This window comes from Astatotilapia calliptera, chromosome 12 (assembly GCF_964374335.1).
Source record: "Astatotilapia calliptera chromosome 12, fAstCal68.1, whole genome shotgun sequence".
In the NCBI taxonomy this organism is placed as follows: domain Eukaryota; kingdom Metazoa; phylum Chordata; class Actinopteri; order Cichliformes; family Cichlidae; genus Astatotilapia; species Astatotilapia calliptera.
In genome coordinates, this window is record NC_137433.1 from 26,560,508 (window position 1) to 26,704,686 (window position 144,179).

The 144,179-nt window shown below is 40.7% G+C and overlaps 1 protein-coding gene across 2 annotated transcripts; it reads right to left on the reverse strand.

Moving 5' to 3' along the window:
- Positions 1–12,047: 12,047 nt before the first annotated feature.
- Positions 12,048–120,887, reverse strand: efna5b (ephrin-A5b). 2 transcript variants are annotated; one of them, XM_026188778.2, is made up of 5 exons: positions 119,708–120,869; positions 31,351–31,643; positions 18,528–18,593; positions 18,087–18,167; positions 12,048–16,559 (listed from the first exon to the last, which is right to left on the reverse strand). In XM_026188778.2, the coding sequence occupies exons 1-5, from the start codon at positions 119,830–119,832 to the stop codon at positions 16,435–16,437; spliced, it is 690 nt and encodes a 229-aa protein (XP_026044563.1). In that variant the 5' UTR covers positions 119,833–120,869; the 3' UTR covers positions 12,048–16,434. The 2 variants fall into 2 exon arrangements, with proteins under 2 accessions (XP_026044563.1, XP_026044564.1); XM_026188779.2 differs by lacking the exon at positions 18,087–18,167 and having other exon boundaries at positions 119,708–120,887.
- Positions 120,888–144,179: the final 23,292 nt, after the last annotated feature.

The following is a 144,179-nucleotide window of genomic DNA, read 5'->3' on the forward strand; positions in this document are numbered from 1 at the left end:
TAGAGAAAACCAAGTTACTTACCACGCTGTGTGTTCGCTCTGCTTTTGCAAGATAAATAAATGCATTTTCCACAGTGCACTGAAACATCCACATAAGATAGTATTCTCACAATTAGCTTTGCTCTTTCTCTTAATTAATGTCATTCAGTAACACTTTAGATTAATGACATTTAATAAGTTACTTAATGCATATTTTGGATAATATTACCATAACTGATTCATCTAAATTTTTATTACAGACCTACTGTGGCCCTAATATGTATGTGGACAGTTAAACTATTCCCTTAGGTCCATAACATTATTAAAATATTTGAAATAAGGTGTTATTATGTCCATAGAAAAACATATTTAACACAACTCTAAAGGTGTAATTTTTACCAAAGTACATCCAAAAAAGTATTTGAACAAGTTCTGACTATGAAACTTGTCTCCATAACGTCATAAAGCGCAACTGTTAGCTAGAGGCAAGGATGAAGGGCACCTGGGATTATTTGGAACATAGAAAAGCTGGCCAGCTTCAAACTTCACTGCATATTTTTAAGTAAAGTTAAGACAGCAGGCAAGAAACGGGATAAATAATTAATTTGGCGCTCAACAAGCAGATGCAAGTCTGACTATTCTTGATCTAATCAACAAGTATGGGTAACGATTGTGATTGATACACACTGTAAAATCTAATTAGTTCCCAGAACTCAAAAAAATTGAGGAAACTCGTTGCCTCAAAAAAATTGAGTAAAGCTTAGCTAAAAATGACTAAATTAGCACAACTTATTTATTTTGAGTACTCTGTACAAGCTCATTTGTTCCCAGAACTCAAAAAAATTGGATCAAGTTTACGTAAGATGACCAAGTTAGGGCAACTTACTCATTTTCAGTACACTGTACAGCCTTGTTAGTTCCCAGAACTCAAAAAATTTAAGGAAACTCGTTGCCTCAAAAAAACTAAGTAAAGCTTACTTAAGATGACTGTGAGGACAACAGTCATCATTGCAAGTCTGCAGTATTAAGAATAACTTGATATTTCTGACTGTACGATACTAATTGTTTACCTACTGACAAACATTTCAAGTTCAACTAAATGAAAAAACAATTTGTGGTAACCTGAATATGATTAAAAATAATTAACAGCACTTTTTGTAATGATGTTAAAATCAGCCCAACTTTTATTTTCAAACACAACAAAGTATAACAGCCAACACACTGGACACTGTTCTACTGAACAACAAACAGTTATATTGCCATCACTGTTATAATACAATGAAACAAAGGCTCAGATGTAATTATTCTGAAAATAAGTTTAGGCCTACCACAAGTTTGTTTTGTACTTACTTATATAATCAAAATAAAATATTTATTGTTCTGTCACAAGTGCAGTCTCTGACTTAAACAACACATTTGTTTTTCATTCCAACACAGAAGCTGGAATGTTGTAACATTTTAAGGATGGCTTGTTTCCAGTCCAGGCATTACTGCCTCAATGACTATCATGGATCGAGGTGATCCAAATGTAGGTGCAGAAGAAAGTCTTTAACTTCCCTTAAGTACAGTAGCAGTGGATGTGGGTTGGAGATGCAATGAGCTTGAACCTGCAGGCGACCATCTTCACTGACCACACCATCTGTGACGGAGGACTCATCTCTCCTGTTGTCCTGCAAGCAAACAATCATAGTTTTTGGAACATGAACTTAATTGCTTTCTTAAAACATTTTTTTCTGCATTTGGTATAAAACAAACTCCAATTTTCTCAGGCTCCCTCCCCACCGGAGAGGTGACATTCAATGTCCCACTTATCAGTCTGGATAGCCCTGACCACCACTCAACATACAATAATGTCATGAAAGCATCATTTTAAAAAGGGCTATGCAAACATGGCCAATAACTTTCATTCTAATGATGTGCAAAATGATTTGGGCACAAAACAAATTTTGCTGTTAGAAAACTTGCAGACTTCACTATATACAGTGTAGACCCTCTAAACTAAGTTTGGGGGATGTGATCTTTCAAGAAATGCAGACAAACTGTTGTTGTTTGTTTACTTACACAGCATGTCTTGTAGAATTAACTGGAGTCACCAGCAACAGCATAGTGCAGTCATATCTCAAGCCTAATAACAGAAGACAGGAAAAGATCAGTACAGAAACAACTTCCCCAAACCAAAGCACAAATAAAACAATAAGTAAAACAGGCTGATCTAAAGTATGATTAAAGTTCAACCTGATTAATATAAATGTCACTGACTGTTGCTAATATATTGGAAAACCAAAATACTTACCACTGAGTTGATGTCTTTCTGTCCAACAACAGGAGTGCTGGTCCCGATCGGCCTCAAAGACAGTAAGAAGCAAGCAGAGGGAGAAAAAACAGAACATTTTTTCAGAAACTGATTTGATCCTTAATTGCTGTGCAATCATTGTAACATAGAGTTTGCTTATGTTGTTAAATAAAGTCTAGATTTGACATTAATAGATGTCACAGATGTTCAAAAGCTGCCGCAAAGCATGAAAAAAATGTACATCTCCAAAAACGTCGGAGCATTTTTGCAAATATGTGATGTCTTGATAAATCGAGCAGATATTTGAACTTTACAGCTTCACAGCTACATTCTCGCCTGAAAATATCTTAAAAGTTTAGTTTGTGACCCAGAAAAAGTGATACGTTTTTTAGCCGCACTCCTCCGCCCTTGCCGCGCTTACAAGTACGCACAGGCAACCGCCACAAATGCGATCCTCATTTTCCCCAGAATACCCTTTCAGCCGTGTAAAGCTCAAATATCTACTTAATTTATCAAAATATCACATATTTGCAAAAGTGCTTCCATGTTTTCGGAGAGCTGTGTTATCCACCAGCGCGATAGCTGACCGGGAGGTCAAGGCTTGATAGAGTCCACAAGCATAGCTAACTCCTGGCTTATTCTTTTCAACCCCCCTGCACTCTTTTGCTACTCAGGTTAAACATGATATATATATATATATATATATATATATATATATATATATATATATATATATTAGTTAGTTAGTTAGTTAAGGCTATGGATTGAAAATACACCCCAACCTACTCCTAACGGCTGCACCTCCCGAAGAATTGTCTGGGCTCTTATCTCACTTTTTTATTTCAAACAATCAAGAGAAAATTCCACAGACATATTTTTATATAAGGTTTTTAAGGCTGTGGTGTTAATTTTTAAGTAACATGAGCCCAGCGGCAGCAGTAACGCTAGGCTAACACTAACTAGCTAGCAAGATTATAAACCTGGTGCTTAACTAAGAGAAGCCACAAAATCAGTTTGAATAAGAGTAAACATTTACTCACCAAGGCAGTGTATCAGGTAAAGATCCACAGCAATGACAATAATCTCTTGAGCTGACGCTTCTCCAGGTTTGCTCAACATATTCCATAACAAATGCTGGCACCATGAACATGCGGACTGATCTGAGAGGGAGGAGGACAGTAGTCACGTGGCATTTTCAAAACACATCTTTCATCCTTCCGCGCTGAGAAGCAAAACTTCCAGCTTACTTAGTTTTTCTAAGTTAAGACAACTCAAATAAATTGAGTTTATCAGCATTTTTGCATTAAAAAGTACTGGTAACTTATTTAAATCGAGTTCTAATAACAAATTGATAAAAATTGAGTTCAGCCTATTTAATATTTTTAATTAAACACAATATTACATTTTACAGTGCAGCTGAAACCAGTCAAAGGCTTAAAGAATAAGTCAGCTGGGATTACATAAAAAGTTCAAATTCAGCGAATCTATTTCTGATTGTAAAAATCTTGTGCCGAACGCTGGCAGATGAATTCAGACAGGCTGCAGTAAATGAATATACTGTACATGAACGTCAGAACATCAAAGTGTGGGACTGTTTTTCTAAAAATGGCGCAGGTGAAGTGTACAGATGTATTTTTGATGCAAGCTTAAAGAAATCAGCCAAACTGTGAAATTGATATTTCAAAGCATATCAGCTTAGTCCAGGACAAAGTCAACATTTTACAGAGGCTCTTTCGAAACCCTGATCCAAATCTCCCAGAGCACATACAGTATGGCATGGAAAAAAAAAAAAGAGTTTTTTATACTCTTGTGTGGAAACTGAAAGGAAACTTTGACCACAACTCTTGTGGTAAAGTGCCTGGTTGACTCTATGCCCAGATACCGATCATCAAGCAGTCCTGAAAGCTAAAGATGACAATCTAAACATTGAAATATGGTAACTGTGATCTTTAGTGTGCCCACTTCTGACTATCCATGTTCTTTTTCGTAAATATGTATTATATTTAACCTGCCAAATTTCCTCATGATTGACAAGTGTGCTTGTGCCATGTTTCTTTTAAATAAATGTGATTTGCATTGACATTTTACAGTCTAATGAAATAAAAACATCATGCATTTGCTTACCTTGCAGTGATACAGTGTAATGTAACCAAGTTAGACCACTGCCCGGCCTGGCCAGCACATGTCAATGTAAGCTGTTTAATGGTTAGCAATTCCCTGTTAGCCACTTAGCCATTGGTCATATTATCATTGCTAACTAGCTGCTAGCAGCTTTGGCTAATATAAGAAAATGATCACGTAGAAGTTAGGCAGGAAACCATGATCAATCCTGGCTACGTGTGTAGCACCTTTAACACACAATGTTAATTTAATAAGATGTGTTATGTTTCTGTTAACTTTTCCAGCTCTGATCAGCAAATAGAGTTTGTGTTTGCACATTATAATGTTATTACTGTATTTTTGCACAATTTCAGACAGCATGAAAATAATGTCATTGTCTAGATTGCACTAATCACTATGATGATTGTCTGTGAAGGTTCTCAGTCATCCAGGTCATCGTAGTCAAAGGAGCTTGCAAAGAAAAGCGTCTGGACTTCTTTAAGTTGCTTGAAGACGTTTCACCTCTCATCCGAGAAGCTTCTTCAGTTCTAAGGTCAAATGGTGGAGAGTCCCAGATATAAACCTAGTGGGAGTATCCCCCCACAGAGGGACAAAAGGACCCCTGATGATCCTCTAATCGCTTGAGCCAAGGTGTGAAACTGGGCGTGGGTCCCAATCAGCCAGAGTTTCGGGTGTGTTCATTGTGAAACCTGGCCCCACCTTATCATGCGAATTCCTGAGGTCAGATGGCCCAGGATGTGAGTGGGCGTTAAGGCGTCTGGGAAGGGATCTCAAAACTGGATTATAGATGGCAGAGAGTTGGTGTCGTAAACCCCCGCCTCTGTTCAAAGATGGACTGTTTGAACAGAACAACTGTTTGCCTTTCCTGGACTGCGCCGTGCACATTGAAGAGAACGGCAAGCCCAACATCGAAGTTTACCGGAAGCCCACACACACGGACCAGTACCTCCTCTTTGACTCCCATCACCCTTTGGAACACAAACTTGGAGTAATTAGGACCCTACACCACCGGGCAGAACATGTTCCCTCTAAGCCTGAAGGAAAAAAGAAGGAACACACACATGTAAAGGAAGCACTCAAAACGTGCGGCTATCCTAAATGGGCGTTCGTAAAGTCAGCAAAGAGGCACAGAAAAGAAGACCAGACACCAACGAGGGAGGATAAGAAGGACAGACGCAACAACATTGTCATCCCCTATGTAGCCGGTGTATCAGAGAAACTCAGGAGAGTTTTCTCCAAGCATGACATCCCGGTGCATTTCAGACCCAGCAACACGCTCAGACAGAAACTGGTTCACCCAAAAGACAAAACGCCAAAACACAAACTTAACAATGTGGTGTATGCTGTACAGTGCAGCGAGGAATGCTCAGACCTCTACATTGGAGAGACCAAACAGCCACTTCACAAGCGCATGGCACAACACAGAAGAGCCACCTCCACAGGACAAGACTCAGCAGTCCACCTGCATCTCAAGGATAAAGGACACTCTTTCGAGGATGCCAATGTTCACATTTTGGACAGAGAGGACAGATGGTTTGAAAGAGGAGTGAAAGAAGCCATCTATGTCCACTGTGAGCGACCATCTTTGAACAGAGGCGGGGGTTTACGACACCAACTCTCTGCCATCTATAATCCAGTTTTGAGATCCCTTCCCAGACGCCTTAACGCCCACTCACATCCTGGGCCATCTGACCTCAGGAATTCGCATGATAAGGTGGGGCCAGGTTTCACAATGAACACACCCGAAACTCTGGCTGATTGGGACCCACGCCCAGTTTCACACCTTGGCTCAGGCGATTAGAGGATCATCAGGGGGTCCTTTTGTCTCTCTGTGGGGGGTTACTCCCACTAGGTTTATATCTGGGACTCTCCACCATTTGACCTTAGAACTGAAGAAGCTTCTCGGATGAGAGGTGAAACGTCTTCAAGCAACTTAAAGAAGTCCAGACGCTTTTCTTTGCAAGCTCCTTTGACCACTATGATGATTATGATGGTTGAGTATTTTCTTGGGTATCTGTGTCAATTTTGAAATTCTAGTATTATGTGTAAGCACAGTTTGAATTCATAAGGACGAACAATCTTCTCTCAATTTACTTTTTCCATGTATGGATATGTAATATGTATGCAAAAGCTTTAAAGTAGCCAGAGTTTCTTCAAAGGGGTCTTGCACAACAGTTCTCTAAGCTGTCTGAAGGGCTTTTTTTTTATTCATTTTGAGTCCCGTCATGTTATTTGTTAATAATATTAATGACTTTATTTGCATAGCATGTTATAAAACACACAGTTACAAAATATTTCAAAGATTGGGGAAAAAAAGAATACATGATTGATGAGGCTACATGTCTAAAATTACAAACATGGTGTCTTACATTCATTGCTCCATACACACTTTCAAGTCAAGTCAAATCACGTGGCTTTATTCTCATTCCAAGCATGTGCAGTGGTACAGTACACAGCGTAATAAGAAAACGTTCCTTCAAGACCATGGTGCTACATATGACATATAACAGACAATCAGCACTGGACTTTATATCCAGAGTAGAAGAACAACAATCAATAGTAAGTCTAAAGACTAAACATTTCCAAAATTTAGGAGTTACAACCAGAGTTACCAATCTGGTTGCCTCTGGTTTTAAAATAACCATTAAAAGACTCTGATAGGGTGGTCAGAGGGGCTGACTGCTAGCCTGCCAAAGTAAGGTTTTATATGTGATTAATAAAATTTTTAAATGAATTCTGAATTTCACCGGAAGCTTGGACAGGTTTATACAATCCAGGCTTGAACTGTGACCTCATACCATTCATTTTACCAGTAAATGTAATGTAATGCACTAGCATGTAAGAAATATTTCACATTAAGCTGATGACATGGCAGGAAAAGTACACTGAATGGCGTTCAGGAGTCTTTTGATAATATTTAACATGAACCTTGAATTGTGCCTATTATTGCTAATCAAGTCAGAGAAGTAGAAGGTATGAGTGAGTTAAGTCAGTGCTGAATTTGAATCATTCAAGCATAGAAAGGCACTCAAGGGATGAAAACAGTTTTGTGTCTACACATAACGGACAACTTACAGAATAATGAATTTTAAAAGTGTTTGTTTAGGCATTTTGTTACTAGTAGCCTAATTTGTTACAATTTCTTTAGCTGATTCTATGAAAAATAACTCATCAAAATGTTAATCTCAAAGAGCTATTAGCTAAAAACCTGGCATATCTCAGCATGGTGTCCAGTGGGTCCTAAAGAAATCTGAGGAAACTGGATAAGAGGACCACAAAAGAAGAAATGACTGGCCAAAAAACAATCTGCAACAGATGAACGGTGTCGGAAATTCATGTCCTCAAACAAACAAGAAAAATCCACCAAAGATCGGATACGGGACCTGAGAGATGGATCTGGTAACAGTGAGGGTCCACAGCCATCTGCACAGTGGAGACTCTACCATGGTTTGAGGTTGTATTTTACCCAGTGTTGGGGACCATGTCAAAATTGGTGGTATTATGTATTGTCAGATTTTCATCCACCTGGAAAGTATCTGAACCTCAACATTGAGGCTGAGGTTGACGAAGTGTGCCGTCATCTTGACAGAAAACAAAACAAAAGTTGAGTGGCCTTCAGGAAGGCTGGAGAACTATTCCTGAAGACTACTTAAACAAATGATAATAAAGCTTGTCTGTTCAGGCTATGTTGGAGAAAAAAAGGAGGTCATATTGACTTTCAAGCTAAATAGAATTGCACAAACTGTTTTTGCCTTAAATGCTGTACTTCCATGTACTCGTTTCGATAAATCTATGCACATGAGCAGAATATAAAAAATGAGGGATGGCTCAAGACCTTTGGACAGTACTATAAGCTCCCTAGTTAAAAATAAGGTTAGCATTTATAAATATGGACAAACATGACGTTTGACTAAAATACTGAGCGTTGGTTATTTCTTAGATATTAAATTGATATATTGTTTCAAACTTGAACCTTCATTTTATGCTTGGATTAATGAAAATCTGGACTATTACAGCACACAGAGTGGTAACCTGATCTCACACATGCTGCATTCTTCTTTGAAAAACAATATGATGCTATCAGCAGCAGGAGTGATAATCCACCTCAAGTCGCATTTGCTGAAATAGAGGCCTCAAAGACATTTTGAATGCGTAACATGATATATTGTCCAAGAGGGAAAGACTTGAATTAAGAATCAGATTAAAGTTATGGCAAGCTTTATGAATAATGCAGCCAGCATTTATTTCCCAGGAAGTCAACTGTAAAACATAGTCTTCTTGCCAAGTCTCTCTGCTCTCTGTACTCTCTACATTTCATCCACATCAGTAATGATGGATGGCAATTTAAAGTAAACTAATTAAACCCGAAAAGGAAAATGAATTGTGACGATATTTCATCCCATCAACATCATAATTGTGCAAGTGTCAGACTATTTCTAGCCATCAAAAAATTAAAAGCATAAATCAAAGGTTATAGAGGCAAAAAAAGGAGATTGGGTTTGAAAGTTATTGTTTTAACAGGATGACAAAATCATTAGAATCAAATTTATGACCCTGGGGCAAAGACTTCTATGATTCTAGTATTGACTTGTCAGTGTAATATCCCTGTCACTTTTTCCTCATTCATTCAGTCTGCACAGAGGAAATACTCTCATTTCATACTCTCACACTGAGCAGAAAGGGCTGATCAGAAGACAAAAACCTCCACTTTGGGAAATCTCACAGCAGAATCCTACAAATATCACTATGGATAACTATATGTGTGCAATATGTGAACAGAAGATTTTTTTTATATTTGATTTCTACAACCCAAATTGGCTGTGATGGTTAAATCCTGCAACCGGGAAAATAACAAAATAATCACTAGAGTTTATGGAGGTAACAGTACTTTTAAACCTCACTGTCACTAATGGAAAAACAACACTTTTAATAGATGTCACTGAAAAATCTGCACTTTGTGACGACAGAATATGCATTTTTTTTTCTTTAGTGAAACCGTTTGACACTTGACAAACTAATTTGTTTTGCTGTGACAAGTTTAGTGCATCCGTTTGTTTCACAGCAATTAAAGCCGCCCACTGGTCATGCTACTTCAAGTGTTTTGTTAGTTAGAGCACACTGTTCATACATCTGGGTTGCATTTTTTCCCACAGCCCTGTGTGAAATTAGCTGTCATTTCAAAAGAGAAATAATCTTAATATCTACATGTGCGATCACTTACTGTAACACATTAGACATGGTGTGAAACACTGTGTGAACACTTGCTGTTTTCATAGCTCTTCATAGCATCTGGCTGTCTAAAGACAGCATTGAAAACAATCTGAGTTTCACAGAGGAATAACATTTGGCTTCCAACATTTGAAAATGCAGATACGTGCATAGATAGAAACCTGATCCCTTAAACATATAGCCAGTCAAACATGTGATCCCTGATGCAAGTACTCACCTTCTAACATTGCCTTTTTCTCTGTTTTATCTCCCTTTAAGTTGACATTTTCTACTAGCATCACATCTTCCCGTAATCCTCCTCTGGATAGGCTGTAGCCCCTCATCTCTTAGCCCTGAAGGTCAACATGTGAGAGGCATAAGCAAAAGAAAATGACCTGCATCAAACACAATGCAGTGACTCCTATCTGAGGTGGGGGATACCCCTGTAGAAAGATAGGCAGATAGGTCATCTTTAGAAGCTACATGCTCTTTGTAACAAAGCAATTTTACCTGATTGTTAACAGGATGTTCTTTTCTAGTATTTATCCCGAGAGAAGAAGAAATCAATCTTAAGCTAAAAAAAGTTTCTTAAATAGAAGAAGTGTGAGAAATTCATATTTCTTTGAGGAACTGACTCTTTAAGTACGTAAAAAAACACAATTTGATGGGTATGATCAAACACAGATAAGATCTTTCAGCCCTTTTGGAAACATTTTGTGCTGTTACGATTGATCTTCTGCAAAACAACCTACTGAAAGATATTTTTTCCACTTTATTTTTGATTTCTCGTTCTGTTTTTATATATTCCTAAATATATTCTTAAAACCAGTCAAAGCTGTCATAAGTCATAACTTCTGACCTTGAATTCTTCTCCAACTTTCTAAATAACACTGTGACATTCCACAGTGTGACTGAGACTCTGAAATGTATTCTGCTTATCAGTTATTTCTGGCACAAGCAGCCCTCCCCCCCCCCCCCCCCCAAACTCCCTCTCAATAAATATGGGGTTGACTAAGTTGATATGCCTTGGAGGCATTTTAAATATTCCCCCCCAAAAATATCTATTCATAAAGCGGGGCGACGTAATTGGGTGATTTATGACCTTTTCACACCACTGAAGCGATTAACTGAAGACATCATTCAGAGCTGTCAGTCAAACGGATTGTTCACATGGAAACGAAACACCATGCAGCCAATAAGTGAGCCAGCTGACTTGAGAATGATGCCTTCAAAAGCCTTTCATTGAAGTGGCCTCTTCAAGACTGTCACTCGAGCTGTTATTGTGTTAAGCTAAAACTTGTAACAGAAAGCTACACTGGTGAAAAGAAAAATGAGATCAAAGGTGCAGGTAGATCGGTGTGCCTTCTTGCATTCATGTGGCTATCTCAAGGGTGGCATGGTTTCTATTGAAGACCGTCTCTTCCCACTGCTCGCCACTCATTCACTGCTGGTCACAGATGTTGAGTATGTTCACAGCTTAATAGTACATGTGGGATGCATCTTCACATAAAGCAATCATTTTCCCAAATTTAATGATCAGGCTCAGTGATTTGCCTTTATTGGTCTTCCTAGAGACACACACCTGCATCTCTAGAGCCTTCTTTGGTAATAACAGCAGGAAGAACAACTTGACACTAATTGGCTCATCATGTCAAGTGTGTTCATGCATAACATATTTTTTTTCTACTGATGCTTTAAAAAAAAAAAAAGTACCAAATTTGTGAGAAGATTATCTTCCACAGAACTGCATCCGATCTTTTGTAGCAATGCATTTTATGCTACGGTGCTTTTAAATACTGACAACAAACTGGCAGCACAACTTTTCATCCTATTATTTTTTTTTTTTTTTTTATCTAGTTCTCTGCTGATGTTTAACCTATATTTATAGTCTATAAAGTCAGATTTCATCGAACTTCATAACATTGCTGAAATCCAACTGGCATATGAGAGGGCCTTTCCCCTCGTTTGGTCCTCAGGGCTTGCCGACTCTCAGTCTAATTAACAGAGATAATGGAAGGTGAAGCTAAATAGCGCTGATGGGGTCCAGCAGAAGGTTATTAGGTGTCCTCATTAGTGCCCGACTGCAGTGAAAGGAGGTTTAAGGTCTTATTCTGATCCTGATGGATGGTGTTCCTCTTTGCCTGTCTTTACAGAGTGTGATTTTACTGCACAGACAGCTAGGCAGGGGCACAGATAGGGAGAAACCTAAAGAGAAGTGTGTGTGCGCACGCTGATGACATTCAATTTGGCACATAATGAGACATGATTTTGCCCGAGTGTCAGAGGAGTATGTTCATTTTCTCTATTAGTTACAGTAGGAATGTTTACTGCAATAAACAACCCTAATACAGTACTTCTTAATACACCATGGTCACGTACGTTTAAATTAAGTTTCCACACCTTTGTAAAATGAGTTACAAAAAAAAAAAGAAAAACAGTAGCACAGTCAGCAAAGCAATGGATTTGTGTTTTATTGTAGTACTCATAGTAGCTCAGACATGTGTATATACAAATACAGATCATTTTTTGTCCATTTTTAATTTTTGTTTATATAATGTAAAAGAGCAGGTTGGAAACTTTCCCCACTGATGGCAAAGTGGGAGCTGAGTTCAGAGGTGAAGGAAGAAAGATAGCAGGTGGTGCGGTGCGGTGGGGGGTGGGGTTATACAAGTACAAGAAGAATGAGACATAAAATGAAGAAGTGGCTCATCAGCAAGAGGCGAGCTGAGAACCCACGGAACCTGGATCGATGATGGGCTTTACCCCGCTAACAATCCGGTTTTGGATTGGTAGAAGGGGGTGCGCTAATCCTTGAACTGTGCCCGGGACCAATGTCTACCGTAGTGACAAGTGATTTAGGGTTGTTAAAAAGGGAGAGAAAGTGAAGGGCCCCGTCGTAGTCTCTTCGACGCCAGCAGCTGTTCCGTGTAAAAGCACAATGGCAGAAAGCGTCTTGTACACAGACCGGGCTGCCAGGGCAGAGGCTGAAGGGCTAAGGCATGGGAAACACTCTTTGCTGCCAAAGAGGGTTGCCGCTTCCCATTCACTGCAGCAACAGCAAATGAGACATGCACACACCAAACTTACAGGTCACACACATTTTTTTTTTCCTTTTCTTTTTTCTTTTCTTTTTTTTTTTACTGAAAAACATCCACACGATGTATACACTCCCAAACACCTCCTCTTGGGAGAGCAGAAAGTGAATGACTAGTCAGAGAAGACAGAGTGCAGCTACATGGGATGACTTCAGTAGATGGATACAGAGAGTCATTCTTATTAAAAAAAAACTTAAAGTTGCTTTTGAACTACAAAATGACTGACCCCACTGTAACCTCACAAAAATGATATTTGTTATGTACATTTGCGTAACTACACAGTTTAATGACAGCACTCAAATGGGGATGCAAAAAAACCAAAAAAGAAATCGCACAACATGAACATGAAAATCTAATACATCATAAAGGAAAAGAAAATAACAGCAGAAGAAAACTTTTTTTTTTTCCAAATGATTTTTTTTTAAACATGTCATCAAGTTCATGCGCATGCCACATAATGAAACTGGTGAGATCCTTCTTTTTAAAAAGCCAACAGTCCAGTTATGGCTGATTTTTGAGCTGACCAACATGCTTTCAAACACTGAAGGCAAAAAAAAGTACAAATAGGCCACCCATTAAGTCCCAAATGTTTCTTATCAAGGCAGGATCCTGACATGAAGACGTGGTGGTTGGTGACTGGTTTGAAACATGTAAGAGATGAGCCTCCTGTTGGCTAAAGTCCGGCCTGCTGTTCACCGATACGTGTTCAGCGCCCACAGGTTTCCACTGTGTATTAGCTCAAAGTTTCATTAGGCATTGAGTATCAAAACACACAATGCATCGTTTGAAGACAGTACACACTCCGCAAAACCCCGAGATAATATGGTATTTGTTTGTTTGTTTGTTTTTTAGAAAAGACATAAGAACCAAATTAATACTTTAATATCAAACACTATTTACATCAAGAAGTTTTCCTAATAATAATAGTCATAATCATCATCATCATAACAATAATAATTATACAGATTTAACAATGATGTATCTCATTTTTTTCTTTTGTCCTCCAGAAAGGTACAAAACGGATACTAACCTAACACTACATGTTTTATGGTTGACTACCTCAGGATACACAGTATCCAGTATATAAGTTGATCCTCATTTCCCAGGTTAAGGTGTGTACAGAATAAATCATGACAATGATAGCAATAATGACAAATACCATTGGTAATTAAGTAATTAATAAGAGTACAATTGAAGCTGGTTTCCGATAAAAGTCTATTGTTAATCTGCTCGCAAGCATCCATTTCGAATCATATGCAGTGCTCATTCCCTGTGGTGTTATCCTGAAAATTAGTACCTCATTAAATGGCATGTCTCCTGTCACCCCTCACAGCCGAGCTGCTATTCCACTGTAATAGCATTGTTACCAAAACCCCCCCAAAAAACTAATGGCAAAAGGCAAAGGCAGTCTTTCTAGTAATAAAGACAGAAAAAGGCATCCACAAAGCAAAACCATTACCATGTGCCTTTGAGACTGAATGTTACTGAACGTACGTTTGTCAGAGAAGGTGTTTGTTCCAGTAGTGTTGAATGGATTCTTTTATTTTTTGTCACTTTGTTTGGATTTTTATTTTTTACTTTTTAGGCACTCTAGTCACACTACCTTCAGCTACTTCTCATGTCTTTCCATCTGTGTGTGTGTGTGTTTCTCTCACTTTAATTCTTTCTGTCTCCTTCACTCACCAATTCTCTCAAACTGCAAGGTCATTGGTGCTTTAAAACCCCCCACGGCGGAAATCTACCTCCCCCCGAGACCCCCCAGGCCTTCCAGCATCTATTTTTAATACCAGAAATAACTCCCCTTGCCACAACATGGGGTCCACATGCCTGTCATTTTGAACCTCATTAAAGAGTCACTTAAGCCAGTAACACAAGAAGCTGAAGGTGGACATGCAATTGCTCCTTTGCTCCTTTTCTTGCTATTTTTCTACATTTCTGAATCCATATTTCAAGACCAATTGGTGCCCTGTTTCTCGTGCAAGAACCCGGCTCTGAAGGGAAGTCAGTTGCCGCACGTTTCCTGTGTGTTCAGACTTCTTTTAAAACTAAGAAATAAGTCAATCTGAAAAGAAAAAGGAAAAAAAAAAACATAAAAGCTTTTTATGCTAACTCACCATGTGCATCAGCGGGAGTTGAAGGAAGCTGAATATCATTATGTCACAGCGAATTCCTTTAAATTTAAGTGCTAACACAAACCTGGCCAGACTAAATAAAGCAGTGCGTTGCCTAGAATTTAATGGATTTTGTTGTTGTTATTCACACGGCAAACACAAGCTATGCATTAGCTAATGCAACGAGCTGGCTCTAAAAAAAATCTCACTTTTACGTAAATCTACTGTATGAGTCAAGGCTGTGGTTACACTTATGGGACAGGGATCCAAGGAAAAATATGGCACTAATAATGGAAATGTATTTTCAAACAGTTTCCCACGATTTCTTTCATATTTCTTATTTAGCTTGATGTCACACAGTACAAAAGTCCTACAGTTTTAGAACCTGTATTATTATAGAGATGTAAAAAATAAAGCTGCAAATCATTTTCAAACAATTCTTTTAACAGTCAATAGAGGGGTGGGGGGGCTGTGGATGCAAATGTTTATGGGAGTGTTAATATTGACTAATTCTCAAACTGAATAGAGAGAACAAATTGCTGCCTAGCTCAGTAAACATTGTATAAAATGACTGTGACCGCTGCTGTGAAATTGCACGATCAACTTTGAGAAGGTATTGATTTTTGATCCTGATATCCGCCGAAACAAAAAAAAATGTCTGGTGAGAAAGTTTCAATTTAGTTGCTTTGTTAGCCAGAGCAATGCTTTGTTGAGCAGACTTTCATGGTTTTTACCTTTATTAACTCAAAGATTCGCTAAACCTTTTAAGTAGCTTATCCAAAATATACAAACACTCTATTTTCAAGGGAAATCTGAGATTGAATGACAAATAATCTTCAGACCGTCTTTGAACCAACATAGTCTGAAGACCTGTTGGGCTAAGGTGCATACCGGGCATTTAATTTTCAGTGCTCAGGTTTATCGTCTTGCTTCTGCTTGAAACTTCACACTTCTTTTCTTACGTCTTTAACTCTTAGCTTTTCTTACTTAATTGAAAAAAACTCTAGACGAACGGAGATGCAAAAATCTTTTTTTTTTCTTTTAATGACCCAACAGAACAATCAAAATATATTCTGAAAGGCTCCTTGAGAGGTCTCAGGATTATTTGTTTGCGTATGTACAGTCATTTCTAAGACCTAGCATCTTCACTGTCCTACTATGTAAAACTGGCTACTGTATAACAACTCTACTCCTGCTCAATGCTGATGTCAATATTTTTTGTATTTGACTCTGCGGCACTGTAATGTCGTGTGTTATGTAAAGTGTGTGTATATGTGTATGTCTAAACAGCGTTGCCATGACAGAAACATAATGTAAAGGGATGTCAAAAGTCACGGGAAAGTAAGAATCACTATGTGTCAAACAGGATTTGGCATCTTAGTTGAAGGTTTAAGGGGGGGAACTGTTTCTCCCGCTTCTAACATCAACTTTTTTTTTTTTCACTCACAGACGGAGAAAGACCACTTAAATATTTTTTTTTCTGAAAAAAATAGAGGGTTCCTTGAGAAGCCTGCTTTTATGCCCAAACAAGCAAATGCAATCCACCCAAATCCCACCCCCTACCCTGCAGCCTTGGGCAGGTTCAGGCCACGCTAGGTGTAAATGACCTCCGGGACAGAGGGAGGCGCTATAAAGTGGAGAGTGCTGCTAAGCAGATCAGCATCGAAGCCAGAAGCGGACTTGTTTTCTGGAGGCGTGGCACATCATTTGTTTCACTTCGTGAAGGCTCAGCCGGTTCATGGCTGGTATCGTCTAAAGGATTTAAAGAAAGGAAGAAGAAGAAGAAATAGAAGTGAATTCTATGGTACATGCAGATTTCTCTTAACAGTGCATCATACACACAAAAGCTTATTCAGTGAACATATTCTCAAATACACTCCCAGGCCAGAAAAAAGTCACAATCATCAGGTGGTCCAAGAAAATATCAAGAGTCTGTGACTTTTTTGTGTGTGTCCTGGGCAGTGCATTCACATTTGTAGTGTGAGAATATTTCTTATTTACCAATAATACTTTTCACCAGTTAGTGAAAAGCATAGATGTTTGGGTTTGTGCCATAAAGTCTGAGTTGCCATATGAACTTCAGTTGCTATATAATGTTTCTACTCTCAATGTCAGAAACATTTTTGAATTCATCTCCCAGGTGAGCTGCCCCCTGTGTTTTTCTGGCAGTGGCATCAGTATCTGTGAGCAGCCATGTGCCCACCGCACCATGGGAAAGGAGCTGAACCATGCACAGCAAAGGACAGATAGACAGAACAGAGGACTGGACAGTTACATAACTATACAAAGTTGTGTTTGTGTGTCTGTGTGTGTGCGGTAGAAATTGGGCAGAGACAGGGCGACAACAGATGACGAATTAATGTTTTCATGTTTCTCCTTTGGAAGGCATAACAGGGAAATGAGCCAAAAGAAGCTTGCAAGATGAGAGCCAGCCATTGAGGATGCAGGCAGGGTTTTAAGACGGGCAAAGGGGGGAGAAGCAGATGGGTATCAAACATGCCCTAGGATGTAGTATTGCTCTGCCTGGACTTGTGTATTTGTGTCCCATTTAGGTATCATAATATCTTATCTTCACGGTGAAGACATTTCAGAATGCAGCAGATCTCATTTTCAAATGACAGAATCCTTTTTTTGTGATCAATGATCATATCACTGTATATATCTATATATAAATAAAAAATATAGACAGTGGGGTAGTCTTTTTGTTATTTCAGACCTTGCGGTGAGCTGGTGCTGGGAATGAGACAACAGCATGTGGGTGATGTGGAGTGTTTCAGTTCAGAGACTGGGTTAGGCTGATATATGAAGACATAAAACTGCTGTGCGTTCTGAGCACAGAAAATAATCAATGCTGTGCTACAGAGCCAACAGCAAGTCAGTCAAGAGTAAAGAAAAAGATTAAAATTTGCCAAATGTATAGCTACTGTGTGGCTGTGCCTACTGCATTCATATTATTTAATGGTTTTTAAAACTGACGTTCTTAGTTAAAATACAGGCAGAAGAATTTTAGTAAGCATAAAGATTGCATGTTGTGGCATTGACCACAACATGCAGCTGGGAATATTACATGAGCAGCATTTTACATCATGTATGCAGCAGCAGTAACGTGACACCACTTTGATATTCTGGAGAAAAAGCAGCTTAAAAGAAGCATTATACAGACAGATAGGCAAGGGCAGATCAGCATCATAAAAGAAAGAGGCACAGAAAAAGGTACACATATACAGATAGCTGGAACTCATACAGAAGTGAATCAAAAAAGCAGGAAGCCATACTAACCTCGTGGTTCTAATGTATTGTCTACTTTGTCGTTTACATCAAAAACGCGGTCATGTACACCTATAGTTTTCACACAGCTGTCTATAACAGAAAATAGGGAGAATGAGAAATCATTAGAGGTATGTGCCAAATAGGTTAGTGACATTTGTAGCCCCCAACACCCCCAAGCCCTCAAAATAAACATCTCAAGCAACAAAGCTCATGGCAACATTCAGATATTCAGATTATTTTATTTGACGTGAATGTCTATCATCATTTTCATGTTTTCAAATTTACTTATTTTTTGGCAAATCAACCAGTGCTGTGATAAGTGAAAGAGCTATGTTCAACAGTGAGCTCAAGGTAGTGAGGTAACCAGACAAGTGGACATAAAGTGCTTTGATTTTCACTCCAACCGGCTACTTCAAGAAGCTCGGTTACAAAGCCCTGTGTTGCACTTACTTGCTGGTCGGACGAAAACTTTGAGCTTCAAGCAGGTTTTTTTCCCATTTTCAGCAACAGTGGAGGCTGGAGAAAATAGACACAGGTAAAAAGATGGTGCTTTCAATACTATATAGCATCAGATATATACAGTAAACAATGAACAAACAATGCAACTGTGTATTTTATCTATTCACACTCACACCCGCAGCCAATTTAGAATCACCAATTAACCTAACCCCATGCATGTCTTATAATAATGTAATGATTGTGTTATGAATATATTTATTTTCCCGTAGACAACAACTAGAAGTGAGGTAATTTATTAAGAAAAACACAAACCTTAATAGTTCGTTTTGACTCGTAAGTGGATTTTATGGCATTAGCTGCGGTTCTTGTGGGATTACAGCTGGAAAGTATTTACAGATGTGCTGAAGAAATCACTCTAGGGAAAGTGGAGTGCTTTGCTCGCAGTTTAATTGTACCATTTTGAGATTCAAAAACTGGCACTAGCTCAATGTGGGATCAACATAATTCTCATCATTTAACCTGGTTAAAGACTCTCATGCAGATACTTTAAATGTACACATTTCTATGTATTCCTATAGAAACACATCAATCTTCTTTCAGGAGCGCAAAGTTCACACAGCGAGGATGTACAGTATGTGCTACATGTGTGGATGGTTTGCGGTTCCTGTCAGGAAATGGATCCCTTCCTGTCAAGTCCACGGGGTGTGAATCTCTCAGCATTAGCTACCATGGTGGTTGTATCACATCCCCTAAAAATATCTCAAAGGGAGCGTGTGCAAACGTGTGTGTGTGTGTGTGGTTGACCACTAATGGCGTTGTGTTGAGGCACCAGGTGCTGTCTCCTGTAGACGAGGATAGGGGTCAAACACATGTCAGCTGAAGTCTAGTGGGTGAGTTCTGCCTGCATCCATCATGGTAAGATAACATGTAGTAGTTTAGCAATAAATTTTATTGTCTGGGGTCAGAGCAGAAAAAAGAAGAGTCGGCTTTTGCCACTATTGCGATACATTCATGCTATTTACTAGTTCTTCTTTCTATTATCCCCTTCAGCTCCAGTGAGACCATATTGTCCACTAAGGTGTCTTTTCGCATTATTTTATGTTTTCTGTGGATCAGTCTGATGCAGTGAAGTCAGGATTCAATTTCAAAATCGCTTTCCTCCTTTTCCCCCTTTCCAGCACTTTCACTGCCTCTTCTGCATATCCTCTTAAATAACTTTTTTTTATTATTCTATAAACCGCCGTATCTGAAGAATATTTTTCATTAAAAAAAAAAAAAACAGTCTCTGTACACATTGCTCCAATGAATGCGCTAGCATCCATTTTTTCTGAAGGTGGTGGAAAAAAAGCCGTGAGCCGTCCCTGAAGCCGGGAAATGTTTTCATTAAGAGAATTATTTCTAATGACTTTCCATCTCATCTGACCCGTTCTTTTCTTGCATTTGCACGCTCTCGTCTCCTGAGTCACCCTAAAATCCCGACGACAGTTTTCTTATCAAAAACACGCCGCATACTCATCCGCCTTCTGTGCAGCTCATCAGGATTTCTCGCTCCCTTTTGATTTTTAACCTCAGCGTTACCAATTTAATGTTGTCACTTCATCAACTGTTACCTGCATCTCCGTCATATATCACTGTACAGGAGAGGTGACCTGAGATCAGACACTATTTTTCACAGCTCAGTTCATATTCAGCAGATGCAGAAGGGAAGAGAGAGAAAGAGAAAGAGAGGACCTTATTATTTCGGTGTGGAGGCAGCCGATGAACGCTAATGAACCTTGGCCGACGTCGCTCACCCACTCAGTCACATACACACACCAGCGCCCACGCAATTTATGTCACTCTTCTTATTGCTGCACTTCTTTATCCTCTCATTCTCAGTGTGCGCACATATGCGCCCAAACAGCCGCACACCATCTCCAGATGTTTTATCTTCATCACTGTTGTGGGCAGAGTTCAGTCACAGCCATCGACACTAGCCACTTAACAAAGGCAGCTGATCATGAGAGAAGTATGGCCCTGATGAAAACAGCAAAGCGCATGTGGGCATCTCTGTCATGCTGTTGGGATGTTCATCGACTTGGCTAGAACATGATATCTGCCTCTTACGCAATAGAAATAATGCATGAGTAATTCATTTTTATGTTATCTTGACTAATATTATGAATATAGAATATGACCATCTAGATTATTTCAAGAGTTGATTAAATGAGTGCACCGATCATGGGTGCACTGCATGTAAATGTACATTTTTGTCTACATCGTAAAGACTGAGCTTTGGCTTTGCATTCTCTTTTCAGTAGCAGCTCGTAATGCTCGCTATTTGATGAGGATTCTGCCACCTGGGCACAAACTGTCCACACCAGTGCCTGCTTATTTTAGATTAACAAGCTGCTGAGGGCCAGCTTATTGTTCTTGTAGGCTGTAACATCAACACCTGCTATTCTGGCTCCCTTCAGGCCCACAATCCAACTATCAATCCATCCAGCCTAAGCAAGTGGCTGCTTTGAAGGACAGAGGCCCTAGATGTCCCAAGATGGGATTGGTGAGAGGGAGGTCGGGTTACCTCCACCGTGCCCTGTCCCCTAGCTGGTAATGGCCGGTTCCCTCAGTACACTGCATTATGCATCAGCATTAAGGCAAATGGAATGAAGCAGAATCCAATTACAGAAGAACAAACAGGTGGGCTCAGTGCAGCTTAGGAGCAGTATTGTTTCAATCACAGCCCAAGCCAAGCTTTATTGTAACTGAAATTTTATCTACAAAACACATTTCCTATGTCTTTCACTGGAAGATTACATTCCAGACATGACGAATAACCAATAAATATCTTGAAAGAAAGCTAAAAGCAAAGATGTCTAAATACAGAAGCTAAAATTGACATAGCATATGGGTTATCCATCATCTAGCAGGTGAAATGGGGGGAGGGGGAACAATGCAGGGTGAGTTTTGTTTGTCATTTTGTAAACATCAAATCTGTGTCATCTGAGCTTTTCTCATAACCACTGAACATTTTAAACATTTGAGTGTTTGCCAGTATCAGCACAACCACAAAGCCTAATGCAGTCGGGCAGTCTTTAACTAATTTCTAATGAAAAAGTTTCCTCTTTTCACCCGTATGTTTAAGTTTGCTGTGTTTGTAGTGGTCAATTCCACACACACACACACACACACACACACACACACACACACACACACACACACACAAAAATCCACTGAACATACTTAGCCCAGATGTCCACCAAAGCTAATCATACTGTCACAACAAACTGTCAGCATTTTATAGAACAGCGTTACGCAGAAAGGCATTCCTTCGGTTTCAGTTACAAAAGTCAAACCTTGCACAGACTTGTACAGGATCATGTGAACGTGTAACATGAATAGCATGATGTTAGCGTGCCTGTAGCCTGTGTCAAGTCTCCAGCTGGTTTTAATAATGGCGCTCCATTCCTTAGATCACTGCTTATTTGTTAGATGGGAGGGGTTAAACTGGAAAGTCTAATGTTGTGTCCAGCTCCGAGCATTCCTCGTTAGCTAATTCTTCAAGCTCGGAGAAAAACAGCCCGTTGGCTTTGTCTTTCATTTAGTAGGATTACCCATGTGAATTACCCCATGCAAGCTTAGAGTGTATGTCCAAAAGTTCAGGATTCTGAATTTACATAAAATTGTGTACAGGGGAGAAGAAACGAAAAGCTTCACTTTCTAAAAACTATATGCCAGCATCTATATGTTTCTTTTATACAGCCTCCTTCCCAGGAATCTGCTATTCCGAGACCAGAAATTACTTGTGGCATCTATTAGCTTTCACTGAAAAAAGAACAATGTTGGACTAAATAAACAAAAGAAAACTTTTAATTCAAGAGACTTGCTTTATTTATTTAATTTTTTAGAGAGAGAATGCTTGCATGACCCCTCTAATAAGAAATATGAACTGTTTCATTGTTCAGAATAATCTCTTCGTTGCAAACAACAGCGCACACTTGACTGTATGAAACACGTGTTCAATAAAGTGTCCATATGCACTGACATACACATAATGGCTAAATGTTCCTCAGAAATTATTCTCCCACATCTTATAAAGCAGCAGACTTAAAAGGACAAAAATGTATCTATTTACAGGCTTTAAAAAAAAAATGTGAATGCGTATGTGTGTTTGCCTTTATACACAGAATCTGTATGTGTGTGTAAGAAGATGGAAGAGACTATCGACTGAAGAGGCCCATTAACCAGATGCTACTACAGCGAACACACAATGGGAGGGAATGAGGGAGCTGAGGAGCAGTAAAAGAGGAGGGTTTGGATTCATGCATCAGAGGGAACATAAACTTCTCCCCCTGGTGATAGCTGGCCTTTTGCTCCTTCCTTGTATATTTCAATCGTTGGCAAAAGTGCACCAAAGTCATTCCTTTTGCCACTTGTGCAATTGGGACAAGGTCACAAGCCATGAGGAAAACACTGAGAGAAATATAAGTTGAGAAGGGGAAGTTAGATGCAATCAATAACGCCTAATTATACAGTGCAACACTTTCCTCACACTACTGAATGTCAGAGCACTTGTGTAAGGATACAATTATTTCCTTGTCAAAGTGCATCCAGCATCATAATTTTGTGGAAGACCACATAATGACGCTCTTACAAATTACTCTTGTCGTCTTGAAAATGAAAAGCGAGTGATTGAAAGTCTGAAAACCCTTCAATTTCATCAACCGATTCATGTCTTTGCACTCAAATTACAATAAAATGGATGATTTATTAATCTATGGTGGAGTTCGGCGTTTTAAGGCAGTTACAGAATAATAAGTCTGTGCATAATAATGGTTCATTACTACACTTAGTGTCTCACGTAGGATCATAATATTATTGTTATGGCCAAGTACCCACCCACTGAATAAATGAGCAAAATTGTGAGGCTCTGTGTGTGTGTGCGCGAGTGTACAGTACAGTAATGTGTGCACTGTAACAACGGAAGAATAAAGGAGAAAAATATACAAGAATTAACCAATTAAACACAGTCGCTTGCAGATTAACACTGTACTGTGCTACACAATGGTTATAGATGTTTAGGTTTTTATGCATCACGCAGTTAAAAACTATCCTGAGCAACGAGTCCTGCAGTAGATACCGTGGCGATAAAGAGCCCTCAGCTCAACATTATCATTTCAGTCTAGGATTACGTGAGGAAACAGAAGCAAGGGAGGCAGCCTTAGTGGGAGTTAAGCAAACCCAATTTGCTTTTAGCAAAACCTTTGCACAGTACTATATCTGTTAATGGTTTAATGGCCAGGGATAGAATGTCCTTGACTTTGGGATTGTGAATCATAATCAGTTCCTGAAGATGGCTGTTAGGTGCATGAATCATAATAGGTTGAGAGGAGCCGTGTGCACTTTGATTCACAGCCCTCGCCTGCCCTATTTTTCCACTGATCTCTTGGCTTTTCACAGCCACTCTGTTTTCTGGCAGGCGTTGTGATGACTACTTTAGGGGCGGTCAAACTCGGATAACTTGATTAGAGACTTTTCTATCTCGCCTTGCTTTCTCTGGGCTGTCAACAAGTATGCCATGAGTTCACTCATGGTCTATTATTAACCAAGTCTGGCCAACAGGCTAGCTAACTGATTGACTGTTTTCAATTTATTTTTAAAAAAAAATGGATGCCTGAAGTTCCAGTGAGCTTGTCATGACCAAAACCAGTTTATTTTTGCGTTATTGGATCTCATCCAAAACATGTGCAGGCTTGTTTCCACGACTGGGGAAAAAAATAAAAAAAGAAGCCATCTGTAAGTCAAAATGTGTCATTATTCTGTCAAAAATTTAAATTGGGTATTTCAAAATATTTTTTTGACTGAGTTAAGACTTTGAGATAGTAATCCAAAACTTCAGCTCAGCTCTGCCTGGCATTCTTTTTCCCATAGAACCCAGCACATTGAATTGACACATGTACCAATGTGTTTGATATACAGATAGAGATAGGTAACATATTTGAGAAATCTGTATCTTCATTAAGGCACCAAGAACACCCAGAAGGACTTCGGTCATGAAATACTGTAGACAAGAAGATAGAAAAAGCATTTATTTATGTATGTTTTCGGGGTGGCTGTAGCTCAGGAGGTAAAGCGGGTAATCTACTTATTGGAATGTTGATTGTTCAATTCCTGGCTGCTCCAGGTTGAATGTTAAAATTCGTTCTTTGACAGAAATATCTTGGGTAAGACACTGAACCCTATTTGCTCTATTCAAAGTGTGAATATTGGGTACAAAAGGCTTAGAGTGTAGTGGGGGGGAAATTCTGGTGTGAATAAGGCATGTTCGATAAAGTGCTCCCTGTGCTCAAGTAGAGTGCAAAAGTGCCATATAAGAACCAGTCCCTTTACTGTTAACCATGTTTTTGGAGAGCAAATCATTCCACAGTCTCTTATTAGTAGTAATTTAGTTTTTGAATACTCAAAATATGTATTAATCACTTAGAACAAATAATCAAACCTATGCATTTGTATCTGTGGCATGCATTCTGGGAGGCAAAAACACTGAGCTTATCTAGTGCCAAAGAGGCACAGGGAGGACACTTAATTAAAAAAGCAGTGCCATTGGCAGCTGCTAAGTACAAGCTCCCCAAAAAAAAAAATCCCTGAATCTGAACTGACTCCTGCAGAAAAGCCGTCGACTTCTGTCTTCTTTGTAAATCTGGGACTTCTAATAAATGTTCTGGTGGTCATTGTGGAAATCGTGGCTCTGTTATTAAGATTTAAAGGATTATAGGACAAATGTTGTGCGATTTGTGGCTTTTTTTAATTTATTTTTTTCACTGAGGTTATTGAACGATGATTTGCCTCCTGTTCTTACGTAAAGTTTGTTAAACGTGCAGTCCCACTGAGTTTGTACTTGAGCAGGTATTCTAACAAGACCCTCGGTGGAAGGCCCTGGCTTCAAACTAATAACATATGACTCTATTATGCTTCTAACAGGCTGAAATGCACACAGCTTAGTGACAGCACACCTTCCCATGTCCACGTTTATATGTCTGTGTCTATAGTGGGGAGTACTGTATTAAACCCAAAGGAGAGGATTAGATATAAGAGAGAGACAATAAATGATATAGTAACCAGGGGAGATAGTGGTGGAATGTATATCCATCTATCAGGATTATAATAATGCATTCCAGACAGTGTGGATCCGGGTGCCTGTTATGTGTATCTGTCCATGTTTATTTATGTAAAATGTGGATGAGTGTGTATACATTTGTGCAAGTGTCGTGTTACTCCATGTTGTCAGATTATTTCTGAATGCCAATGACAGCCCTGATTTTTCATTTGAATGGATGATGCCCGTCCATATGCAGGATACCTCCTTGTACCACAAATGGAACTGAGTTGACTCTTTATCATTATTAGCAAGTCTTCCATAGCCCCGGAAAAACACAGAGCACATACGCCACCCCCGCCTTTATTTCATTTTTGCCATTAATGCCATTTTTCTGTGGCTGCCATTTCCTGCTCTGTCTCTGCTTCTCTCTCCTCTCCAGAGTGGCTTGAAGGATCATGGCGCATCACGGGATTTATGGTCAATCGCGAGACAGCTACAGTCCACGTCTTGAAGAATCTGTTAAAGCTTTGTGTGCATGTAGCAGTCCAGAAAAGCTGAAATATGTCTTATGAGATTTTGTAAAAAAGCCTTATAAATATCAAATGTTTTCTCTTGTTTTTTTAAGCTCGCTATTTATGATCAGTCTTGGCTTTGTGTTGCATTAGCATTTCGCATTTTAGCCTACGGGCATCTGGAGACTGATTGAAACTTTGCTAAATGTTTTTCATTTTGTAATACAGCATGGATATAATCGCCACCGCAGTCTGGGTTTTGATAACGCATTAAACAAGTGTTCATTTGATATCATGCACAGACTTTCCAAAGGACTGTTCGTTTCTGTAATAACCACAAGATAAGACACAAAGATATTATTGATTGTGCGTTCTGTGAGAAGCAGTTCCAGTCTATGAAGGCAAGCAAGTCAAACGGCAAGAAAATGTCTTTTTAACCACCGGTCTGCCACTGCATTGTTACTCCAAGTAGTTTCCTTTTTCTCACAAATCTTGCCTAATAAACATCATAACTCTGCTCGCTCGTTGCTTGCGGTGAGGTGCCGCTGATATTGGATACCTGCCCTTTTTGATTAAAATCACTCTGATACACGATTGTGGATTGTGTCCATATTAGAAAATTGTGCTTGCATCAGCATTCAGCGAGATGGGCTCCACTTAAACCAAGACTGCTCTGTGAACTGTGACCCAAGAAGGGCTCCCGCTGTCCAGGCTTATCCCAGCTGTCATTCATGGAGGCAGACACTTGCAGAATACTGCATTTTGCTGAACTGCTTATGTGACCAACATTGAGATAATCCCCCTCCTGCATCTGAATGTGTTCACCATTATTTACTTTGTTAACTCTGTTTTGCGTTGACTTGTACACCAAGATAAGGCTCCTGACCGACTCTTGTTTTCTTACATCTTTAATTAACTGCCTCAAATGGAGAAAAACAGGATGACGCAAACTACAATGAAGAATTATGACCTCTATTTTAGTGAATTTCCTCCATCCTGCTAGCGTTGATTAAGCGCTTTCTGTTCTCGAAGCAGATGACAGCAGAACCCTGTCTCCTCTCTCTAATTTTATCAGAGATGCAACAAATCAACCTTCGACCTGCATCAAACTCACAGGGCGAAAACACCATTAAGGGGCGTTTTCTCTGCAGGAATATGATTTGACATCTTAATTTTCATCTACAAACAAGATAGCAAATCAATCACGTTGCTGAGGGCAAATTTTTCATCCCCTAGTCCCTCCGGTCATTTGGCTACAGAAAGTTAATAGAGAAAGGAAAAGATTAATATTCTGATACTGTATGTCAGCACCGTTTACATAAAAGGCCTCTGTTGTGTATGGAGACAGACTGTGCTTACTCAAAATGAGTACAAATCTGAGGAATATTGATTGTGAACAGATTTTTTTTTTTTAATCTAGGATGCATGATAAACTATTACGTCTCAAGTACATGAGCGCTTTCACAGTATTGCTTACCTCAGCTTGTGTGTTCATGGATAGTGACCTTTGCCTTGGGACACACTGACATTTCAGTTGAGAGCGTTTATGCAGCATAGCCAGCTTCAGTGGGTAATGATGCCTAAGATTTTCTCTGTTGGCTATGCCACACTATACATTTACACAACAGTCTAACTATGGAGAATAACAGGTTTTTTCACTTTAAATGGCAAATATATATATTTATTTGAATAAATATATAAGTAAATGAGTGAAATCATGTTTGAATTTTGGATGTTTTGTTTTGTTTTGTTTTTTTAATTAAACTGTGCCAATTTTCCCCATAGTGTGATAACTAACAGCTAGCTAAAAAAGCCAGATGTACTGCGTGTTCACGTTCCACATGAACCCCACAGGAATCAACTTTTTCATGCTTCAAATAAATCACAAAATTTTGGCACAGCCAGTACTTAGGTGTTCCTAACAAGATGCAGCACGAGCCAGAGTTTAATTAGTGTTTACTCGCGGTTGCACAGAATTTGACAGCAGTCTTTTTCTTTCTTTTTCATCATTAGCAACAATAATGAGACTGGATATTGTCACAAGGTAGTTGGCTAAATCCTATCATAATAACAGTCAAGTTAAATATCAGCAAGATAGTTTCATAGCTGAATAAGCATTCACATCTCAGAAACTATAGGACGTAATATCATCATTATCATTAAAAAGAGCTAAACCGTGTATTCACTTCATTAAATAAGAATGATGGCATTAGACATTGACAAAGTGCTGCAACTGTAACACTGAAAATATTCCTGCAGAAGGCTTAGTAACACACTGGAACAATGAAACCAAGAGAAAACGCTGCACTAAACGCTATTAAAACTCCAACTTTCTTGGCCAACTCAATCTTTGCTACAGAAATAATGCCATCTTGTCAGGCTCATGGTCCACTAACCCATTTTTTCCATTCTAGGGTTTAGCGCAACATAGTAAGCCCTAACTGAGATTAATAAATGATAATAAACAACAGCTGTAAAACTGAAATGTTATGTTATATCCACACTAGCGCTAGAATTTATCTGCACACCATACAAGAGTATTTGTGATTTCATGTGAAAATGGCAGGCACACTGAATGTGCTCAAAGATTCCCATTCATGAAAAGGTGAGAAGGAAAGATGGTTGAGAATATGCATGTTTTCAGGTGTTTACTTAAAACACAACAAACCCAAGAAAACCAGGTTTATTTATTAGATTTCAGTGCACATTCACTGGATATTTTTGCAATGTAGTTCCCGAAATGTGAGCAAACACTCCATCTGCAAGCAAGATTGGTTTAAGGAGGATGGATGTGTTTCTTCCTGTTTAGATTGCAAAAAGGTTTTGTAAACACATTAGTCTAAACAGCCAATAAGCTGATAGGTATGTTTGTAACACAGGGAATTGAAGCTAAAAAAAAACCTGCTTATTTTTATTGCTTATTTGTGTCACTTTGCCAAATATTAGACACAGAGGGTTAAAGTGAAAATAAATATTTTCTCCATACGTTTGAATGGAGTTAGAGGATTATCTGTAAAACACACAGCAGGCAAAACCCAGCCAGCATCTGGACAAAGTTCAGTGTTTTTGAATAAAGACTCGGCTTGCGAGCATACAGCACATGAGGGAAATCTGCCTGAAAAGCTGACTTCACTTCAAGGTGCCTGTAAAATATTGCAGCTGATGCCCTGGTGCTGATTTGCAAACAAGAAAAGAGACTCCCAGTTACTGCAGCATTTAGTATTTTATTCAGTATTAGAAAGGGAAAAACTGTATGTTAAGGTAAAAATGCAATCCCTGGGAACACTGCAGCGATTAAGTTATACTGTTACGATTTAATTTTGCCACTTTAGTTTTTCCTGCGTTAGAAATTTGTATTTTTTTACTACAATTGAATATCTGAAAAGGTTGCATTTTTTGTCGCGCTGGTGTATTAAGAAGATTCGGTGATCACACTGATGATGATGATGATGATGACAGAAGCTGCCACAGATGAATTGTAAAGATGTAAAAATGTGACTAGCTCTCCCTCTCTCCATATCCCTTCTTCAGCTTTACATCCCGTCTCCTAAAGAGACTGTCCAATCCATTAGCAGCCATCTCCCCTGCTTCCTGTGGACATTCAGGCTGAACACAATGACAGTGGGAAATCACATGTCAGATGACTTCATGGTAGATGACTTTAATATCCGCCACACTAGCCAGTGAGTATATACGCTGAAATCATTCAATAGCCAATGAAGCCGCGGGCCACTAAACAAAATATGGCGTGCTATAGCAGAATGGATGTGTTCCATGGAAGCCCTGTCGGTCGCAGTGTAATTTAATCCAGCCCTTAGGACAAGCATCTCTCAACAGAAATGGGGAAAAAAATTGCAAAAAGAGACTTGAGGGAGTGGATGAATTTTATAACCCTACACTAACCCCTATCAACTCTCCCAAGTCTGGAGACCCCCCCCCCCCCCCCTCCTGATTTAGTATGTGTCAGTGTGAACTGGCTATAAAAGAAAAGGAAAATCTGGTTACTTTTAACAGATAAATGGCCAAAAACCTGATTGTTGAAAGGCTTCGGGGAAAGATTATTTCATAGACAAGCTTGAGATTGACAGCACCTATTTAGCACGAAAACAATAGCAAACATTAGTGAGATACAGTTATGTTGTTTTTCCCCCTCCCTCCCTTTCTTCTTTTCTTTTTACTCCAGTCCCTAAGAGGAAACACGTGAAAGGAATAAAGCACACAAGTGTCGGTTAGCTGTCGGGTTAACTGCTTCATAAAAGCCTGCCAATTTAGAAAACAGATCGCGGTGTATAGGTAGAGTTCAGCTGTGCTCCTGAGTCATCTTTGGGAGATGAAAACAAAAGGACATGGGATTGTGACAGCTGCGCTGAGCTCCATTTAAGCCGCAGGCTGACAATTACAGAAACCTCTTTTTTAACCTTTCTTTAACCAAGAAAAGTGACTATACGAGTATATAACTCATGTTCTGTCCATGTGCATATATTACTGTAGAGGAAGGACTCGTGCCATTCAGTTCCCCTATTACCTTACTTTGATAAAAGCTCATTTCCCAGGGGCCTCAACTTCAGATGAAGTCAGTTAGGCTCAGTTCTTATGCCAAGAAGCAGAGAACTTAACATCGAACACAAGCTACACAGAAGAATAATATAATACAGAGAGCAGGGCACTCCTTTTTGAAAGATACAGTATTGTGAAGCAGGAGAAGAGAGCTATAACTTTCAGACTGTCTCAATTTAACTCCCCTATGAATTCCATTGCCATTTTAGGGAAGAGTTTTCTGTGGTTGACGAGAGCAGTGTGAAAAGCTTAGCTGAAAGCAGAGCATGAAAGCATCTACTCGGATCACTGTAATGCCACCCTCAAAGCTCTGCAGCAAAATTGAGAAAACATAGTTGGGAAATAGCGGCTCTCTCGTGCTGTTGTAGTAGTAGATAAACAGTGGGTCAGGAAAGGGCCTTCCAGGTATGTTATTCCTGTTGAATTACATTTTTTGGGATTCGTATTTTTTCTGTGGATGCTTGGGTTGGTTTTTTTGTTTTTTGAAAATAACAGCTTTTGGAAGTATCACACGACAGCACAGTATTATTATTAATGCGACATTAATATGTAAAACAGCCTAAATCTTGTATTAGTAGTGCCATTTCTTGTTATTTCACTGCTGTTTCTTCTACAGTGTATTGTAGATGTAATGCACAGCATATACTCATTCAGAGCAGGTACTCACAGATGTAATAGTATTCTCTGCCCGGTCTGAACTCAAAGCCCAAGGAGAAGGGAGTGAAGAGCTGGAACTTCTCTGAAAACTTAAGTGGCCCGTTCGGAGAGTGCGGCCTGTTGCATTCCCAGCGTTTAAAGCCTTTGGAGGTGTGGTCACACGTGCTATAGCCATCATAGTTGACCATGTAGAGGACGTAGCGCTCTGTCCGTTCCTCAGGCACTGTGTCTTCATAGTGAGGACAGTAGACGTCAAGGTAGTCGTTTATGCACACATCGATGTGGTAATCCCCACGGTGGAACCTGGTTGGGAAAAAAAAAGAAGGAGGCAGAAAAGGGTTAACCTTCAAAATTATTTTCAATGCAAACCTAGTTTTGAATGATTTATGTGAACACGCTACATCTCGCAGCACTCTTTCAGTATTTGGTGAAAATTTGCATGCACCAACACTCTCATCCTCTAGCATCAATAAATCTAAGTGGGTTGGTTTATCTATAAATCTCTCTCTGTAACAAATATTTACTTGTGCATATGCCTTCTGAATGGTAGCAAAATGAAGTATCCAACTCTCCCTGTAAACATCTTTCCTCAAACAGTTTTCCTCAGAGTTGGAACAAAAAAAAAATACATTTGCTTGAGGATTTTTGTACAGTAAAAAAAAAAGTAGAGTAGAAATGGTCACAGAGATATAGGATGGCAGGATGGTTCAGCCAGTAAATGTCAGTGATTGGAAAAATACAGGGCCAGACTGTCTCTGAGGGCTGTGCAGTGAGGCATTTTTACAGCAGCAATGATCTAGAACAGGCCACGCAGGGTCAGAGGGCTTCAATACATACAGGGAGATTCATCAAAAGGCCACACATTGTCACAGGCTAGCACTAACATGCACACAATCTCACCACAGTCTCTGCTGCCCAACACACAGCCCTCTTATCTGTGGAATTTTCACATCCTCCAAAATCAGAGAGCATTTTCTGCATTGCGAGTGCTCTCGTTGACCCAGGGTGGAGTGACCCTAACCTCTGGGTCACGAGGGGGTTTGGAGAGAAAATGCCAAACACCTGTAAGCTTGCTAGGGATGCCCCAATTAGGCACACGCACACACTTGAAGCAGAACAAGAGTGATAATGTGAACCGCAGAGTTGACAATTCCTACGCAGCTGGCGTGACTGACTCGCTTCACAGAGAAACCAGGTGGCGTGAGGCGAGGCCCTGGTTAAATGTCGTGGGAGCACAACCTTACAAGAGTTTGGATCTTATAATTAAACTTATAATTAAAAAAAATCGCATCTGCTGTCTATGGGAAGAACTCTTCAACCCCCACAACAGGCAAGAAGCGTACGACAGGACAAATTCATTTTATATAAGAATTTTTAGGCTTAGATTTGAGGCACCAAAGCAGCATAGTGACCTTTTCTCATTCAGTATTTTCTTTTCATGTCCATTAAGTATTGTGTATTTCTAAAGAAACAAAAACTGCATGTCTCTTTGTATATGGCGAATAGGCAGTTAGAAAGAACAAGGTCAAATTAATGACAAAAAAAATTCTAACTCATGGTGTAAAATACCATAATACTGCCTTTAAAGGATGCTGAAACCGTGCTTTCACTGTCTTTCCTACCACTTATTTGATTTCTCATTTCGAAAACTCCAGCTCTATTGTTCTGCCTCTAAAGATTGAAGCTCCTATAATCAAACACATGTATTGAAATCCTGCTTGGCTCGCATCAGTCTGCAGTTTATCTGGTCACTCTGCAGAGAATAACAATCACAATGAAAACCAGGCGCCTGATACTGAAGATCAAATAGCCATTTTAGCAAAAAATCTGGTTTTGGGGCCTTTTAGTTGTTACTTTCTTCATGTTGGTGTAATGGAACAATTATTGCTACGATTGAGCAACAAAACTGAACCAAGCCATTTCTCATTACCGCGATCATGTGTGTCCTCTGGCTCTGCGCGGAATATTTGTGTGCACGTGTGTATATTTGAGCATGAGCTAGCATGAAATGCTGTTCTTCTGTGTTTACCCGAGTAGGGTAAATATCAGCATGAGGGTGTTTACAACCAAGGCATAGAGCAACTCATCTGTAACATTTCATTTAAAACATGTCTGTGGAGGTCCAGGAAGAGCCATGCATCTCTCGCGCTGCTTTAAAATGTCACTGCGTTAATGGTCAAATTCTCCCGGTCGCTCCTCCCAGCTTATGTGTATGTGTACATTCTGCGAGTGTGTGAGCAGGAGCGAGAAAGAGTGTTAGAGAGGGAGCCTGTATGCGTGCGTGTGCCTGTGTGTGTGTGTGATGTTTCAGCTGCCCTTCTCTCCCTGCCTCAGCAGTCAGAATAGTGGCTTGTGGCCCTGACTGCAAATGAAGCAGAGGATGTTTGGGTGAGTGAGCACATAAAAAGGGACAGGACAGGCATTTGTAACATGTAACCTACTCAGTCACACACCCACCCACCCACATATACACCCACACACACACACACACACACACACACACGTATATGAAACAAGCACAAAACTAGTACAAACCCTCACACACATGCACACCCATTAGAAACAGGCACACACATACATTAGGTGTGTGTTATCAGATGAGCGAGCACCCTGGCACATTGGCAAAGGAACAGCAGTGAGACAGCCAGAAGCTGCTAATGGCACCGAGTGAGAAAGAGACCGAGGGTGAGAAACAGACAGGGAGGCAGAGACAGAAAGGACCTGGTTCCAAAAGAGGGTGAGAGAATACAAAGAAGAGACAGCAAGACTGAACGCAGCAGATAGCACTGCCAGGCTCCTGGTGAATCCACATCTTTGCAGGAGTTACTCAAGCATGCATTCATCATTAAAGGAGATTTTACAAAAGCTGCATGTGCATGGCATGATTGTGTGAGCAGTCAAATCTCTAAAACCTCCATCACCATTCAGGGAAGGACTCATCAAGATGTAGCTTCATGGATTTTTTGTAAAAAGTGTTCATTTTCCTTACGAACTTTTAGAAAAGTCAGTTCTGCTTTGTTCATTATCATGCAATGTTTTGGACGTTTTCCCCAAGCGTACATCGGTCTGTATGTTGGATGAAGAAGCGCCAAGATGTTGCTCAAATGTAATGTAAATTTAAAGCAGTGCTTCATTAGATTCCAGAAGAGTGACAGGCATAACCAAAAAGAAAAAAATCAAGAAGAGCAAAATATGAGCAGAAGGGCAAGCCAACTAATTTACAGGTTTTTCTGCATATGTAAGTCAGGGATATAATGTGTGGAGGGTATAGAATTTTTCAGCCATCTGTCATAACAAATTAAGAGATTTATCAATGATAAAAACCAGTTCTGCTACACTCAAATATAAAAAAGAATGTGCAAAAGGATCATTAAATGATCCAATTAAAATGCATGATTTTGTCTTTAAATGTAAGATAAACGTGCATCTTGTAAAGTATTCAGCAAGTACTCTGAAATTGAAAGAGTGGTGTTTTGGTTCAATCTCCAGCTCCTCCACATTCACAAGAATCTAAACCCTGAGTTGTTTCCAGTTGCAGGTAAACACTCTGCTGTCATTTGTGTGTGAGCGTGTGAATGGGAAACGCACCGAAAAGCACTTTGAAGACCGTTTATTAATGCTAAACATTTACTCCACCCAGCCACCAGAGACGCTTCCCTGTATTTTAGAACAAACTTCTGGCAGCGTCATGAGCTGTAATCTTTTCCGTTCTTCTGAGAAACTGTAGCGGCACAGAACGGCAGCGGAAGCCTTCCAGCAGTAAAATGGCTAGGTAATTAAGGAGCAAATTTGGATAGCAGGCTAATTGTCAAATGGTGATAATTACATGTCTTTGTTATGCCACAGCTGTCCCAGCGAGCTGTGGGTCACAACACAAAGCGAGGAAAATCAGCTGGACACAGAGCATGAGTGTGTGTGTCTGTGTGTGTGTGTCCGTGTGTGTGTGTGAGTGTGAGAGGGAGAGAGAGAGAGAGAGAGTGTGAGGGATAATCTTTATTGCCAACTGATTACATTTTCACACCGCCTCCTCAGGCCCTTTGGGTTAAAACTGAAGGGGCAAGTATTGTCAGCACACACACACACACACACGCACACACACACACACACACACACACACACACACATAGAGACACTTGCACATGCAGAGTCACAAACAGAGCAAGTTTGGGAGAGCTGGAACAGTGAAGTGAATTCAGGGTAAGGTGGCAAACCACTGCAGTTGCTGATTGGCTCATTTCCATTTCAATTACACAGCCCAGTGACATTGCTGTGCATACACTCGGGCGCATTCACACTCGCAGAGAGACAAACATACACACAAATACGTACACACACACACACACACACAGGTCCTGCGCATGTTGTAGGCCTATGCGCTCTCGTGAGGCACTTCTCTGAGCTGTGCATCGGTAGCTGCAGACAGAAAGCAAGAAGGACAGGGAGAGATAGATAACCTGAGCGAAAGAGAAAGGCAGAGGAGGAGAGCAAGAGCTCAGTGGCAGGCAGAGTGAGAGTAATCCAAACCATCTAACCAGTTGAATAAGTGAGATCCAGTAGAAAGAGGAGACTGCATGGCAGAGCAGTACTCTAAATACTACTGCTCAGAGGTGTGACCCGAAAGCAGAGGCTGCTTCATGACTAACACAGCGTATCAGAGAGGTACGATCATTCTATGTTAATGCTTTGCTTCTGTATTATGAGAAAATATGCTCTAAAACGTGCTCTTCGCTTTTCTTTTCTTTTTGTTTTTTTCCAAGACGTAAAGGGTGAAGACGCAGCAATAACGTGCATCCCAACGTGTGCTGACAAAGAGAGACTGCCACTGGTGTCACGTAAAAATGATCATGACAACACCGATGAACACAAGGAGGCAAAAATAGTGTTAACATTTTATGTAGAAAGAAATCCCTGGAACAACTCTGCTTCATCTTTCTTTTCTTTTTTTTTTTTTACCTGCACAGACTTTAACAAGAAATGCTAAGATTAGACACTGCTGACAGCTGCATGTATTACAAAGCCAAAGCCCCATCTACCTCAGTACAAAAGATCATCTCTGTTTGTCTCTTCTTCTCTTCCCCCAGTTTTGAAATGTATTTTCTCGCTCACATCCCCTTCTTTCTTGATTTTTTCCGCCTGCCTGAGTTTCTCGCTTTGCCCAGTCCTGCTCATGACCCCAAATCAGATCTATTTACATTATTTCAACACTCCCTGTTGAAATTCAAACATCTGATATATTTTCAATTCAATATCCTCAGGCAATGTTCCGTTGCTTGATAAATCAAATCACAGTAACCTAGAAACTAGAAATGCACTGGGACCTTAAAAGGCAAGTCTTTTATTGTTTTTCCCTCAACTTTTCTCTGCATCCCGTTGACCGTGTGTGTGTGTGTGTGTGCTTACATGTATTAGTGTGTGTGCGTGAGGGTGCGGGTGGGGTTATGTATGTCCTCCTAAAGTGAAATATAATTTGTTGATTTTGATCCAGAGGGAGAATCTGTTTAGCCAAGAGAAGATGAACTCTGACTGAACCCGGCTAGGGAATACATGCAAAAGCCTTTGGAGGGCCATTCAACACATATGTTCCAAACACACAAAACAAACACTTCAAGATATAGTTTTCACACTTGTCTAATTGCAGATGTTTGGTTTGGGTCTGAAGATGAAAGGAGGAGAAGAAAGGCAGTACTGGCAGACAGAAAGACGTAAAGGGAAAGAGGAAAGCGGCTGCTGCTCATCATTCTTGTTGATAACAGCTGTTAGAAAGGGATTTAGCCTTTCCAGCCAGATATTCACCTTCTTATTACTGATGGCAAAGCAGTGTAATGGGGAGAGGGGTGAAGAACTGATAACTGAATCCAGTATCTGTGCTCGACAGTCATCTTGACTGCTATGTTAGCAGTTTGGGACCTTGAGATGGAAAGCATTTTTCTTTGTGTCTGAGAAACTGGCAAAGGATGACAATGCAGCTTTCTTGGTTGCACATTTTACAAGTCCTAAAATTATTTCTCCAGCAGGTTAACACATAAACTGGGCATTGACAACCCTCTGTAACTGGTTATACCAAGCCAGAATTGGGATTGGAGGCTTCAACGAATCATTTTGTCACATTATAATGGAATATGGGACGCTTAAAAAACAGTGTTATTTAGTAAGAATGTATTATATGCAAAATACAATAATGTTGCCGAGCAAAAACCTAGGAATACATGGACATTTGGACGATATACAATACAATAATTACACATCGCCCTGCATTTTCTGGCAGTTATGGGGGTTTTTTTGCCCCATTTGACAACTTTGCAGCAAAGTTGTCATTTTCCTTAGAGAAATGACCACAGCTATAAAAAGGGCACATTGATGAGAGATTCAAATCCCAAAATACTACTGAAGAAGTACAGAGATGGCTATGAAGTTGGAGAGGGGCGCAGTGAAGTCAGAACATGCGAGAAATGTCAACTTGTTGCATGAGCTGACAGCCGCATTCCTCGCTCACTAACTGGTCGATAGGTTTACAACGCTGGGAGGGGTTAGAGGATGAGACACAGTGTCATCAGACCTATAGAATATCATATATTACTGGTATGCCTGCGGGACAGGTGTCTATGAATGCAGGCATGTTTTTATGTGTTCATGCTAGATATCGACTATAATGTGCAAACACATCCACACACACAGAAGTGCATAGCTGCTGGTCATGGTGCATTTTATTGTGTCCATCTGCTGGAGCTTTATGGACGGTGAACTTCAGGCTCAGAGCAGGTGGTCAGCCCAATATAATATACCGACTGTCAGCAGTGAGGGACGTGCCCATGCTTTTCGTCACCTTTCCCACTCCCACGTAGTTTCATTCGTTCGCCTCTCCGAGTCTTTTCTCCCTCTTCATCTCCCTGTCCTTTACTTCCTCACTCTTTTTCCCCTCCCGCCCACCTCAACCCCTACCACCCCTTGACTGTGATCTTACAATATTCATTTCTGCCATTTATGTCTGTCAGCAGTCATTTTGCCCCAGGGAGACAATGAATTAAGAGCAGTGACAGACAAGTTCTTGTTCTGCTCTTGGTGCTGAGTGAAACAGCAAGATGTAGGGCTCCAGTAAGTGTTTGATGTAGTCTGCATCAGCATGCTGCTGCTCGAGTCCAAAACAGAGGGGGGAGAAGAAGAAAAAAAAGACAGACAGATACTTCCTCTGAGCTCATCTACTCACTCCTCTGCCAAACAGCCGTTTTTATGGATGTGTAACACTGATGTGTAAAAGCGATATGTGTGAGCGAATGGCTGAATATGTCTATGTGGGCCTGTGTATATCTGTCTGTGTGTAAAAGGATTTCTTTATGTCTCTCCTCATCACCAAGGGAGTCAGGGAAAAATGGCACATCCCCCAACATCCTGTCAGACCCTGGGGTCATTTTTCTGAATCACTGCTGCCCCAAGCCCACTTCAATCCCTTTGTAAATACTGTATACTTTGACATGTTTACTGGGTCCAGAGTGGATTGTGTGCTTGCCTGTAGATGCATGTGGGCTTATTCATGGTCACACATGGGCAGTTGCTATCAATTAATGGCCATGTATCATTGAGTGGTGAAATGTGTTGGCCATTAATCATTGGTCATTGTTTTATAGTGACAGGGTATTTGGCAGCTGAGACAGAACAGTGGCAATGAAACGGCTTTGAGCCGTGTAACCCATCTTCCTGATGTGAGTGAGAGAAGGAGCGAGGGAGAGAAGGGCATCCTGTACAAATAGGGATGGAGATAAAAACTTGGTCAGGCAGTCTGGCTAGCTCGCTCTCGATAGGTTCTAAGAGGCTAGATAAACACAAACACTTAAAGTCGCCATGTGTCTGCAGCAATTAATGCTTTGTAAGTGACATAACTAAACAGTTTGATAGGTAGGCTATTATGCACGTGTAAACACAGAAAACATTCCCAGGTGCATGCTTTCATTTGTGTACAGTAGTCGACATTGCATAATGTCACTGGTACAAACCTTAAATGGAACTAAAATGGTCTCATCAATGCAGATGAAACAGTCGCTGGACTGAAAATGATGATGCTAACAAAGGAGCGCTGTACTCACAATACACTGCTCGGGTGCTTGAGTAATGTCTCCTGTGTAGGTCACGAACGTATCTAAAACGTCTCTTTGAATGAGGCAAAATGTGGTTAAATTAAAAGAAAAGAAGTTGCTTCTTTATTTAAAATTTCTTTATGTATCTACTTTACCTATTCTCATAATTGTAGGAAATAACACAGGGGGGATATTGGGGACATTATATGATCTAAAGGTGACAAATATCCCAAACTGCCACAGAACACGCCTAGAAAAAAAACTGCTGTTTTAGTGATGAAATAGTTCCCAGTATCACTTTGGGTGGGGAGGATCTCCTATTTTGGTTATTTTATGTTCACACTGAGAACATTTGGGACTTTAAGAGAATGCTGCCATATGTTTCCTTGCTTATAGATGTTGTTTCATCTGGGACAGCATAAGTTGGAGTGAACCAGAGAGCAGACTTTGGGGATATAAAGAAAATATTCCCAAATGTTTATCCTCTAGATCATGAGTTAGCGTACCCTTTATTTCTTAAAAGGGAAAAAAGTTACCTTAATTAATCCTCCTTTAACATCCAGGAACACAGCTTAAAGGGGATATTCCCATGCGGTTCATTTTTCACTTTTCATTACATTACAGTATCTTCCGGGAACGTTACAGTAACACAACAGAAACAATACAGCAGAACTTGCAAAACAGTAGTAAGAGAAATTTTACACCCGTGTGTGCAACACTAGCTCCACTCAGCTAAAAGCCATGCCAGGTTGTCAGCTTATCGGGTCAGATGAAAAGAGAGTGCCATCAAATAAAATCAGTCACATAAGTGTTGAGATTACTCCAACAAGGCGAATGGGGTTTTGGTGGAAAAACAGACAGATCAGAACATCAGCGTAGGCTTAAAAAAAAAAATAGGAGTATGGTGCAACTGCTGAGTGTATTATGCACCATCACATCACGCAATATGCTTAGCACCCTGGTTGTTAAGTAAACAAGCACATAGCCAATGTCAGTCTTCATCAGACATGTTGATTAGGTCTATTAGGTTAGAAATGAGTTCCTTGATAAGAATACAGTTAGCTTTGATTCATTAAATATTGTGTACAAGAGTACTTGTACTGTAGCATGTTATCAAGTACAAACCTGAGAAGAAAAATGTTATATATTTATTTCAGTGAACAACATCATGTTGAGTAAAGCCATCTGTGAAACCTGTAAATGCTTGTGGTTGATGGTAGCAAACTAGCATTTTCTCTTAGGGTTTGCCTCCACCTTGTTTCACTGGTTTGAGATAATAGCTTGGACATAACTGGGACTGTTTGCCTGCACTGGGCTCAGCTTTTGTATATGACCTTTTGTACAGTAAGACAAAAACCTTGTCTATTTGAACTTCATAATTACAGTCCACAATAATTCATGTAGAAAATGCTGCAAGACTTACATAGAGAATTAAGATTGGTCTCCTCATGTTTGCTGTAATGCCACTAAAGGTTTCTGCAAATGTTATGGGAACAAGAGACTTAGAGACAATGACTTTAGTAATGGCCCTGCTATGTTTTTTAAACAGATATTTCTGTTATTGATTAAAATTATTTCTCATTGACATTTAAGGAGGGGAAACTATTTCCTGTTTTGTGTTTAAAAAAAAAAAAACAACAATTAAAAAAAACCCCATTAAACAAGCTAGAGAGGGAGTAATGGAGAACAGAGAGGGCTTTTGTTCAGTAGATTTCTCCTGTCTAAAAAGGCAAGTACATCTGTTCTCCCCCACCTTTCTTTTGACTTTCATCCACCTTTTTATGGCACATTGGAAAAGCAGAATATCAGCCCACTCCAGTACTTGTTCTATAAGCCCTCCTTACTCTGTTTCTCAGGACAAATGATCAGCAGATAGATGGAGGAGTGGAGTGAGTGGGAAAACTGGCAGAAAGGGCAAAGATGGACAAAAAAGAAAAATCATGGAATCACATTGAGTGATAAGTAGAAGAGATTCAGAGTGGGAGGAAGGAAAAAGAAGAAAGGCATGTATTAAGGTTTGAAAGCTCCAAAAGAGAGGGAAGGGAGGGATGAAAAGAAAAGGAGATAAATATGTGGACAGATGAAATCAGAATCACGGATTAAAAAAGAAGAATCGTCGAGTGTGTGCTGCTTCATGCTTGTTCGACAATATTTTCACCTGTAGGACTGATCATGTACACACACACCCACTGACATCCCCATATACTGTATATCTATGCACTAAATGCACACACAGAGGCTGACCTTCACAGTAGGTTGCCATGGAGCTCTGACCGTATGTTATAATGTCACCACTTTCATAAAACCTGCACCTCTTTTGCAGTTCACAAACCACTAACAATATACTGTTTGTGTGTGTGAGAGATAGAGTGGGTACATGCACGGAAAGAGTGTGTGCCAAGCCTTCTGTGATTAGGATAAGTTAGGTATGTAACACTTAAAAACGGAGCTATGGGAAGCCAAATGTGAACTCTTGTGTTTATCTGAGCTATGTAATTGCTTTACTGACAGACTGTAGCTATAGTTGTGCCCGTCTATACATCATTGATGTCATGTGAAAACCTTGTTGATCCCTTCCTTTGGGGATTCCTCATACTTAACGAGAGGACTCTAGCAAATACACATTCACAAGCCGCTACATTAGGTACACCTGTTCAACCTCTCATTAATCTAACTACCTAATCAGCAAATCCCACGGCAGCAACTCAGTGCACTTAGACATGTCACAATCAAGATGACCTAAAGTTCAAACCTAACATCAGAATGGAAAAGAAACTTGACTTTAAGTGGCTTTGAATGTGATATGGTTGTATGTTAAGTATTTCAGAAACGGGAGATCTTCTGGGATTTTCCTGCATGTTCAGGGTTTCAGGGTTATGTTCAGAAATGTCTGAAGAGAGAAAATATCTAGTGAGAGGCAGTTATCTGGGCAAAAATGTGTTGTTGATATCAGAGGTCAGAGGAGAATGGCCAGACTGTTTCGAGCCGATAGGAAGGCAACAGCAGCTCAGATAACCACTCATTATAACTGAGCTATGCAGAATAAACAGCACATCAAAACTTTAAACAGATGCACTACAGCAGTGCAATGCTATTATGTTAATGTAGACCAGAATCTCTGAGGAATGTTTCCAGGACCTTGTTGAATCTACGCCACAAGGAATTAAGGACGTTTTGAATGTGATAGGAAGTCCAACACGGTACTAGCGACATAACTAATAAATTAATCAGAATGCATAAGTGTTTCATTTTAATTCCAAAAACAGTCAAAACTATATTCGTCGAGTTACTAAAAAGCCACATTTACTTCATCCGTGCTCAAAGAAAGCAGCTTGGTTCAAATTTAAATTGTAACCAGAGTATTCAGAAAATAAATGTTCATTTGCTGCCCTATTGACAAGTGGTTAATGAGAAATGGTTGAAGATGAATGTTACGCTACCTGAGGAAATCTATCACACAGTACTTTGTTTCTCGAGTAAAAAGAAATCTCAAACCTACTAGTCACTGATGTAAAAGTTTACAAAATAAATTAGATTTGTACCATGAAATTGTAGCTTTATCTTTAAAGAGATAAACAACTGTATTCCAAGCAAAGATTACAGTCAAAATTATTACGTTTTTAAAGTGCATACTTCATTTGGACGTACCCTGGCATGGTACTACTTTACTCCATTTCCATCAATAGTGATCTTCATCATTTCTTGATTTCAGTCTTGGTACCTCCCAGATAGTTTCATATAATATTACACTGAGCAGACTAGTTCTGATAAAATCACGCTTGAATGTGTTTTGTTCAGCACAAAGCCCCTGATCATGCCAAGTTAAAACTATATGACCAAAGCTTTTTGGGATTTGTGAAAACAATGTTTGCACTCGCACACTTTTCTTTTTAAGTATCTATATCTCTGCCCTCCAGCTTCTGCATACTTGAACTCACTGTAAATACTGCGGTCTATTACATGGAATGGAATTAACTTGTTCACTTAATGAGAGCATATATCAACCATTCATTCATTTTTACACTAATTACTGTCTTGAGGCAATACAAGAGGTCTGTGAAGTGAAATGTAGTATAACACTGGAATCTTACGATACAAGAATCAGTACCAGGTCTAAACAGTACCCAGCTGTTGCTCAGCAGACAGAGGAAGGTTTGAACTCCGCCAAGGTTTCTGATTCATTCCCCCCCCGGGGAGACTCATAATAAAAAGTGTATTATTTCACTGTAATAAAGGATCCTCTGAATAAATACCAGTGCTAACATCTTGTGTTATGTGATGACATGTTTTGTCACATCGTATCATGTTTTGCCCCCAATATCATCTGCATCAGTCTAGACGGTGAACGCCTGTCTGAGTAACAGTGTAGTCTACATAATAAAGCTTCGGCACCAAGTGTTGACACATCAATCAGATAAAAGAAAACAGCAATATTCTCCGATTGCTATCACCCCTGACGGCTGCCCAAATCAGGTTTGAAAATTTGAATACAGGGTCCGCAAAGGGTTAATCAAAACTTTCATCTCAACAGCGAAAGCCTATCGCAATGATCACAATCAGATTATAAGGAACTGCACAGCGCTACGTTCTCCCCAGACAGATAACTTTCAAGTTCAATTATAACTTTTAAGAACAATCGAAATTCACCAACATTCTAAGTGTTATGGCTCTATTACTGAACCGGAGAGCCGGCAGACAGGAGACGTGGCTGATGTGGCAGTGCATGGTTTAGAGGAGGTAATTTACAGAACATCTGCTGATTGAAAAAGGCAGAATGTTTTAAGAGCAGATGGTTATGGAGAGATGATGGAAGTACTTTATAACCAGCCTCGGCACAAAACAACCACTGCCATGTTTTCTAACAAGGGGCTGTTGTTTCTAGAAATGAGAGGGATTTTTCTTTTTAAACAGCTGGAAAACAAGAATGCATGAATATATTGTATGAGCGTATAAAGTCGGCAAAAGGGGTGAAAATTGCTAATATTTCAAAGAGACTTAGGTGCTGTCTTCTCGTTGCATGTTGGATTGCTGTTTGACAGATATGTATAAACCCTAAAACAATCTATCTATAGAAATGCTGACAATTTAATATAAAAATTGCTAGGTATTTAAAAAAAATCCTGCTCAGTAATATGGAGGAGCACATATTTTTTACATTCAAATAAATATTTTAATGTCTAACATTTACTTAGGGTGACATTAACAGAAGCAGAGAGATAACAGCGAGGCTCTGAGCAACACTGTAGCTGTAACTCCAGGGGCATCAAATGATTTTTGCCAGTGGGGAGCTGACACATGGGCCTCTCCGCTAATTCCTCATGCCCGTTTAAAAGCTATATGGTTCTTTAGCTCCTACATGTCTGTGCATGCATGTGCAGAGTGTAAGTCTGTATAATGCACCAGTGTGTGTGTGTGTGTGTGTGTGTGTGTGTGCGTGTGTGTGTGTGTGTGTGTGTGTTCGGTGTGAACAAAGCATTTTGTAGGACCTTCAGGGTCAGACTCCCACGGAGAAGCTGTCAAGGTCCCAGGCAGGGGGTTAAGTGGTGTGTCGGGTACTTGGGCTCTACGTCTTATTGCGGGCAATGCCTGTGTTATATAGGGCACCAAAGGTCACTTTGCAATATAGACGTGACGTTCACACACACAGAAGCGAATGCAAGCATGTACGTGAAATCTGTGTGCACAAATAACTCCCTTAAACTGTATTTTTCAGAGCCAGTTTGTTTACCTTTGTATTGCTGTCTTTATAAATGGCTTACATTATGCCCTTGATCAGGTTAGGTTTCTATTTAACTTCATCACACACAGATCAATTGCATATTTGGCGTATCTGGCAGAAAACTAGTTTAATCGGAAATAAATGTTTGAATTGCTTTAGTAAAAACTATCTTTATGTCCGGTTGATTACGTTGCTGTAATGATCACATTTATCACAGTCTTGCTTCACATTCCAGTTTGTGTTTTTTTAGCAAGTTAATATTTCATATCTTAAAGTGACTTCACCATATACTAAGGAAATTAGAAAGTATCACTAATGACCTGAATGAACAAAACAAGTGTGTTCCCTCTTTTTGGAAAGAACAGCAACATCCCAGCTTAGCTCCGTTTAAAAGACCAGGAACTTTGTCAGTTTAACAGAGTTTGTGTCATGTTGAACAAGCTGAGAGATGTTTACTATGCCTTTATTCTGGGCCCAGGCAAACACTGTGCACACAAGCGCACTGCGTATGATTGGCGGGGGTCTTACTGTATGCATGCACACAGTACGTGTCTGTGAATTCTTTGGTTATATCTGTGGTAATAAAAACCTCTGTTTGCTTTTCAGTTTCAAATTTGGATCAGCTTCAAAATAAGGGAAGAACAATCCTTATCCAAACCACTTAGGAGAAAGAGGAAAAGCAATTAAGCTTTACCTTAATTCATATACAGCCAAAAGCATTCTATATCCCCAACCGCATATATGCAGACACACACACACACTCTTCCCAAATCTGTCTTCTGATAATAGAGATTCTGATTGATTTTTGCCAAACCATATCTAGGTCTTAATTTGAAGTAATTGGGCTACTCAAGTTTCCCCTCTGGAAGAAGACAGAAGGTTTTAGCACTAAAGCAAGGTCTGTAGGTCATGTCTTGGTGGGCACATGCTGCTTTCTTCTTCACACTCGCAGCCACGAGTTCATGAACTTTTGAACCCGCCTCAGAGCTGGAAATTGAAACAATAAAGCTTTTGCGAAGAAAATGAAATTTCAACACAGTCACAGAATTGGCTGTACTAGGAAATCATTTGTGCTCTTTGTATTGTTTATTTATGCACTCTAGTTGGCGTAGGCAAACACAGAAATGGTCCGCAGTATATGGTCCCACAAATAGGCACTCTCATACACACACACACACACACACACACACAAAGGGGGGTTTATGGAAGCAAGTGGTGACATGCTGTGGACAGGTTTCGAGAGGTTTAGCGACATGTGTGGTCTAAAGTTAGCGCAGTTGGAGAATGCCTTCCATCTTTGCGTCCATCCATCCCTGAGCGTACCCTCCTCTCCAGCTGTCTCCATCTCATCCCCTGACCTGAGCTGCTGTCAGGGCCTCCTGCTTCAAGACAGCATACTGCACACCCACCACATGCTGCGGCTGACTACAGCAAGACCTCATAAAATAAGATTACTATCAATCAGTATTATAAAGAGGGTCCAATTATCATTTAACAATAACCACAAGCAAGACCATATGTTGTACTGCATTTGGTACATATGTTGGATTATTTACAATTAGCATTTTTGTTTTAGTATTCTTTCACATAACTCTCTCTTCAAACGTACTTTTCAACCTTCTCAAAGTACATTGCGGTATACATTTGCCAGAAATATTCATGCAGATGGTCCAGCACTATCACTTCTGCCTGACCTCCATGTTCTCTGTCTCACTTCACCTGCTGCTCTCTCTCCACACTCTGACACTAGCGTGTCGAAAGCCTAAACCGTCTGGTATTGATGTACCCATCATGGCACAGCAGGGGCCCCTTCATCACAGGCACACACATGCCTGGCTGAGGTGTCCCAGTTGAGGCATTAGTCAAGTGTGTTTATACTGTATGTGCAAAGAAATGGTCCATATGAAGTCAGCAGTGTAGCCTTTGCATGGTTGGCTGAATCCCCTCACAGGTGCTAAAGATCAGTTCGTAGACTAATAATTTCAAATACTAGTCCTTACCAACGCCCTCACCTACATATTTTACCGTTTCTGACGTTACACAACTGTTAACAGATGTAACTGTGTCCCTCTCCTTGTAGCACAACTCAAAAGTCAGGCCTGTTCGTGGAATGAGATAAAAACATGAATTCCCATAAATACTGCTGACCTTTTGCTTCTTTTTCCAGAAAGAAACAAAGCATTTGGCAGATATTTTGGGAGTGAGAAGAAGACAGATCAAGATAAAGAAAATGAAAGAAAAGATTCAAGATCCAAGAAAAACTTTACTGCCATCAAGAAAAATGAACAAAATATTTCACAGATTATTAAGGGTGTTAGCAAAGGAAATATGCTGATCATAAAAGAGGGATGATGTCTTAAGGTACTGGGCAAAAGAAGAAAAGGGAAGGAGATTATCGAGGTATTACAATGAAAATCATATGTTAGTATCTAATTGACCATCTCTGCAGTTCAGCCCATCAGCATGCAGCTTGAGGCGCAGACAGGGGTGGGTTTAATATTGTGTGTGTGTGTGTGTGTGTGTGTGTGTGTGTGTGTGTGTGTGTGTGTGTGTGTGTGTGTGTGTGTGTGTGTGTGTGTGTGTGTGTGTGTGTGTGAGAGAGAGAGAGGTTTCTGTTAAACTACAGCAAGCACTTGCACATTTCATTTAAGCACACTGGGTGACTGGATCAGAGTAGCACCACAAGCAGTGTTTCACAAAATAAGAAAAAATTTAAGGCTGATGTTAAAATCACTGGGTGATATTACAGATGGCATTTCAGATGCATACTGACAGACCCATATGTAACATCCCAGACACTTTCATAAATTAGCAGCCTTGACACAATGAACAGTATTTCCTGAAAAATTGTGGAATGTCTGACGTGGATGCATCATGAATAAACAGCAGAGGAAATGATTGCCTTCAAAAGCTTATTTATCGGGAGGCTGAAGCATGGGTGGAGGGGTGAAAGGGGGCGGTAAGGGGAGTGAAACCTGAATTGAGTGAAAAGGATTGCGTGTAATATTTTCCACATGCTTCCAAGTCACACTTGGCTGGCCTCAAATTAAAGCAGCACACAGGTGGGCACGGCAACACATTTGAATTTCTATACGTGTACACAACCACGCAAGCATGAAAATTAAAAATAAACCGCATACACAGTAACTTTAAAATGTACATATAAGCCAGTGATTGACAGGACTAATAGAAATTGCTTGGATATTCGATTGAACTCTTTAGATTTTAATCATCAACATTCACACAAAGGGAATATAAAAAAAGGTGATTGCCAGCCACCAGCAGGCAGTAAGAGGAAGAAAAAAACGTGCTGAAATACACTCAGGGAACGATGTAACGTAGCAGATGTATACTTCTGAAGCTGAGCCTTCTCTTGCATAAAACATCAGGCATTGAGCATCTTAAGTGCTTCTATTGTAATCAGTCCAAAGCCATAACAACTCCCATAAAGGCCTGGCGAGAGTGGCTGAAGGTCCATTTAGGTGTCTACAACAAAGAGCATCACTTGATCAATAGACAACCTCGTTAGGGCAATATGCTGTGGCGGGCAGATTCTAAAGGCACATGGGGATGATGGGAGGCGGATGTGACAAGGGAAAGGGGGTTGATAGGAGACCTTCTCTGTGGTGTTTTAGCAGAAGAGAAACAAAAGCTAAATGAATACGCAGATATGGACCAACACGTATGACACACTGTCCAACAATCACTAACAAAGTGCTTTTTGCTGGAGAAAAAGAAAAACTCTTTTGAGGCCTCCGTTTGTGTTTGCGTTCACTTGTGTGCATGTGTGCGCGTGTGATCGAAAGCCACTAAAAGCTCTTTAGGGGCACCTTAGGGAGCTATCCTTCATGACTTATCAACTAGGCAGACAGGCATAAGTGTGCACACACATACACACAAGGAGGCAAACACTTACATGCACTTATACACACAAAGTGGCTCCTTAATGAACCCTTGTCAGGTTTGAAGGCAACAAAGGTTGGGAAGAAAAGAAGAGAGGGAAGAGGGGCAGATGAGTGGAGCGCGGAATAAAAGAAGAATATGGAGGTGAGGGGAAACAGAGATATGGGGGGGTCAATGGGAGTGGTTCTCCCTGGGCTGCTCGGCCTGGAGATCGATCGCTTATCACTCTCACCTAATCTGTCCATCTCTCCAACCCACACCCTTCTCTCTTCCCTTCTTCCTCCATCTTGCTCCGGTGCAGAAAGGTATAGAGAAAAAGGAGGACAGAAAGAGATATAAGGAGACAGAATGATGGAGTGTGCACCTCTCATGAATAGAATTAGAGTGGAGAAAGAAGGAGATGAAGTAAAAAACAAAGGCAAATGAAGACCAACAGAAAGTAAAGCAGAATGGCAGTAAGCACCAAGTGAAAAAGAAACAGCGGGTAAATGATGGAAGAGATCCCGTGCCTAACAATAACTGCAGCATCTCTTTACAGGGGTGCAACACACTTCAGGTATGTGAACAAAAACAAAAAGACTAAATAAAAACACTAAAAGCACAACCAGGCATTTGGTTCGAGCTATTTTACAAAGACATTCGTGTGTAACCTTACAAAAAATGAAAGAATCCTACAGGATATATTGTAGAAAAACTTCCTACAGACCCTTATACAGTTTAGTATCTAGCACTTGGGGAGCGCTCCACTTGTACGGTGTACAGTTCTGCATATCCTCAAAAGTCGGTTTGCATGCAGATGTTTGCAGAGTTTCATGTTAAACTTTGGCAAATGACAAACTCTACATCAAGCACTGGACACAGTAGCCATGGTTACAACTTCTTAAATGCAAGTTGTAACCTCCAAAACAGCATGCAGAGTTTTTAATCTGCCTTCTGCCTGAGAATCGTTATATGACTTCACAGTATAAAAGCAGTGTAGTGAATAGAAACTCATAAGAGACCTACAGAAGAGAGGACAGAAATAACACATACCTATAGCATCTAAAAGCTGCACATACACCTACAGGGGAGCTATAATTCTGGATCAGACCACAACTTAAATCAACCTGAAAGAAAATCACTGATATTAATCATATATCAAGTTCTGTTTACTATAATTCGGCATTTGTGGAAACAGCAGTGCAGCAGATGAAAAACCCTCACGTGTTTTTTTCTGAGCTCCCATCTATTGCACAATTTTTACACACTGCTTCCCTTTCTGTGTCCCTTTCCATCTTCCCTTCCTTCCTTCCCTCCCTGTTATTACCCTGCTCCTATTCCCTGCCTTCTGGCTGTCTTTTGGCAGCACAGGAGGGATGACAGATGAGAGCGAAGAAACAGGAGACAGAGACACAGAGGACAGAAAGAATGGGCTGTTGTTTGATGTTGCACCTTGAACACCTTACAGCTACGAAGATTTGCTCTCCCGTGGTCACACTCAAAGGACTATAAACAACGATAATGAAAAAGCTCTTTATGTGATTTTGAATATTTCACAAATACTCATCAGCTTCAGAAAAGTGATATACAGGAAATCCAAGCGAGTGTGCCCGTAACTTCAAGTTACGGGAGAGTGCGTGAGTGAAGACAGAGATGTGAAGTAGCCCTCTGTATTTCCCACAGGCTCGCTTTGAAACAATAGAGGACAGACGACGGTGTGAGTTAAGGACTAAAGGACATTAACGATGGTGTGAAAATTTCCTCCTAGCTGTAGTGAGGGCTCCATTTAGGGGTGCAATTACCCTGAACACTTAACCCCCATTAGGAGAGAGACTAACTCAGGGATGGAGGCAGGGAGAGAGGAAGACAGTCAAAGAATTGAGACTAAGTAAAAAGTTCAGCCTGTAGCCTGAAATTCAGAGACTGAAGGGAAAATTTGTACAGACAAAAACACCCACAAATTGATCATCCAATTAAAAGAAGTAGATAAACTGAATTGCAAAACTATAGAACTTACATTTAGCAAACACACACTTTCCATTCTACCGTGTTTTCTTCAACATGCTACATTAACAAGGACGCTATGCCATGTGCCGAATCCACAGCATGTCTCCACTTCAGAAACGACTCCTTTCCACTCTGTGGTTTGTTCTGGCACGGTTTATTCACTTTTCCTCTAGCAGCGAGGATTTGTTTTGTTTTTTAAAATCTCTTTTTAAATCCTCACATTGATCCAATTAAAAAACAACAACAAAAAAACAGAATAAACTCTTTTGGTAGCATGATAAGCAGCTAAAGCATTACCCGAATGGCGAGGAAGGAAGTTCTCTCGTATTCCACTGAGTGAAGCTTTAATGGCATGACCACTGATTAAAAGTATTTCTAAAATGGATGGCACAGGGGAGCACAAACAGGATGAAGATGTACAAAGGAAAAATAAACATAGACGACGGAGAGTGTAATGTCTGATGTCGGGAGATTTAAAAGAAAAACAACGAAAGTGTTGTTGCGCGCGTGTGCACAGCGTACGACAATCGCATATGAACGCATGCATGCGTGCAGACAAACAGGAACGTAACCACAGCTAAGAGCAAAGCCTTGTGTTCTACTTTAACAGCTCACCACACAAAATAACACATACATTTTTCTTTTGTCCCTCTTACAATGTTCCTCTCTCCTCATAGACCGCCTTTATTCCCGCTCTGCCTTACCACTCCATCACAGTTTCTGCCTGTCGTTGTATCAGGCTACATGTCCTCCTACTATTCTGCCGCTCTCACGATCCAGACAAACGTCTGGCAAAGTTTATTTTAACCTTAGTGTCCACTAAATTTCTCCTCTTGTTCAAGCAAATGTTAGACTTTGCTGACAGATGTGCCCCTGTTTAATTGCCTTCCCATGATACTGAGCTCATCTTGGATAACCCGATAATTAACAAACTACATCTGACATTTTCATCACTGGTCTTGTATTGTCAGCAGTTGAACTTGCTGCCAGCCAACATTATGTTGAAAATTATGCTGGGCAATATGAAATATCTTCCAGCTATAGGGGGGCGGGGAGAAAAAAAAAATCCTGGATCAAGACATTTGCTTCCTTCTGGAGGTGGTTCCATTTAACATTAAGTGTAACTTAATAACGAAATTCATGCACATGCAGTACACAGAAACGGCAATTACCGGTTCTTTCCATCCATTAAGCCATACAATTTCTTCCGCTTATCTAATTCAGGGTCACAGGATGGCTGCAGGCTATCCCAACTATCATTAGGTGACAGGCAGCGTACACCATGGACAAGTCGCCAGTCCATCACAGGGCTACATTCATTAAAAGTATTTTGATTAAGTACTATATATCCTGAGTGTATAGTGCTAATATCATGTGGCAACAGGCCCTTTCAGACCAGAGGAACCTCTTCAGAGTTATTATAACTCTGTGCTGAGCTCGCTTCAAAACAAGGACCCGGGCGCAGCCCTCATTGTAGCAGGAGACTTTAACAAAGCGAACCTCAGACAAGTCATGCCAAACTTTTACCAGCATGTCTCGTGTCCAACGAGAGGGGATCGGATTTTGGATCACTGCTACACGCCATACAAGCAGGGCTATAAAGCTGTCTCACACCCGGCTTTTGGGAAGTCTGACCACAACGCCATCTTCCTCATTCCCCAGTATAAACAAAGCATACGGAGGGAAGACGTGACCAAGAGGGAAGTAAAACGGTGGACTGCCCAATCAGAAGCTACGCTACAGGACGCACTCAACGACGTAGACTAGGACATGTTCAGAGCATGCGCAGTCGACATCAGCGAGTTTACGGAAGTAGCAGGATGCTTCGTCAATATGCTAGCGGAGGAGATTATCCCCACTGCGAGAGTCACCACATTCCCAAACCAGAAACCATGGATGGACAGATCGATCCGCACTGCAGTAAACGCCAGGACCGCCTCCTACAACGCGGGTCTCGCCACTGGCGATATGAGTGCCTACAAAGCGGCCTCATACGGCGTGCGGCGCGCGGTGAGAGATGCCAAACGCCGGTACCGGGAACGTGTGGAGTCCCGCTTCCACCAGGGCGACACACGGAGTATGTGGCACGGACTACGCACCATTACGGACTACAAAGCCAGGGACACTGCGCCGATCAACGCCGACTCTGCATTCACCAACGAGCTGAATCGGTTCTACGCCCGTTTCGAGGTTAGCCAAGCGGCTAATGCTATCTACCGCCTGACTACCGAGGACAGTGACGTCATCAGCGAGAGACCGGTGACCAGCATCGCGGAGCATGACGTCCGAGCGGCACTGAGGAGAGTGAACACAAGGAAAGCGGCGGGGACAGACGGCATCACCGGCCGTCTGCTGCGCTGCTGTGCTGACCAGCTAGCAGGTGTGTTCACTTACATCTTCAACGAGTCCCTGGCGAAGTCTGTGGTCCCCACATGCTTCAAAAGATCCACCATCATCCCTGTGCCCAAGAACAGCAAACCCTCATCCCTGAACGATTACCGGCCAGTTGCACTGACCTCGGTAGTAATGAAGGTGTTTGAGAGGCTGCTGAAGAACATCATCTCCTCCTCCATCCCAGACACCACAGATCCGCTGCAGTTCGCCTACAGATCCAACAGATCCACAGAGGATGCCATCGCCCACGTCCTACACACCACTCTCAGCCACGTGGACAAGAAACAGGGTAACTATGTGCGAATGCTGTTTGTTGATTACAGTTCAGCGTTTAACACAATAGTGCCCTGCAGACTGTTCACAAAGCTGAGGGATCTGGGACTTAACAGCCGTCTGTGTGCATGGGTGTTGGACTTCCTCACTGGCAGAACTCAGGTGGTGAGGGTGGGCAGGTGCTTCTCCAACAGCATCACCATCAACACAGGAGCACCTCAGGGATGTGTCCTCTCGCCACTGCTCTACTCCCTCTACACTTCAGACTGTGTGGCCACCCATGGCTCCAACACCATTGTGAAGTTTGCTGACGACACAGTGGTGTTGGGTGCCATCTCCAACAACGATGAGGCGGCCTACATGGATGAAGTGAAGAATCTGGCATCGTGGTGCCAGGACAACCACCTCCAGCTGAACGTCAGCAAGACCAAAGAGCTGGTGGTGGACTTCAGAAGGGGTCAGCACAGAGACTACAAGCCCATTATCATCAATGGAGCTCCAGTGGAGAGGGTGCAGTCCTTCAAGTATCTTGGTGTCCACATCTCCTCAGACCTGACATGGGCTGCCCACATTCAGGTCCAGACCAAAAAGGCTAGGCAGCGCCTGTATCACCTACGACAACTGAGGAAGTTCAGGGTCTCTCCAAAGATCCTCAGGATTTTCTATACAGGCGCTGTGGAGAGCATCCTCACACAGAACATGACATCGTGGTTCGGGAACAGCTGTGTGAAGGACCAAAAAGCTCTCCAGAGAGTGATCCGTACAGCAGAACGCTGCTGCAGGATTGCTCTCCCCCCGCTTCAGGACACCTACACTTGGGGATGCCGGACTAGAGCAGCGCAGATACTGAAGGACCCGTCCCATCCTGGCAACAAACTGTTCCAACTTCTGCAATCTGGTAGAAGGTTCCGCATCTTCCGGGCAAGGACAGAGAGACTCAAGAGGAGCTTCTATCCCCAAGCCATCCGTGCCCTAAACACACACACCCGCCCTCTCACATCATCTATAATTGACTGAGACAGGACTCTCTTCCAGACACTCTAAACCAAGGCACAATGTACATTTCAATTCCTTTAATTTTAAATATGTTTATATTGTCTATCCTGTAAAATAGTCAGATGTCTATTCATATTAATGTACAGAATTCACCTGCTTGCTGCTACAACTGCACATTCACCCAGTGTATATACTAATATATATATATATATATATATATATATATATATATATATCAGTGGTTCTTAACCTGGGTTCGATCGAACCCTAGGGGTTCGGTGAGTCGGTCTCAGGGGTTCGGCAGAGCCTCCACTGCGGAGGTCGCAGAGGTCCAGCCACGCCCGGATTATCGTGTAAATTTGTGATGACACGCCCCCTTCTGGCCATCACTGGCTGCAGACGATCATGCTACACTGCTTGGCCAATCAGGGCTGCGGGGAATGTAGCGCGCGCAGTAGTCAACATGTGAATGTCGTGGTAGTACTTCGCGTGATTTTTTTTTTTAACATTTTAATCCATACTAACTATGTCGGGCAAAAAAAGAAAGTGGTTGGACGAATATGTACAATATGGATTTACATGTATCACGGAACGTGATGGGAGTGAGCGTCCTATCTGCATGATTTGCAACGCCAAGTTGAGCAACTCTAGTCTCGCACCGGCAAAACTAAAGGAACACTTCTTGAAGCTGCATGGAGACGGGGAATACAAGAACACAACACTTGCTGAATTCAAGGTGAAGAGAGCCAGATTCGATGAAAGGCCCACTCTGCCTGCTCTTGGATTTGTACCCGTTAACAAACCGATCCTCACAGCATCGTACGAAGTTGCTTACCTGATCGCAAAGCAGGGCAAGCCACACACCATTGGTGAAACACTTGTGAAACCAGCCGCGTTAAAGATGGCAAATCTGATACTCGGAACAGCGGCCGAAGGTAAATTATCACAAATTCCTCTTTCAAATGACACCGTCAGCGACAGAATAGAAGACATGAGTAAAGACATCTTGGCTCAAGTAGTCGCCGATCTGATTTCAAGCCCGGCAAAATTCAGCCTTCAGCTCGATGAGAGCACAGACGTTGCTAATCTAAGCCAGCTTACTGTTTTTGTGCGCTATGTGAAAGATGACATGATAAAAGAAGATTTTTTATTTTGTAAGCCTCTTACAACAACAACTAAGGCAGCCGATGTGAAGAAGCTTGTGGATGACTTCTTCGGAGACAACAATCTTTCATGGGACATGGTTTCTGCAGTTTGTACAGACGGAGCTCCCGTCATGCTGGGAAGAAACTCTGGTTTTGGTGCGCTAGTAAAAGCCGATGCACCACACATCATTGTGACTCATTGTATTTTGCACAGGCATGCATTGGCAACAAAAACCTTGCCTCCAAAAATGGCAGAAGTATTAAAAACAGTGGTGGAATGTGTGAACTATGTGCGAAATAGTGCTCTGAGGCACCGCATCTTCAGTGAGCTGTGTAAAGAAATGGGCTCTGAATTCGAGGTACTTCTGTACCATTCTAATGTTCGGTGGTTATCCCGGGGACAGGTGCTGAATCGTGTTTTTGCCATGCGTGTGGAATTAGCCCTGTTTTTGCAAGAGCACCAACACTGTCATGCAGATTGCTTCAAAAATCCTGAGTTCATTCTCATTTTAGCGTACATGGCTGATATATTCGCAGCTCTCAATCATCTCAATCAGCAGATGCAGGGTGGTGGAGTCAATATCATAGAAGCGGAAGAACACCTGAAGGCTTTTCAAAAAAAGCTAACGTTATGGAAACGACGAACAGAGAACAACAACTTTGCAAACTTCCCCCTTCTGGACAACTGTGTAAGTAAGGTCGAAGATGTGTCTGGAATCGGAGATGTTTCTGTATCCACGGAACTGAAGCAAACAATTGCAACGCACTTAGATGAGCTTGCAAAGTCTCTCGACAGATATTTCCCTACAAGAGAGTCATATCCAGCATGGGTGAGACAGCCGTTCACGTTTGCTGTTGAGACAGCAGATGTCAATGATGAATACCTTGACGAAATCATTGAAATTCAGCAGAGCCAGGTTCAACAGCAACTCTTCAGAACAACAACACTCTCAACGTTTTGGTGTCGACAAATGGACGAGTATCCAGTTATTGCTAAGAAAGCCGTGGATTTTTTTATACCATTTGTTACAACATATCTTTGCGAGCAATCCTTTTCGACGATGCTGGACATAAAAACGAAGAAAAGGAACAGACTTTTCTGTGAAAATGACATGAGACTGGCACTTGCCAAGGTGAAGCCACGCATATCTGAACTGGTCTCTCAAAGGCAACAGCAGAAGTCACACTGATTTGCAGGTATGTAATTTGTTGTAAGTTCATGCATTGCGTTGGTTTTCTTCTTTGAACAAGGTGATGTTCATGTACGGCTCATTTTGTGCACCAGTAAAAAAACATATCTATGTCTTGAATTTGAAAAAAAAAAAAAATTTCACTAAAGAGGGGTTCGGTGAATGCGCATATGAAACTGGTGGGGTTCGGTACCTCCAACAAGGTTAAGAACCACTGATATATATACACACATATATATATACATGTGTATATATAAAAAAAAACACCCAGCACGCCCCTGCGGGCGGTTTATCCTTCAAGCTCGGGTCCTCTACCAGAGGCCTGGGAGCTTGAGGGTCCTGCGCAGTATCTTAGCTGTTCCCAGGACTGCGCTCTTCTGGACAGAGATCTCCGATGTTGTTCCCGGGATCTGCTGGAGCCACTCGCCTAGCTTGGGAGTCACCGCACCTAGTGCGCCGATTACCACGGGGACCACCGTTACCTTCACCCTCCACATCCTCTCGAGCTCTTCTCTGAGCCCTTGGTATTTCTCCAGCTTCTCGTGTTCCTTCTTCCTGATATTGCTGTCATTGGGAACCGCTACATCGATCACTACGGCCGTCTTCTTCTGTTTGTCTACCACCACTATGTCCGGTTGGTTAGCCACCACCATTTTGTCCGTCTGTATCTGGAAGTCCCACAGGATCTTAGCTCGGTCATTCTCCACCACCCTTGGGGGCATCTCCCATTTTGACCTCGGGACTTCCAGGTTATACTCAGCACAGATGTTCCTGTACACTATGCCGGCCACTTGGTTATGGCGTTCCATGTATGCCTTGCCTGCTAGCATCTTGCACCCTGCTGTTATGTGCTGGATTGTCTCTGGGGCATCTTTACACAGCCTGCACCTGGGGTCTTGCCTGGTGTGATAGACCCCAGCCTCTATGGATCTTGTACTCAGAGCTTGTTCTTGTGCTGCCATGATTAGTGCCTCTGTGCTGTCTTTCAGTCCAGCTTTGTCCAGCCACTGGTAGGATTTCTGGATATCAGCCACCTCCTCTATCTGCCGGTGGTACATACCGTGCAGGGGCCTGTCCTTCCATGATGGTTCCTCGTCTCCCTCCTCTTTCTTGGGTTTCTGCTGCCTGAGGTATTCACTGAGCACTCGGTCAGTTGGGGCCATCTTCCCAATGTATTCTTGGATGTTCCTTGTCTCATCCTGGACTGTGGTGCTGACACTCACCAGTCCCCGGCCCCCTTCCTTCCGCTTAGCGTACAGCCTCAGGGTGCTGGACTTGGGGTGAAACCCTCCATGCATGGTCAGGAGCTTTCTTGTCTTTATGTCAGTGGCTTCTATCTCCTCCTTTGGCCAGCTTATTACCCCAGCAGGGTACCTGATCACGGGCAGGGCGTATGTGTTGATGGCCCGGATCTTGTTCTTACCATTCAGCTGACTCCTCAGGACTTGCCTGACCCTCTGCAGGTACTTGGTGGTTGCAGCCTTTCTAGCAGCCTCTTCATGGTTCCCATTTGCCTGCGGGATCCCCAGGTACTTGTAACTGTCCTCTATGTCTGCAATGTTGCCTTCTGGTAGTTCAATCCCCTCAGTTCTGACTACCTTCCCTCTCTTTGTTACCATCCGACTACACTTCTCCAGTCCGAACGACATTCCAATGTCATTGCTGTATAGCCTGGTAGTGTGGATCAGTGAATCGATGTCTCGTTCACTCTTGGCATACAGCTTGATGTCATCCATGTACAGGAGGTGGCTGACAACTGCTCCGTTCCGTAGTCGGTATCCGTAGCCAGTCTTGTTAATGATCTCACTGAGGGGGTTCAGGCCTATGCAGAACAGCAGTGGGGACAGAGCATCTCCTTGGTAGATCCCGCACTTGATGGTAACTTGTGCTATGGGCTTGGAGTTGGCCTCTAGTGTTGTACGCCACATCCCCATTGAGTTCCTGATGAAGGCTCTTAGGGTCCCATTGATCTTGTACAATTCTAGGCATTCCAGTATCCAGCTGTGGGGCATTGAGTCATAGGCCTTCTTGTAATCAATCCAGGCAGTGCACAGGTTGGTCAGTCTGGTCTTGCAGTCTCGGCTGATTGTTCTGTCTACCAGTAGCTGGTGTTTTGCGCCTCTGGTATTCTTGCCAATTCCTTTCTGTGTCCCGCTCATGTATTGACCCATGTGCCTGTTCATCTTAGCCGATATGATGCCTGACAGGAGCTTCCATGTAGTACTGAGGCAGGTTATTGGTCGGTAGTTGGAGGGGACCGGTCCCTTCTTGGGGTCCTTGGGGATCAGGACCGTCCGGCCTTCAGTTAGCCATTCCGGGTGTCTTTCGTTAACTAGCAGCTGGTTCATTTGTGCTGCCAGACGCTCGTGGAGTGCAGTCAGCTTCTTCAGCCAGTAGGCGTGAACCATGTCGGGCCCTGGTGCTGTCCAACTCTTCATACTGGAGACCCTTTCTTGGATATCTGCCACTGTGATGGTTACTGGACCCTGTTCAGGGAGGTCGCTGTGGTCTGCCCTCAGATCCTCTAGCCACTGAGCATTGCCGTTATGGGTTGCATCCTTCTCCCATATGCTCTTCCAGTATTGCTCCGTCTCCAGCCTTGGTGGTGCTGTTCTCTTATTGTTCCCTTGCCACTGAGAGTACACCTTTGCTGGTTCTGTGGAGAACAGCTGGTTTATTCTCCTGCCTTCTATCTCTCTGGTGTACCTCCTCAAGCGGCTGGCCAAGGCTGTGAGTCTTTGCTTGGCAGTTTCCAAGGCCTCAGGTATGGACAACTTGCTGTATTTCTTAGGCACCTTATTTGTCGCACCTTTCTGCAACTCCGTTAGTTGGCTAACCTCCCTCCGTGCTACTTTGATCTTGCCCTCTAGCCTCCTTCTCCATGGAGGGTACTGCCCCTTGTGGCTGTTCAACTTGTAGCCAAGCATCTCACTGATCACTGCATATATACACATGTATATATATATACATGTGTATATATATGTATATATACACATATATATATACATACATATGTATATATACATACACATATATATACATATACATACATATACATGTATATGTATATACATATACACATATATATATACATACACATATATATACACATATACATATATATATATATATATATATACACACATATATATATATATATATACACATATATATACACACACATATATATATATATACACATATATATACACACACATATATATATATATACACATATATATACACACACATATATATATATATACACATATATATACACACACATATATATATATATACACATATATATACACACACATATATATATATATATATATATATATATATATATATATATATATATATATATATATATATATATATATATATATATATATATATATATATATATATATATATATATATATATATATATATTAGGGGTGCAACGATACACAAAATTCACGGTTCGGTTCGGTTCGATACTTTGGTGTCACGGTTCGATATTTTTTCGATACAAAAAAATGTTCATGCCTTTTTAATTTGTCATTTATTAAAATTATAAATATATATTTTAACTCAAAAGTACAGTTTTTAAATTTAACCCTAACCCTTGTGCGCGTTTTTTTATTTTGACAGCGAATGCGCACCTGCGGACCACTTATGTGCACCCCTGGTTATTTAGCTCGTCATATTGCAGCCACAGAAATTCTTTTGTCCATGAAACCATAAAGCTGCACTTTCTTTTTGCCTTATAGTCTCATTTGTCATAACTTCTCCGTTTTGTGTAATTAATTACTGATTACTCCCCCAAAAAAGTAATCCCATTACTTTACTGATTACTTATTTTCAAAAGTAATTAATTACTTAGTTACTTAGTTATTTAGTTACTTTTTAAAAACACGATTTACAACCTGAAGAGGTGATAAAGTGATAGATCTTTCAGCCCAATTCTACTTTTTCTACATAATCCATCATACAAAATGTAATCAAATGGAAAAGTCTCTTTTTTTAACTTGTTTTATCAGTTTTAATCTTTTAACTTTATGCATCAAGCAAAACATTTAATTATATGCAACATTCTCTGACTTGAATAAATTAGTTTAACATTTAAACCTATTTTCTACACATTCCAGCACATAAAATAAAATATTTTTTGTGTTTTCACTCACTCTTTCAAACAGATGCAAGTAAAACACAGCAGAAAATAAATAAAGTCAAAGACTCAGCGGTCCTTTTGCTCTATTTTCACCTGTAAAGCAGGAGCAGGGTAGGCGGAGGGTTACCCTGGTGTAGGTGTGCTGCGGTCAGTTGAAGAATCCGCGCGAGTGTCTCTGTGAGTTTCCCATTACGTCGTAGCTACTCGGTGCTTGCTCGGAAGTTTAGGGGGTTTTTTCGCTGTAAAAAGAAGTTTTCTTCCCACGCACGATGGACACTAATGTTTTTGTCACTTTTTATGGAATCAAACTCAAAGTAAGGTCAGTACTTCCACACTTTAAACGCTGCACGCTCATACTCTCTCCCGCACTCGATATATGATCCATTGTTGATCTGCACACAGCTGCTGTCACCAACGTCGCACTTGCTTACGTCACTGTCATGAGACATTCTCGCAAAAAAAAAATCACGGTTTTAGTAACGCAGTAGCGCAGCGTTCCTACGGGAAAGTAACGGTAATCTAATTACCGATTTTGCAATAGTAATCCCTTACTTTACTCGTTACTTGAAAAAAGTAATCAGATTACAGTAACGCGTTACAAGTAACGCGTTACTGCCCATCTCTGCATATAATGTTCTTCCTCTACCCCCCCCCCATTTTTTGCACATGTCGAGGAGCGTGTCAGGCTACATTTCACTGTGTGTTATACTTGTATAACTATGCATGTGACAAATAAAGAACCTTGAACCTTATAACTTTTGGAGGAAGTTCCCTATTTTTTGCCGTGTGCAAACTGCACAAACTAGGAACTATCAAAGTTTTGCAGTGATCTAAACTGAAGCTGTTACGTCAGGGTAGGTACTTTCCAGCACAAGCAAAACCTTTGAGTAATATGTAAGGCAACTGCTCACAACAAAAGCATGCATTGACTGATACAATTCAATTTTGACCTATCAAAGGAAAATATATAAAACGATGCAGCATTTCTTCTCAGTACAGTGAGATAATGTTTAGAGAAAATCATGAAGCTGAATTAAAATAACAAGATGACCACAATAACTAAAGCACAAGTGTTATGGTTTACTAAACATTATCCTTTGTCATATATCAAGATATTCTGGTAGTGCAGGCACAATGGGTTCATTTGTTAGATTTCTGGAAGGTATTATCAACAGAAACAGGAGCTGCACTGGAGAAAGCCTCTGTCTAAAGATATCAATCCTTTGTATATTAAAAGAAAACAGTTTCTTTTAAACTTCCATTACATAGCAGAAAAGCATGAAATGGGTGTTTTCAAAGGTCAGGCTTTCCAACTCTACTTAGTTCAAACCAAAACCCAGTTTAAACAAAATTCTGATCCAGTTTACTGTTGTGGTTGTAGCATAATGTAAAGGGCTTAAAGTGCACAATGACATAATTATAAAGACTATAAGCTTCACACAAAGCAATCTGAACTTGTTTAAAGCAAATTAAACTTGGCACTATTACTATAACATAGGACAAAATGGATTCAAGGGGAAAATCAAATCTAAAGAGCACTTCAAGATAATCCAACTGAAAGCCGAAGCATTTTCCAATCTCGGATGGCTTTATCATGTAATGAGTAATCTGAAAGAGCTCATCACTGTGATATATAACCAAATACCATCTGGTAGGGAGGACCATAGTTAAATGTTGACAGTAATGACAATTTAGATCATCAGCCTTATTAAATAAAGAGCTCATTTGTGCAGACATATGGCCAATCAACTCATTGCCTGGCACTCCATCATGCACGCACGCACACACACACACAAAGAAAGAAAAGGAAAACAGTAAATGCATACATGCAGGAGGCTGCAATATGCCTATAGCCAAATCCTGTTATTGGAACATATTTTACATTTTTGTCGTAGGAATAACAGATGAGACTAAAAGACTAAAAGTTTGTGACACGCTACTTTAAAATAGTTTTTCTTGATCAAACAAAGCAAAAGTAGAAAGATATCCTGAATTGCATGAGTGGTTAAGAAGGAAGGAAGATGGATAAATGGATTCATTTGAGAGCATTTTTAAAATACATTTAAGGCATGCTGGAGGTCATTCACAGAAAATCAACAGACAGCTGGCGTTTTGCCCTCCCTGCCAATCTAATAGCTCCTTCTGTGAAGTGGCGTCCTGGGTGTGCAGACTGTTCATGATGTTTTCTGACCAGCTAGGTAGCAATTAGTTTAGGACATACAGCCACCAGCTCTCAGTAGCCCATCTTTGTCCAGAAACGGTGTCAACTTTTGAAGAGAGCTTTGTTTTGGGATTTAGTCCACTTTGACAAGACACTCAAACTCCCTTGTGAAAGCTGTTCAGTTCAAAGATTACTGTTACTGCCACCATGTGTGTTTGCAACACTTCTTGCTTTATTGATTAGTGTGGACACTGCATCAGTCAAAGATCTCTAAGTGGAAAAAGTAATAAATCTTTGAACTCCAAGCAAACTTTCTTTATTCATAGAACATATTTGATAGTAACAGACATAAAATCTGTGTGAGTTGTTATATATGTAACCCAGTACTATTTTACTATCACTGTAGTACGTCAAAGAATGACTGTCAATATCCATTTCATCTTGGATGATGTCTGCCATCTCAGACAGCTGTGCAAAGCTTAAGGCGGGGCGCTATATGCGCTGGGTGTGGGGCCAGTTTTGTCTTGCCATAACAAATCCCACATGGATCTGTCCTGTTGTAGAAATTGTCGTCAAGTAAGCCACAGCAGCTATGGGAATGGGAATGACTGACGGATCTGAAAAACACACAACTCTCTGTGGCGAGTCTGTGTGGACACAGAAACTGGAACGTTAGAACAACTCCCGATTCCAAGACCTAAGTCTTTCATAGAGATTCTCCAGGTTTTCAATTTTCCCGGTTTGATGCTGGCAATGGGTCTGTCCCAGCTAAACTGCTCAACAGACCACTTATCGCTTGGGAAGGCCGCAGGACACAAATGGCTTCTGCTTCACTAGGAAAATATTCAAATTTGTCGTTCACATAAAAATTGCGTGTGATGAACTCTTGCACTGGTAGTGGAGTCATCTGCTTCCCGAGTAGCTCGCCTGAGTTAGTAAATGACAAATGCTGGTAATGGACTGTTGCCCAATACATGAATTGTCGTTCGAAACTCTTTCACAGGTTTTTGTAGATTGCTGTTTTCATACCATAAGAACATCAGAAAGTTTCGATGTTCTTCACAGACTTTGAAGAAGTAGAACATCTCTGCACATCTGCTGTAACTGCTATTGGTTCTCTGCAGAAGCAGATCAGAACTCCAAGAAGAGTGTTGTTCAAGTCGGGTCCACTCATGAGTATATCACTGAGGGAAATTCCTTTATGTTTGACACTTGAATTGAACACTACCCTTATCTGGCCAGGTTTTTGTAGATGGTAAACCCCAAATATTGGTAGATACCACGTTTCCTCACCTTCTTTTGATGGCGATGCTGGCTCTGCATGTTTTTCATCCAACACTCTTTGCATGAAATCGATGAAGTGTTTCATTTCTGATTTTTTTCTCTAGTTTTCCAAAGAGATGAAAGACTTTAAGGCTTAAGGTCGGTTATTGGGAAGGCTGTTTCATGATGACTCAAAATGCAATGGGGCAACCCAAGTGTTGCAACCATCTTTATAGACTTGTTTTTCTAGCCTTTTCAAAAAAAAAAAAAAACCTCTTGTCATGGCACTTGACATAGCAGAGATTTTGTCACGTTGTGTCCTTTGAAACACCTTACTGGCAAAATCACTTCTCTTACTTTCCAGGTGTTGTGCAGAGCTTTAGAGACTTAGATTCGATGTGTGACAACCAAGCTTTTCTTTGACTTGCATATTGTTTGGGCATGCACTCAAGATTGAAGCTTGTCCATTTGGTAGAATGTTGGGCTTGTATACACTAATGTTAGCTGTCTTTTGCACCTCCTCCAGACACCCTTCTCCCACAATCACCCAACCAAGGTTGAGCACTGAGCATATGGCTTGTTATGGAGACTGTTAGGCTTTTTTCTGATTTTGTGCACACACAGAATGTCTCTCCCAAGGAGGAGCAGGATGTCGGCATCTGGATCAATTTCTGGAATTTTACCTTTGACTGGCTTCAGATGTGGGCAGTAGTGAGTAACTTCTGGTGATGGGATTTCTGTCCTATCATCAGGTATCATATCAGACTCAATAATGGTGGGCAGGGAAAGCTGAGTGGTACCATCAAAAGACTCTAAAATGAAGTGGCTGATATTGTAGAGATAGCAAGGAGACGAGCAAAAGCATGGTTTCGATGTATATGGTTCAAACTGTCCTTCAGACTTAAAAATGTCAAAAAGTATGTTTTAGCCAAGGAGTGATTGCTGTGTTTGTCTAGAACAGCATAGATCTTGACTGCTTTTATTGGATGTCCAGCAGGATACACTCTGAGTGTGAGAATCGGATTTACTCTGTGGGCCGTGTCAGGGTATGAAAGGCCTGGAAGCTGACCGCTTGTTTTGGCAGCACAAAGTTCTATTGGAACAGGGGTGTCAAACTCATTTTAGTTCAGGGGCCACATGGTGAAAAGTCTATTCTCAAGTGGGCCGGACTGGTAAAATCATTGTATATATAACTTAAAAACAACAACTTCAGATTGTTTTCTTTGTTTTAATACGATCAACATAAAAATAAAGCTAGAGCCTGTGAACAGTATGGTAAATGGCCTGTATTTATATAGCGCTTTACTAGTCCTTAAGGACCCCAAAGCGTTCAAAATAGTACAGGCACAACATAGCTATTAATCATAAAACATCTCAAGTTATTTGAAAATTCTGAGGACAAAGAACGCGCAAACACACAGTGCCTCAGTGATTCACAGAACTGTTTCACAGATCACAGAACTATATCAGGGTGTCACTTTGCAGGCAGCAATGTAGATAAAAATAATGAAATCCTGTTCCCCAAACATAATAACATAATATATTTCTTATAATACATGAAATAGCCTGAAAGCATGAAAGCCTTACTAAAGCCTTACTAACTCAAATTACAACTTGTCTAATCAAGAGAAATACGTGAAAAAATATTTAGTGTCCCTCTTGTTAACTCAATGCTAACATATAGCGCTAGCAAACAGTGCGACTACATGCTAGCTTCAAATATAAGGGTCAGAACTATTTCACATCACTTATTCGACATAAACTCAGAATATACTGATACTTAGAGGCATATTTTCCCATGCTCTAGTAGAAACTAGAGATGGACCGATCCGATATTGCGTATCGGTATCGGTCCGATACTGATCTAAATTACTGGATCGGATATCGGAGAAAAATAAAAAATGTAATCCGATCCATTAAATATCACGAAAGCACCTCACAAAACTTGCAACACGCCGTAACTCGCCTCAGAACGTTAGCACGTCGAAGCAGTATGCATCACGTGATAGAGCGGCTGTGGCATGCGGGACCTGTGGTGGTCTGGATAGCATGTGGAGCTTCGCTAGCAACCCGGCATTTCATCTCCGACAAAGTTATCCCGAGAGAAGTAAAGCAAGTGTGTAAGTCCATCTCTGAATGTTTGTAAAGCATTCCTGCGTTAAGCTTAACAAGCGATATATGGAGCGACTGCCTCTTCTTGCTGCTACTTCAATCATGAAACTGCTTAATGATCAGCTGATCGGCTTTTCTGTCGCGAGTCCGTGTCTCTTGTTTGCTTTTGGCCCACTTTGCACCAGAAAGAGGAAACCAGCAGCTGAACAACAGCAGCACGTTTAAGCTTGATAAGCTGTTGTTAGAATGTATTTAATATTACTTTCTACACCAGGATCTTTTTCTACGTAGCTGACGCTGGTAACTGTGCAGGGGCGGATCTAGCAAAGTTTAGCCAGGGGGGCCGATAGGGCATGAACAGGGAAAAGGGGGCACAAAGACATACTTTTCTTTCTTATTCTCATTTAAAATGTCTAGCTTTTAATAAATAATTATCTGACACCCAAAGTTTAAATTTGATGTAAAATGAATAGAAGTCAATTACTGTATATACTAACTATTAAGTCTAATATATATACCCTAGTAAGCTATAGTACTTTTTCCTTTGGGAAGGCACCATCTGTGCAGTCTGCAATCTTGTTGAAGAAAGATGTTGAATCTATTTAATATTTGTTGAAAAATAATTGATTTCTGTGCATTTTTTTTCACACTGCATCAAATTAAGGTTGATTACGTCGATTAAGCATCATGAGGTGGAGCGTGAGGGGTGGTTCCCTTTTTTATTTATTTATTTTTGTTGTTGCTGGGAGTTGGAACCCTATTAGTTAGGTTGTTTAATATTTACGCTAAGTACTCTTTAAAATACCAGAATAGGGAGGATGGTGTAGGTTTAAGTTTATTAGATTGATCAGTATTGCTGAACTATGAAATATTTTTTTTGCATACAGGTATAACAGAATTGCTTTAGTGTAGTTGTTGTTTTAAACTTGAGTATGAACTTATACAAAATGCAGCAAGATATTTAAAAAAACAGTTTTGTTGATTAAAAAACACTATATCGGATTCATATCGGTATCGGCAGATATCCAAATTTATGATATCGGTATCGGTATCGGACATAAAAAAGTGGTATCGTGCCATCTCTAGTAGAAACAACTTTGGAACTAGTCTGACTAAACTTAATTTTTACTGTAGAAACTTGGTTAAACAAGCCCACTTCCTCCCCCTAGTGGGGTGATGGAGCTACTGCACCCAGTAGTAACAGCACAGCTAGTACAATCTTTACTGGATTCCACATAAACATTTCCAATGTGTGAAAGAATTGGCATTTGTGCTCCACATGGTGTATCCAGTGACTCAAGGTGTTGATCTGTGCAAAAACGCTCGTGATCCAGCTCCTGTTTTCAACACATGCAACTGGCATTCAACTCTGAGTGAACCCACACGTGTACACAGGGGTGAGTGGAAGACGATGACAGTGGGGAAAGCAGAGAAAGGACAGCGAGGGAGACTATTTTTTTTGTCCTTTTCAGCACAACCATCTGCATCATCTATCTAATCTCATGCTTTTCTGCCATCCTATTTATCCTCTGCTCCTCTTTAGCCTCCAGCAGCCTCACAAACGCAATGTGATAATCCATTAGTTTGCTTTGTCTGTGACAAGAGGCAAGTAATACAACACGAGACTCTAGAAAAGCTTTAAACAGTCATTAAGATCAGGCTGAAAACATCAATAGTGTTGTCAAAGATTTCCCCACCAAACCTTCAGAAGTTTAGATGGCAACTCTCACACAATCCCAAATCATGGAGCAAGTAACAGAAAATGTTATGCGTAACTGGTTTAGAATTTGATAAGAAATCTGGCAGTGTTTACAGAGGTTTTTTTCTAGTTATCTTGCTCTTCTTGCTGATTGACTTTTTATATTTAGTTGACATGCAGTAATAAAGCCTGCTATACTTTGTATTACTATTTACAACTTTGTACAGTAATATAAATCTCCAAAGTTGGCAGTGGAGTCACATTTTTCTAAGAGAAAGTACTCATTTATCTTGATGAAATCAAAAATCAAATTCTAGTGACAGTTGCTGGAATGTTTGCTTTTGTTGAAAGGCCAGAGTCAATTAAATCTAGCCAAGCACAACCATGAAGTACTGATGGAAGCGATAAACTGAGTTTTTGAGTGTTAAAGGATCTGTTACGCTTTCCATATTATTTTTATTCTTGGACTATGCTAGAGTTCACATCGCATGGTTCACAGTTCAAATTATTATAATTTTTTTAAACTGGACTTTTGCCCAGCCCCTCTGTTCATCATGTGTCTGACACAAACTGTTTTCTCTTTCAAGCCAATTGGCTGACAGTCATGAGCAGAGGGTTTGAACAGCAGGTGGGCGGGGCTGCAGCACTCAAATTCTGAGTCACGTGTCACGTGTATACATGATATTAGGGTATCCTCTCTTGCTGATATCACATATATGTAACAGTAGAAAAATAAACTGTCTGAAACCTGAGCTGAATTTAGGGTATGATTAATGTGAGCATTCATCATTGTAGTAGTATATATGACAGAGCATCCAGTTTAACTTCTTAACTTCTACCTGGGATTTGTTTTTTTCATTATTATTATTAGTATTATTATTTTGCTATTACTTGTGTATACTTATATAAATCTTTAAGATTCTAAATGAAGATTTTAGGTTCTTTAACTCAAGCTCAAACATAAATATATTATATAAGATAAACATTATACCTCACATGTGGTCTATTCTGCTACTTATAACACATTGTTTAGACCTGATGGTAAAAGCCAACTTCAGCCATAAGATTGGATGACATCAGTGGGGTGCTTTGCTTTAATTTAAGGATAGGTTTTGTTTTATCTCACATAGCATACACTAAAACTATTTTTATGATTTCAGTAATTCTTCTTTCACTGTGTTTTGCATGCTCGCTCCCCATTGGGTGTTTCTCTTGACACCTCTTAAATCTCTAATCTTTACAAACAAGTCACTTCTCTCTTCCCTCCATCTTTCCTATACGCAGTCTTCTATTATCAATTTTCTCATAACTCCTTCATTTTGTGTTCACACCTCTTTCATCCTCCTTCTCACCTCCCTTCTTTCCAACCTCCCCTTTGCCCTCAGGTGTGGTTTAGATAAGGCTAGCGGAAGGGATTAGTGAAAGCTCTCTGCTATGTTTGCCTTTGGCGCAGAGGACAAAAGGACTGGGACGTTTACACTGCTCCACCATCTCCATTCACCTGGCCGTGTGTGGAAAACAGCCATGCAAGGACGCACACAGACATAAGAACACACACTCACACTCACCTGTGTAATGACTGTGTCACTGTGCCCCAGTTATGAACTGAATCAGCATAATCCCTTCACACTCCATTAAACAAGAAAAGGCAGGGTGTAGTTTCACAAAAGTGCACAAACACACACACACAGAAATACAGTGCTGACACATACCCTCACACTGTGTGGTCTGCAAATTTTAGCTGGTCCCATAGGCTGATATTACTGGTCTGGTGAGCAAAGTCAGACACAGCATGCGCATGCTACAGGTATATTTGTGTGTAGGCACATATCTTCTCAAAAGAATACGAGTTGAGCTACTGAAGACAACACACTGTGCCGTGTTATTACAATGGGATTGGCCTTATTTGCGCCACAGGGCCTAGCAAAGCTTAGCAGGTGGTTCTCATTATTTTGTTATTAATATTTATCGACATTTATTCAATTGTGTTTTTAATCCCATTTCCTACAGAGATGATTAGTCAGCTGTATTAAAAGTTTTAATGAAAGAAAATTTTGATTGTATAATTGCTTTTGATTGCACACGTGTCCATGTCCAGAACAGGTCATTTTTATGATGGCACGGTGATTGTCTCTACCCGTCATTCATGTCAGTTGCCCTGCCTATTATTCTATTATTCTATCCTATTAATCTATTGTAGGGTAGAAAGAAGAGTCTGCAAGTCTGCTAAGGATCCCAGTGACATACACTTCATCACGAGACACCAACGTGTCTGCCTGTTTTTGTGACTGCACAGAGTCATTCGCTGAGAATTTACATTATAATTCACTAACTACACATGTGCTCAGGTGGTGGACTTTAAGCGGATGTCAAAGAAACGTAACAGGAATGATTATTCGACAATCGGGTCTCCAGCTGTCCATGTCCGCAACAGAATATAATCTAGGCTTAACACATACAGACAGACATTCACAGCTACAGTTAATTTAGAATCACCGGTTAGAAACTCCATGCATGTGTCTTTGGACTGTGGTAGGAAGCTGGAGTACCCACAGAAAACCCATGCAGACACAAGGAGAACATGGAAAGTCCACACAGAAATTCCCCAAACTGGATTTCTTAGCCTGAGTTGACAGTGCTAACCATCGCATCACTGTGTTGCTTCCTTTTTATTAACATGTTAAAAAAAACAAAAAACAATTTTAAGTACCAATTTGGTAGTGACGCAGTATGCACTATAACGCACACACTATGTGTACACAGTTTATGTGGCACAGGTGGAACTGTATATGTGCAGCTCTTACTTCTCTATTCTGTGGCAAATGAGAGGACAGAATAAAAGCTAGCATAGACCATAGCGGCAGGACAGCACTGAATCACAGGTAACCTTGCTCACACGATGAATCATTTCATCTACGGTAATAAATAGAAAAATCATATCTATATTAATTCTTACATTACCCGAGTTTTAATAACAAAACTTTGTATTTCCTTCTAGTTCATTTTTGACGTTTGGTTTTCTTTTAAAGTTGTTTAAACAAGTAAAAACAGTCACCATGAACATTAGTCTAAAACACTAGCATACATTAGCCAACCTAATGATCGATGCTAATGTCTGAAGGCAGGGGGTCAACTTAGAGTCAGTGGACTGCTGGGTTTGCAGTACCCTGGCAAAAACCCTGCTGATTGCATCCTTTTCATGACAACAACTGAAGAGAGGAGATGAGGAGTGCAGCGGACAGATGAGATACAAGAAGAGCTACTAGAGAGGTGAAGAAGAGGAGCATATCAGATAAACTGATAAGACAGAGCATTAACATAGTTTGTCTCTCTTCCAAAGGTGCCGTTGTCACAGAGTAAAATCAGACGCTATCGGGCCAGGCTTGCTTAACAGCTTTTCAAAAGTTTAACAAAGTATCGTCGGCACGCAACACGACACATGTTTTAGCAACATCAAAGCTCAGATTTTCTTAGGAATTTTCTCCTGCAGCCAAGAAAGAAAGAAAAAAGTCTGAATGCACTCATTTTGTTTGCTTGATTTGATTTCATGTTGTGAAAAAGAGCCTATGCATCCGACTGAAACCTTTTGATAGAGAACAGTTTCACATCTTACATTCTTTTTCCTGTCAATAAACTTGAAAACTGTGCAATTATCAGGTTAAAATCCAAATATTTATAGCTCTGTTAAGCTCCCAATATCTTAAGCACATCAGAGAATGAGAACACTCTTTGAGAAGCACAAGTGCTTAAATGTTCACAGACACCTGAAGCCATAGCTCTTTCATTTCGCAGGTCAACAATGCTTAATCATCCTGTTTGTTCTTTTTTTGTCCTTCATTATGATCAGTCATTCCTTTTCTCCTCCCACATGTATCCAAAAAACTAGTACAGTCTGATTTTGTAGTGCATGGTACTGATGACTAATCCTTTACCAGTGACTACACAAAAAACATCTATAATACCAAGCCGGGTGAATGTTTCGGCTAATCCATATAATGGTGCTACCCAAATTTTACAATGTTGCCAATCCCTTTATTTATCCATCAGGGATCTGCTCATCTAAGTGTTGAAAACTGGATGAGTCTGATACACAGTCCAATGGGCAATGAGCCATTGTGGACAGACAGAACAATCAGTGAAATATGTACACAACAAGACCAGAGCAACTAGCATATTTGCACATACAGGCACACAAATACACAAGCCACAAGAAATCGTATACATGAAAGCAGACTGATCCAGTGAGTGGGCAGAAAAAAAATATTGAGTTAGTGAGAGAGAAAAAGGAAGACAGTGAAAAAGAAAATAGTCAAGGGAGGAGGACAAATATGTGCAGGGTTTTGTGTGTATGCGGGAAAGAGGGAGTGAGACCTTGTATTTCTGTTTGCTATCGGGTGAGTGTGTGTTGTTTTTCTAGCACCCACCTATCAGTCAGGGCCTGCAGGCGGGGAGTAGAGCAGTGTGGGTAGGAGAGGTGTCAGCTAATCTGCCATGATTGATGTGCGATCCAAAACTGATGAAACTTTACTATACACCTCGAAGGCACACACACATCTATATGTACCCATGTCCACATGCACATGCATGCCACCTCACACCGTTTCTGAGGACGCCTGCTGCACATGATTGCAGAGAATCACACATGTTCCCTGGGCTCCTGTGCTCATCCTGTACAGCCTGAGAGCCTTAGCTGAGGTTTCACTGAGATGCGCTTTCCATTTCACCTAATTGGCCATGAAAAATGGATGACAGACATAAACAGTGACTGTCATTATGTCATTAAGCGTGTGCAGGACCAGCGTGTGTGAGCAAGGTGTGAGCAAGAGTTCGAGCATGTTTGCGTTATATCTGGAGATTGGCATGCGTAAACTAAAAGTACTCTATTTGTTTTTAAGCCTAATTGCCGAAATAACAGTACACTTTCAAAGAGGGCCCAGATGTGGTGAGCTGGCTGGTACAGAACACCCACACTGAACTGACAGTAGAGCGACACAGAAATAAACACAGAAGGAAAAAGAGAAAAAACAACAACAACATTTTGTCATGTCAGTAACATTTTAAATAATATCTAAAAAATAAGGAATAAAATATCCTCATAATCACATTCTCCATTAGTTTTCTACAGTCTCATTGTTATTCAAATTATATATGAGATATAACTTTATACCAAATATTTCTTGGTATTCTTTGCCTGCATTTAACCTAATGTTTATTAAAGATAAATCTCATCCCAAAATATGCTAAAGGAACCACACTTTAAGCTTAAAGAGGAGTTTGAACAAGTGAACAAATATCTAAATATAAGCCTTTAACTGTTTACATTGACTCATACCTTACTTTGAAAAGTTTGTTTTTCTTATTAATTCTTCTCTTCCCTGGAGGCTTTGAATCACAACCACACTGTGTGCCGTTTTGCGGTCAACCACTGGGCTGCACAGATATTGACTCCCCTAATCAAGCAAAGTTTATACAGTGGTGTGTTGGATGTAGGCGTTGCCATATGAACACAATCTGTTTAGGTCATTTCACTTCTTTAAAGGTCTGCTCCAATGGAAATCTGACAGTAACTTATTTGTTAGTAGATCGACTCAAAGCGAAGGAGACAAAAGGTGCAGAAGTACATGTATGCTATTTTAAGTCCTGAAGAGTTTTTTAGGGTTATATCAACAAGGAAAGGAAAACAAAAAGAAAAGCAGCTTGTCAAAAAGGACACACTTTAAAGCACAACTCAAATGTGAAGTTTTCCCTTTTTTTTTTCCCCATTGCGTCTTTGTTGTTTTTGCTGTCGGCAACAGAATTGATGTTTCATTAATGCTGTAAGTGGCAACGATGGGTTCTTTGCACATTATCAGGGGGGTTTATTTCCAGCAAACATTTCTTCGTATCGCACAAAGGAGTAACTTTCTATGTCTTCTATGTGGCATTATTGAACATCCACTAATTAAATGTTGCTGGATGTGTAGCCTTCTCCATGTGAGTATTAAATAAATTGAATAATGTTTGTCACATATGGGCGAACTTCCTGCTGTCAGTAGAAATTGCTATCACTATAATTTCATGTGTTAAGGCCTGAACTGTTTTCAGCTAGAAGAAATTCAGTGCAAATCTGGCAAATTGAAATCATTGCATTCTGTATAATGGCAAAACATCATCATGGTACCAGCATTCAGTCTATTCACAATTGTTAATTTTGCATGACAAAAGTCGTTGGATGACAGAGACAATTTCCAAGCTACGCTGTTCAAATTTGGAAAAGGCTGCAAATGGCAAAATTCTAAGTGGTTCATTTTTTTTTCTATTTGTTTATTTTTTGCACTCGGTATTTTCACCTTGAAATTTTTTCACTTCAAAGCTTCCAAAGGAAACGGGGGCATAACCGCACACTTGAACAGTACTCGGTCTCCTTCTTCCTGCGTTGCAATTACAATTGAAATGACAAGCACACACAAAACAAGGAGCCAAATGCAAAGTCCTGAAAATTTCAAAAGCCTTCCAAACAAATCTTTAGTAAGACCCCAGAGCGAAGGGGCCCGGGTTAGGATTAGAATCAGAATCAGTATTAAGGGACATTGACATTCTGGAGGTGGCGTACTGATGGGAAACTTTGGCAGGCTTGTTTGGCTGTGGCTGGAATTCCTGATGAGTCGATGTTTATCTTATCTGGGAGAGATAGCAATTTTTAAAGTGTTTTACATCAATTCAACTAATTCAAACAGGACGTGGATAAACAGGAGTGCTGCATCCAATCAGGCAGGATATGCTGCCATGCATAACCCTACACACGCAAAGGCACTCGCACGCACGCAACCCAATGCCCGTAATAGTCAATGCTTATAAACTGTGTTCCCAATCCTGAGATGCAGTCAGAACAATAAGGGTGAGCCTGCTGCAGGACAGGAATGAAAAGAAAGTGTCCCCCTTCAGCACTGAGTCTCTTGAGGGCCAATTAGAGAAACCATGGTCAACGTTACACAACCCTCTTCTTCACTTTATTTCCATTGATGGCTCCTTTAAACCGAATCTGGATCAGAATTGCTGAATATGAAATTTTTGATTGGCTACTTATGAACTGACATATATCCCAATTTGCCCCGCTTTGTTGTACATGTTTAATACCTAGTTTGTGGATGTTAACAACTGCCCAACGTTTGTCTGAATAAACATGCTTCTTAAAATACTTATCGTGTATTCTGGGAATAGCGGTCTTTACCTACCAAGCTGCTCATTATTATGTGTCTAAGGAAGCTTTAATCAAAGGTCCAACACCTGATTGGTTCTTGCTGGCTTCCTTCCTGCTCTCCACCAGCATTCTTTCCTGGTCCAACAAAAGTAATTACTAGAGACCTCTACCTCACCCTAGGGACAAAGAGGGGAGCATATGCTGTCAGACTCACACATGGACACATACCCATCGCCCCACACACACACACACACACACACACACACACACACACACACACACACACACACACACACACACACACACACACACACAGTAAGACTTACCAATATGTATCACAATCTTTTGCTCCCTGGCTACTGAATGACAGTTTAGCTAATTAGAATCTGATTTACTCATTTAATGAAAAAGGGAATAATTAGATAGTTAAATAGCAGCCAGGAGAAATTTGCTGGGTATCTGTTTAGAATCAGTGTGTGTGTGTGTGTGTGTCTGACCAGAGGGGAATTGAGTTTTGAAATGGGATGCCTGACTGCACCACCCAGCTAACTGTTTTCTAAATGAAATTAGTGTTCATTAGATGCACATATGTAAACGCTCACACTTATAAGCACACTGTCCCTCATAAAAGGACACACACTCTATCACACATACATACACAGGCAGTATGTGCACACATGAAAGGAGCAGACAAGAGGTGGCAATCTTGCCTTTGAGATACTCCTTTATTTCTGTGATCACAAGTGAGGATTGCCTATAGAATTTGGGTCCCCGTCTCATTTCTTAGGAAAAGATGATGGCTATTGTCTTACATTGATGGGGGGATTAGGCTGGTGTGAATAGTATACTATATAAGATGGCATAGCATTGTCACTCACTGTTGTGTTCAGTTTTTTCTCGGGGGCAAACATCTGTCCCTCAAGTTTTTCCACTTTGTTGTACATTTCCTCACGTCAGTTCTGACAGTTTCAGCAATCGCCCTCCAGGAATTTTCTGATTTGTGAGTCCCTAACATTAAGGCTGTGATTATTTTTTCTTACATTGAGATGAGGACTGTTATTTTCTCGAAGATAAATTCAAAAACTGCTGTTAAAAAGTAACTGGAAATACATAGGGAATCAACAGTACTGAACAAGCCAATAACAATAGTTGTGGACTGTGTTTGTGGTTACGACCTAGCTACAGTGCAAATTTACCTGGTGACACTTAAATGAAGCTTAAAAACGAGTGTGAATTTTTTTTTTTTTTTTGCCTGTGCCATTTGGTTCTTTAGCTGTCACAATTGTTGTCTGAAGACCAACAAGGATACCCAATGGATTTACTTTGCCAAATAGAGCATCACGGCCTTGCCGTATTGCTTCATTTGATCTACCTTTGTTGTTATTATTTATTTTATTTTAGTTTCAGTTGTTACAGACAGGACAGACATGACTGAGGGAAAGGAAAGGGAGAAAGAAAGATGAAGGAAAAGAAAAACAGAAGGGAAGAAGGACAGTGAGAAAGGGCACTTAAAAAGAGAAAGAAGAGAAAAAAAAATCTCCTGGATCATCTGTTGAGAGAAAAAGAAGAGAAAACAAGCAAAAAAAGAGCAACATACTAAACACAACACCATCACGTTAATCAAGCTAAGTGTAAACAGCAGTAAATACTAAATATTGAATGTTGTTGTGTAGCAAGCAGGACCGACAGCACACAATGTGCTTGGAAATAGAAGCCAATAAAGGTGTAGTTTATGTCTATGAACAGTGAACACCCGTGTGCACACCTGTGTGGATCAGCGCGCTTGAATTCAAAAGGTTTCCCCATGTAATGGTCTGCTAGAGGATGTAGAGAGCCATAGCCCTGTCCCCCAGGGCATGAAGCAGGCATGGAGGAGATCCAGACATCCAGAGGCCCCAGAGTGCAAGAGCCCAAGGAGTACCACCGGAGGGGCATCGTGCCACCCTCCTGGGAAGAGCTGAGGACCTCTCCTGCACCCTGGTGACACACCCGCACCCCAAGGCCCTACTTGTGTGGGTTGTTGTGTTGGAGCGGGAAGAGGGAGGCAGCCGGGGATGGGGAGGAAAAGAAGGGAGGAGCAAGATGCCCCTCCCTGGGGCCAGCCTCCCACTGACCCCAGTAGGCACCCCCGTCCTTCGGCACCCACCAAGGCAAGGGAGCCCAGGCCCATCCAGATCGGGGCCTACGGCAGCAGGACCACCCAGCCCCACAGGACCCGGGGCAGCCCACCCGACCCCACCGCAGAGGAAACTGTACCCACCCTAACATTCAATCATCTCCCAGACTGCACAAGTAGACACCCAGGTTAAGTTTATTCTCCACCTCTCCTATGACTCTCCCCCACCTGCAGAGTGGACTCCTGCAAGGATGGAACAAACTCCCTGTCAGTTGAAGAGCCCCCTAGTTAGGCCGATGCACCAGAGGCCCCCTGCCCCGTGCACCCACCCGCCCACAACCTTGGCGACACACCAACAAGGACCTAAGCCCCCAAGGCCCAGCCAGAGCCCTAGCACGGAGGCAAAGCTCCCCGAACCCCACGAGTGTGAAATTAAAAAAAAACTTCCAGAAAACACAAACTTTGCATTGAGGCATCAAAGCTTTCATACATTAAGCAAAACACATTGGTTACTTGATGGATTTGGCACATTCTCTTGCAGACTTTAACGTCCAAGTTTCAAGAGTCAGCTGCCAAAAAAGCAACATCTTTATTAGCTATGTTGTCAGAAAATCGATTCCAGAGAAAAACATACATGGGTGATGTGAGACGGATAATGAAAATTTAGTCCTCTGTCAGGCAGCAAAAATTGCTGTTTAGAAGTAGAATTCTGGATGTCAGTTTCCAATTGAGCATATACAGACAAGTCAAAACAACCCTTATTACTGCTGCATCCCTCAGACATAGCCTCCACTGGGAAATCTATAGAGGCGCAAAATTTGCGTGATTTGTATAATTGTGTAAGACATGCAAAGTATTTAGAGCAACCCTTTAAAGCGATCAAATCTGTGGCCAATTAAAATAAGTAGGTAAACAAATGAATGCAAAATATTTCACTTCAAAGCAACACAGATGGACAGAGACGACTCTGGCCCTTGTCCTTGAGCACAATGTATAGGTAAACAGTCATAATGGTCAGTTTCCAGGTGCATGAGTATTCGTGTGTCCGGTCCTTTCTCCCTTTGCTGCACATGCTAATGTGTTAGTGAACCTACCAACATAAATAAGAGTTAAGATTTTAAATCAAATTTCAGTGGCAAGGTCAAAACCATTTGGAATGTAAAATGAGTCAGAAACCTTCTTTTACCCTTCTGGCTCCAAACTCTCCATATGGCGTAAACAAACACAAGGAAGGACATTTGGTAATGAGATGGCATTGTTACAGTTTCTGAAGTTATGTGCATTAGGGGACTCTCTCTTTCAGGGAGAGACTCATGTGTGAATGCATGGAGATGAAAAAAAATTCTCTCACATGTAGCCTCTGAGAGGCACGCATTTACATAAAAGATGTTTGGCTTTATTTCACAAGGACTGGAGCATGTTGCCAACTTAATTATCTGTTAAGATGTAATCCATGTTGTTTGTTTTTTGTTTTATGTTATTCAGCCATAGCAGAGCTCGAGGTAGCATGCAACAGGTAAGTCCCACTGGCCAGAAATCTCCGTTCACATCCGAACTCTTCCGAAGGAACACTTTTTACACAGGAAGTTTGACTAAGCTGCTCCTGAGGCAGAAACGCCCGCCCATCCTCAAAGAACTGATGGAGCATTCACCTTATGCCTCATTGAGCTGACTCACTGTAGCACTGCAGAGGATACAACATATGGGAGGAAATAAATAAACAAATGCTCCTCTTTGCATCTTGGCTCCGTGTCAGCTCACGGCCCGGGGTTGTTTCCTCACCCTTCACTCAGGTCTGGTGAGAGCAGCCCCAAGGGGGCCACTGGGCCCTGTGTTGAGCCATCATGGTGCATCATTATGCTGGATCCTCATGCCTGAAGAGCAGCATGCATCACAGACAAATCTGTCACATTTGTTTCTCTTCTCTCTCTCACAGTCTCCTGCTTTATTTTTCTTGCTCACTTACAGCTCTACATCTGATCAAACAATGCATCCCTTCATTGCCATGCCCTCCAGCATGCTTGGTCTGGCTGTCAGGAAACTGTCTGACACTTCCAAGACAACACACCAACACCTCGAATATATCGAATTACACACAATAGAGGTGGTCGGGCATTTTTTGTTTTTGTTTGTTTGTTTTATGGCTGATGTCTTGTTGCATGGTAGGACAGGTAGATAGACCGTTATGTACTTGGGGTCACTGATTAGGTGACTTACTGCTGGCAAGGATTGCAGCACATACTGCAGGTATATGTGGAGCTCTTCATATCATAAGTCATTCCTTGTTCCTTCTTTATGACACAAGTACAAAAACAAAAAAGGATGTTTGCCTGGGAGTAAAAAGAACATTGTCTACATGCTCATGTTTATGAAAATGCAAGTGAGACCTGCCTGCATGCATCAACAAATGTCCCTGCGTGTGAGAGCAAGTCAACAGAAACTTTAAAACTTGCCCAGGGCCACTTGCTGCCTTGGAGTCGCAGCACTGAGGGGGAAAGCAGGAGAGAATGATTGGCATAAGGCTGTTTACCGTAAACACTAACCAGCGCTGTCTGGTTATTATGCAGGAATGCACCCTTCTCTCATCTTTATGCTTTTTTCTGTGCTATAGCCACCCCCCAAAACACCGACACAGCAGCATGTTTTCACTCTTGACGAGCGCTGGCCACGACTGTGTGTGTGGTGGCACGACTGATACAGGATATCTTTAATTAGGAGGGGAAAGTTAGTGAGGGGTGATTACTAATCTTGAAGGAGTTTATACAAGGTCGGAACATTTAATCTGACTCTGAATCAGAGGGTTTCTGCGTGCCTACCAGTCTTTCATTTATTTGGCTTCCTCAGATCCATCTGTCTGCAAGTATGTTAATTTTCTTAAGTCAAAGGTGGCACCACAAAGTCAATTTTGAGATCTGATATAATCTCTCCCCCTTTGATCCCACTCAGTCTCTTCCTGTCTACTTCTGTTCCACCCCAGCTGCACTCACCATCTTCACTAACATATGGCATGCTGTTGTTAAACAATGGTTTGGCTGTCATTGATAAATGTTATTTAAAATGAGCCGCATTTGCCATGTAATTTTTGACTCTGTAATTCATCTAAAAGCCATCCTGTGTTTATTAACTGCTGTTTACTGTACATTTCTGATCCCATTATCTATTGTTCTTTCAGGAAACAGTCCTCCACTTATCTGCACTATTCCCTCATGTCAGATGAGATGAATACTTAAACAGAGAAAGCGATTACACACAAGCTTACTCATATATACAGATGGTTTTCCTCTGATCTCTAAGCTCACGGTGTCCCAGATGAGTTCCCTCATTTCCACAGTTTGTATTGCAGAGACTGCTAGTGTAACAAAAGCCAAAATCACATTGCAAACACTGCGCATGCAAAGGCATGCAACAAAAACAAAACTGCAGACATAAAATCTTTCCTTTCCTTCCTGTACACACGATGGTTTAAGTTACCTTGGCAGAAACCCAAACATTTTTCTACCTGTTAACAGACTGATCATGGTTCTTGCCTTATTTCTACACTCTGTCCACCTCTTTTTCTTGGAAGTATTTTGTGCTACCATGGACTGTACTTGAGGGATAAATCTTCTAGGGCTGTAAAAGGTGGACACATGCCTTAAACCTACATTCTTTGGTAATACATCTAATCATTAATAGGTGGCGAGTCAAGGTGAGAAAACAGGTCCAAGTCTATGGGACACTTACCTTAAAGCTCATATAGCAGTAAACATTTTACCGATGAGTTTAGTTATAAGTCTCATTTAACATAGCAAGAAGTCCATTACGTAAAAAAGTAAACACTTAGATGATAAAGCAGAGTATTTAAAAGTTGCTACCACATGAATTACAGTGTCCTTGTCAGTCAGGTCCAACCTTTGCTCGTGATATCTGCGTTACATGAAAATAAATTAAGATACCAGATGCAGACCAATGGGTGAAATCAATGATGCTACATCTTCCTTTAAAATACTCTGTGTGCTACAAGTGAAAACTACTGAATCACAAAAAAAGCACAAAGATAATCAGCAAACCATTCTCAGTCTCATCCTGCCACTTCCACTCTTTTCTCTTTACACTTTTTATTCCAAAATGTCTGTTCCAGTTTAAATGTTTGGCCCACATTCCTTTGCTCTGCCTCAGCCTTAACATCATCCCACGACAGGTCCAACTTCTCTCTCATAACAGGGTGTGTCTTCTTGTCCTGGTTTCGGGCCAACCCTTTTCTTCACTTCACCATTTTTTGTCCTTTGTTAATCTCTTTCCTTTAGCCTATACCGTCCGCTTCCAGCGCTCTCTTCCTCTCATCGAATTTCCCCTATAGCACAGTCTTCTAAGATGCATACTAAATCTCTGTTGTGCCTTTACTTGTCTATAGAAAACAAAACCACAGCAACCTAATCAAAGTGTATTTTCCTCTTTCAGTCCTTTAAAGGAAATCAAACAGAGGAAAAAGTGCATCGCTGGTCCTGGTTGCTAGGAGACCATGGGTCCATGCTTCAAGCAGCTATTTACAAGCTTCTATTTACACCCTCTTTCTCTCTCTTTCCCTTCCATTCCCTTCTTTTCTTCCTCTTTCAGCTTTACGCCGATTTACTTTATCTGTTTATTGTCTTATTATTTTATCTCCCACTATTTGGCAAACTAAGAGAGAGGACAGGGCCAAAATGAACAGATTAACTAAACGAGAAGAGGCCTGTAATACGGAAAAACACAGCTCGTTTCTCCTGTTTGTTCAGAAAGATGGAGGGAAACATGAAGAAGTGAAGAAGAAAGTAAAAGCTATTGATTTTCTCTTTTTTATTGTTCTCCTTGATTTGTGTCACACAAGTGGAAGCTCTAAAATGAGAAGGTCTCATTTAATTCCCATTTTCCACTTCTACTACCTTGACCCCAATTCATTGTTCTTACCTGCTTTTCCTCTTGTTCTCCACTATCCAGTGTCAGTATCCCTTTGCCCTGCCAGATTTCTATCCTCATCTGTCTTCACTGCCCTCCCCTCTTGTCACCTACAGCCCCTCCTCCCAGTATATATTTTTTTCTCTCTGACAGCAGTGCCGGGTGGGGCGTGGGGCATTTGAAGGGAGGTGTGGTAGCCATTAGCTAAGCACCTCTGCTACAATCTGCTACATGGTGGGAGGATGAAGGAGGAAGATGAAGGAGGAAAAAGGAGAAGGATGTAGCGGCTGATCCAAGATGATCTCCGTTGCATGTTTCCTCCACTGTTCTGTTCCGTTTCGTTTTGTCCTTCCCCTGCATGCTCCTAATGGCTTCCTAATGACAGCTTGCAGGCACCACACACCCAGCCATTTATAACCATCTAGACAGAGAGACTGGGTGTGTATGTGGGGTGTTTAAAAGACAGGGGGACATTATATAGCAGATGCACCTCATCCACATTGCACGCAGAAACACACACATGCTGTTAGCCATCAGCCTACACGGTCCCTGTGTAAACAACAGTAGCCTAAGGCGGCTCTACGTGAACCCGGAGGTGACATAAAGACTTTCAACATCTTACTAGGAACCATTCTGGCCACATGTTGTGTGAAAGTCATTAGAAAAGGCTATTTTGTCTAAATACCTACAGGCTATTTTTCCATGAAATTCACAATACAGCTCTAGCTTTCCTTCTTCCTCCACATATAACTCACACAGAAATGCAAGAAAACTAAGATGGCAACATACAGTCTGATTTTTCATTGCTGGTTGTTAACATAAATGCTTACCTGTACATAAGAAAGCAGAGTTTGAGAAGGGATGTTAAACAGCTCCCACTTCTTCTACTTCAGTAGAAAGGTTGGCATTGACATTTACAGTTTAGTCAAGGTGATTGTTTATTATGTTTGACAGAGCAGGAGGTGCAGTCAGAACTGACTGAATTAATCCAGCAGCTTGTTAAAGATTTAACTTGCAAGAAGACAACACAGCAAACACTTGTTACTGGATATGCACTACAAAACTTTCAGAGACAAACTTAGCCAGGATAAGTAGTCTGTCATTAGCAAATGAACAAGAACTCTTCAGAATTTCATAGATAACGCTCTGTCATCTAAGAACCACATATAAGCTGTGAGGCCACCTCATGTAAAGTGGTCACAAATGAACACTTGACTAGGTCACATGCACACTATCTTACCCAAACCACCTTTTCTGAATCTAAACAAGTACTAAAAAGCCGGGTTTAAAAATAACTAGGCACAAAAACCAAAGCTCCCAACTGGGATGAATGAACTCTTGGTTGACAGGCTTGTGATTTAAGCCACTTCAACCCCTCCTGCCTCCTTACATGGACTTTGTTGCTTTTTCAAACTAGAACATTTGCCAACATCCAATACCGCTACGATCAGTGCACAAAGACACCAGTGCTAAAAGGCATTATGTTTATCTAACACCAGTGACTTTGATGCCCTGGAAATGAGAACTGACTGAGTTTGCCTGACTTGAGTATTGAGTTCAAATCTACATGGTGTTTTTAAATAATTTTAGATAGATATGAACTTGAACTTTTTGCAGTTAATTTCAGCAAAGGATGTTCATGGAGGTCCTCCTAGTATTCATTCAGCTGCTTATTAAAAACTCAAACTTTTAAAAGTCTGAGTGATTGTTTTTAAAGACAAAAATGTGTTGCCTGTTCTGAATTCCAAAATAAAAGTCTGACATTTTTGACATTTTGAATACAAAGAGAAGAGCGGTATGAATAAAAACACAAACACACAGAGGATATCCTATAATCACGTCTTACCTGCTTGCTTAATGTGAGAGTAGAAACGTCTAAAAATCCTTAACTATATCCCTCTTGGGCTGAAGGGAAAATCCCCGTCCCTCAGAGTGTGTGAGACTGTGTGTGCCGAAGGTGTTTGCATTGGATCAAATCAACACCTCCTCACAGATTCTTTCTGATGTGTCTGTATGTGTTGAAAACATATGCCACCCTGGTAAGAAACAAAAAAAACTGTGACCACACACACATAACGCCACATGGAGCGGGCTATGGGATGTTTTATATAAGATCAATTAGGCATTTTTGTTTTTTGACTCTATGAAATGGATATTCGGAATACAGCGCATCTAATTATTTGATTTGTACGTCTGGTGTATGCCTGTCCAGTAGTCTGTCATTTTTTTTTAACAAATTCATCTCTCAATTTTCCATTGACCCTGTGAGTCTCCTGAGATTACGAAACACAGATTTGCCATTGGAAGTGCATCCTCAGCTGTGAGCAGAGCTGGTAGCAGCCATATGATCATGGTGTTGACAGCTATCCATGACCTCATCCATTTAAGTCCATTTTCGGCTTAGAGGCAAAAAAAAAAAAAAAAAAAAGAGAGCAGGGAGTGAATAGAAGAACTGAAAAAAACCTCAGTAAACTAAAGGAAGACAAATAGACTGAAAAGGTAAAGCGAGAGAGACAGAGATACAAGAAGAAAGAGTCAGAAGAATGCAGAGGGAACAAAGGGGAGAGAAAACGGTGAAGAGAAGGAAGAAGAGAGGAGGAAGCTGAAAGGAGCTGGCAGTCGGTGACAATGCAGATGGACTTCAAAGCATTACTGCAAAAGGTAGGATCACAGAGTGCATGCTGCAAAAAAATTGAGTTCTAGTAGGTTACTTGGAAACTTTACATGCATCTTTAAATCAAGCACACAGACACCGCTGTGCACTTGAACGACCCTCGAGCGCACGGAAAATAAAAAGAAAAGAGAAAAGAAATTGGATTCAGAAGTTCTCGGAGAAAGAAAGCTCATGCAAGTGCGCATACGCTCCCTGTGTAAGATGAAGTTGCTTGGGTTCGAGCAAGGTAATCAAATCGGACACGTGGATCAAGTGTATTATTGTCGTTATTTAGTAAAACATTCGATAAACACCATCTTAATGCTCCCTTAAAAGTTGTGTCAGCTTCTCGCACTGGCTGTTGTAATCAGCCTCTTCTCTTTCAGTTCTAATTCACTTAACATTACTAAATGAGAAAAAAGAGCTGATGGGCGAGATAATGGAGCTGACTCACAACTTGTCTATACCAACTACTGTGTACGAGAGGCCCACACACAGACAACAGCACGACCGCTCATTCAGAGATGCTCAGCCACCCATGCGTAAACCTGTATGCGCACAGACAGATGCGCATAGCCACAAGACGGAGATCAGGTTGGAGTGGATAATGAAACTGCTTCTGACCCCGTCCACTTATGATCTGCTGTCCATTACCCAAATGGACACCACTCTCTTCTATTGATCACAGCCCCCTTCTCTTTCACTTCTTCGCTGCTCTTGTCGTTTTTCATCTCGTTACCTCTCCGCTCATCTGCATCGCTCTGCTGATGGTTTCCGTGGCCGTTGATGGGACTATAAATCAGCAGCCGCACCTAGCGATTATCACCAAAGAGACCAACTTAGAGCACGCTTCTCGTCCCTGAAAACCCCAAATGTCCTCATTGGAAACAATACACACCTACTCAGACATGCACAATGGATGTCCTCTAGCTCAAGTTTACATTTTCTGAGTAGGTGGAAGAGTCTTTCTCTCTCTCTCTCCCTCTTTCACTCTCTCACAAACACACACACACACACACACAGACAAAGAGAGAGAGTTATGGGTTACAAGAGCAATAATGGAATCCCTTCCTTGATGTGAGGTGCTGGGCCCATTCGACGGCCCGTCAGCCATGAAAATGTCAGCAGTGATCTAGAGGGGCTGGAGCAGGTTTATGACATCATCAGTGTGCTGCCACAGCAGAGATATTGCAGCGAGAGTCCTGATGGTCTGATTTTTCCACAAGGTCTCACGTTGTGCAAACAGTCACAAAGTGCTGGAATAGGACACATCTCTAAGTGCTTCATTCTTTCCCAAACAGAATGAGACACTTCAGACAGGGCGGCAGCATAAAGAGCGGTTTCAACTCAATCAAAAAGGTACACACTATAAGCCAAACAGGAAACCTGTGAGTGTGTTGTGGGTAAGACAGAAGGACACTGGATATGGACCTTTTAGCCTGGTATTTAGTCTGTGGCAGGGGTTTTGCTACTTGTCTGGTGTCTGCCTGTGCCACTTTTGGTGCCAACCTAAGCAAACTTGTGAGACTGTAATCACAACAAGACAATCACAAGGGATTAATACTAGCATGCACCATTTGCCACATATCCACACTGAGACACTTCAAAATATGCAAGTACATACTCGCAAAGGAACCCACAGATGTAGGCACTCTAACCCTGAGTAAAGCTTCTGATTTCTAAACATATGGTTGCCTGTATTGTGCCATTGGTAATGTAAGAGGCCAAGCTGTTTAAAATTATGCTTTATTCGCTGTCAGTGGATTAATGTAAATACATGTTCTCACAATAATGTTTCACACCCGCAGTGAGCTTGAAATTAACAAAGTATCACTTTTCACTGTATCTTGGACAGACAAGTAATGCTGGGTGCCATTCAAGGCCTACACCCTAAAATTTGAGACTACTTTGTCATTAGTGCTAAAAATCCAAGTGCCAACTTCTTTTTAATTCAGTTGTCTTAACAAAGAAGCATCTGTTGGGTGTATCTTTGTAAGAGCTGTATATGATTTTCCTCACTAGCATTACCCTTGACAAGTAATTAAACGAAAATGTTATTACACCCCAGAAGCTTAAAAGGATGGAACAGAAGACAGAAGAAGAAGAGCTCATGACAGAAAATGTGCAACACTGTAAAAAGGTCTTGAGCTAGCCCATATTTCTTTTTTGCTAAGAAAATGGGAAAGAGGTTGTGTGATTCATTGAAACATGTGCAAACATAAATGGAAATAGAGTGGTCAAAACAGAGTTTCTACAATTCTAACAAGCCAACATTTGCCATGACCATCTTTGTTCTTCAACATAGCCAGAACTCTCTTTGGCAAGCTTCTTGTAATTTCCTTAAGTAGTCTTCAGGAATAGTTCTCCAGGCTTCTTGAAGGACATTCAAAGCTCTTCTTTAGTGGTTGGCTGCCTCTTGTTCTGTTCTCTATCAAGATGATCCCACACTGCTTTAATACTGTTGAGGTCCAGGCTCTGGGGAGGACAGGTCATGACTGATTGTATTCCATTGTGTGTTTTTCTATCCAGGTATGCTTTTACAGCACTAATAGTGTGTTTAGGATATCGTCATGCTGAAAAATGAAGCTGTTGCCAATCAGACACTTTCCAGATGGTATTGCATGGTGGATCAAAATCTGACCATACTTGTCTGTGTACAAAACTCCACCAATTTAGATGAGTTGGACCATTTGGACATGGCCCAAAACCAGGATAGAGCCTTCACTCTATTTTACAGATTGTTGCAGACACTCACTGCTGTACCTCTTTGCTGACCTTACCCAGGCAGTTTAAACCAGAAATTTCAAATGTGGATTCATCACTCCATAAGACCCGTTGTCAATGATTTTCAGTCCAGTTCTTGTATAATTTGGCAATTACAAAATTACCAAAATTACTCTGTAATTTTAAGCTTTTTTCCCTAGTTTCCCCTTCTTAAAATTGTTTCTCGACACTCACCATTCAGTTCAGATCACGACACTTGATGACACAGATGAATCAACTGAAGGGCCAGATGTATCTCTCAGGCTCTCTGTCAGGTCTTTGTTCCTACATTTGTTCCTATTTCATAAGCACATGACTTTCAGATACAGTTCATCTGCTGTGAACAGTTTTTCCTCAGCCTGCCACTTCTTTTTTTTGTCCTCAACTTGTCCAATTTCCTTAAATCTCAAAGGACAAAATGCACACAGTGCTGAGATATGCCAAATTTTTGGCTAATAGCTCCTTGGGAATCAAAAATACTATTTTATGCCTGTCAAACTGTGTTGTCTTTCGCATTTTTCTTTGGGTTGAGCTAAAGAAATAGGAAGAAAAGGTGTTTATGCAACACACTGCTAGTAACAAGTGCCTAAAGATACAGTTTAAAATTATGTGTTGGCACAACACTGTTTCATCTCATAGGTCAGGTGACTTTTCAGTGGATGACTGATTCATATGTCAGTGTTAAGTGGATTAACAAACTAAAAAAACCATTTCTCTCTAAATAAGTGGTCAGGTACAAGGACTGGACTGAAAATGAGTGAAACATCAAACATGGAAAAAAAAAAGACAGACTTTGAAAGACCTTTAGAAAGCCTGGAGAACTGTTGCTCAGGACCACTTTAAAAAGTTATGAGAAAGTCTGGCTCCTTGGAGGGAAAATATAGAGAAATGAGGGGTGACTCGAGACTTTTGCACAGTACTGTAAACAGGAAAAAAGGGAAATATGTTAGAGGAGAAAAAAGGAGCATAAATGAACAGGCCAGAGAGAAGGAGTAAAAAGAGTGCTATGTGGATACTGGTAAATGATAGGGTACAAATAAATGAGGGTATGTAATTTGGGTTGTTTAGTAATTACACTGGTTTGACAGAGCCATGTCAAACCATCCCTTTCTTGATCCCCCACTGCTTGACTGCCTGCTTTTTTTCTGCCAGCATCATGTTTTCCACATTTAGCTCTTCTCACTCTCTTTTCCCTCTTCTCCCTCCCACTCGCTACAGCTTTAAATGCTCCACTCCAGTCAACGAGCATCAGTCAAAAAGTTTTACTAGCTGTATATCCCGTCTACTCCCCTTCATTTGACAAGCTTGAAATATAGAGGAAAATGTTAATATATGTTTTCTAGTCACTGGCCAGGTCTATGAAATTCATTTATATTGGTGGATGCTGTTCCAACAATTTGACGGCGGGTGTGTGTGATCTTGTGGTGATTTATTTTATCCCAAAAACGTATTGTTTTGAAGTGTGAATATATATATATATATATATATATATATATATATATATATATATATATATATATATATATATATATATATATATATATATATATATATATATATAGAGAGAGAGAGAGAGAGAGAGAGAGAGAGAGAGAGAGAGAGAGAGAGAGAGCGAGAGCGAGAGCGAGAGCGTGTGTGTGTGTGTGTGTGTGTGTGTGTGTGTGTGTGTGTGTGTGTGTGTGTGTGTGAGTGAGAGAGAGCTATATAGGACTTCTGTATGTGTAAGAACTCTTTACTAAAACTGCACCATAAAGACTTTAGTCTGAAATTTCAAAAAACTATTACTTTTTTCTCAAACATCAATATCCACATGCTCTGTTGATAAAATCCACATTAGCAAGGCAGGAAACCAGCAATAAAACCTGACACATGGAAACAGTCAGGCTCCTGTGATTTTTGCAGTAGTGTAAGGGCTCTCCAATGAATATATTGTATGATATAACAATGGTGAAAGACTAAATAGAGAATTAAGTGGATTTTATATATTTTTATTTATATATATATAAAATAAGTTGTCTGTCTTCTTAACTTACATTTTAAGCTAGTTTGAAAACAAGTGAGTCCCTGCAGCAATCTGGCACCGCACTGATTGCACTCACAATCACAAAAGAAAAGGACTGAAAGAGTGTTGAAATGTACATAAAACCAAGGATTAGTTAAACCACACTCAAACTGTGGGCCATCCCTTCTATTCAATCCACTCCTTATTACATTACATGACCACAAGCATATAAACACATCTTTGGCCACACACACACACACACACACACACACACACACACACACACACACACACAAAAAGAAGCTTCCTAGTTCTGTTTGACTGCCCCGGGCCCCCGGTAGTGTTTGCACCCTGACCTTGTCACATTTGAGTGGTTCTGAGGGGGAGAGGGGATTCTGGGGGTTCGATTTTACACGGAGGAGGTCACAGAGAGCTGGATCCTCAGACAAAAGCCCCAGTTGTGGCGGGTGTCTGCAGGTCATGGTGGGTCATGGGTCAGCCCCCACAGCCTAACCCTTTTTCTGTCTCTGTCCTTCTTTTCCTCCTTTCTTCCATCCATCTCCCTTTTCAATAGAGAGGAAGATCCAAGAGGAACAATGGCCTTCTTCTGCCCCCAATATCATCCCAACAGTGGGGATGCATACTGAACAGGGGCCACGGCAAGCCAAGGGGTTCCTCTCACTGCTTGGCCTGTTTTCTCCTCTGTTCCTTGCATTCATATCCCTTTGCCCATTAAACTCTCCACCCTCCATCTCCTTTAACCACCCCTCCTCCTTTCCACGTTATATATCCTCATTCTGCCTCAGCTTGTTTTACAGACTGACACAAACTAAAAAAAAATGTTTTTGTCTTCTAAAGCATCACCTGCTTTTATGTGGCATGACAAATAAATATGACACAAACAAATAGTAAATCTGTAATGAAAGCTAACCTACTCCACATCATGTTATACACCCTACTCTAAACTTTCACCAACATCTTCCTCTTCACCTTTCATTCATCCTCTTGCCACTTTTTTTAAACACATCTTCCCTTCCAGGGGGCCTCACAGGCTTCTCTCCAGCTGGCACTACAAGCTGACCTTTGCCACAACAAAACATCCAGAACACTCTCTGTCTCCCTACATGTATAACACACACACACACACACACACACACACACACACACACACACACACACACACACACACACAGGCCTACTACTACAAATGCAGCAGGAATGCCAGCAGGAGCACGAAAGAGGCCGAACAGGAATACAAAATGACAGTCTTGTTCCGCTTTCAACAGAGTTAAACTAAAGCCTTACCCCCCGTTCTTCTCCCAGCCCTCCATTCTCTGCTTGTCTGACCCTTCTAGTTCTTGTAGTTGCACCTAAGCAAGGGGGCTCATATTAAAGAGTGGCAGCTAGTCCAAGTCCAAATGTGATTAATTTGCTGCATTCACCAGGGTTGTTCTCCACACACAATAGAAATGGACTGTCTAGGAGTCCATTAAAAAGACTCCCAAGCCGAAGGCCCCCATCCCAGGCACTTGGCAATGAGTCACCTTCTGCAGTCAAGAAGTTTTAAAAGGTGTGTGTGTGTGGGAGAGAGAGTCTCCACAGCATTCTGTATGTGTGTACATTTCTCTAACAGGAGAAATAATATTTTAAAAGCTTAGCGCATCACAATACCTGACAATAATTTAGTGTAACTAGAAGTGCTTCTACTGTGTGATAGGAACCCATTAAAAGGAATTCCTGAGGTAATCAGTCATGAAAGACATTTAATGCGGCAGCCATTAGAATTATCTTCCATATTTGGATCACAAAAGCACTTGTTAAGCCAATTTTAATATTTGCGCACTGCATTGGTTGTTGATTTAATGTTAATTCTCACCCCAGAACGAAAGCAGGAGGAGGAGAAAGTGTAGTTCAAACATTACATACATCCTCCGAGGCTTAAAGAATTGCACAAAGAGTAGATCACACTATTTTTTTAAAGCACTGCACATCCTGTCTTGCATTCGTATTTGTGTTCTGCTCTGCTTATGGAGCCTTTTGCCATCCTTGGTTCCCGTCTGTCTCCCTCTCTCACTGTCTCGTTTGTTGAAACAAAGCAGAGTGCCGAAACAGTGTCATAATTAGTCTTGATTGATGTAGCATATTAAGCTGCAAACAATTAGCATACAGTATATTGCAACTCAGGCCATCTGAGAATGACTGATGTAACTGACCTGCACTAAGCACAGGCTCAGTAATAAAGGCAGGGAGAGACGTTTGCCACAGAGTCAAGCAAATCATATTGGAAACCTTTCTGCTCTGTTATTTGTCACACAAACAAGTCAATAGCATTTGTAAGATAGGCGGTTAAAAGCACTTATGGGTACTTTTAAAGCTAATTAGAATACTAAATAAGAGCCCTATACGTCTGTATGCCTAGTAGTTAATATCAGATGAGGGTTTTCTTCCCTTTATTTCATTAGTGAAAGCAAATGTTTAAAAATCACTGTTTACTTGCAGTATATGACTGACTGAAAGAGAGAATGAAGAACACACCGGTCCTTAAGGGATAAATACTCTAAACAAATACTCAGCTCCAAACAATCAGTTTAAAATTTCTCATTGTCCTCTCGTTTAGCTGTGCTCTATCATTAAATACCAAGAAGACTCCATTCACACGGATGAGTGAAAAAAAGCGCCTATTATAATGTTGTCCATCACAGCTAAAAAGTTTACACCTAGGCTGTATAACAAAGAAGAGTAGATTACAGGGTATGTGTGTGATTTACTCAAAGACACTCAGCAGAGAAGCCACACTGTGTGCAAAGATACTGAAATTAGCTCACATTTACTGGCATGCCGTTTTAAGTTCAGTGAAAGTGAACCATGCCTGAAACGGTCTAACACTTTGTTTGCATTTCTGACTGTTTTAATGCCCGTGTGTGAGCTTGATTATGCTTGTCAGTATATCCCTTTGTGCACATATGTGTGCACAGATGCATCTGTTCAGCAGGTCACATGAAAGGTGCTAGCACAATTGCTGAAGAGGGTTAATTATCCAGCTTTTTTCTTAGCGTGGGACATCATCCCTGTGCAAAGCAGAGATTGAGACAGGGTCTCTGAAACCACTGCGACCAATTGTTCTGTCTCTGTCAGGCAAATGACAGGCTGGCGTTCACATATAGGGTGGCTTTAAATGGCATAGATGCTGGGGGGGGGGGGGGGGGGGGGGGGGGGGGGGGGCTTTATCTTTCCATTTCAAAAATAGCAATTTACAACAACATATAACCCCTTTTACGATCTTAAAATTTACACAAGATTCCCCGAATTCCTTTTCTCTTTTCACCTCTCTGTCTTACAGTATGTTTCTGCTTTCCCTCTTCATCTCTCTGTGGCGAAACACAAGACCTTTAGCAGATACTACAGGGTCTCTAGAGCTCGCAAATCCCTGGGAGCGCTCTCACAGCAGCTACGAGCCCAGCCTGGGGCTCCCTACCTGGGGCTCTGTGCTGTTGATGTCTCCTTGGGGACCTGAAGACATGGGGGAGGTAGGCTAGAGGGATAAACACAAATTTAATACTGCTGGGAGAATTTAAGAGGTGAGAGTAATGGAGAGGGCAAGAGATGTTATGAAAGCAGAGGGACTCGGAGAATAAGTGATTCAAAAAAGTAGAGAAAAGCTGGTATGAATAAAGGATAAGCGAAGCTGCAGGCATAGTAAAGTATGTAGTTATTTCCCTTGGGCATGGGCAGGTAAGACTGGGCAGATTTCCCAAATGCAAATGGAACAAAAGGTGAACGAGTTTTTTTTCCCTTTCTTTTCTTTCAAGAGGGTGTGATGAGTGCACTTGATGCCACACAACTATGAAAGAAGTTGCTAACTCCGATCACGTACACGTCATAGTTTTGGCATGTATTGCTTAGCATAGCTGTTTATTATTTTATTAGTATGACTGTTATTCTTCGTTGCAGTCCATGGTTCCTGGGAAGCAGTTGTCCTAAATACCATAAATACCAATAAGGATGTACCAAGCATTCTCCACATGAGGTTTGGGAATATTTATGCATTTAAACTTAAAATAGGAATTTAAATATTTGGGGATTTTATATGAACCAACAAAATAACATTTTTTGTTTATATTTAGCTAATGTGCTTGCTATCTGTGGAAAATTGAGTTGCACTTGAGCAATTACTTTATAAACGTACTTTGTTATTATAGCTGTAGTTCGGCATACTTGACCTCCTTTATGGACCAGATCTTTATGAATGTGACAGTAAACTGGTTTTTCAATTTACCGGTATATAAAGCCTGTATTTTCAAGATTTACTTCTGACACCGTGTACCTTCCAGCTTGGCCCCACATCTTATCGTTGAAGTTTATAGACCTGTCCAGCCTGTTTCTGTTTTCATCAACAGCGGATAATATTATAGGTTTGAATCTATTTGCATCATAAATGGATGCAAATGCATGAGTAGCACCTCTGAACATTGTCAGTTTTGTGTGTCTTTTACTGATCTTGCCGTGCATTTGACATTTGAGAAAACACGTCTGCATATATGCGTGCATGTGTGTGTGTGTGTGTGTGTGTGTGTGTGTGTGTGTGTGTGTGTGTGTGTGTGTGTGTGTGTGTGTGTGTGTGTGTGTGTGTGTGTGTGTGTGTGAGTGAGTGAAGCACAACAGTGTAAAGTGTATGCTAACATAAAAAGCCACAGGGAATGGAGGGCACTACTGATCTCCCGCCAACAGAAAAGGTCAAACTCCTCAATATTAACTCTAGCTCAGGTCACCATGCTGATTATGCTACAATAACCATTTTACGCACTGCATCTATGGACCCCGTCCACCCACACATAGATGCACTTTTTTTACTCTGCCAGTCCTCACACGTCTGTTTGGAATTAAAACCCACCCCGAGAGACAGCCCTGTCGGCGCCCCATGCAGACATACATTAACACATTCTCACACAATTGTCCACAAGCATAAACCCTGAGCCCTCAGAGACCACTGCTCCCCATGCTACACCACACAGTGGAAATATAAGTTGATATGGCAGAAGTGTGAAAATGCACACGTTCATGCACGCACCCACACAGATTGCAGAAGTCCCAAACGTACAACAGCAACAGAGCTCCAAGAATGTGATGGCGTTACATTCGAGACTTGACCAGACGTTCAGCCGTGACCTAGACGGATCTCAGTATTTCTTCACTATGTCACACTGGAGGTAGATGGTAAAGACATGAACCCTTTCATCTTTCTCAGGCACTGCTACCATCCCTTTCTTAGGTTCTGACCACAAAAATTACATTTCCACTTTCCGAATTTACCAGAAGAGAGGGTGAAGTAAACAAACCGTGTTTTCTGTAAGAGTGTAGACTGTGGATGAATGCTATGTTGCAATATTTGGGGGGAGATGATGCAAAACTTCCAAATTCATCATCCGTATGTTTTCTTAATGCCTCGTAAATGCAATCACCATTTTACCCCATGTGCATGTACAGTTTTTTTTGCAAACCTGTTGACAGTGCAACTAAGCTTCTGAAGTCTTGAAAGAAAACGAGGAATGGGCATATGTGAGTGGTTGAAACCTATGCTCTACCCCTTGTGTCAAGAATTATGAAAAATGAAACAGACTAATTTTCCTGCAATTTGGTGGTATTCTGATTGCTGTCACATTTAAAACTGGATGCAGAAAGAGACAGGGGAAAAAATGAAACAAAGCTAAATATATAAATAAAGTAAAATGAAAAGAGCAGAAGTCATCACGAGTGAATTAATTTTGGCTCAGCAGTGGAGCTGTATTAAATGACACCTCGTGAAATGTGTGGCTAAAGCTGTCATCTCCAGCGCCTCCTTTCCACATTGAGTCATCCTAATCCTGTTTAATACTGTACTGCTAAATGGCTATCTGTCCTACCCACAAAGTCTTAGAGTGTTGTGTTAAAATATGTGCCTGAGCGCTTCCTTTCATTACAGTTCCAAAGAAAAGGAGTGCAGTGGTACGAATACAAATAGAGCCTGATTACATTTAATAATAAACCATCAAGGATATAAGGTGTACTGGAGAGTACGATTTTATTATTTCATTTTTATCTTTTTCCTCAGTCTTCCATTTTTCCAGTTGTGCAGTCATAAATTTTAGCACATTTTACAGACAGACTGTTCTTCATTTTCACGACATAAGCACAAAACGTCTTCTCAATCAACTTTAGCACTTAAAAAAAAAACACTACTCAGGTTTGAAAAGAAGCATCTTCATTATAATCACTGCTGATTCAGAGTTTAACTGTAGAGGTAGCCGATAAATCAGCGTTAATTGTGAGTCTGGCGGCTCCTATAGCCACGTTGGCCACCACCAAGCAACAGCTTAGTGGATAAATCACATTTACCACTAAGAGATGTCACACAGTTGCCTATCCAAGAGCTGAAAAATGAGTTCCAGGTACAAAGGGGAGTCATGACAGATCTCCTCCCTGGTCTCATATCTGCTCCTACTGTGATCTGGGCCATCCGTGGGTGAGGAATGAGACTCTGGGAACGCAGTAGAAACACTTTGTCATCTCCGACGATGAGAAGGAGGAGCTGTCAGGTATAATCAGCAGGGTGATGTGTGAAAGCCGAGAAGGGCACTGTTTGAGGATGAATGAAAAGAGGCTGACATGCCTCTTGTTAACACAAATTATTAATCCAACTCTGTTGGCGAGTTTAAAGTAAAACAGAAGTAAAAGCAATAATTTCCCTGTCATAATCCTTTTTGAACAAACTGGCAGATAATTGCAATCACAGTGTCTGCTGTGACAGGTTCTCCACACTGGAACTGATATTTGTTCTAGTGAATGTGACCTCCACATGATTATATTAGGCAAATACAGGGTAGGTCTTTTTTGCAATTAGTTACAGAATATTATACAAAAACGCCACATATCAATACTGCATGTTTGACTGACTGTCTTTTCCTTTCAAATGAATGGCTGTGCATGCTGCCATTATGGTGTGAGCAATGGGGGAATATAAGCTGGCCTTTTTTTATTATCTTTCCATTTTCCTATTTTATGGGTCAAAATGTAAATAAACATGCTTACGCTTTAATGCACAAACACTGTAGGCAGCAGGCAAAGGGGGAAAGTATCATTTGGCGCAATCAATTACTTCATTTGATTCCCTGGAAATAACAAAGACAGTGTGAGCCAGGAAGCCCCAGGGTAGACTATGGTGTGATTCATACCATTTTTAAAAAGGGAGGAGGAAAAAACAAAACAAAAAAAAAAACACGGGGCAGAATAGTTTCTAATAAGAGCTGAATCACTGAAAAACCAGCAACATTTTACACTTATACAGTAGTTTACTCCTGCTGCATCTTAGATGCATCCACTGATACACCACTGAAAATGAGTAGTAACAAGATGCACAAAGACTAGCTACATGCTTATATTTTTTATTTTCTTTACTTATAATATTCTAAACACACTCTACCATACTGCTTACTCTCTTTAATCCACCAAGAGTCTCTTGCGTATATTCGTACTCATGCAAGCCAAAACAGAAATCCCGTTTTAAATCCCGTTAGCTTACAAACTAATGCAGTAGTTGCTCTATATGCTCTTTAATGTACTTATTGCTCTATAAGTACATGAGTCCAAATGAGACGCATGGTTTTATAAATGCATGTGTCACACACAAGTTCTCATTCTCATGTATTCTTGCTTCTAATCTGCCATGTATTTAAAACTGTGCGTGCACTTGCAGAACTAGATGTGTTGACGCCGTCATTAAAAGAAGAGCTTACTGACTGAATTTGCAAAGCAATTCCGGGCTGGACCTTATTTTGCTGCTCCAAAGCACATTTTTACTTTCTATTGATTGAGGAAGATTGAGGAGGATGCTGAACAGTTTTCACATTTCTGTCAGACTTAAGAGGATGCAGCATTTGTACTATATGAACGGGGAGAGAAAGCTTTTTAAAAATCTCTTTTCTACTCTCTGACCTCCAGATGGAATCAGGGAGCTGTCATGACGTGCAGTGCCCAATGAGGGCAGAAGTTCCTCGGTTACCTTTTCAGGCACAAGGACCCAACAACCACAGTCCCCATGCTGGAATGAAAGCAGAGAGATAGATGAAAGCAGCAGAGGGGATGACTCCCCTGATCCCCTCCTGTCTTTTCCGTCACCCACCCAGAGGAAAATTTAATAAAGTCCACATACCAAGAGAGAGGAAAGAATACATGAAAGGAAAGATGGAGAGATGGAAAGATGGAAAGAGGAGGAGATGGAGGGGTGGCAGTGATGACTGACCCCTCTCCCATGGTGTCATCTCTGACCTTCAGAATAGCCAGGGAGCATTGAACCTCAGGAGACAAGATGAAACAGAGATGCCACACACACATACACAGGAAAAACACAAACAATGCCGACAAAAAGAGAGCTTATACAGCAACAGAGTAAAAAAAATAAACACATTGCTGACACAAATTCACTTCTTCACATACAAGCTGGCACGTGTTTAAGTAATGCATTAATTCCTGTGAAATTAGTCTGTGGTTTATTTGCTTGTTTGAAAAATAGAATTAAAAAAATGTCTGTGTTTGAGCAGAGAATGAGCGCTATTCATAAAGGCACAAGAACACAAGAGTCATGTGATTTTCAACACACACACACACACACACGCGCGCACACACACTCACGACAGAGAGAATGAGTCTGGTCCGAGTAGCTGTGACCTTGAAGGAGGATTTGTTGAGTATTTGAGAAGGGAGTGCTGGGTGAAACAAAAGTGGGCCATGTTGGTATCTTGGCCCACTCAAACTGTGACACACACACGCACACACACACACACACACAAAGCCAACAGTGTTAGCTGTGGTAACATTAATTTGTCCTCTTTCATAGATGATTACACCCAGCAGGAGAGAGGGGGCATCTCTTTAATGACAGTCTTTCACACCCAAACACTCCCACCAGACGTGCAAGATATTTAGGTAAGAAGGAAAGCTGAGAGTTGAGGATAAATGACACAGAGAGCAGTGCAGGAGAACAATAAAGTGAATTAAGAAAAAGAAGAGAAAGTAATGAAAGTAGAGGAAAATAGGAGAATGATGGCAGTAATAAATTATAGTCACAGGAAGGAAAAGGCAAGTCAGGAAAGATGATGGAAATGGAAAACAATAAAACAAAGGTGAATGTAGGAAAAGATGAAAGGCAACAAACAAGAGTATGATGTGGAAAATGTAGATAAGTGACATAGTTATGTGTACAGTTGTGTGTTTGTGCGCCAGAGGGCAATGTACTTGTCAAATGCCAGCCAACAGATGGTGTCTAATCTATGGAGGGCACCCCCCACCCCTGAGGCCACAGCAGGAACTAAGGATCCAAAGTGGCGCTCACACAATTATCAACTGTCAGTGGGGTTCATCTCTAAAAAGAGCACATAGAAAAACATCCACCACACAGGCCTTTAAACATGAAAAATGGAAACATACATGTGATAACATTTTAGCCATTTTAGGTCTTTACATTTTTATCCTTTATGCACTCGCAGCAAGAAAGCGTGTGATCAGTCGCAAATTTATTCCTCACCAAGTAGACAACGACTCCTAACATACAGCCAGAGTCATAAAGAGCTATCTTAAGTAACAAAAAGAACAAGCAGTCCTGCAGCAGATGGTCTGGCCCCCACAGAGGCCTGATCTCGACATCATTAAGTCAGTCTGGGATTACACGAAGAGACAGGAGATACTGAGACTTCCTAAAAGCACAAAGAAACTGTCGTAACTTCTCCAAAATGCTTGGAAGAACTTACCTACCAAGTACAATCGGAAAACTTCAGACATTTACCAAAGAGAATTTCTACTATTTTAAAGGAAAATGGCGGTTACATGAAATTTCTGGTGGCACTTTGTGTGTTGTGCTTTCTGGCAAATGAAAATATTCACGGAATTTTTATTTTAAAAGTATTTGTTTATTCTTTGTACAGTGTACAGACACAACTTCTACAGGTGTGCAGTCGTGAAGATATTTCTCGTTGTATTTATCAGAGCTTTTAGATGTCTTTTTTTCTTCTGCTTTTTCAGTATTTTTTAATGTTGGGAGCAAAACAAACTAAATTAGAATTGCCTCTTTAGGGGGGATAAAAACAGAAGTTTAAAGAAAGATTATTTAAAACCAACTCTAATTAAAACTTTTTGCATCACTAGATGCAGCTCAGCGTTAAGTGAGGAAATGTGTTCTTTGTAATTTGGGTGAACTGAACCCTTGAGCCTGCGGTTAATTCACTTTGCCACGGAGTTAATTTTGGAGGTCAATTTTCTTTAGAATCAATAGGGGGGGGAAATCCATGGTGAAATGCCTGTCATATCCCATCTGTCACAAAATTTCGTATTTTAACTGATGCTTTCATCCGAGGTAAATTGCAATAAATGAGCAGGTGAGTGTACAACATCAAGAGCACTCATCTCTTGATGTTGTACACTGGTTGTCACATCTGTGACTTCTCTTTTATGGCACTTTGTTTTATTTCACAAGGGCAGACAGGTTGGCCTTATAATTTGAAAGAAAGACCGTGGAAATAACTTCCTAGTTGAATACCGCATTACCCCAAATACCTGATGAATGCTTAGTCACATACAACATTTACTCCCAGCAAACACACACCATAATGTCTACGTGGCTCTGTATGGTGTCTGCCTGCCGTAGCCCTCAGTGCTGATGCTGCTGTAAGCAAGTGTCTGAATCAGCACGATCTAACACTGAATGACTGACTGAGGAAGGTACAGCCAAACAGGAGCCAAGGCTGAAGGTGTTTGCTTGTGCATCAAAGTAAACGTATCTCTTTTTGTTTGTACGCGTAAACGACTACTCGAGGCGTGAGTGTGCACAGGTACAATCTGTGATGTGTACGCGCGAACGTGAAAATATATGCAATGAAAGCTGAAAAGTGAACGAAGGAATAGGGAACCATGTGGGATGAATTAAGCATTTCTGTTTAAAAAAAAAAAAGAAAAAAAAAGGAGGTCTTGAAGGCCTGTTGAAAACCTTGGTGTGAACAAAGAGGAACTGTTAGTCACCCTGGCCCCTCCTGGGCTGCCCCTTCCAGTGACATGTGGTGAATCAGAGGCCATTTACACAGAAATAATAGTGTCTCAAATCAGCAGTCATTCTAATGGGACTAAATTACTCTTCTTTTTTTTTTTAAGCCAAAAGTCTAACCGGAACCTATTGTATTCTTCTTCATGAATATCCAAGGTTCTTTGTAGAAATTACAATAGTGTATTCAGGCTACTGGGAATGTTCAATAAGCAACTGTGTAGTTGTGTGTACTTGTACTGTACACAGATATGGGTGTATCTACCTGCTTCTGTTATTAGATAAATATTTGTGTAATTAAAGCCTGTTTAACAGGCTCTACCACAAATGTCTTACGTACATAATTCATGATAAAAATATACTCTGTGCATTTTAAAGGTGACTCAATAAACAGAAAAGGTGAAAGAGGTCCTTGTCACATGAAAGGCTCCATTTCTCACCAGATATGGGTCAAACCATGTCTGTGAGTCTTTTTTCCCCCTTTACTGCCTTCGACAAGTACCTTTTTTAAATTCAGTTCATATAACCGAGCGCTTTACACTATTAATCCCTCCCACACCCCACCCCCACAGCAGCTTCCAGTGTCTGATCCAGAGACACAGGTCATTTGTCATCAGAGAGGGGAGCTCTAGGAAACAGCAAGCCCAGCATGGGAGCTCCACACTGGGCATGACAGCTCTCAATGCTGCTCCTCGAAATCGCTGAATATAGTCAAATAGCGGAGCAGCAATCAGAAAGAAAGAGAAGCAAAGAGACAGGGATGGGGATGAGGTGTCAGTGTGTTTGCAAGTGTGTGTCACCCTGTCCCACTGCCTGCTTTTCTAGCAAGTGTTCATGTGCTTGGACGTACATGTGCTCGGCTGTTTCTCTCGGAACAAAGCTCAGCTGGGACAAAGAAGGTTAAAGCAGAGACGAATGCAGATCGAGTCAGCTCTGCACGTATGGTTTAACCTGCTCGCAAACATGTTAACCTTAAAATGCGCATACACCCACAGACCATGTCCAGGCAGGGTACTAGGTTATAATGGTGTTGTGCGCCGTTGTGCGCGTTCACTGTCACTGACCCCAATATGACTCATTACTTACACAAGCACACATACACGCATTCGGACTCTGATTGCAAACCTGCCCTAGGAGGCGGCGGAGGAGAAGGAGGCACACAGGACAAGAGGGGAGCTGTAAATGCATTCTCAATCTCTTAACTCTCTCACCTTTCTGCATTATATCCTCACTGTGCAAAGAGGGAGGCGAGAAAGCAGAAGAGGCACATAAAGTGAATATAATAAAGAAGAAGCACAATAGAAGACAGGTAAAAGGATGAACAAACAAAAGGACGCTGGTTTGAGAAACATCAGCCCCCCACTGTCACAGCGTTATATAGTGTGTGCTTGTATTTTATCCCAGTGAGCATGCAGATACTGTATTGATTGGAGCTGAGAGGGGCAGGCAGTGGCAGAGGGGTATTAAATAAAAGAAGGGGGGGGTGAAAAAAAATCAATTCCCTTTGCCCCCTGAAAAAAAAGAGGAGAAAAAAGAAAACAGAATGGGAGTGAAGGAGAAAGGATGAGATAAAATACAAAAAATAAAAGAGGAGTGTTGGTCAGGAAGCCAAGTTGGTTCATTTGAGTCAGGCTGTTATGGTGCATCTACTTTCTGTGCACCCTTGTCTCAGCCCACACTCCCCAGTCCCTTTGTCACTGGATGCTCTGGTCAGCACATTCTGCCTCTTTGTCTGCAGAACCTTCACCTTTCCTTCTGTTGTCAATAACTGTGTTACTACCAAGGGTGGGTGGAAAAGCACAGAGCCACACTTGGATGCACAGTTTAAAACGCAGCACACACTAACAGACATAGATATAAACAGGTGCACAATGCAGCTCTCACATGTCCAATCAGGTTGGAAGCTGAAAAACCGTAGTTTTCTATGTCACCCGATGTCAGAGGTGGGTGCTGTGTTTATGCAGACATCGCGTGCCAAGAATCACCCAGACATATCTTTTTGTATGCCCACCATGTGGCCCACATTACCCCCGCCTACATCAGCAATGTACGCCAGACATCACTTATCTACTGGCCACCCTCCTCCCTACACCCTCCTTCACTCCACCCAAACCCCATCAACGACACGGGACCAAGCATGCGTGATAGACGGGCTGGCGATAGACACGAAATGTGGCACGAAATGCAGAAAAGGAGCCCCACAGACACACACATAGTGTCAAGCACACAGACGCCTCAGACTTCTAGCCAAGCCTAGGTTGTGGTTAACTCCTGGCATGCCACGCAGAAGCAGGGGCAGCTGTTCTCAAGAAGGAAACGGGGGGGGAAAGCGTCCTAGTGTGAAAACGGCTAAGAAGAATACGTGCTCGCACCTTTTTGAACTAGCACAACATGTAACAAACATATGCAAACATACAACTTCAGCCACAAGGTGATAATTGCTTCTTTGCATCTTTTGAATGTTTACAGCAAGTTTCAACACAATTGTTTTATTTAAATGAGTTCAGCGTTCAATATTCCCTATTTAGAAATAACAAGAAAATTACATCTTTATGTCTGCAGGTGGGTTTGGATAACCTTTAAATCTGCAGTAGGCAGGTGATCTCCCGCTACTCTGAAACGCGTCCCCCTGACCTTCCAATTAGAGCTCACTACCCAACAGCGTCTACACACTAAATCTTCCCACAGGCTGGTGGTTTGGACACCGGTATAAAACAGCCTGCTATAAAATCATTACTGGACTGTAAAACGCTAGAAAAATTCACAATTAAAAGACCAGCAGAGACACAGAGAAAACAAAGACAGAATGAGGGGAATTATTCTGTGTCCAGATATGTGGAAGTAAAACATTTGCACAACACACTCAGTAAAATACCAGCGTGTACTGTACCAAAGTAATGTTCTCTTTGTTGTTTTCAAGGGGGGGATGGAAAACGGGTGGGGGTTGAAAACTGTGAGCTGAGATACAATCAACTCATATTTTGACAGCTGTAGTGCTGATTTAATACTCCAAATGATAAGCAATGGCAAACGAAGAACTCCGCATCAATCATAAATCAAATTCTCATACATCAAAATATAGTTTGCAAGCAGATAAATGCATGGCTAATCTGAGTTTTGCCGTGGCATTTAATTAATTGGCTACAGACAAAAGTCTACTCCTAATTAACACGTTTAAACAAATGTATCAAACAGACTGCAGTTCATCCTCCATCAGCCATGTGTGAATTTAAACTAAATGCCATCTACAGGCACTGACGGTTGCATTTTCTGATGAGACGTTTGTCTTGACAGTACATCAGCAGCTCTCAGGGTTCATCATGATGTACAATATAAAGAAATCACATGCAGGAACTTCTGCATAGTTTCCGTTCACACTTAAAATATATAGAATACTTGCACATTTACATGTAACTATGTAAAAGCAGATCAGTTTTGGAGCAACGAATGGCACAGCAGAATGATAACACATCTAACTGCTGTACAATCTAATTAGCGACACCATAATAAGCTATTATATCATATTAATAGCAGTACACACTAGTGCCGATGGGGGATTTGGGGGGGCGGGGCTCATTTAGGACAGAATGTGTAAAAGGTCACAGAGAAATGATTTACGGGATGCAGTCTCATCAGGTTGGAGGCATAAATTGTCAATTCAAATTAAAAGTGAAAGTGTAGAGCTTTGTAAGCCGAGTCTGAACAGAGAACTGAGAGAGTCCCGTCTACTGCAGGAGGAGGATTCCCTCAGTGAACATCACAGTGAGACAGAAAGGGGTCTAATCCATACCTGCCTGTGCTAATAGCACTCCCATACTGGCACACTGAGCCCATAAGTAAGCATATGAGCTCAACTGGGCACACTGACCTCTTCACATATGTTACTGATGAATGACCACAGAGGGCTGCAACTATCGTTTCGGCGCCTTTGGGCAGCAGCGTTGTTTACCAAATACAGTGATGCAGATTGCTTAAGTTTCCTTTAATTAAAATTCTTTCCTCTTATGGGAAATTTATAAACGAGTCATTAGCACATAAAAGGAATCATTACACCAAAAAGTATTTTGTTCCCTGCAATTTTCGTTTATAATAAGAAATCTGCAATTCTCTTTTTAAACACTTTTTTAAAGACTACAAAAGACAAGAACATTAATTCTGGAAGACTACAGCGAAAACAGCTCAATGCATTTAGCCTGTAGGAAGAAAACAATAAAACAAATCAATGGTAAGCTTGTAAATGCTGCAATTTTAGTTTGAAAAGGAGTGTCTAAATTGGAAATAACTGGGTAAGTCAGAGATTAACCTCCCTCTATCACTTATCGATCCACATTTATTACTTTTAAATGTGGGTAATTGGGGAGAGTTTGGTACAATCTCTGTCTGCATCTTTATAGAATGGCTCCAGTAGGTGTATGGGCCTTAAGTGCACTCATAAATTGGTTTTATTAGTTTCTGAGACATATCGCTGTTAATGTTTCCACTCGACGGCTTTATGGCCACATTGTACCGACTCCGGTGAAAGATGCTACCTAACATACTGCAAAACTGATGCTGACCAAAAACAGGGTTTTGACGTAATGCTTTCATTTAAATTTTTAACGAGATGTGTGGCACGACTACAGCGTTATCAGTCCTGGAAAATAAGAGATAAGAGAATACTGGAAGTCTCTTTATTTTGAGGGGGTGAAAATTACACTCACTACGATCTGGGCAATTTATTTGCACACGTGAAAACTGTGATCGGAGGCAAGAACTTGAATGAACCTACAACATGTAATACTGCTATGACATTACGTGTGAATGTCTGTGTGAGTAAGCATTAGCACACGCCCTGTACAACTCCCTGTATTATTCTCCAGATGTTTTCTTTCACAGCTCCGTAAAAGACTACCGGCATTTATCCGTCTTTCTTTTCCTCCATTATTCCCCGCTCTTCCTACTCACACCATACGATCCCTCCATCAAAGCGGGCCACTTTGCCAAACATGATCCCTGCCTGTTGTGCATTGGTTTGGTTTCGAGAAGCGGATTAAACTGTTCCCACCAACTCTCTGATGTGGACCTTATCTCAGGTTTCTCTTGACACTGGCAGGGTTGTGCTGTTATTAAAAGCTAAAGGGCTTTGTTATGGAACACAAAAGTTAGAGCTAGACAGCAGTTAGTCAGGCTTTGTTAAGGGTCACAGAGGTGTTAAACAGACTACACCTGAGGCTGTATTAACACCTGAAACATACAAACTTCCATGGAAAAAAGTTCAATTTATTTAAGCAGATTAACAAAGAACAATTGTGTAATGAGGTGGAAAATATATATTACTGATTATTGCTAATTTTTAAAAAATAAAAATAAAAAGCAGGCAAAAGTTTATTTTGGGAACTGAAAATGATGATTGCAGCTAATTGAAATAATATATGGAATAGTGTTTTTAACTATTGAGTATTGTCTTTAAACATTTTCAAGAGGTTGACTAAATCGATTTCTCAATAGATGGCCTCTCTTAACTGTTGGAATTGAGCCAGCCATTGCTCTTCTCCTGGGGTTGCTGTTTATTGATCATAGTATCACATGGTTGTAATGTGATGTCAATGCCTGTCTTACCTGTCTGAGCAAGCAGCTATTGCAAAAAAACAAAAAAACAAAAAAAAAGGTGGATTAGGGCCAAACAAATCCAAACCCATGATTAGAAACTTGACACATAATAAAACTATTGTGGATACTCTTTTTTTAAAAATAATTTAGGAGAAAAAAATAAATAAAATACATAATTTTTTTGGTAATTAAATTCAGTTTAATAAAATATATTTGCCCACACTGAAGTACTAGATTAACGCAGAATGACCACATTTTGGGGCGGCTCAGCGTCAGGCCTTGTTACTCAGGATCCCCATCTTTTCTCCCTCCCACCTCCTTTCATCCTCCTCATCCTGGCCCCCGCCTCAAAAGACTAGTCTGGCTCGCCTACACACGCGATCCTCATGCTAGCTGGGCCTAAGCCCCGTAAAGGCTAACACAAGCTCAGTGTAAAAACTCCTACAGGGGCCCACCTCCATCCCTCTATCCCCCTTTTCCCCATCTTGTGCTGCCTGACTACACTTTCGCTTCACATTACTTCTGCTTTTCTAACTTTTCCACTTCTGAGCACTATCAATTATGCACTAGAATAACAGTGGGGTCAGGCTTGGCAGCAGGACATAAAGGCCGATTATGAGTGTGAATAATTCAGCCATCTTCGTGCCATGTTCCTCTTAACAGTGATACAGGCAGGAAAGCTTTGCCGCTAATGTACGACTGTAGACACAATCTGACCTGAGCCTAATGTAAGTACAGCTCTTTACATCCCGGAGAAAGGACATGGAAAGTGTGACTGTACTGCATTATTAAAGCTGCTGCAAACCCAATGCCGCTCACAGATTGACAAGCCAGATACCTTCACGGGCCTTGCAAATGACACCTGTCACCCTGTTGACGAGAAAGCCAGAATCCAGGGGCAGAGTTATCATGATATGCACTTATACAAACAAAGGATTATTAAAACATATGGATATAGAGATGAGCCTTTATTTTAAAAGAAACAAAACAAAAACAAAAAACAGGCAAACAAAGGTTTCTGGTCATGGTAGCCATTGTGAAAGTTTGTGAAAGGTCAGTGAAATTAGTTAAGCAGACAACCTTTCATTGCCTTCAGGCTTAAAACATGCTACCTGTACTAGAGTTTTCATGAAATCGCGTGCTAAGGTTTAGAAGTACTACTCTTCTTAGAGATCACAAATAGTAATGAATATTTCATCACTCCACCCAAAGCCAAGCACGCACTCTAATCCAATAGAGGAGAAATATGAGGCATCTCATTTCCCGCGGACTAATGGTCTACCACAACTCTGTACCTCATAAAAAAATATCACCACTGAGACATCTGCAAAATTTCAGGCATTTCCATGAAAGGAATCCTAAACAGACGGCAACTTTGCAACAAAAAAACCCCAAAACACACACGTATATATAAAGGAGCAATTATTCAATGTAAATAAGATATATTTTCAATTTTTAAAGAAATTAAAAAAAAAAAATACTGGAATTAACACAATTATTTATTTTAATTATTTAATTTCATAGCAGCAGCTGCTACTTCTCTTGATCAAACAGTAAATTTTTTTGTTGTAAATATTTTATAAATAAGAATGTTTTCTGTATTAAATATGTGCAAAATGTAACCGTTTAAACTGTATTGAACGGAAGCAAAAATGATATTTAGATTTATTTTTTTTTAAACAAACAAAAAGACACAAAGCAGTGATGCTATAAAATTTTAGAAGCATTTTAAAAGCAACAGGCGGGCCAAATGCTCCTCTGCTTCTTAAAAAAAAAAAAAGAAAAAAAAAGAAAAGCAGAGTGAACAGCCACTTCACTCCCTCCTATTTGTGCTTCCGTTTGCCATGAACGCACTAATCCTGGCTGGAATGTCTCCGGTCGTGGGGTCCTACGGCCCTGAGGAGCAGAGCAGCAGGTGAAACTGAACTCTGATGGCTTGTCGCGCCTCCCAGTAGTTCTACTGTATAGTTCAACCAGGCCATCTGTTACACAAGAACCCAAATGTGCAAAAGAAAGAAGACAGTTTTCTTCATATGTTGTTTGTTTAATTTAAGGCTAAAAGAAAATTAAATCAATGAAAGGTCAAATTTGAGGGGGTAGGGACTAATAAGTGTCTGTATGTAAGTGGAATGAATTTTTGTAACGATTGTGAAGGCACATGTTTGAAATAAAAATGAACTGAACTGTAAAGGAAATAATTTAATAAATAAAATCATAAATCAAATATTTAAGTTTAACAGCACTCTAACAGAACTCTACACGTGGAGTTGAAGCAGATTATTACAGATAATCTAATTTGCCTAAGAAGGTTGTTCTTACCAAGTAGCTGTAATCACAGTTTTCTAAAGAATTCATTTTTTAAAATCAAAACTCGATTCTGACGGGTCTTGTATATATAAACGTCCATGTTTCTGGCTAGTGTCACAACAACACACACACACAAACACACACATACGAACAATAGACATAGAGGTGGGAGGGGCTAGGTTACGGATTAAAAAAAGAAAAAAAGATTTTTTTTTTAAAAAACAAAAAAAAAATCCCCAAAAACCAGGGGGAGGTGGAGTGTGGACGCAACTGTCACTCAAGTGCTGCAGCCACAACATGGAGCCTAATGCTAACAGTGGGCATGCTGGGTCACCTCAGCGGGATCCCAAGACCCCAGTGCAGTACAGTTAAAGATCTGGTAATCCCAGAGACAGGAAAGAGGGGACAATATGGCACAAAGAGCAAAAGAGCGGGAGTAAACCAACTGTCCTATATTTCAGAGATACGAGGCAAGGTAAGAAAGACAAAAGCAGCTATGTGTTAAGGGCAAAAAAAATGCCCGTAGGAAGAAGTTACCTTAAAAAAAATTCTGGAACCCAGCCAACAAAGCATCAAAACCCATGTCCATTATCACCTCTACAATTATGAGGCAAGTGATGACTGATCCAGTTTGGTATTGTTTTGATTCTCAAAGCTCAACAGTGAGATTAAGGACATTAAAAACTTTTGTATGCATGACTATCCTGAAGAAAACACACACACTCCTGAGGATGTAGCCATAGGCAGCGCTCATCACCTCTGTTTATCTGGAGGGCTTAGGCCACTTTGGGGACTCCCCTTAAGTCTCACTTATCTCATTAGACCCTTAAAACTGATTAATATGAATGCCAGCAGAGGCCAGCTCAAGGCATTCCTAAGAATGGAGGGAAGGAGGAAAAGAGAAGAGATGGATGGGGTGGGGGGATTTTAGAGGAAGGGGGTTTTTGTGTCTCCGGACAATGAGCTGATGGCTTTTTAAGCCTCTCAGTGGCTCTGGGTTAATACTCAGGGCTGCAGTCATGGGATAGGCCGCGGTTCAAAGGCTGCTGCACTCTGAGCCTCACTGCTTGCTGATTTAAAGGAAGAAAATAAACAAGCAGACTAAATACCACATCTCCTGCAACTTGAACCTCGCTAAAGAAATAATGAACTACCCGCCTAAATCGGAGTGGTAAACGTGCATGCGTGCGCGTCGGTCTATGTTCTTTGGGGTGTCATATTTGGTTTTGTGGGATAATGTTCAGAATAAGCCAGACCAGTCAACGCTGGGCAGAGATGAGAGGAAGAGGGAGAAGATGGGTTTCATCACACATTCAGGGGATCGATCACTTTCTCTTCAGGGGAAAAAAAAAAAAACCACACTCAGTACAGTTTCACACCGAAATACCAACCATCACACAAACAAAAAGCAGCGCGCACATGCACAACACAATGCAACTTCACAAAATGGGAAAACTATCAAGCAGCTCTCAGAGGAGCAGGCTCAGAGAATTGGGTCAAGAATAGTGCTGCGCTCTGCCGTAGTAGTAGGTATGCGTTTCTGCTGCTTCATTAAAGCAGGCTTCGAAGCAGAGGTCGTCTCAGGATAACCACGCATGCTAACAGAAACTCGAGCATGCGCACAAGTAACTAGCCACTGGCATGCGAGTAAACAGAAAGATACCGCCAAAAGACACAAAACGCACACTCGTCTGAGCATCAAAGCCATCAAAGCGGAGGATGCTAGACTTGGTTCAGTGTTACACATTTTTAAAGTATGATTTATTAACTGCTTGATTCTAGATTCTCCTTAAAGTTTGGATCAAACATCGGCATCTGTTGCCTCATAAAAAGCCTGGACTGGGAAAAAAACGCCTTTAATGTGAGTAGTAGTAGTAGTAGTAGTAGTAGTAGAAGGTAGTGATTTAAAAAAGATAAACTGCACTTCATCTTGACCAGAAGTTTGAGAAATGCAGAATGATATCTCTAAAAGATCATTTTCATTTGTTTTTAGAGTTATTAAACTCCAAGGTGGCGCAGCTAGAGACAAATATGAAGAGATTTCTTTCACATTTAGATATCTACTATTTGAATTACAATCATGCGTAATTATCCACACTATTCATCACAGTCTTTGCTTCTAAAGTACATTTACGTCTAAGGACAAAAACGACTCGCTCTTATTGTACCAATTTGTCGCCACAGCAGATATCTACCATTTTGGAACGAAACCTTCCATTAAGCTGCTACATAGCACACACCCTGGCATTCTGACTGTGATACATGCTTTGCAGTGGAAAATGCACTTTCAAGGGCACAGCGTGCAATGTGTCACAGTAGTTAAGAATAAGATGCAACTTAGTAGCACAGCACCAACTCCCGAGTAAACACAACCCTGTGTGTGGGAGTCTTTAGTGTCAGAGGAAACAAAAGCAGGGGTCTAAACCTGAGCAGGATTAATCCCGTCTCTGTGGAAGAAAGCCCCAGTGTCACTAAACTCAAACCGTAAAGACAACATCTCCTCAGGGTGAAGACCCAGAGTTTAGCCCCAGGAGAACTACCACCAACCAACCACAGCCGCCACCCGGGACACAGAGACAGCCGGCGAGCTGCATGCATCTTTAAAATGTGGCAAAGCCAGACAAGGAACTGAGGGGGGTGGAAACTGGGGGGGTCGATGAGCCGGATGGTGTTGAGGGAAGAACATAAGAGAAGATGGGGAAAGGGCAGTTGGAAATAAGAGAGAATGCCATCTTTTCTTTTCCAAACACTGTGACACCCCTGGCTACTACTACGACATAGCAGCCCCAGCAGTGTCTGGCACTTGCATTATGCTCTTCCTCTCCTCCCTTTTTCTGTCCAAAAGCATACTACTACTTCAGCTGCTCGCGCTCCCTTTCTCCTTGCCATTCATGTGATTCTTCCTCACTCCTCTCCTTTGGCCTCTCTTTTTTTCCCCCTCCGATTAAAAGGCATGCGCTACTTTCAGCCCTGGCTATGTGGAGTGGACAGAGAGAGCAGAACAATGGCTGCCTTTCAGTCTAGCAGTGCAGCGCTGGGGGGGGGGGGGGGGGGGGGGGCACTGGCTGCTAGTATTTTTCTCTACTGTCAGTTCAAACAAGCTAATGCAGCTAGCTTATTATTGTCATGTCTTGTTAGAACCACAGAGTTAACGAAGTGAAAAACAGCACTGTGTGACTTTGTTTTTGTTTGCTTACATTTCTGTGCTTTGACCTATATTTAGTCCACTTTTTCATGGCCATGTTAATGTAAACAAGAAGGAACTCGTTGAAAGCAGAACAGGCTGTGTCAGCCATTTTAAAATAATCACAGGTGGTGAAGGAGTTAACGCCGTCCTAATCTAAAATCAGTGTTTTATATTTTCTAATTTTTCTTTTTGCGGCGGGGCTGTAAAAGTCTGCAAATATATCAATAAGATTGCGTCAATACCAAAGAGAAAGAAGACCACACAACTTTACAACCCAACTGTGTGTTTCTCAGTCTGTCTGTGAAGATGAATTACCTCATGAGTCATTTACAACTGGCTACAACCTGTCAATTAGGTCTTTATTCACAAGCTTGAGATGTGTTCTCTTCTGGGATCTATTCTCCACACTGCTGCCCAGCTAGAAAAACATCCAGTCACTCCCCCGCAGCACCCCAAGTTAAATAAGGAAAACGGCAGCGTACAGTCCGAAGCCAGTCTACCATGAAAGGAATTATCTGTGGAAAATGTGCCTGGCAAAAAACCCGAACAGTCTCAATCGCTCCCATTACATTTTCCAGTTCAAATAGTGACGGGTGACAAAATAAGTGAAAACATTTATTTATTTATTTATTTTCTTAAAGAAACCCATCAGCTGTTTTGGCCTTACACACGTATCCGTGTAGTTCCTGTAAAAATAATATGAAGTTTACAGTAAATGAGTCTAACAAGGTCAAACACAGAAAACAGAAAGTGCTGGTCTATACCAATATAGATATATATATCTCTTTCAACACTACTCCTTTCAACTGAGATCAGAGGGCACAGAAGGTATCACACCTCTCTCAGTAGCGCCCCTTTCTGGTCAGGGGGGGATAGACCAACCGAGCGTTATAACAGCTGCTTGTAGGCCTCCATCTTATGGAAGAGCGCAGAGGACGTGAAGATGGATATGGTTAAGCGCCATTTTCAGCCGCGAATGAGAATCGTAACAAACGCGCGAGCTTTCTGGATTGGTGTTTGAACCCTCATTAGAACTACAGTGATCATTTATTCCCGTTGACCACTCTTTTTGATCTCCTAAAATGCATTATACATATTTTCTTCTTAGTTCTATGTTTATTTAACCTTTTAAACCATAAATTAACCTGTCGTGTTCACAGTAAGAGTACACTTTGGATTCAGATGATATGAATTCACTTTAAGAGGAAAAAAATTAGAGTTGGTAGGAAAAAAAATATACAACTTAGATTTTTTTTTTTTTTGGTTAATTTTAGCCAGAGAGGCCTGCGATAGTGGCGCGGAAAAACAAACAAACAAATAAATCAGTCTGCAAATAAAAAACAAATGCATCTAGTACAAAGGCAACAAAGAAAAAAAAAGGGTAAAGGTTTTTTGTCTTTACATTTTCATAACAGAATATAAGTCTTGCACCAAGATTTGCACACGTGGAAGTTGCATAAGCTGGTAAATACTTTATTGTTTCCAAGTACAACTATACAGACTGTTTCCCCCATGGGTTGAATGCCAACAATTGAATGAGGGCTGAAAAGTAGATCACTCAGCTGATAGCAGTGTTTCAGCACACCATCTGACCTTGGTGTGACTAGTGTGAAAACAATTACCTGGACATTAATGTGTGGTTGTCCGGGCAAGGGAATTATGCGCTTCAGAAATTATGTTTTATTTTTAAAGCAATCCTGCCTTTTTGGAGTAAATAACGTTTAAAAGTGGTAATTTTACAGTTTACCAGTATGATATCGCTACTCATTAATATATATCTACTGATGAAAAAACACGAGTTTTCTGATATATATATCTATAGACAAAGATGAAAATATTAACATATAAAAGTATATTTAGTTATATAAAAATACACTTCCGTACTTTCGTCATAAGGTGCTTTCACCAGGATTAGCATATGCAAGTCTACAGTCTGACCAGTCGCCCCCGACGACAGGGCTGCTTCTGTCCGCTGCATAGTTCCTTCACAAGGGTCACGGCCAAGAGCCCTACCCCTCTTCCACTGCTCACTGAAGAACAGCTGCTCTGCCAAGCACATTGACTAAGCATTGACTGCTGCCTGCTGGGCTCATTTTCTAGTTAATAGGAAAAAAAATCTAATTTAAATGGAAAGTGCATTTACATGTCTGGTGACAAAAATACTACATTTAAACTGAATAAAAGTATTATACTGCCCAGCACTATCATTACAATTTGCTGGTTTTCTATCAAGTCCTATATTTTTCTTTTTTGGTCTTTATTCTCTGCCTCGATCTCTTTGTGTCCCCTCCGCTCGCAGTCCCTGCAGCTCTGCCGGTGGCTGTGCTTGCCAATGCCACAAGCATAAAAAAATGACAGAGCAAGGGGTCATTAACAAGAACTAATCAGCCTGCAGACAGGGGGACAGAGGGAGAGGAAAGAGTAGAACACAGAGTGAGTCAGGATGAAAACGATGAGGAGGTTAGGAGCAACTAAAACAGGGCAATATCACTTGACTTTAAAAATTACAGGTATTCAGAATTTGTAATCATACGAATGATAACGTAATATAAAATTTTCCCATTTGTTAAAGGCAAATGCATGTAGAGACTATGATTTTCCAACTTTATGCATTTGTGCCTTAGTATAAATCAATGCACCTACATGCAAGCACAGATTGATAATACATATATTCATGACCCACTAGTCTATGACAGGTAATGAGAAGTAAGAGGCAGAAACATGTGATTATTGCAGTATCCAGGAATATGAAGAAGCGGAAACAAGCCCTTTATGACCTTATGGCTCATTTGGCACACACACACACACACACACACACACAAACAAAGATGAGCCAATCAAGACAGCAACAAAAGCAGACTAATACTAGGAGCAACACTACTATATACAGGTCTAAAGCAGCTTGTTAGAAAATTTCATTGGTTGAGCTACAAATTATGCAGCAAAATACAAATCACCTTGAGCAATTTGCATGACCACAACCGCATCAAACTGTTTATGTTAATAACACCTTCCACTTCAAGGAGAGTTGCAGTTACTACTTTGTCTGTTGCAAGCCAACTTTCTGCTTCGTTATTCCTCTCCGTATGTGTGTGACCTCTCCCTGAGCTCCTCTCAGAGTGTGCCTGACCTCTGCGCGTCTTTCTCCACCATCAACCGTGGAGGGACTCTGAAAATATCTAATTGTATTCATTCATTTTCTGCGCCTGGCAAGAAGAGACAAAAAGAGAGAGGGAGAAAGGGAAGGAAGGAGAGAGAGAAAGAGACGGAGAGCAGAGAGGCAGCACGGGATCAAGGCAAGGAGGGATATGGGGAAGAAGAAAGGACGAAGGGGGAGCATGGAAGAGAAAGCCATTTCTTCGCTATTACAGCTGAGACATCATTAGAGTCACTGTCTGTCCCTTATTGGAATAAATGCTCGCAAGCAAAGACAGTTAGTGAGATAGCAGAGGGACAGATTCCACAGAGAGAAGTGTTATTTCAAACTAATGGAAGTCTTTCAGATAAAACTGTAGGGTTTCATCCAGGATTTCTCCAAACATCCTCAAAAATGCTAATATTCCAAATTAAATTCTTTTGAGTAACTATCAAAGAGAAAACTAAAAGAGAAAGTTTAGATGTCTCACAGAGAGAGAGGGAGATTAAAAGATAAAGGTGCTATTCAGAAAAACAATGCAGTTAGCAAGTTTTTGGTCTCATGCTGCGGCCGTGAGAGACAACGATGGAACCAAGCCAACAAAACGGCAAGGAAACCCCCCTCAGCCTGCACCCAGATCAGGAACAACACAAACACCCGGCAGAAATTACTGTGGCACGGCGAGCACAAATAGCATTTCACAATAATGTGTAATTCAGTTATAATTTCGAATGAGAAAACTTTTGAAGAAAATGCAAACTTCACGGGGAAAAAAAGCAGAACGTTTTATTCCAAACACAAAAACTTCCAATCTGAGGCTCCCGGTTATACGTTACTGACGGTCTGTAAGCAGGTCTACCGCAGTGTGCTTTGTATATCAGCGAGTGAAACTAAAGCATAGCTCACTGTTTAAACTTTGAGCCCTTTCACTTTTTCCGTTTACATCGACTTCAGACTTTCTCAAATCATTTAGCACGGCATGACACTTGAAATCAGACAAATTCATGTTTACGTTCCTGCGGACAGTTTCAGGCTGATTGATGTTGGACAGAAACAGATGTAGCAAAGTTTACGAGTCAAGCTGTTTCACCTGGCATTTCCATACAGAAGCTTTCTCTAGAAGAATTACTTCTGTGCATTTCAGGTGATTAAGTAAGCAAGCAGAGCACAGCACATTGCGCACACTGAAGTGAAACATCCAATTTGGTTAAATGAATTAAAAGCAAAAGAGGTTTTATGACAAAACCCAACTCAAAGAGCAGCGTTAGTGTGATGGATCATATCTCTTGGGCAATTTTCAAGTTCGAGGAAGCTGCAGTTTCACGCGGAGCAAAAAAGGAGTGTCGACAAATGGCTTTTTCTCTAGGTAGTAAAACAAGCCCTGAATGATTGTGGTCAGATACCAGCAACTAAGAATATGAGCTGATTCAAACATAGGGGGAAAAAACATGGAATTAACTCTTCTAATAACATTTCTGATGAATTACATGATGATAGCAGTAAATCAATTGGAAAGTAACGTGCGAATGAGTCTGTTTGTGATCAGGGACGCTGTAAATTCTTTCAGTGTGACTGGAAGCCTCAGAACAAAAGGCAGACGCACACAAGTTCCACTACCATGCCACACCAGCTTTCTACAGTAATGCATGAGGAAAGGGACTCAATATTTATTAACAGAGTCATCAATAACACACGTTTGCCATCTCTGCCTCTCTCCTTTTCTTCACTGCTTTTTAACATTACCTTTCTGGCTTCCTGCCTCAGACCTGCAGGGGTGAGAGTCAAACAAACTCTATTTGGGGTAAGTAGAACAGAGTGACTGGTGTTAGCATGAAAACCTGTTTTCTTTCCTCGGGCAACAAAGAGCCTCAGAAACAGATGAGATGCAAGAAACTATCTGTTTCTGTGATTTTACAGCGGACTCAAAGACAGTAAAAGTGCAACACGGATCACTACAACCGTATTTTACACTCTCACCGTTTCTTTTTTCCGCGTTCCTATGTCAGATCAAAGATCAAACGTAGATGTACTTATATTTCCATTTTTCTTTAAACCGTACTTTGTTTTTTGTTGTTTCTTTCTTTACTGAAACTTGTCAGCACATCTGGAAGATATCAAGTTAACAGAGCGGCAAGTCAAGTCAAAACTGTTTTGTTGGGGAAAAAAAATGTGCAGACTAATGAAAGTGTGTCTATCAACAGCAGAAATCTTTAACTCAAACTTTAACTTAAAATTGTGTTTGCCTCTACTGAAGAAAGCGCTCCATAAATAAACAGCCAGGGTAAGCTGGAATAGGGACTAAGACCACAGCAGTCACGGTCTACGGTATATCAGGCCGAGAATCTACACACCCCGCTAGACTGGCCCCGACTTCAGGAGAAAGCTTACAGTCAGCCCTCCGTCTGTAAGCCTGACCACTAATTGTTTCAAGCAATAAATCATGTTTTCCCAAATTTCAAACTGAACGTAAATAGTTGTGCAACAAATTCAGCATATGCTATTAATGGCTTTGTGTTAAGCATTTTATTCAACAAATACTAAGTGCCATTGGCAGCTCAGTGAAATCTCTCTGTAAACTCAACCAGCAGCATTTAGACTTAATAAGCCTGAGACAAGGCTGTACAGTTTAACTCCATAAGGGACTTTTAGTGGGAAATGCTGTCTCAACGAATGTCCACAATGTGCACTGAGGTTAACTCAACGTTGTTGAAGTTTCAGTCTCAAGGACTGCAGCACTTCTCACAAACTTTCATTTTGCTTTGCTGAAGTTGCCGAGTTTGAATGACCTACGTTCTCACTTACAAACTGAGTTTTGGTGAATCTAATTATGTTAAACACATAAGTATCTTTATTTTCCTAAAATAAAAAGTGAAAAGCGCCTCTTTTCACAGTTACATTAACTGTTCCATTTTTTTGACAAGATAGATGTCCTCTAAACTCTAAAGTAACAATTTATCTTCACATCTATGAAAAAAGTAACAAATAAATAAATAAATTTCAAGAAAAACGTTGTCTCTTTCAGAATAACAAAGGAGAACATTATTTTAAGAAGACAAATTATTGGTTTTCACACTAACCAGCCATCTCTTTACTAAGGCAAATTAAACCTTTCACAGATGACACAGTTAATTAGTATTCTTGTATTTAATTTTTGCAAAACATCTGTTATTAGTTTCTTTAAAAGCCTGAAAAACGCTGCTTAATTTCGACATGCTTCATTTACTGCTTCACTGTAATAAGTCCACACATGCTACAGTTCAATGCTGCACAAATGTAATTTTACAAACTATATTTCACATTGACTGTTAAACGTATGAACTAAAGAAACATTGATAACATTTTGCTTAATTTTCCAGCAACCCTTAAAGGTGATCCGAGAACAAATTTAACAAGGAGCAACTTAAAGAAGAAAAAAATAAAACTTGACCAATTAAAACTCTCAAAACTGGCGATAACGTCACTTCGGATTTAATCTACTGCATGTTTTTATTATTCAAATGTGAGTTTGACATTTTCTGTCATTTTCTTTTTTTGCTGTGGTTACTCTGTACTTATGAAGCACTCCTTTAGGTATTTTTAGTTGTGTTGATATCGCCGAATGCGTCTAGATTACATTATGGTAACTGTCCTGAAATATGAAAAATTGATTCTTTAATCCTGACTGACATATAGGCTATCTGTGCCTACGATCAGTATCTTAAGTTTCTATATTGTGACGAAGCCATAAATGCCCTGAACGCAAAACGCACAAGCGACATAGAGAAGCCCTCCTCCGTAGTTCACAGGTCTGAGACATTTGGCCTGTTCGTGGCGTTACTCCTATAACTGGAGTTTTCCGAATGAAGCAAACACATGTAATCTAAAAGCGAGGAAATTAATTACCATATTTTGTAGGTAAATGGGCTTTTTGGATTTGTGCTGAGACTAATAAGATACAGGTGTTAATGGCTCCGGTGGGGTCGTGTCAAGCACAGCTTGAGTCCACCGAGGAGAGAAAGAACATAAGATAATGATCCTGATTGTATGGCACAGTCCCTCTGTCTGTAAGAGGGTAAATGGTTACTTTCCTTATCAGGACGATACTGACAGCGGGTAAAGCGAAGGAACATTAGGCTTTACAGGTTATGTCCGGGCCTTGTTACGCACGGTTTTAATCTATAGTTTCTCGGCAGGTACGCTTTTTATGAGCAGCCTCGCGCTGAAAATAAGACAGAGGGTTTTTCCTGTCCTTGGTTGTAGCATTTACCTACAGATGCTGGCATTATGCCCTCACTGCGGAGAATAAATACTGATGTGGTCCGGCAAACCTGAAAAGCCGTCGTTCGTACATAAGAGAAGGAACCTCGCCGTCCCTCCGTAGTTAAACCTGCCCGGTGAGAAGCCACTTACTTGGTGTTGGTTCGGTTCCAGAAGACAGCGTAGCGGTCGGCCACCACTTTGGAGCTTGGCTCCTGGCTAAATACACACATCAACAGCACCAAGCAGACGAAGACAACCATTTCCAATTGCAGCATCACTACAGCAAACTTCGGCACGTATTCCTCTTCAGCGTAGGTTAGTCAGTCAAGTTGCACGGGCGTTTCAACCGGGACAGGTGATGAGTCTCATTCACACGTGTCCGCGTGTTTCTGGCGCAGTTTGTGAATACTAAACAAATACAAATGCGCACAACATAGAAAACGAAGGAAAAACCATTAATGACAGTTCGGATGACACTTCTTCGGGTCGAAGGAAATGTGAAGTTACAAAAGCAACGCGTTTCTCGCTGACGCAGAGAGAAAGTTCAGATGAATCATGAGCTTTATTTGGTGAAGGTTGTCAACTCTAACAAATCCGTATCAAGGTGACAAAATATCTCTCCATCTACTGCACAAACAGTGATCAGCAAATGTAGGCACCAATACGCAGCACAACAGGCAGTGTCTTCTGTGGTGTGATCGTGTTCCTGCAGGGAGCTACTGGATGCAGCCTGTATCAGGGCAAATGACAGCTGCTGAACACTTATTCTTTACTCCAAACCGAAAGCGCAGGGGATTAGCCAGCCCAAGATATGATGGAGAAAAAAAGAGAGAGGGGGGAATCAATGTGTCCAATGACGCTGTAAGGCGCACGTCAGATGTCCATGTTTTCCAGGCAACTTTTTAAAGCCATACAGTCAGCCAGTCACTGAGAAATGAATGGGGAAAGCTGGACACGGTATTTCGTTTCCAGCGTGAAAAAAAAATAATGTTATCCTTTCCCGGCGATTTACCGGGTGTGACACGACCGATGCGGGGAGGAGTCCTTCTCGGTGTCGGGGAGGACAGAGTTATGTTTTCTCATGCGCTTCTGTCCGTGGAGGCGCTTGTTTATGGTCGCATCCCAAACTGTCCTCCTCATATATAAGCCATCGTGCGACGTGCAGGCATGAAAAAAATACTGCGTTCTCCCATGAGCGCGCTATGAAGTCTTCCTCTTTTTCTTATGTTTGGGTTTCAAACGCCGGGACACGCAGGAAGGTGAGGGCACAAGCAGGCAGCTTGAGACGCCGAGTGAGAGAGTGGGTTTGGTTACGACGGAGCGGGGGATAGTCCCATTGGTTTGAAATTATTTGAATGGGCGTCTCTCGAACAAAGCCAAGCCCCTCCCCCACCTAAAACCGAGCTAATTCAATTACCGAAAGGTAGAGCTGGAAGGGGACATGGAAAGAGGTGCGCACAGCTGGGACAGTGACCGCTTTTAGATACTCTGTCCACACCACGTTGTCAGCTCCGCTTGATAAGTGCGCTCGGCGCAATTTAATTACATGCAAACGGACGCAGCGGACCAAAGAAGACCATGGGCTCCAGTTACACTCTCATTTCAATTTAAGTTGCGTTTTTTTCTATTACCAAGAGGAAGCCTGTAACGAGGTAATGGCCAAGATGTTGACATAACAATACTTTTATACATAAATATATTAGATTTTATAAGGAAAAAGATAATTAATATTAACATGTTATTTTCTTTGTACTTTCATTGCCCATTATTTTTTTCATCAATCTAATTTAAAAAAAATATATTTAATATAATTTTTTATATTGTATTTAATTTTAACTACTTTACCTCCACAAAGGTCAAATCTACAGTTAGAGGAGGAGGGCAGCGACACTTCTCAGCCCTTCTGTGTGATAGCGCAGTGTTGAGAGATGATGACCACGCATTGCCCGTGCAGATGTAGCGGGGCAGCCTGTTGCTGGAGCGGTTCGAGGAGCTGCTCCAGCGCCCAGACGCCCCGCAGTGGCGAGTCGCCGACTCAGCCAAGGACAAATTCAAGCTCGAGTGCGCCAGGGGAAGCGCGTCTGTCGTCGAGTTAATCAGACAAATGCTCACAAGGAGGATTTATGAAACTTTAGAAAATAAGCTGTAGGCCTAAACTCAGATGGGACATCCGCAGCGAAAATAATGTGTAATATGAACAGCCTATAGAGGCAAGAGTTATGGGGTGAAATTTCACCGATGGGGCCATTCGGAATGATTTTTAAATAACAGTAATAATATTGAAGACATACTATAAACTTTAAGGACTAAAATCTTTGCCCATCTTGTGTAAATGTAAAAATAAGTGAGATATTAAACAAAGCAGATATGATTTTTAAAGGGAGAGAGCAGGTGGAGGAAGTGGAAAAAGTAGTTCCAGTGAAAACAACAAGCACATTGAAGTTTAAATAAGTGGGATTTAAAATGTAAATCTAGAAAATAACATTTATTATAATAGGCATGAACAATAAATGTGATCATTACAAAGAGGTAAGTAAAGTTTATAGCTACGTTTTCTGTTGTTTTCATTTTTACATTTTCCACATCTCTAATATCACTGTCAGCAAATAGCTAATATAAACCTATTGATAAAAAAATAGTAAATTCAGATAAAACCTTGCCTGGTTGCCTGGTGCATCAATATCTCTGTTATAAAGTCAAGAAAATCAAGACATTTCACTCTAAATTCCAAAAATGTCTACTTTATGTGAGTGCAACAGGTGCTGTGTCCCTTTCAGAAAACAGGAGGGGAGGAAAAAAGAGTGGAAAGACAAGAGAAGGGAGGAAAGGGTAAGAGGGCAGCTAATATTTTAAGATAATTCTCTTGACCTGTTCTCTTGGACTAGTGTAAACTAAGGACCACTCACTTACATCTATCAGCGCGCACATGCACACTGGCAGGACACTCACTCTGCAACCACATGCAGACATCAGCACCAGACAATCCTGGAAAAATGTTATGACATACACACTTTTTTTTCAAGCCTTTTTTTTTGTAACACGCACACACACAAAGGGAGGACATTATCAGCTACTAGGGAAGGAGGGGTGGGTAGGTCAACCCGGAGGTCACTTAACATGGCTGTTTTCACACCCACTTTACAACCATGACTGCATTCCTCTCCTGCTGTGTCTCATCTCTCTCACGCACACATGCACACATACACACTAGCATCCAAAAAAAAGGGGGAAAAAAGTTGATAACAAGCATGTTTGACTGACTAGCGCACACAGCGTATACCCCCAGCTGCTTTCATTTTCTCTGGCATAGGAACAGAGCTATCTCTCCCCATCCCCTTCTTAACCTGCTGCCACCATCATAGTGGGCTGCGTTGATTACTTCTCACGCAGGCCCATTTTCTCCCTCACCTCCATCCACATGTTCCCGCCGAGCGGTGCAAAGATGGCTTGAACTCTATTTTCAAAAAGCGGGGTTTATTTTCCTATTTGATTGATTAGTGCGGAGGAAAACAATACCATCATAAACAACCAGTGACCAGGTGATGCGTGTGTTCTTTTTAAATGAATGAAAGTTTGCATGCTCATATTTTTTTTACTTGCTGCTAACATCTCATTGTACGCTCTTATTATCGTCCAACGCCCCCTATGAATTGTGTATTTTTACAGAGCAGAGTACTTTCTAATTTTACTGCAGTGTCATGTAATTCTCCCTTTCTTACTTGAAGGTTTTATCATTCAATTTCATATATATATATAGTCGTTCTTACAAAATGACAAGTGTCTGGCTTTAAGCCAGAGATTTTCCTCCTCTCACATACAGTAATCTGAACACTCACGCAGGCAGGGTCACTGCAGGGTGAGATGGGAAGGCTGACTGACTGACTGGGTGGGTGAATCATACCTATTTCAATGCAACTGTTCATTTATTATCAGGACAATTATAGAGAAGCAGAAGTTGGGAGGAAGAGGTGAGAACGCGGCTCGTTGGTGTCAACATGGAAGGTCAGCCATGCCAACAAGCAATTATAGACATGAAAATCAAAGAGGATTCTGTGCATGGGTTCTTAAAATAAATACATTTTTAAAAAGAAACAAAGCCTAGCAAAGCATTAGTTAAAACTGTCAGCACAATCAACTCTCTTTTTCTGAATAGGATTTATTGCATCCTCCATTAGATGTAGATTTCATTAATTATTTATGCACTATCATCAAAAGAGATATAAACCTAAACCACCAAAGAGGCACAGTCAAAGTGGCACCATTCTGTTATAATGTTGGCTTTTCATCCAATACACAAAAAATAAGAAGAGTAATAATAAACTAAATGTGTTCACGTCCCCATAATCAAATTTTTGCAACATATTCCCACACTTTTACACTACATCACTATGTGTTACAGTCTGTCATTTCCATAATGTTATGCGCGTTTACAGAGATAGCGAGCAGCATTGGAATACAGTAGATCAAGCACTGTACTGGAGATCTGTGTAATGATCTATTCAAACAGTGCTGTTTCATATCTCATTGATATACAGCTCACACATCCATAAATATGATACTTTCTCACAAGCCCAGGCAATGGGATCCTTGTCAGTTAGCATTACTGGGAGCACCATGCATGTGTTTTTGCCCTATAACCCCATTCATGCTATCATGTGCGTCAAACTGCAAACACAGATTGGGTTGGGTTACATGCTGGGAGAAAATAGGATTTGGACCTCTTTGGAGCATAGATGAAAAAAAAAAAGTCTATTTCAGCAGATAATAATCTCAGTTCACCTTCTCGAGATATCTTCCACAAAGAGCTTAAAAAGAAAAATACGCACTCTGTTGCAGTGTATGTTCACGATTTGATAACAAGGAAGAATATTTGACAAACCGTTTAATGTCATGTGTTACACCTGAAATCGCAAATCTATCCATCTGTAGGGCTGTATCCTGCATTTCAGTAACACGATACATTATATCTTATCGAGTGCATTACCTCCCTCCTCTGTACCGCTGCCTCACTCTCTCTTAATTCTCCACCACCTCCCTCCTTAGGATGCATATTAGATTAAAGATTTTATTGTCACACTCAATGCACTTAGAGTGTTGGCAAACTGAATCGCAAGGAGACAGCATGTCATAGAAGAGACACCTTGGGTTGACTAAGTCATGACGAGCCAGCACAAATCGATGAGATGGACTAATCGGATGTATCTGCTGGGACGAGCCCTGCCCTGAATCCAAATGATGGACACCAGATGGGGACTGATGTTGCCATTAGTACTCAATCAGTGCGGTAGGCAGAGCAATGTAAGGACAAGGGCTTCGTTTTCAATGAGGAATGAGCTTTTCAATAGAGACAGCCAAGGTCCCCCTATTCATAGAGGGAGAGCAGGAGTCTGCGTTAGAGATGGCTTGTCTGTGTTTGTGCTGGTGCAAAGAAAAAGAAACAGAGATGAATAAAGAAAAGGTTTTGAGTGTATAGATACTTACAGTGTGTGCATGTCAGGGGGAGGGGGTTATACTTAGGAAGACACCTTTTCAAACAAGGACAGAAAGTGTTGCAATGGGCTTGGGGGGAACTTGACAAGAAATTACATCTCACAAGAAAATAGATCCATGCCACTGTTAAGACATTTATGTTATTGTTACTGATCCACATTTCCATGGGACGTCTTGGGAAAGATCATGGTCATGGGTAAAAGAAACCAAGGCAGAATTATGTCCACATGATAACAATATTAATAATAATATTGCTTTTGTTTTACAGCATCCGTTTAAACCGGAGAATTTACCCAAAATGCAACACAAATGCATAAAATATGCATAATATAAAATGTGATTAATAACAAAGTAAAACACTAAAATATTAAAAGCATTTTTTTTAGAAAGCCATTTTATTCAGGCAGCGTTTAAACATTTAGTTTCTTTCTTTTCTTTTTTTTTTTTTAAATGAGGGATTGACTGAGCTGATCAAGGGCGTTCCAGGACGAGAACAGTAAAAGCACAGCCCCTCTTTGTTTTAAGGCTTCACCGTGGATTCAAAAAGCAACCAGCTCTCCAATTTGCCAGGTCTGAGTCCTGAGTAATTGCTTTAAAGTGGATGTGTATTATGTAGAAATGATCTGTAAAAAGTTATATTTAATGTTGAAGCAATGCAGGGGAGAGGATTGAAATTTGGGTTTAAAGTTTCACAAAAGAAAACAATTGTGGGAAATTCGCCTGTTCGCTTGCTTGCCAAGAGTTAGATGTTGAGTTCAGTCAGTAGATATGAGGCTACTGTGCCAGTAAGCTTAGCTTGGCAGAAAGATTGAAAACAAAGGAAACAAAGAGCCTGGTTATGTTTATAGGTAAGGAAAAGTTCACCAGTAGGCACATACACTATATCCTGTTTGTTTAATCACTCAAAAAATTGTTTTGTTTCTTTGGTGGGGAGGGATTGCAGGCCATGTGGTTTCTAGATCTGAAGATAGGCAGATGTGTTTGGATGTAGCCAGGCCAGATGTTTCTCTATATAAAACTAACATATGCTAATCAGTAAAACTAACTCTATTAAAAGGTATAAATCTCCATACTAAAAATTCTTCAAGAGGGTGAAGCTGAAATGATAATCCACTCAACAACTTCTCTAACCACTCAGAGTAAATGTCTTTGCCTTCAGATCTGTCAAAGTGCTCACATTACCAATAAACATAACCAAAAAGTATATGTCACAGAGAGAGTTTTTCGCTGTGAGTCCCGTTTCTTATCTTAAGTAAATATTCCCAAGAAAGCACTTTCTTAGATGAATGAGAATGTCCAGAAAGGTTTGTTTCTCGAGGGGTTTGGGACATACCGTCATCTGATAAAGAATTAATAAGAGCATTCTTCGCTCTTCAGCTGGACATTATCAGCTGACGCTAGTGTGAAAACGGCTGTTTTATGTCTGACCTACTCCCAGTTTTTCAGCGGCTTTACAGTAACGCTATCCATTTTCTTTTTCCTCCCATTCTCCCTGCAAAAAAAATGAACGAAGGCTCGCTCACATGCACAGAAGGAAACCACAAACAGTCCCCTGTGATCCCCAGGTTTAAATATTTATTTGGCCTACAACAAAGCAGTTTGTTTCTTTATGTTTCTTAATGCAGTGTGTGGCATGCGCTGACAAATGTGTGCACGTGTGCAGCATACATTCAAAGCATGTCGACTAGTGTGAGCTATTCTGTGTGCGAAACATAAAGATAAGAATTGGTAGTATTCCTTTTTTTTTTTCTTGTTTTAAACCAAAATCTTTCCATGTGTTATACTTAAGACTGTTTCATCCAAAGGGGAGATCCAGAGTTAATAATAAAGAATACATAGCATGGTGGCATCTTATCCTTAGATTTAATTCGGAAAAGTCTAACTTATCCTCATTACAGGGACCTGTAGAGTAACAAATGATGAATCACAGTATGTGATAATAAAGGTGACACTGTGAAAATCCCTTGGCTGGGATCCATCTCATCATTATGAGAGCATTATGAATGGATGTAATAAAAGTGAATTAAGACAGGACACCGCTGATATAGATATTATGAGCACATTGTCCCTACCCTAATGTGAATGGTGCTTCAGCTGGCTTCTGCAATAAGGGTCTCAATTTGGAGAGGCTATCCTCAACTCTGAGTAATACTTACATACAATCATGACCAAAAAGCTGGGAGGAGAGAGGGTGGGCAACTATTGAGTCCTCTTTTGTACTCTCTGTGCTCCTTCATTACAGCAATGAATGTAAAAAAGTCTTTGATATCCCTGGCTACAGTGTGCAACGCAGCAGTCATTCGCCTCCATGGGGCCTCGCATCTCTCTTTGAAGTCCCAGGAAGAAATTGATGTTCCACTGTCCCTTTATGACTCTTCTGTTGAAAGGAAATATAGATTCATAGGCCCAGGACAAAGCTAATAGCCAGACTTGTTCAAAGCAAAGGAGCAGAATAATAGTGCAGCGTGTCAGTTCAAGCCAAAGAACATTAATCTCTTATTAATACCAGTTGATTCTGCTTTTCAAACTGTACTTTCTCTGCTTCTGTCTGTCCTTCTGCCTCGTTCTCTGGCGGGTGTTGCTCTGCGGAGAAGGCCACCGCTTACGAGCTCAGCTATACATCATTGATGAGGGTACAATAGCATTAGTGTATGCTTAGCCTGCTAATTCTCCCTGCCATTGTGGAAAGTTTTATAATCGGGCCATTTGTAATTCCACACATAAAAGGATAAGCTGAGATCCAAGAGGACTTATGACACTGATCAAATTAAGATCATTTTCTCCCAACAGGAATACCTGATAATGAGAAATACAATTGCTACGAACAGTATCGCTGACAAGCTATTGACAAGATTTGCCCCGTGGTATTTATGACTAGGCACTTGTTATGCACTTTGCATATGCAAAAATATTCCCATCTACAGGCAATCCATTTTCATTTACAGTGCATTTTCTTTCCATAATTGCTATTACAAGCATTAAACCTCAATGAAATATTGTCATTTTATGTGTATTTATTAGGGACTCTTGGCCCCATTGTGGCATTTTCCTTGCTATCTGTGGGAATGTGAGAATGCTTCATATCCCCCTGACAGCACATTAATTCTCGCAGACATCACTCAGTCACTGAGACAGACCATTTCCTTCTCCTGTTTTTCTTTTGCTTTTTTAATCGAGGGAATAATTGAAGGAATAAAGGATACATAGGCGCTCGGGGTAAACCAGCATCGGATTACCTGCCAGACACACATACGCACCCATTACGACATGCCCAACAGATTCATGTTTGAATGCTTGTGCACACCTAAACACATTATCACATGCATAATCACAGACACAGAAACAAGAAAATTCAGCCTCTGGAAATTATGGGGTGGAAAAACCCAGTGTGTGTGTGTGTGTTGTTCTTAATTTGATGACAAAAAATGTTTTGTATAATTACACCTGATAAGAAAGAAGAACCATATTGGCTGTTAACACTGTTTGAAATAATGCAGATGCAGAAATGATGAGAAAACATGACTCCAGTCAGCCTAAATTCTTTACATATAAAAACATACCCGCGTATAATTCTGGCCTCTCACTTTGACTTATGGCTTTCTGTTTCAGGAGGGATACTCATCACACCTGGGTTGTGATGTCATCAATTTTCTTTTCAGTTCTTCATTAAATATGATGTAATCATTTAAAGTCCCTGCAGGGAAATGTGAGGTCACTCCCAAAAGTTACACAATCACAGTGACTTCCAGAAATTCTACGTGCAGTCCAAGCCGCGGCCGTGCTTAAAGAGGATCAGCACTTTTTAAGCATGAAAAAAATAGTGTCACTGCCATTCTGATTTAATCACAGCATAGGCCTTACATTACCACAATGTGACACTTTAATTAGAATGATTAGTACCAGAGGAGCATATGTATTTGTTGTCCTCGGGCTTCATGGCAGCAAGCTGAAGTTAGGAGAGCACCCAGGAAAGCTGACGCATTGTTCAAAATGTAGATTTAAGGGCCACTTCACCTAAATCACAAACATGTGGTCGGGTCTGTCATTTGTGCTACAAAATATATTCTGATTTGGAAAAGCAAGCCGTTAAATTTTGCACGGCCTTTGATGGGTTTTTATAAGAATCATTCTCAAAGGTGCAGCATGGAACATGAAACAATATTATCCCTGTGTGATAAGTATCATCGTCACTCCTCCACCAACCAGACTTCCAGACCTGCTGGTCAGCCAGTCAGCAGAACACAGAAACACCATATTTGACTAATACCAACATGTCAGCACTACATATCCCTGCAGCTCAGGATATTGGAGCAACTACCCTTATACATCACCCCCTAGGAGGATAGGAGTTTTTGCATCCCAATTCATATGTAGGGCTCAGTAAAACAGATCTAACACCAGTGCTCACTTGCTGGGGAAGAAGGACTCTGTCATAATTAGCAGTGGCATTTGCTGACAGAGAGGCCAAGCCGGTCTGGCTTCCATTGAGATGCTTTAGCATAGAGAAAGGGAGCGAGAGAGAGCCATCAGATAAAGAGAGGTCTTTCACCCGCCCCCGAAATGGATGTTGTTGCCTGAGGGGCCACTGTGCCAATCAGCAACTTTCCAACCAAATCATTTGCATCATAAACAGTCTGTTATGATGTGCTTTGAATTAATTTGTTGTTCGGTTAAACACTAGCACGAATGAAAGTTTGATTCAACTATGATTAAAATTCAGACCGTTATGCTATAATCACAGGGTTTTAGACTTTTCCGCAAATGCAAACAGAGAAGCGTTCAAATATAGAGCGTTTACGCGGGCTTCTGCTCGTATGATTCAGGAAATTAAAGTTTTTAAAACAAAATAGAAATGCTCCCTTTGATTTAATATAGCTATTACCAAAAGTTTGTTTCCCTTTTATCTTTTCTGATTCCTTTAACAATAGTTCAAAGCAATGATTCAAGTGTTGCTGCAGCTGGCAACTCCGGAGACAGTTATCAATAGTAGTGGTGCCTGCTAATTATCCACCCCTGGGGGAACAGGGATGATAATGCAACTCTGCTTTTCTCTGTTTTGAATCTTTACCTTTCTCCCTTGGCTCATTAAACACCACCATCTCCATGGGTGGACTGGTAAGAGAGCACTTTGGTGTGACTGATAACAAGCTTGTTGTTGTTGTGGGATCGTGCTGCTCTGTATGGGCTGTGTACATAACACGACCAATGAAAATGTAACAGTAACACGGAGGAGGGTTAAAGAAAAACAGGGTACATTTGGAGAAATGTGCACTTTATTACAAGCCACAGATTGCACTCCAAAATACTGCATGCATATGAAGGTGAGCGGTCTTCCTTGAAGACACATCTGGTGTCCATCAGCGACATTTTTCTGAGGTCAGGGGGCACAGGATATTTAACGTTTCCATCAAAGAATCTGGATGACAAGGTAATGTCTCCGGCTGAGACAAAGGCTCATTAAATTACATATATTGCTCCTTCCTCTCATGATCCGGAAAGAAAATGATAGTAATAATTTTAAAGACCAGGAAACAGAGCAATCCAGATGATAAATGTCACCTCACAGGTTTTTCATGTAGTTTACAAGTTTATGCAGGATGAAATAGAAGAGGTTTTGTATCCCATCATGTTTGCCTCAAGGTGAAAAAGTACCATTCACGTATGATGAGTAAATGAGCCCATGGCCCATCTCTGTGGCATGTGTTATGTATAAGCAGCAGTGAAACAAAACAGATCCCTCACCTTTATGTCAGTCAGTCAAAAGTCTCAAGGAAAAGCTGTGTTGAAAGGAGATGGATGAAACATTTTCAAAGATAAATGAGCGCAAGCGTGTCTTGCGCACTAGCTGCCACCCATTAAGAAAGTACACTTTCATAGCTATAGCAATAGCTCACTGGCCTCTTTCGCTCCTTTCTTTCAACATCTGTCTTTCCTTCTTCCTCCCTTTCTCACTTCTTTGCCCCAGGCGGGACATGGGACCACCTGCCACTGGTGAGGCAGGAACACAGGCAACAGTGACAGCTCTCCAATGGATTTGCACACCACTGCAGGCCTCGAGGCCCCGTGAGGAAGAGGGGAGGGCGGGCAGAGTGGCAGATCCAAAGAACGGAGCTTCAAGAGAAAGAGATGAACTGCCTACCGCAGGAAACAAGACGATTAATTATGCAAGTCACACAGTGACTTTTTAACATTTGTGGCAGAAGTACACGCTGTGTGGTAATTGGTAATTTAAAACAACATATATGATGCTGTAATGGGGTCATCGTTCACCCACATGCATTCTACTCTGCTTACGCACAACACAAAGCACTTTTAAACCCTTTAATCATTCAGACTGCTGCCGTGATATTTTTGAAATAAAGAAAGTGTCCTTGCCCAAAAAAACAGAAAGGACAAAGTTTGTAATTTGGTTGGCTAAAAAAAGTGTCTGTCTGTGTTTTCCCTATAAATTTGTATTATTATTGTCTCTAAGAATTAAAAGCAAAGGAAGCAAGTCACTTTTCTTCTCTCATCAGCCACTATTTACCAGTCCACATTTGTTTGGTTCACCACAGTCTCTCCTACAACTTGGGCCAGTTGTTTTTATGTCGAAACAACATGGCAGCACTTTGGTTAAATCTCATGCCAAACCAAATTTACCACAAATCGAAAGACCTGTAATTTTTGTGCAGGACCAACCAGGGTGACTCTGAGTTGGTCTCCACCCTCTAACTGAACCTGTGTCTCACACCAGTTTCTCTGCACGTGTCCAGAACAACTTCATTCTTTATGGTTCTGAATTTATTTTATGACAGCGTGGATTTCAGATATCCTCCTCTTTTTTCTTTTTTTTACAATTTACTGGTCGTTTGACAGCCATGCTAGAGTTTTCCAGCATTGTTCTTACAGGAGCTTTTTACTGTGAAGCAGATTATGAAGATGTTCTGCTATCCTGTGAGTGAACCTTTACCCAAGTTTGGATAGTCACAGGTGCTCAAGGCTCAGTTCACACCCATTTGACGTTACAGTCTTTAAGCCACAGAATCTGATTTTTTTTTTTTTTTTAATTTTTAATTTGGAAGGTTTGTTCTGCAGACAAAGAACTTTGACCTCTGTCCTATCTGAGATATTTTCTTTTATTAAAACACATACATTTTCATTATTGCTGAGCACTAATCCTATGCTACAATATTGCCTCTATCTATTACAGTCAGTTATCTCTCGCTTTATACTTTGTTGGCTCTTCTCTTATTGTTTCCCGGGCCAGACCCGTGCAGACAGATTGCAGGCTGACAAACCTGAGAGAGAGTTATGGCTGTTCCATTACAGATTTGACAATGGATATATTTCAGACTGGCTCTCTGTGCCTGTAAAACAATGGCACATCAGACATGCCACGTCAAATGTTGTTTTTCTGGTATTAACTAGAATCAGCTGTGGATTCTCCTCCCTGTGCTCTGAGAGTCCTGCAGTCCTTGTGTGGCTGTTCACTTCACTTCACTCACAAGTACTTGTTACACAAGAATGTGTGTGTGTTGTGTGTGTGCTGCCATGCATGTGGGTATCCTCTCTTCAAGAGTCTGCTATGGCATGACAACACTTGCAAGATAAAGGGGATAAGAAAATGGAGCGAGACAGAGAATGAGGCAATATATATGGAAGATATGGACAAAGCTCAACTCTGAGACAGCGGATCCCCTTTGAAAGTTTCCGATCATAAATTAAACATATGCATCTTAATAACACTGCATGGGAAAAAGCAAACCACCCTGAATGGGATCCCCGGTGCTTTCTGCAGTCGTGGTGAATCAGATGCCTGCTTCTTACAAGGGTAGAATGCATGAATAGTCCGACAAGGGCTGCATCCGCATCACAGGGCTATGGGAGAATACCAGAGGACAGATTGACGAGGGTAGAGAGGTCATTGTTCTGGCAGGCCAACAAATAAGGACAAAAGGTTAGATAAAGAGGGAGGGTCTGTGAAAAACAGTCACAAGGAAGGATATGATCTAAGACCTTAAAATGCCATTAAATTCTGAATTTTTACAAAGTTTTCACAATGGCATCTATTTCTTACCTAGGCTTGAATGAAACAGGAAAAAAAATCACACGTTTTCTCAATTCTGTACTTTCCCACATAGAAAAAATCCATAAATTTATGTTGCAGTCAAATGTTTTTCTTTTTTCTTTTCTTCTTTTACTTTTTTTCACAGTGGAAAGCAACGTGAGAGATTCACTGCTGCTGTTCTTCAAGTCATTCTACATGGTGCCTATGCACCTGTTGGGGTATGTGTACACATCACAGGGATATATTGTTTGTGTGTACACAGTACAGATTGTGCAGAAGGCTGCTGGAGCAGACAGAGCGGAGCTCTCTGCACAGTGGTGCCAGAGGCAAACCATTAATTAAGCAAAGAGACAGAAATTGACCCAGCTGGTGGTACAACTTATACACAAGAAATGCTACGAACGCACACTCAAATGTAAACAGCACACGCACACACACACAGATGTGTTTCTTTATATGTACATATCCCAAATTACACTGATGCAGAAATGGGCAAGTGTGTGCACCACGTGCTCACGGACAACATATATACTGAGGAGAATCAGTCTGTGGGTGAGAAACAATTAGTATGTGAGCAAGGTAACACTTTATCTTTACAAGTCTCTCTTTCTCTGTGTGTGTGTGTGTGATTGTCTGTGTGTGTCTGTGTGTGTCGTTTGTCTGTATGCAGCTGACATTATAACTAGATTATAAATTTGGATATCTGCCGATACCGATATGAATCCGATATAGTGTGTTTTTAATCAATAAAACTGTTTTTTTTTATATCTTGCTGCATTTTGTATAAGTTCATACTCAAGTTTAAATAAACAACAACACTAAAGCTATTCTGTTATACCTGTATGTAAAAAATACACTGCACCCAAAAATATTTCATAGTTCAGCAATACTGATTTCATTTCATTTTTTTTTTCATTTATTTATTTATTTCACACTTGGTACAACAGTTTCCACAGTTAGCTCTTTCAGACAAACCAACCACACTTTCTATCAGTAAAGCACTGCAACCATGTGTGAAAAGGAGCAGGAAGAAGAATCAATCTGATCAATCTAATAAACTTAAACCTACTCCATCCTCCCTATTCTGGTATTTTAAAGAGTACTTAACAGAAATATTAAGCAACCTAACTAATAGGGTCGCCAACTCCCAGCAAAAAAAATAGGGAACCACCCCCACCTCATGATGCTTAATTGACGTAATCAACTTTAATTTGATGCAGTGTGAAAAAAAAAATGCACAGAAATAAAATTTTTTTCAAGAATAATTAAATAGATTCAACATCTTTCTTCAACAGAATTGCAGACTGCACAGATGGTACCTTCCCAAAGGAAAAAAGTACTATAGCTTACTAGGGTATGTTAGACTTAATAGTTACTTATAGTTATAGTTAGTTATACAGTAATGGACTTCTATACATTTTACATCAGATTAAAACTTTGGGTGTAAGATTCAGATAATTATTTATTAAAGCTAGACATTTTAAATGAGAATAAGAAAGAAAAGTATGTCTTTGTGCCCCCTTTTCCCTATTAATGCCCTATCGGCCCCCCTGGCTAAACTTTGCTAGATCCGCCCCTGCACAGTTACCAGCCGTCTGCTGCGTAGAAAAGGATCCTGGTCTAGAAAGTAATATTTAATAAATTCTAACAACAGCTTATCAAGGTTAAACGTGCCGCTGTTGTTCAGCCTCTGGGTTCCTCTTTCTGGTGCAAAGTGGGCCAAAAACAAAGCAGAGAGACGGACTCGCAACAGAAAAGCCGATCAGCTGATCATTGATCAGTTTCATGATTGAAGTAGCAGCAGGAGACGGAGAGAGAAGAGGCAGTCGCTCCATATATCGGTTGTTAAGCTTAACGCTGGAACGCTTTACAAACTTACACACTTGCTTTACTTCTCTCTGGGATAACTTTCTCGGAGATGAAATGCAGGTTTGGTAGCGAGGCTACAAATACACACAGCTGCTCTATCACAGGAGGCACACTCTTCCAACGTGCTACGGTTATGAGCCGAGTTACGCCATGTAGCAAGTTTTGTGAGGTGCTTTTTTGATATTTAATGGATCGGATTACATTTTTTTTCTCTCCGATATCCGATCCAGTAATTTACGTCAGTATCGGACCGATAGGTAATATCGGATTGGTTCTAATTATAACCCACCCACCCCTTCCGCCGTTGAACCTGCTGTTAAAATATATGTATAGACAAGCCTGCATGTATGGAGCTAACGACTGGTTATGAAAAGAGAGAAGGATTTTATGGCTTGGCTGTGGGGCTCCCACGGAGTCACTGGGGCTTTGTTTTATCTCTGGCTTTACATCTTTGTCCCATTCATCATGTTAAAGACATGACAGCAAAAAGCTTTGCTTAGGTACAAATAGGGAGCTCCGCCACATTTTCTACATCTACTGTTTCTACCTCAATGTCTTTCTCAGCTTTGCACACACAGTCATACTGAGGAAAAGAAGTGAAATCAGGTTGTTTAGATTGGTTTTCTCAGAGTAAATCCTCAGTGCTGGACCCTATGGAGTGAGGTCATTGAAGAGCAGTCAATATGGATTAAGTCAAATTGCAGGGTTGTCCATCTAAGAGGCAAGAAGAGGAGAGGAGATTTGTGCAAAATCATAAAGCATAAAAACTTGTTTATGTGCTCTGCTTTCAAATGTGATACCTTGAAATTGACAAATACCTGCGCCCACACACACACTGCACACACACACACACAATCAAAACGCTAAACACAATGTAAACAACACATCTCAGCAGCCTTAAGTCTCCACTCAGTCCATAGCTCTCTTCCAAACACTCCAAGACAGAAACACACAAAACCATTCCTTCTGTTTCTTATTATGTGGGCATCATGAGACATTTTTGGGGCGACATTTCCAAAGATCTGTCACTCTTAGCTCTTTCAACTGGCCCTGTGGAATGTGGAACCTTGCTGTCTTTCCTTCACACATTCACAAAGCTCTATAATGGTAATTACTCTTCACATCATGATTAGAACATATGCAGCCAGTCAATAGCCAACAGATGTGGCCTGATAATCTTGCGATTTGGGGATGAAGATAATTCTAACCTTGCCTTGAATACACAATCACCCTCCTTTTGAGATTTTTTGTTGCTCTGTTTTCACTGTCCTGTCATGCCATTTACAAAAGTGATGAATGGGTTTAGTTTCCTCTTGTACCAAGGACAATTTATCGGAGCTTTCAGTTAAGGGATTTGGGTAGTCTAATGCCACGTATACTTCTAGAATAAGATACCAAGACAATTTTCTCACACAAACATCAGTCCTGTTTCAAGAGGAAGAAAAAAAAAATCTGCCTGACCTTATCTTGTGCACATCTGTCTTCTAATTTTGCCCATTTATCCAAGTTTCTTGGAGTACTGATCGTGCTTGTTTGTCTTGGCCAGCACTAAGACGTACAGTTATTTCCTTGTGTTTCCTGTTATTGTTGCAGTTTTCCCATCTCTCTTATCAGAGTTATGCCACAAAAAGACTTAAATTGCATTAAAAAGACGCTAGACCTTGAGAGGTTTACTCACTGTGACCCATTTTTCAGCTCTTTTTCAGCTCTTAGTCAGTGACAAGAAATACATTTGTACACTGACGATCTTAAAGGCAGCTTAGATAGGTAGTGAAATAAATTAAAGACATGTAGGTCTTTGTACTTTCAAAGACAAACAGGAAAAAGTATGTTATTCAATCAGACGTGAATTCTTCAGTGCAGGGAAGCAGGTTGGGCTCCTCAGACTTAGAAGAAGGATCAAATTACTCTCACTGAATCCTAACCTAGACAATTAGAAGATCACATGCTAAACCAGTCCTTTATCAGCATGTGACTGACATCATGCCACAATCCTCAGGAAGGACCATGGGCTCCATGGAGTAATATCCATTACCCACCAAGCACCATGGCAGCCCTGGGCTGCCCATCACAAATGAAACCATCTGCCTCTTCCATCTGCACTCATTTTGTTCATTATTCTCGGGCCAAAAACAGTCCTTTCCTCCAACTTCTCCCTCACGCTCCACAACTCCCTACTGTACATATCAACTTTTCCAGTTATTTTTAGTACTTTTAACTGCTCGTTTGTGCACAATTATCATTTTGTTCCTGTTTTCTTATTAATTCGCCTCAATACCACAAAATGTAAATCCTCTCAGCTTTCCTAATGCTGACATTTGTGTGTGGCCATTTATACAGCAAATTCCCCCATGTCAGGTGTGTGACTGCCAGTGTGTGTGGTTCAATGTCTTCAGTGTCTTTCAACATCTTAATAAAGATGGAGATTGCATCGCATCCCAACTTATTAATCAGCTATCCCCCCCACATCACTCAGCACGTCTGCATGTGAACGCGTGTATCTCCATATATTAAACTTCATGAAGCACAGTCTCTTATCTGATTAAATGATTAACATCTGTTTAAGAAGTAAGTAGTCTTAGGTAGTTCACATTTTAAAAAAGAAAATAGGGATGCTGAAAATATTGCAATGTGTTTTACTTTCTTCAGATAATTTTGATAAAAGATCACATCTAAGAAAATGTTTGTATTTATTAATCATTTAATAAACATCCACTTTTTAAAGATCATCAATTATAAATTTCAATTAAAAACCATTTCAGGTGATATATCATTCAGATACTTTTTAAAACGTCAGAATTTATCCCTTAACTGTGTTTTTCAGTTGGTTGACTCATTAGTAGTTAGGATGCGATAAGTGCAGTCCTGAGCCACCACGAGTGTTCTCATCGTTGATTAGTTGAATATTTCAGATGCCCACATCAATCATGTTTATGGAGGCAGGGTGATTAAGATTTACTGGAACACCATCTCCCTTGACATACTCAAGATTAATGTTTTAATTCAGATTAGATTACCGTGAAAAATATATATTTTTCTGTTTCCAGGATCGTGGACATGTAGATTTCTTCAGCAGCTGGGAGAGGGACTGGGTTTTTATATATCCCAATTAATCAATTTCAACATAAAAGGTACAGGTGTACTGATTATTTCTGGAAATGAATGCATGTGATGAAGCAGTTAAATTAATAATTTGAGAATTGACCTTGCTAAATATACATAGGAGTAAACTTTAAAACTGTCTCAGACCTGTTCATTTACTTCTTCACCACTTAGTGGGGCGATCGTGGCTCAAGAGTTGGGAGTTCGCCTTGTAATCGGAAGGTTGCCGGTTCGAGCCCCGGCTCCGACAGTCTCGATCGTTGTGTCCTTGGGCAAGACACTTGACCCGTTGCCTACTGGTGGTGGTCAGAGGGCCCAGTGGCGCCAGTGTCCGGCAGCCTCGCCTCTGTCAGTGCGCCCCAGGGTGGCTGTGGCTACAATGTAGCTTGCCATCACCAGTGTGTGAATGGGTGGATGACTGGATGTGTAAAGTGCTTTGGGGTCCTTAGGGACTAGTAAAGCGCTATATAAATACAGGCCATTTACCATTTTTCAATTCATTCTTAACCTCCACATTTTATTATAGACTTCCTCCTTGGGGCCCTCTCTTTCTTTGTTTTTTTGATTTCCTTCCTCACTTTTTATTTCCTGTCCTTCCCTTTTTTTTCCGTCTACCAGATGTACATCGGGTCAAATATTTTCAAAAGCCAGTGTCTGATCTGTGCCAATCACATCGCAGGGTTTGTTTATTTTTTCACATATTTAAGTGCATGCAACACTAAATCAAACTTGTCATGGTGGTACAATAAAACACAAGCTGAAATCCAGGGGGTTCATGCTTGGACCAAATTCTGGAAATTACTGTGTGAAGGGTGGAACAACACAGCGAGTATAAATTATTAGGGTGTGTGTGTCTGTGTGTAAATATATGTGTTTGGAATAAAAGTGTGGAGATATACAGTAGAGCTGGAGCTGGAAAGTGTTAGATGCAGGAGTTTTACAGCGTGGGGCATTGACTGGGGGGAGTGTTTTATTAAAGTTAACGAGTGAAGGCCTCGCCCCTTCCACTGGCCATGCCCAAGCTTAAGTGCTTGATACCCTGTTACTCTGCAGACGTGTAAATCTCCCTCCCTCTCTTTCTCACTCACTGTCTCACTCCTGTTCTCCCTCACACACCCAAATGGGAAAATGTTAGCCAGAGGGAGCAGTGTCTTATAAATCCACACACAGAATAGGGTGCTTTAGAATCCAAGGGGCATTTGTGAGTCCTCTCATGTTTATGACAGCAGCATGTGCTGTCGTAAACACTTCACATTCACACAAATGCAGATACACTTACATGCCAAACTGCTGCGATTGACTCTCTTAACCGCTTTTTGTCAGACTGGACATCTAAAAGTTGCCATCCAATTTGCGAGCGGGTGAACAGACGAAATAAAAAGAAGAGGTCAAAGGCCGAAGATTGTATAAACTGCTTGTAAAAATGACCCCGTATATGTCAGTGCTAGATGTGCTTTCAGCCTCCTTATCCGGGTTTACAAGTTGTCTGACTTCTCTCTGCTTCTGTGTGGCACTGGAGGAAGACGAAGACACTGTGTCTGTAAGGGAGGAAGCAAGAGGAGAAATCAATAAGGCAGAAAATTAGATCATAAAAAATGATAAGGAACAAAGAGCAATGTGTCTTCTGCCATTGATGGATATTGCATTTTCAAGTTAATGCCAGCATATTAAATTGTTGATGAATAATGACAGTCAGCAGCAGGGCTTGAGATGATTTTTGATGAATGACAAGTTAGGATACTTGCATGTTTACTTGAATGATAGCAAAGTACCATTCAGTATACTGAGATGTGCCCGTGAACCACAGCTACTGTAAGAGTGGTGATAAAACACGAGTGTGCACTCATACCTGAAGTATTACAGTAGAAGTCACGAGAGCATGGGCGTCTATACTGTACCGCAAAGTAGTTCTGAGAGTTTTAGCTGTAGTGGCTACGCCAGCAGTTTATACCTTTGCTAATATTCTACTAGTTGTAACAACAGCACAGTGCTACTGCAGCACTTTAACATTTCCAGTAGTTTTATAGCCCCTTTTAAAGCCAGTAATTAAGCTCATACCAGAAGGAATTAGTTAAACTAGTTAAACTTGTTTTTTTCTTGACTGAGTACAGTGGTGTGGGCTATAAAAACAAATTGTGTTGTACTCATTAAAAGTACACCGGCCCATCTTGATTTCCAGGTGGGTCATCTTGTGTTGGATATAAAGAGCAACTTAGACCCTGGAGATGCATAGCAAGGTTTTCAGTGTAGTGTCTAGAGTCATATAATGAATGATATATAAAGAATATTGACAATTTAAAAGTGCACCTGGTGTGTCAGGCCAATGCCATTTCAGAGTACTTTTGTTTTTTTTAAGGCGAATGGTCGGTTATTATTCCCTGCTTCTTTTTTACAGGTATTCCAACTCTAGTTGAGGACCAGGATATTTGCATAGTCAATCAGTACTTAGATAGCGTGTGCTTGGATTCTTCATTCCAGCCTCCCTCTTTCACTTTCTGTGTGTTGCTGTGTATTAAATGCATGCTGATGTGCAGATCTGGGACAAATCAAAGGAAAAACCTAAAGGCCCAGTGCCTACTATGAGAGGATCTAGTAGCTGTTATACTGAGGTTTTAGTCCGTGCCATGGTCATGTGGTGAAACCTCACTGACAAACTTTAAATTGATCTTTCCAATAATTTGTCACCCATATATATGTATTAATTTATTTTTTAGTTACTGGTGAATAGCCACAACTGAACAAAATGAGAAAAGATTTTTAAAAAATGAATGAATAAAAAGAAAGAAACAAACAAAAAAAAAGTAAGGAGGCATAACATAACAAGATCAAAAGAAAAAAAAGCTTTGTGTTTAGTAAGAAACCAACCAACCGGCAAGCTCTCTTGCTCCCCGCTTTCCCTACAACTCCAGGAGAAGTAAAGGGCAAAAAAATGAAGGAGGAAGCAACAGAATAAAAAAAAATAAGAACGAGAGCCTCTGGAAGAATGAAATGGAAAAATAGGAGATGAGAAAGTCGAAAGGGTACCCTGATGGAATAATGAAAAAAGAAAAAGATTGTGAAATACAATATAAGAAAGAGGGTTAGGTTTTTGAAGCCAGATAAGATCAGATATGTGTATATAGGAGACGGCTGAAGAGAAATCATGAAGAAATGGAAAGAAAAAGGGAAAGAAGGGTGGAAAGTGCACAAGTCAGTAGGGTGGAGTATAAATACAGTGGGGATTATAAAGTCACCCTGTTCTGCTCTCTGCTCCCCATCTCTTGTGACAGAACACAGAAAGAGGCTTACTACTGAGTTATGCATTGCAAACAGGGTGTGTATTTGTGTGTATGTGCAGCTGCCCATTGCCATTAATCACATCTTTAAAGGATTCAGCCAGGCCTGGTTTTGTCCTCTGTGTCCTGTTCCAGACGGAATACTACTGACCTGACTGACCTTATGATGTGGGCTCCTAGTCTGATTATCCACTATTAAATAAATTCCAAATGGGCATTAATACCACATCTATCTGTTCCACACTGAATTACACAGTCATACCCACTCAAACCTGTGTGCATATAGTCGCATTGGCCTACTCTAGTGGGTAATAGCTGCATGGCCAGCATCCAAAATTTGATTTCACTTATGGAAATAAATGATAAAACACCATAAGAGTAAATAAGCAGTCACTGAGGTGCTATTTCATATCAGCAAGTTGGTGACTGTCTAAAACGTCTAGATGAATGACTCTCTGTCAGACCTTTTAAACACCCAGTTGAGTGACACTGGAACAAATACACGCCTTAGCTGAGCCACCACTCAGGTTTATTTAGCTAGATATTGATTTTACGCCACGGGAGAAGAAATATCACAGCCTTCCAGTAAATATCATACGCATGTATTCAGATGTGAACTAAATGACAATAAATATTTTTTAAATTCAACTAAGCTGATGTAGCAACCTGGCTGTGGAGTCCTTTAACTGCGCCAAGCTGTATTCAGATATTGGATTGGTTTAAAAGCATGTTATTACAAGCCAGCGAAGTATACAGCGCAGTCACATTCTTATGTCAGTCATACAGAGGATTTAAACCTGTATTTGAACAAAGAGAAAGAAAGAGAGACATTGGCAGGAAGCCACGCTGATGGAAGTGCTAATCATTAAAAACAGAAAGCCTGACACACAGTGACTTCAAGAGGGACTTCTTTGTGACCTGAGAGAAACAGTGTATCAAGTTATGCAAGTTGCATGCAAATAAATAGCCTATGGAAAGAGCTTAATTCAGCTAAACTTGATTAGTAATAGGTTTTAAGTCTAATCCTGACTACCTCATTTCCTGCAGCTGTAAAGTATCCAAAAGAGCAAATTCATTGCAGTTTTCTGACCCTAGGCTTAACTTTCACCCTAATGCCATTGGACGTGGATTGCCAGTTTACATCGCTTTCTGTACAAAGATTAGTTGATTTTGTAGTTGTTAACATCCTTGTCATCTTCATTATGCTGAACTATCAGCTCTTGTTCTGCGTTCCTGCATCTGTGCTGCTTAAGGCACATGTGATTTGACTGCAATAACCGGAGCAATCACAAGTTATTTCACGTGAAACCAATCAAAGAACAAAATCATACTTAGAAACAAATGTGACTTCCACTGATACGATTTTTTATTTTATCATCTTTCCTTCATTAAAATATTCTGGAATAAAGCCTGAGGAAAAAATAATATTAGCATAATTTGCTCATAAGTGCATCATTCAAAATATATTATAATTTGATGTATTTGTAAAGATGTGAAAACTTCTCCACGTTCTAACATGAAAGTTATGACTGAGGAAAATTATTTTGCAATAAAGTTTGTGAGATTACTAGCATGTAGCATACATACAACAAGAAGAATTTAAGAGAATTTAACAATAATCACAATCTCTGTAATTTCACCTCTGTACACCACTCCAGTGGCTTTGAAATCAAACACTCAAGATGTGATTGAAGTGCAGACTTAATTCAAGGGTTTAACAAAATTATTGTACTGTTTATTACAGTAATACTTATAAACACTCAACCGTTTTCAGAGGCCCAAACATGATTGGACGAGGATTCATTCTTCCATGACACATAACAGATGAAAAGGTATAGAGTAGAGTCCAAGTGTTAAACCTTTTTTTCACTAGAAATGTCAATATGGCGTCCAAATAAATGTCATTGCAAGAGGATTAGGCAGTCATTAACCTGAAAAAACTAAATAAACTTATAAAGGACGAAGCAAAACCTAGGTGTGACCAAACCAATAGTCGGGTACATTCTTTAAAAGAAGAAATATACCAGCGAGCTCAGACACATCAAAAGGTGTGAAATACTGTGGAAGAAAACTGAGGTGAATGATCACAGAATTATCTCCATGGTTAAGAATAACAACATCACAACATCTACCCAAGGCTGGAGCGCTCTCCATGAGGCATATCATTGTCAAAGTCTAGAATCAAGAAGTACCTTCATGAGGGTTTATAGCAGAGGGTAAACCAATGGTCACACTGGCAATGCCAGGTTAGACTGTGTCAGTAAACATTTTTTTAAAAAGCCTCAAAGTTCTGAAAAAAAACCCATCAACTACCATAATGATATAAAACAAACCGTAACATCTGTCAAACATGGTGGAGGCAGAGTTATTTCATGGGCATGTATGCCTGCCGGTGGTCATTGTTGTTTATTGTGACTGCTGATGAAAGCAGCAATTGGTATTTATTCACTAGAACTTTCAAAATAAGATCCATAAATATGTCGATGCAAGTGAAGGAGACTATCAATATACTGAAAAACTAAAAAGAAACCCATCAAAACATAGTAAAAATCTTAGGTGTGGACAAATCAATAATCAACAAACTGTGACTGGTGACAGAAGTAGCAGCATGAATTCTGAAGTGTACAGGGCTATACTCTTAGCTCAGAATTAGCCAAATGCTGCAAAAATGATCAGACAATGTTTCTCAAGGCAAAAAAAAAGGGATATTCTTCACTGGCCAAGTCAGTCATCTGAACTCAACTCAGTAAAGCATGCTTTTCAGCTACTGAAGACAGGCAGAGAGACCCAGAAACCAGCAGCAACTGAAGGTGGCTGTCATAAAGGCCTAGTAGAGTAT

Coding starts and splice junctions, on each gene's coding strand:
- efna5b (XM_026188778.2), bottom strand. CDS start 119,832: ATGCTGCAATTGGAAATGGTTGTCTTCGTCTGCTTGGTGCTGTTGATG. Junction 18,594..31,350: donor CAGAGAATACTATTACATCT/GTGAGTACCTGC, acceptor TATTTTCTCCAG/CCTCCACTGTTGCTGAAAAT. Junction 18,168..18,527: donor AGTTTTCGTCCGACCAGCAA/GTAAGTGCAACA, acceptor TTTCTGTTATAG/ACAGCTGTGTGAAAACTATA.